Source organism: Chiloscyllium plagiosum, unplaced genomic scaffold (genome assembly GCF_037043375.1).
Source record: "Chiloscyllium plagiosum isolate Xiang-an unplaced genomic scaffold, Cpla_swu_hap1 HiC_scaffold_13, whole genome shotgun sequence".
Classification (NCBI taxonomy): domain Eukaryota; kingdom Metazoa; phylum Chordata; class Chondrichthyes; order Orectolobiformes; family Hemiscylliidae; genus Chiloscyllium; species Chiloscyllium plagiosum.
The window spans coordinates 55,673,109-55,817,287 of record NW_028270151.1 but is presented as its reverse complement, the minus strand read 5'-3'; the positions used below and the strand labels follow the sequence as shown (position 1 = coordinate 55,817,287).

The window sequence follows — 144,179 nt, the reverse complement described above, 5'->3', positions numbered from 1 at the left end:
CAGTGTATGTGTAATTTGTTTTGCCATTAACTTGAAGATCACCACAAAAGATCACCACATTTGTTAGCCTTTTAGATCTGTAGTAATGGTGATCTTTAATTCTCAAATAGAATGTGAGAAGGTATAAATTTGAGGGCCAAATTGAGGATGGATTTTAAGAATTGAAGTTTCTGTCATCTTCAGATACTATAAGGGAAGATTCATTGTTAACTTTATTCTTGTGTAGTCGTGCAGAATAAGTAAATGGAGTGGATTTTAGACATTTGTTATTATAACTAGATTACATTCACATTGCAAATAGATTGTGAAAGGCAAAATGAGTTGAATTGCAAATGAACTAATTTGATTAGATTGAAGAAAAATGAAGAGCATATTTTCCTTGGAAAAATGTTAATTAAACAGTAGATCGGCACTGGACAACATTCCACCAGTATATGACACAGTTTAAGTGTCAATTGAATAGCAGGGAAGACAAAACTTAAGGGAGGAAATAAATTGGCTTTTACCAGAATCTTATAAAAGTTTGAGCAACCAACTTTAATATGAACCAAAAAATGAGAAATATAAAAAGGAAGCAAAAACAGTATTAATTAATGTAGAGAAGAGTTGTGAAAGTAGATTGGTAGCTAATATTAAGTGATCTAGCAAGAGATTTTATAAGCTGATACATTACAGGATATCTTTTTATCAAACGTTTTCCTTGGATAGTGTCCCACATTATGGTGTGCTATTCCAAAACTAATATCTCCTCAAAGAGGCAATCGCAGGTGCTCAACAGAGAGAGTCGGGATGCACGTAGAGTATAAAGGAAAAAGAACCTGGATTGTTGTAATTGGTTTGGGCATAAACAACTCAACCACAAGCTGTCCATGGTTGTTACTGCCATCAACTGGGTCTTAACGGGAAAAGGCTCTCTTCTGAAATGAAATGTAGAAGAAAGTGGAGGTCAGAGTTGATAGTGTGGTTCTGGAAAAGCACAACAGGTCAAGCAGCATCCGAGGAGCAGGAGAGTTGATGTTTTGGGCATAGGGCCTTCATCAGGAATGTAATGAACATTCCTGATGAAGGGCTAATGCCCGAAAGGCTGACTGTCCTATTCCTGAAATAAAATGTAGTTGACTACCTGATGACAATCCGACATAGGATCCATTAGTAAGATAAACATTGTTACTAAGACCAAGGAGAACTATGGACATAAATCACTGCTCCAGGAAATCCTAAGATCTTCTACCCTATCTTCACCCATGCCTGTATGGCATTATTTCAATTGGGGTGGAACTTAATGCAGGCTCCAACACTAACCTTCTAGAACTATTACCTTGAATAACATGCCCCTGAAGATTTTCCCACCACTGTTAATGTTTATATATTCATGAATGTAATTATGCTTGCCTCCTACTTGGGGTTCATCTTCCCATCAAAGTTTGATTTACTCCACACTTTTCTTTTCGCCATTCTGTTGAATGCTGCTTTGTGTGCAGTCTGGACATTTTCTGACAGAATTTTTAGATGGTGGATGTATTCAAACTCAGGCTCTGTCAAGCTCAGTCTTGTTAAGAGTTTGATATCTCTCATGCAGGGTCCGGATATTACCATGTGAGGTGTGAATCCAGATGAACTGGAAAGGGAGTTATTTTATGAGCGTGAAGACAAAGGGTAAAACTATGTTCTGGGTCAAGTTGATTTGCTGGACAACCTTCTTACAGCATTCCCTTGAGGGTGTGATTCATCTTCTCTACAATCTAGCTGAATTGAGGATGGTAGGCAATGTGGAACCTTTGCCTGACACTAAATATACCAGCGTGACCTTGACTGTGCAATGGGTTCCCTGACCCTAATCTACAGGTCATTCTGGTATAGCGCACGTTTATCAGATATAATGTGATTGACAAATTGTGGATGATGTTTTGATAATGTAAACTTTCTATTGAACAGGTATAGCGATTTTCAACGGTGATCTTCTATACCGCGATTTTCTACTGTGGTTTTCCATCGCGCAATTTTCTATAGAACAGGGTTGCAGAGGAATACAACTGTTGTGTTATAGGAGAACAACCTGTATACTGCATGGAAGACCCCATCCAGTAAAAACTGCTAAATTAAGTTGTTTAATGCAACTTTAGTAGAGTGTGCTTGAGTGAGGAATGCCTCTATACATTTGTGGAAAAAATGTACATGATGGCCAAGATGTTCTAAAATCACTCTTTTATGGGATGGTAGTGGGGGCCAACATAGTCTATTTGAAGATCGGTCCACAGTCCTGCTACTTGCCTAGTAAGCTTTAACTCTATTGGCATAGATGTCTGGATTGTTCTGGATACAGATGATACAATTCTTGACATAATGATTAATATCCTTTTCCCCTTTTGGGCACCAACACAATCCCTTAATTCTGTCAATTCTGCCTTTTGCCTTTTGATGGCCCTGGGCATTATGTTATTGATAAATTTCTTGACTTTGGTCTTGGACCGATACCACATATTGTCCATCTTTGAGAACTTGTATTCCTCTGTACTTGTCCTTCCATTAGCTGTACGAGGGAGGCATCATTCCTTCCTGGGCATTGCTGCTCTGAGCCTGGACCAGAATTTCAGCCTTGGTTTGGCTCACAGTGCCAATTAGTTCCTAAATAGGGGACTGCCATGGTTCTCCTTGGGCACTCTCCTTAACCAATTTGTCTCCCCCGATGTTTAAGTTGAGGTTTCTAAACTTATCATACTATATTCACAGGCTTGGTCGGTTTTGATGCTAAATTTGAGCGGGGTGTAGATGGTAGTGATCTCCCATCTACTGAGATGAATCCTTTAGCTTTCCACAGAAGCAGGAAGTCAGTTAAACTGTTGCAGACATACATGTGTATCTGCAGATGGGGGATACTTTCTAGGGTAGCTGACCATGTTGGACACAGCTGGCTACAGCTTGTGCATTCACATTGTTGGGGAGCTTCAGTGCTAACGAACTGACGGCATTGCCACTAAGCCTGCAGGTGCACAAAGACAGATGGAGGGACAGGTCATGTTGCAGAAGCAGGGAAGCTGCCAAAAGGACTTGGACAGGCTTAGTGAGTTGGCAAAGAAGCAGCAGATGGAAGACAATATGGGAAGGTGCGATGTTATGCACTTTAGTAGGAAGAATAGAGGCATAGACTTAGTGGGGAAAGGCTTTGAAAATCTGAACTTCAAAGGGACTTTCAGAGTCTTAGTTCAAGATTCTGTTAAGGTTAATGTGCAGGTTCATTTGGCAGTTAGGAAGGTAAATGTAATGTCAGTATTAAGTTTGAGAGGCTAGAATTCAAGAGCGGAGGCTGAGGGTGTTGCTGAGGGTCTGCTCAGATGCATTTACAATATTTTAAGGAGCTTTTGCCCCCATATGTAAGGAAGGATGGTTGGTATTGGAGGAGGTTTATAATAATGATCCTGGAGGTAAAGGGCTTCTCAAATGAGGAGTGGCTGAGGACTCTGGGTCTGCACTCAATGACATTTAAAAGGATGAAGGGGATTTGATTAAAATTTACAGAACACTGAGAGGCCTGGATAGAGTGGATATGTAGAAGATGTTTCCACTAGTGGGAGAGACTGGGACCTGAAGGCTAAGCCTCAGAGTGAAGGGACGACCCTTTAGAACTGTGTTGAGGAGGGATTTGTTCAGCCAGAGGGTGACTAATCTGTAGAACTCATTCAGCAATTGATAGGTTTTTGACTGATTAGGGAATCATAGATTAGGGAGAGAAGGCACGTATTACGAGGGGGCATAGCTTTACATTAAGGGGTGGTAGGTATAGGACAGATGTTAGAGGTAGATTCTTTACTCAGCGAGTCGTGAGTTCATGGAATGCCCTGCCAGTAGCAGTGGTGGACTCTCCCTCTTTATGGGCATTTAAACGGGCATTGGCTAGGCATATGGAGGATAGTGGGCTAGTGTAGGTTAGGTGGGCTTGGATCGGCGCAACATCGAGGGCCGAAGGGCCTGTACTGCGCTGTATTTTTCTATGTTCTATGTTCTATGTATCTGCAGTGTGGGGATTGCACTAGGGCCTGTTTCAATTCAGCAACAACATCTCTGTGCTGTTCAGTCCACTCCTACGTGGCATTCCTTTTAAAGAGGTTAGGGAGTTTGGGAGGCTTTAGTGACAAAGCCATCAATGTGGTTCTGACTGTATCCAAATAAATCAAGAAAAGAACAAAATAAACCCACATGCCTGGCGAGGGTTCTGGCTTTGATATGCTTCCCTTTTATTTTGTGTTTCCTCTGAGCTATCACCATTTCCAAGCATGAGACCTGGGGCCTCATGATTGGTGCCTTCTCGGGATTAACTTTCAGTCTTTCTTCACTTGATCACAGAACAATGGTATCTCAGGAGTCTCAGTGTGGAGCGTTAAATGGTAATTGATGTCTGTGTCTTCATCAAAGAAAACCTGCTTCCTAATAGAACAGGCAGTTATTTGGACAGTAAGTAGAGAATGGCTACCACTCTCTACTTTCCAGCCTTCTATTCTATTCTAGCAGTATTTTGCCAAAGGCACATCTATGATCTCCCAAACAGGGATTAATTGATAGTACACTTGCCTCTGAGTCAGAAAGTTCTGAGTTAATGTTGCTCTCCAGAAACTTGAATGTAAGATCAAGGCTGACCCTCCACAACAGGACTGAGGGAATGAAGCATTATCAAGGTGCCATCTTTTAGACCAGGCATGAATAAGAGGCTCTGTCTGCTTTCAAAGATGGATGTAAAGATTATGAAGCACTAATTAGAAGAAGAGCAAGGTAGTGTAAATCATGGAAGGTCCCTTTTACATAAAATTACAGCTTTTTTGGACACTAAAAGCAACATTGGCCAATTGAATGGTAAGCTAGGAAAATTGGCCAACTGGGAAGGGAACTAAGATAGTAAGCTAGGAAGTTTGCAGAATTCCCTGTCAAAGTGGATTAGGTCAGACAGATATGCAAGCCATTTACCTTGATTGACTATATTGGATAGATGTTGATGAAACAATGTTGTGAGGTTTCAGATGTAGCAATAGAACGGAATTTCAGTAGAACTGTTCTTGAGAGAGGTCAGCCTCTGGGGTCAGCTCAATCAATCAATAGGGAAATTACAAGATTAAATGTTACCTTTTGTAATATGTTTTCTGGGACAGAAACTCATTGACACGGAGTAACAGAATTATGCTAATTAGATTGCTGTTTCAAATCGTTGTAACTACATAGGTGAAATCTGCATGTCAGTTACTATGCCAACATAGTAAACAATAGTAAGCCACTGTTCTTGGGGTGACCCAGAGAATTGTATTTAAAGGAGGCTCTTGAATCAGAGGACATGATGCTCCTGAGACCACATCAGCTCAAGAAGAAGGAACCTTGGGAATGAGGGGAATAGCCTCAGCTTTGGTTCAGCCAGCTATAACTGGGGTCATAAAAAACGCTTAACCATCTTCTGCTTCCAGAATACATGTTAAACCAGCCTGAGAACACAGTAATTTAAGAATTGTAAGGTTATTTGGCAAATTAGAGGGAAAGATGGTTTCATAGATTTGCATGACTATATGTGTGTTTCAACAATAATAAACCACGCCTCATGGTAAACCACATCTCATTTTTAGTATAAAACCAGCCTCAGTAAGAAAGCGAGTAAATCAGAGACATGAAAACAATACTTACAGTAGTTATCCACAATTATCTAGTCACATTCTAATTGCTTTTTCTGGAAACTTGCTGTGCAAAATGTCTGCTGTAGTTCTTACATTACAGCTGTAACAACTGTTCTTAAGTACTTGATGGCTATAAAGCACTTTGAGATCAGGAATGCTGCAAACTGAATGCAATACATTTTTTTTCTTTTGTATGGTGACTGATAGTTTGTTTGCCAAAGTTGATAATTACATTAACTCTGCCTGTGATGATGTCAATTAGAGCAAGTGAATGCTTGAGTTTGTAACTGTGGATTCTCATGCAAGACTTCATCAACTGCACACTAAATGATGGTCGAGATACAATAGAAATCCAAATGGAATAGTCATGAACTGCAAGGGCTTCTACTCTATTTAATGTACACCCACAAATTGGTGTTTCTGCAGGTTTGCTCAAGATTCTTGACCACTGCCTTGATGGCTCCATTATTCAGCCATTCAACTCTTTAATGTCTCCAGACCTGAAAAGTGACTAAATGGCATTTCCATTAACGGCACCCAGAGATACAGTTGCCTGTCCAGTGGAATAGAGAGAGTACTGCACCCTCTAATGCGCAGTCTATGCCTGCACCACATCTGCTCTTGTTCACTTTTGAAGTGTGAGTTGCATGGTGAAAACTTGAACTGTTTGAATTGAAGTGCAGGAATATCCGAGCTGCTGTAATTGTGTCACATTACTCAGAAGGAAAAGTTCTTCTGAGAAATTGTCCTTGAGATCCTGCTGTCTCTGAAGAACTTGCTTAGGTTAAAGGCATGAATTAATCCTGACCAGGAAAGCATGATTAATTCCTTACATTCAACGATTGTTATTTCTCTTGATGCTGAAATCAAGTCAAGTTGATGGAGTGGTGTATGTGACTTTCTGATATTTTGTTGCCATAGTTTAGCTGGGATAGGCCTGTCAATCCCTCTTCAAGGTCAGGAATTCTGCCCTTGCAGTTGTTATTTGTGGAAGCTCACTGACAGTATCTTCACCCTCTAACATGTTCTCTCATTCCCCTGCAACACGAACAAGATTGATGGTAATGTCATATGTTTGCCTGATTGATGCAGCACATTTGATGAAGGAGACTATCTCAAAGAGTCTGCAAACGTAATAAAGATTATTCTGAATGGCAGTGGTTGATGGATAGATAACCAAATAGGAAGGGTTTGGAGGGATATGGGTCGGGTGCTGGCAGGAGGGACTAGATTGGGTTGGGATATCTGGTCAGCATGGATGGGTTGGACGTAAGGGTCTGTTTCCATGCTGTACATCTCTATGACTGTATGACTCTGAAATGCATAGACCATTTTGGGTGTATGTCTAAGATATATAGTCTGAAGTGTGATACCATGGGGAAACTGTGACACAGCAAAGTGAGGAGGTGAGCAGAGAAGGAAAAAGTTAAATGTGCTGATGTACTTAAATGTTGGAGCTGCTTTAGACATTTTTAGAATTAGAATCTCTACAGTGTGGAAACAGGCCCTTTGGCCCAACAAGTCCACACCGGCCCTCCGAAGAGTAACCCACCCAGACCCATTCCCCTACCCTATATTTACTAATGCATCTCACCTACACATCCCTGAACACTACAGGCAATTTAGCATGGCCAAGTTACCTAACCTGCACATCTTTGGACTGTGAGACGAAACCAGAGCACCCAAAGGAAATCCACGCAGATACAGGGAGAATGTGCAAACTCCACACAGACAGTCACCCGAGGCTGGAATCAAACCCAGGTCCCTGGGGCTATGAGGCAATGCTAACCACTGAGCCAGCCACCCTTTAAAGTGCTCTCTGCACTGAAACCAATATGTAACACTAGATACCTGCTGCTGGCCACCTCAGTCACTGCCAACCAAGCCATCTTACTGTTGGCAGCTTCTGTCCATTCAATGTTGAGGCACTGTCTCCCTTCAGTTCCTGCTGACCTAAGCAACACACTGAAGTCTTTTGTCCATATGAAATACTTTGCATAGTTCCTTGTTTCTTCTTAGTCTCTGACTTTTGGCCAGTCTGTCAAAGGAACTGCAATAATTTGCAAGGTCTGTTACCATCCTGATCTGAGACTTCCTTCTGATTTCTACAATATAAAGTAATCCGAATGACAGTGTTTTGTCAGAAAGGTTCAGCTGCCATCCACAATTCATGTTCGAAGACATCCAACTGGTCCTCCGAAAACTCAAACATTAGCCATTAGGTTTAAAAAAAAATTATAGTTGAATTAAGTTGTCTGGTGTTCTGCATGGAACGTAAATCATAACATTCGGGATTATCTGTGAATTATATCCCTAACAAAACAATGCCATAATCAATATTTGCGTAGCTAAGCCTTCCTATGCATACTATAGCTGGGAGAAAAAATCTTTGTTACACAGGAATGCAAATTTAAAAAAAACGTTAGTCAAACGTGATGCGACCATTTATAAATGAAGGAAATGTGAATATGCTTTAAGTAATTTAGGTCAACTTTAAAACAGGGAATTGAAAACAGGCTTTTAGAAGAGGTTGTGGAAGTGTTAATACTATAAATGAATATTCAAGCGGAAACTTTATGAAAGTTGATGTGACTAAAGACTGAAAAGTCCCAAATATCCAAATGATATTCCAATCATTCCAATTCCAATCATTCTAATTTCAATCTGTCCTAGAATTGTTGAACCCAGATGCTATCATATTTTTGAAAAGCCTTCGATAGCTGTGATGAAGCATTCTGAGGGTGGTAACAGTTACATTTCAGTTAAGGAAATTATAGGTATTGTTTTTGTCTCTTCTGAGTAATTTTCTAGGTTGAAATTTTCCTGATCTCTTGCTGCTGTCAGGGCTTTGGGGGTAACAGGCAGGAAAATTGCAGGTGTGCTCCAAGCAGTGATGAAATTGCAGATGATAGACCTATGATTTTCCAATAAACTGCCTACTGAGATATGTTATAAAGTTTCTCTGCTAGAGTCCATAATACACAATAAAAATGAGCATGCAAAATAATTCAAGATAATAGTGAACACTTTGGAAGGCAAAGGCTAATCTGACAGTCAGTATGGGTTTGTAAAGAGTAGGTCATGCTTCTCTAATATTGTTGAATGTCTTAATAAGACACAATGTGCATATATACAATAAGAATATGGATAACATAGATTTTCAGGACGTTTTTGACAAGGTACAGTATGAAGGATTTGTCATGAAGACCCAGGAAGATTTTATTAAAAGGGAAGGTAGCTGCACAAATATTGGATTAGCTAAGGGAAACAAACGTGTAGGAAATTGATATAGTTTTGGTTTGATAGGGTGAGCAGTACCTTTTAGGATGCTGTGCTGAGTAATCTCATTTTCCACCAGACATGTCAGAGATGTTAGAAAGTGAAATTGAGGTTTACTGATCATTATCGAGTTATGGAGAATAGCAGAAGGATGGATATAGAGAGTGGGCGGTAAACTGGAAAATGCAATGATATACAGAACAAATTACTGTGTGGAAGAAAGAGTGTAAATGCAAGTATAATCTTAAGTGGTAAGCGTGAAAAAACAATGAGGTCTTGAGGCGTCAACACAGAGTGACAGCCATTTATCTAATGTTTCAGGGACTCTCCCACTTAAGTGACAGTAGACAAGCCAAAGAACCTCCACAGCATTTTTCTCATTCATCTTTAAATATAGACTGAAAGATTTTTTGAAAAAAAAGGCAAACTATGTTCTGGATTAATCTTTTGTCTTCACTTCATTTCAAAGGAATGAAAATTGAAGTGTCCCAGAATGAATGTTTAGTTTTTCCTGCCAGGTGGTGAAGTTGAGCATTTATCCCTAGTTTTGTACAAGGCATACTGATTAGAAGTCAAACAAATTATATTACATTTATGCAAAGCATTGATTAGGCCTTTACAAAGACATAACATGTAATTGTGGTCAGGTAACCTATGACCTCCAGGGCTGTTACAGGAATATTGATATTTCTTCATAAGCATGGGTAAAACTAGCTGGATTCTGTATTTTGCAAACTGTGGATCTGAACAGATAGTATTCATGCCACCAGACCTTGGACAATCAAATTGTTGTTGAATCCAAACAAGCCTGGAACTGCCTGGTCATGTGCTAAAGAGCCCATTGTTTCTGAATGAACACCTCCAGTGAACCTGCTTTGTTAGAAGAATGTTACACGGACTTGGTGGCACCCAGCTCAGTGGGAGATCAGAGGCTGAGAGTGACAAGAACAGGATTTGACAGTTGAAGGCTCAAAGCTGTATTCCGTAAATTTCAAACATGGAAAGTAGTCACCTTATCTGCAATCTGGACCCTTGGCTGTCCCTACCTTTTGCACGTTCTTCAATGGCTTCTCCAGGGAACACCTTCAGCTTGAATCTGAATTGCGCAGCATCGCCAGTTCCTTGTATCTCATGGCAAACATCATTAACATGACAAGACCCAGAGAGACCACTTTGTTAAGACCCAAAGGCCAAAACCAGCCCTAGATGAGAGTTGAAGCCAAAATTAACAACAGCTAACGCTCAAAGAGCAAGGAACAAATTCTGCCAGTCTTATTTAATGGGTATTACTAGATTTCTTTCAGACAAACAGTTCAGATACAGTGATAGGTACCTATGGATAGGGTGTAGCAAATCCTTGGAAATGCACATCAGAAGTAGATAACTAATGTGGATTTGGGACTATTCACTGAAGAGTTTGTGAAGAGACTGATAGAGTTTGATTAATGTACAATATTGGAGACTGATATATAACATTTTCCTTGATTAAAGTGTTCAATAAATTTGTTTTGAGCCCTCTCCTAATTCTTGACCCTTTTATCTATTTCGCTGTATAATGTGCCTGAGTTAAAAAAGGTTACTGCAATCTGCTCAAGGTTAGTCAAAGTGCATTTACTCAACTTTCACTTGACAGCATATTGTGGATGCCTTGTTCGAGGAAATGCATGAAAGGGCTATTGTAAAGACTTGGCAGAATGATACCACAAATGAAAAGTTATAATTGTGAAGAAGTCCTTTTGCTATAATAAGACACAATTTAGGGATGATTTAGTAAGAGTTTTTCAATGTTGGGAGTGATGATGATGGATTAATCATGAAAGGTCGTTTCAAATGGTTGATGAATAATTAATGAAGTGTCACATTACTATTTAAAACAAGATGAAGGTGGTCACTAAAAAAAGAAGCCTGGTCTAAGCCTATTGGAATGGTGAATAAAGTGACTAGAGCAGTAACATTATTTACATCATGTTCCACTCAGTCATCATTCCTACCTTCAGTGACAAAGATGTCTCTTAGGCTTCCAATGCCTTATTCAAAATTCACATTGTTTTTAATTTAAAACCCTTTCTGAATCCCCTCAGACCTTTGTTCTTCAACATTATAACCTCCATCAGCTTGGCATGCCCTCAATCATTCCACTCCTCTGACTCTAACTCTTGTGCATTTCCTGTTATTTGTAGTCATTCTAGCTTTTTTAGATCTCATCTGGAAGTTATTCACTAAACTCATCTGCCTCTCTAACCCCCTTTCTTCTTTTGAAGCTCTATTTAAAAGATCACTGAGTTTCAAATTTCAATGTGAATAAAATTGTAAGTCTACCTTTGCATGAAGGATTTTGGAGAGAAATTTAACTGTGTTGTTCCTATTATTCATGTCAGACATCAGTATTTGTATCACATTCTCAACCCAATTACCTTGGTTTTTAAGTTGATAGTCTTGTTATTGATCGATTTTATTGCTCTATTTGCAGTCAAGCTGACATGAAAGTCCGTGCCTGTTCAGTTCATTCAAGAACTAAGGATCAAACTCTACCTTGGTAAGAATAAATGAATCCAGTTTGGTTCTACTATGCTTGAGAGCTGTGTTTTTATTTTTCTTGTCTCTCTGATTTTATCCCTTTCTCCCGTCTCCTCTTCCAAGGTTTCCCTCAGTAGTTGGAAGAGTGAAGGCTGAAGATTCATAATTGAGTTTGACATGAGAATAAAAATATGCTCTGACCATACTAATAAGCTCAGGAAAAAAGCATCTTCTTAGCTGCCCTTCTTCCAAGATATGTGTAAGTAACGATCAGCCTTTGATGCAAATTTCAATGTTTCCAAGTTGAGAGAATGAGAAATATGCCCTGGAACCCTCCCATTGTTGTAGGCGGAGTCCTGGATATCTTGCTGGATGGGGTGGTGCCAATGTGGGACTGACTTAACTTCCCCAACCCATTCCCGGATCAGGAGTAAAAACCACAACACAAGACCATGCCATGCCAAGGTTGCCAGCCAGGACAAATACATGACGTTGTGTATCTTCGCGTTTTCAGAGCAGGTAAACATTTGGCAGCTGTAACTGTGAATGTTTGGAGCATTGGCATCTGAACTCAATACTGATATTTACAGATTTGGATAAAAGTTACTAATAATGTTTTATAGTAAACACATAAAGTTTAAGGGTGACAGCCTTTAAGACCTGGAAGCTCAGTTGTACAAAATACAGCTAGAGTTTGATTATGAGTAGCTCCCTCAGAAACATTGGGCTAAATCTTGTATTCCTTGCATAATTCTGAGTTGTACTGAGTTTTTATTTGGAGGGTTTGTTGCTCTAGCATCTTCACTCACAGTTTCTTAGTGAACTGACTACATTAATTAGCTAACACACCCCAAAGGCATCACTCATATGTAACTTCCATCCCATCTAACCACATGCCATTCCCAGAACAACACGTAACTCAGCAGCTATCCCAGAATTCACTGATATCCATTGCAGGAAAAGTGCGGACTGCAGATGCTGGAGATGTGAGCTGAAAAATGTGTTGCTGGAAAAGCGCAGCAGGTCAGGCAGCATCCAAGGAGCAGGAGAATCGAAGTTTCGGGCATAAGCCCTTCTTCAGGGCATTCCTGAAGAAGAGCTTATGCCCGAAATGTTGATTCTCCTGCTCCTTGGATGCTGCCTGACCTGCTGCGCTTTTCCAGCAACACATTTTTCAGCTCTGATATCCATTGCACCCTTGCCATCTTTAAAAGCCTGTGTGCATCTGGTAAAGAACAGTGTGTCTGAGCTGAATTTGCCCTGGAACCCTCCCATTTTTGTAGGCGGAGTCCTGGATATCTTGCTGGATGGGGTGGTGCCAATGTGGGACTGACTTAACTTCCCCAACCCATTCCAGGGATCAGGAGTAAAAACCACAACACAAGACCATGCCATGCCAAGGTTGCCAGCCAGGTTAAAGCTGTCCCCAGTGTCTGGAGGAATGCTCAGCAATGTATGAAGAAAGTCAGTGTTCTTCTCCACTCCACCAGTGTAGGTGCCCACCCACTTCTCTCTGATATCACACACTCACTCTGTCTCTGCTACTGCAACCACCTCCATCCAAGGCCCATGCTCTGCCACTTTCACAATTGCCTGCAACATCTTTCCCCATTTTTATATCACCCACTCCCCAACACCACTAACCCTGCATGCCCTCAGCGCTACCTGCTCACTCATTCAACACACTTCTCCATCTGCACCAATAGTAAAAGCTTTGCCAGCCACTTTCCTTTAATGCTTACCCATCTTTCTCTTTCCATGAGGACAACAGCTAGCAAAAGGGCAGTAAGATTCAGGATTGTTGGTGGGCAGTCCATCAGTCAGCTCCTTACTTCTTTTGATGAGAGGATCCTGACTGCCATGTGCACAGCCCAGATTAGTATTAACAGATTCCCTTGACTTGCTGTGCTGGCACCCCTTAACTTGAGTGAGGCCCAATGGTGACCATGAAAAGCTTTCTGGTTTTGTGATTGTGCTAATCATGAAGGCAAGACAACAGCAGTATTATGAGCTGGTATCTCTGGGTAATGGGTAAAGCACAAAAAGGCAGAGTAATGTAAGGCAGGGAATCTGAGCATCTGGGTCAGATCAAAACAATACGATACTGAAGTGCAGATGCAATTTATAAATGAATCTGAAATGTGATATGAGGGTTCTTAGACACTGATACATATCTGATACCAATGCCCATGGATAGTGGGTGCATGTGAACAGTGCCCATGAAACATGCCCAGAAATGTTGGTGTCTGTTTTCAAACATGATGGTCATTCTGAGTAAGCAGTGACTTGAATCTGCCAGGTACCCACTTTGTTTTTCTTGTTGTGTTTTCCTGACATTGAACTTGTTTGGTGAGTTTGAGATTTAACATAATAGAGACAAATTAGGCTGGCAACAAGGTTTTTAACAAGCAACAATGAGTGTCAATTGTCATCTCACCCATTGCTGAGTGAGAATCTCACTGTTCCAGTTTTGAAAAGCATTACAGATGGAGCAAGATGATTTCGATGTCACGATGGGCCTTGCTGCACTTGTCACCTGATTCTGCTGTACATCTCGTTGTAGCCCACATTACTCAAACCCCTGCACAATCCAGCCCTCTGTTTATTCTCAGATTCCAAAGCCACTAATGTGGTGAGGTGCTTAATGGTGAACCTTGGCACATATAATGAGCTATATTTTGCAGGGATGCTGAGAGTTTTTAAGGACAAAGGCTTGCTTTTGAGGATGGGAAGAGGAACTAATCTAGTGCAAATAGAAGGAGTGTGTTTACATTGAATGTCAGAATTAAGGACTAAAAAAATTCAGAAATAGAAAAAAAAGAGGGCGAGTGAACACTTTCTTAAAGATTGTTGATAAGCTGAGAAAAGCATTTACTCTGTAAAATTAACTGCTATTACTTTCTTTTTCAAAATATAGAGAGATTTGTGTTAAGTTTTGGGTGTTAAAATATCACAAGTTTGGTAAAATATTATGGAATCTTTTATGAAATATAAAGATATGTCCTGATAATATTTACTGGGAGTTCACCTGACCTTTTTATAATTGATGCTTCAGACTGATTAACAAGTCATGGTGCTACTATATCATATCTTTGGAAGATATATAATGATTGATGAGCAGATTAAGACATGTCTTGAAAACATTCACACAACATATCACATAGTACCCCTTTTACAAACTAAATATTTATCTTTAAAGAATCCAAGTATTTCCACACAAACAAAAGCAAATAGCATTGTGTCTCAATGCACGTAAGTGAAGAGCTGTAAATTCCTAAGTCTCTGAAATATATCAATGGATTGCTTATCTGTTCAGTTTAGTTATGGTGAAATTTGCTGGAGGTTGCTTATATTTCCAGAATATTCATTAGTGTGTGTGTTGCATCTCAGACCATTTACTCATCTTAAGGGAATTATTGTGTTTCTGGTTGTAGTATTTTCTAACTCTGTATTTTCTTAGACTGTCACACCATTTGGTGTTGGTACATGACTCCATCTTGGTTCTGGGCTTACATTGATTATTTTTGTTGAATTCCAGATATCATGAGTTGGGTATTGTACTGAAGCCTTTGTTCAACATTCAGGTTGGGTAATTGGTTACCTGCATGCCATCATAACCTTTCACTGTTTTCCTAATAGTACATCGTACACAATCTGGAAGTAAAGATGAATGATAACTGAGAAGGTTCATTCTATCTTGTCTACTAAATAGCAATTCTTCATTAGACACAATCACAATGTGATGTTGCAGGTCCAGAATGGGTAGATTTATTTTTGTAGAATATTGGCTAAAATCTGCATTTACGGAAATAAGTAATCTCCCAGCATAAGAACAGGATAGTAGTTCTTGTGATCTGTGATCCTCATCATTATCTTGATGATACTCTGGAAGGTGATAAAGGGCAGATCCTTGCACACCTAAACATCTGTGGATACTGGACCTATGATGTCCAAATTGTAAAACCTCTGGGTGACAATGGTGAGTTTTTATAGAACTTTTGAGTGGAATGCATCCCAGGGTTGGAATCTCCAAGCCATTATTAGTGGTAGATTTGACAAAGGTTGGGAAAATGATCCTTGGATGCGTACATTTTAATGTTTGGTGGGATGTTTACATGTATGTATAAAAATTTAATTGTATGCAATTTGCATTTTTTTCTTTACCTGTTTATAAGATGTGAATATAGCTGGCTAGGCCAGACTTTAATGTTCAATCTTATTTTCCCAGGAAAATGTAGTTGTGAGCTTCTTCCTTGAACCACCGTAATCCTTGACATATATGAACACCTTCAGAGCTGTTAGGAAGAGTGATCCATGATTTTGACCTCAGGATGGTGAAAGAACAGCAATATTGTTCCAAGTTAAGATGATGTATAGGTTTCAAAGGGAGTATACAAATAAGGACAGCTTGCTAAAACTATAAAATGAACTGGTTAAGCCAAACCTAGAATGCTGTGAACAGTTTGGTTTCCCTTTATCTTAGGAAACATAGACTGGTATTGGAGGCAGTCGAGAGAGTGGTGCTGGAAAAGCACAGCAGGTCAGGCAGCATCAGAGGAGCAGGAAAATCGACGTTTTGGGCAAAAGCCCTTCATCAGAAATCCTGAAGAAGGGCTTATGCCCGAAACATTGATTCTCCTGCTCCTTGGATGCTGCCTGACCTGCTGCGCTTTTCCAGCAACACATTTTTCAGCTCTCAACTCTAATCGCCAGCATCTGCAGTCCTCACGTTTTCAGTCCAGAGATAGATCACTGATGTTAACCTCGGTATGGAGGGACTTTCTTATGAGGAAAGGTTGAGGTAGTTGGAACTGTACTCATTGTATTTAGAAGAATAACAGGTAACCTAATTGAAACATATAAAATTGTTAGGGACCTTGACAGGGTAAGTGCTGAGAGGTTGTTTCCCTTTATAGGAGAGTCTACAACTAGAGGGCATATTCTCAGCATAAGACTGAAATGAGGAGGAATTTCTTCTCAAGGCAGAAATCCTGTGGAATTATTTACCGCAGGGGGTAGGTTATTAAATATATTCAAGGTTAAGACACAGACTTTCAATCAGGAAGGGAATTGAGGGTTTTGGACAGAAGACAGGAAAGTGGAGTTAAGGATTATCAGATTAGCAATAATCTCATTGAATGGCAGAGCAGACTGAATGAATCAAATAGGTGCTACAGTGATGAAGGGCTGTTGAAGGGCTTTTGCCCGAAACGTCGATTTTACTGCACCTCGGATGCTGCCTGAACTGCTGTGCTCTTCCAGCACCACTAATCCAGAATGAATGAACCAAATGGCCTACTTCTGCTCCAAAGTCTTATATTCTTACCACTTAGATCAAGAACCTGCAGCTCATGGCATTCCCAGGCATCTGCGTTCATTGTTCTTTTAATTGGTCAAGATTGTTAGTTTGGAAAAGTACTGTTGTAGCAGCTGTGAAGTATATTGTGTAGATGGTCTAATTTACTGCCATTACCATTGTGCATCAGTGATGAATGTGGGTCCAGATTAGAGTGGTGCTGGAAAAGCACAGCAGGTCAGGCAGCATCTGAGGAGTAAGAAAATCGACATTTCAGGCAAAAGCCCTTCATCAGCCCTTCACCACTGTAGCACCACATTCATCTCTGATGCACAATGGAAATGGCAGTGGGCTGCTTTATCCGGAGTAGTGTCAAACTTCTTGAGTATTGCTAGAGGTTCACTCAACCAGCACGTAAATAGTATCCATCATACTCCTGACTTGAGGTCTGTAGAGTGCATTATTTGTTGCAAAATTGCTAGCCTCTGACCTTGATTTTTGAACAACAGAATTTCTATGGTTGGTCCAGTTCAATCTCTGGTCTATGGTAATATAATTTGTAGCATATAGATTATGCTGATCCTTCACATTGGGTATATAGTCTTGATGGTGGCAAAGGCTTCTGTTGCTCTACAGTGTCAATACATTTTGTTCAGCTGAACATTTTCTGGATGCATGTATGAATCTGTACTACTCATGTTGGTTACGTAAATTGTTTACAATGGCTATTGTACCACCGATGGATGAATTAAGGATACTCTCTTGTCTCTACCTACTAATTAGGTTGGCTTTGTGCATGTTGGGCTAGAGGCTATTATGAGCTTGATTATTCTATCGAATAACTTTGCCATTAAGTTGTATTGATGGCCTTGGCTCCACATTTACTGACAAATTAGTCATTGGTGTCTGTCAGTTTTTATTATGCCTTAAGGACATAAATTCCAAACAATGTGAACTTCACCATAATTGATCTTTGAATGTTGGCTAAATTTGTCTGGAAATTTTAGATATTTGTCAGACTGACCTAATGGATTCAGTCCGTGGAGCCCTTTGTTGCCTGTAGCAATTTAAATTTCAGTGGCTTGTTTGTCTGATTTGAAATTATCAAGGTCCAGAAAACACAGCTTGACATATTATTGGAACAAAGAGAATTCAAATATGTGATCCATGCCTTTCAATTGTGATGAAATTCTAGTGGTCATTTTATACTTGTTTACCAAATTTTTAATGCTATCAGAACATTCTTACAGCTCTGCAAGTTCCTTCCAGCTTTTCAAGAATTAAATTAATTTCAAATTGCAGTATCTTTAGTGACCACAGCTTTAACTGATCATAGGTCACTGCTTGACTCGTGGTGCTGTTGAGCTTTCCCTGCTTTTTTTTTGCTCACTGGGTTTACCTCTAAGTTTCAACAACGGAAATAATTTTAGGTGGGAACAATGGCTAACAGACTTGTAATACTGAAATTACACAGAAGAAAAAGGCTTTTTACAGTCTTTTTCCATTAGAAACTATTATTGGATGTGTTCTTCTTTTAGGTATAGTCTTCATAGAGTCACCCTCAGTCCTCATTCCTGATGAAGGGCTTTTGCTCGCAACGCCGATTTTCCTGCTCCTGGGATGCTGCTTGACCTGCTGTGCAACACCATACTCATAACTCTGATCTCCAGCATCTGCAGTACTCACTTTCGCACAGAGTCATCCTGTCTATTTGTGATGCAATTTTCGAAGAACTGTGTACCTGAACCCCCAAGGTCTTTCTGTTTGACAACACTGCCGGGATCCTACTATTAACTGGAATAGTCCAGTTCTTGTTTGTTTTACCATAATGCAACACTTTACATTTATCCAAAGTAAACTCCATCTGTCACTCCTCAGCACATTGGCCCAATATAGCAAGATCCCTTTGTAATCTAAGATAACCTTGGGGCGGCACGGTGGCACAGTGGTTAGCACTGCTGCCTCACAGTACCAGAGACCTGGGTTCAATTCCTGTCTCAAGCAACTGTCTGTGTGGAGTTTGCACATTTTCCCTGTCTCTGCGTGGGTTTCCTCCAGATGCTCTGGTTTCCTCCCACAGTCCAAAGATGTGCAGGTTAGGTGAATTGGCCATGCTAAATTGCCTATAGTGTTAGTTGAAGGGATAAATGTAGGGGAATGGGTCTGGGTAGGTTGTTCTTCGGAAGGTCGGTGTGGACTTGTTGGGTTGAAGGGCCTGTTTCCACACTGTAGGGAATCTAATATAATAACCTTCTTCACTGTCCACTATACCACCTGTTTTGGTGTTATCCTAAATCATGCCTCCTAAATTCTCATACAAATCATTTAGATAAATGACAAACAACAGTGGATCCATTACGGATCCTTGTGGAACATGGCTGGTCACAGGCCTCCAATCCGATAAACAACCCTTCATCACCACCCTCTGTCTCCTAACATAAAGGTAACTTTGTATCCAATTAGCAAGTTCTCCTTGATCTAACTTTACTGATCAGTCTACCAGGCAGAACCTTGTCAAAGGCTTTACTAAAGTCCATGTAGTAAGATGTCTATCTGTGATGCAATTTTTGAAAAACTATGTACCTGAACCCTAGGTCTCTCTGTTCAACAACACGACCAGGACCCTTTCGTTAAGGTACCACTCTGCCGTCATCAATCTTTTTGGTTGCATCCTCAAAATACTCAATCAAGTTTATGAGTCACGATTTCCCACACACAAAGCCATACTAACTATCCCTAATCAGCCCTTTCCTCTCCAAATGCATGTAAATCCTGGATCTCAGAATCCCCTCCAACAACTAACTCACCCTTGATATCAGACTTACTGGTCTATAGTTTTCAAACTTCTCCTTACAGCCTTTCTTTAAAAAAGGCACAACATTAGCCATCCTCCAGTCCTCCAGCACCTCTGTATCTCTACTAACGCCCCCGTGATTTCTTTCCTAACTTACCACAATGTCCTGGGAGAGATTTATCCATCTTTATGTTTTTTAAGAGCTCCACCAACTCCGTTTCTGTAATGGGATCTGTTTTCACGACATCACTATTTATTTCCGGAAGTTCCCTCGCCTCCATGTCTTGCTCCACAGTAAAATCTGACATAAGATATCTGATGATTCTCTCTCCCATCTCCTGTGGTTCCACAAAGACAGCCTTGTTGATTTTTAAGGGGTCCTATCCGCTCCCTAGTTCCTGTTTTGCTTTGAATGTACTTGTAGAATCTCTTTGGATTATCCTTAACGTTATCTGCCAAGGCCATCATATATCCCCTTTTTGACCTCCTGATTTCCCTCTTCCAGATGCCCCTATTCCCCTTATACTCTTCAAGGGATTCATTTGATCCTAGTTGCCTATACCTTACAAATGGATCCTTCGTATTCTTGACCAGAGTCTCAATATCTTTATTCATCCATCATTCCCTACTCTTACGAGCCTTACTCTTCTAGCAGGAACATTAAGCCAGGAATGTAACTCATTATTTCACTTTTCAAAGCCTCCCACTTGCCAGTGTCTAGATTAGAGAGGTGCTAGAAAAGCACAGCAGTTCAGGCAGCATCCAAGGAGCAGTAAAATCGACATTTCGGGCAAAAGCCCTTCATCAGGAATACAGGCAGAGAGCCTGAAGGGTGGAGAGATAAGTGAGAGGAGGGTGGGTGTGGGGAGAAAGTTGTCACCTTACCTGTGAACAGCTTTTGTGTGTTCCTGTCTCAATACCATCAAAATTTACCTTATTCCAATTAAGGTCTTTTCTATAACTATTGTATAGCAAATAGAATTATGATCGATGGTCACAAAGTGCTCCCCCACTAGCTTAAGTCACTTGCCCTGCCTTATTTCCGAAGAGAAGATCGAGTTTTGTTCCGTCTCTAATAGGTACATCCCCAATTTCATAAAGAAAATTTTCTTGAACATATTTAACAAATTCCTCACCATCCAAGCTCTTATGACTATGGCAGTCCCAGTCTATGTTTGGAAAATTAAAATCCCTTATTACCTTTACAACCCGATTAATCTTACATATGCCTACGGTATTTGAATTCAGCAGTAATTAATTACCCCGTCTGAGAGTCCTACTAAAATTGAAACAGTACCTGGAATCTGATGTTGAAACTCTGTTTACACATACTTTCTAGCAAGTAGACTTGTGCTTTTTAAGTTTGTCCAAAATTTAAACAACTTTTTCAGACAGGTTAAAAATCAAGGGCATTTGTGTGCCCAATGTCTTAACATAAGAAGTAGGTTATTTGGCACCTCGAGCCTGTAGTGCCAGTTGACGAGCTCATCTGGGTATGTGGGAGTACCATGAATAAAGGAAACACTGGGGCATCCAGGCCCTGTTCCCATCAGTGAAGAGAAGGTTGAGAGGAGATTTGATAACAGTAATCAATGTCATGAGGGGTGCAAACAGGGAGAAATTGCTCCAGCTAGTGGAAGAATCATGAACCAGAATCTACATATCTAAGGTGAGTAGCAAAAGAAGCAACAGTGGACATTGGTGAGGTCAGTTTTAGAATGCGACATACAATTTTGGTCGGTCCCTCTACAGGAAGGATGTTGTTAAACTTGTGAAGTTCAGATAAGAGTTGCAAGGATATTGTCTGACTGGAAGATTTGAGCTATAGGAAGGGGCTGAATAGGCTGGGCATTTTTCCCTGGAACATTGGAGGCTGAGGGATGACCTTATTGATGTTTATAAAATCATAAGGGTGATGGATAGGGTGAACAGCCAAGGTCTTTTTCCAAGGATGGGGGAGTCAAAAACTGGAAGGTTTAGGTTTAGGGTGAGAGAAGAACTATTTAAAAAGGAACTGACGGGCACTGTTTTAATGCAGAGGGTGGTGTGTGTATGGAATGAGCTGCCAGAAGAAGTGGTGGAGGCTGGTATGATTACAACATTTTCAAAGGCATCTGGATGGTTATGTGAATAAGAAGGATTTAGAAGGACCTGCACCAAATGCTGGCAAATGGCACTAGATTAAACTGGGACGTCTGGTCAGTGCAGACAAGATGGACTAAAGGATCTGTTTCTGTGCTGTATGACTCTATAACCCAGGGCCTGTTGTCATAGAGTCATAGAGATGTACAGCATGGAAACAGACCCTTCGGTCCAACCCGTCTATGCCGACCAGGTATCCCAACCCAATCTAGTCCCACCTGCCAGCACCCGGCCCATATCCCTCCAAACCCTTCCTATTTATATACCCATCCAAATGCTTCTTAAATGTTGCAATTGTACCAGCCTCCACAACATCCTCTGGCAGCTCATTCCATACATGTACCATCCTCTGTGTGAAAAAGTAGCCCCTTAGGTCTCTTTTATATCTTTACCCTCTCACCCTAAACCTATGCCCTCTAGATCTGGACTCCCCGACCCCAGGGAAAAGACTTTGTCTATTTATCCTATCGATGCCCCTCATAATTTTGTAAACCTCTGTAAGGTCACCCCTCAGCCTCCGACGGTCTGGGGAAAACAGCCCCAGCCTGTTCAGCCTATCCCTGTAGCTCAGATCCTCCAACCCTGGCAACATCCTTGTAAATCTTTTCTGAACCTTTTCAAGTTTCACAACATGAAGGAGACCAGAATTACATGCAATATTCCAACAGTGGCCTAACCAATGTCCTGTACAGCTGCAACACGACCTCCCTACTCCTGTACTCAATGCTCTGACCAATAAAGGAAAGCATACCAACCACCTTCTTCACTATCCTATCTACCTGTGACTCCACTTTCAAGGAGCTATGAACCTGCACTCCAAGGCCTCTTTGTTCAGCAACACTCCCTAGGACCTTACCATTAAGTGTATAAGTCCTGCTAAGATTTGCTTTCCCAAAATGCAGCGCCTCGCATTTATCTGAATTAAACTCCATCTGCCACTTCTCAGCCCATTGGCCCATCTGGTCCAGATCCTGTTGTAATCTGAGGTAATCCTCTTCGCTGTTCACTACACCTCCAATTTTGGTGTCATCTGCAAACTTACTAACTGTACCTCTTATGCTCACATCCAAATCATTTATGTAAATGACAAAAAGTAGAGGGCCCAGCACCGATCCTTGTGGCACTCCACTGGTCACAGGCCTCCAGTCTGAAAAACAACCCTCCACCACCACCCTCAGTCTTCTACCTTTGAGCCAGTTCTGTATCCAAGTGGCTAGTTCTCCCTGTATTCCATGAGATCTAACCTTGCTAATCAGTCTCCCATGGGGAACCTTGTCGAATGCCTTACTGAAGTCCATGTTGATCACATCAACTGCTCTGCCCTCATCAATCTTCTTTGTTACTTCTTCAAAAAACTCAATCAAGTTTGTGAGACATGATTTCCCACGCACAAAGCCATGTTGACTATCCCAAATCAGTCCTTACCTTTCCAAATACATCTACATCCTGTCCCTCAGGATTCCCTCCAACAACTTGCCCACCACCGAGGTCAGGCTAACTGGTCTTTGGTTCCCTGGCTTGTCTTTACCACCCTTCTTCAACAGTGGCACCACGTTTACTAACCTCCAGTCGTTCAGCACCTCACCTGTGACTATCGATGATATAAATATCTCAGCAAGAGGCCCAGCAATCACTTGTCTAGCTTACCATTGAGTTCTCGGGTACATCTGATCAGGTCCTGGGGATTTATCCACCTTTAACCGTTTCAAGACATCCAGCACTTCCTCCTCTGTAATCTGGACATTTTGCAAGATGTCACCATCTATTTCCCTACAGTCTATATCTTCCATATCCTTTTCCACAGTAAATACTGATGCAAAATATTCATTTAGTATCTCCCCCATTTTCTGTGGCTCCACACAAAGGCCGCCTTGCTGATCTTTGAGGGGCCCTATTCTCTCCCTAGTTACCCTTTTGTCCTTAATGTATTTGTAAAAAGCCTTTGGATTCTACTTAATTGTATTTGCCAAAGCTATCTCATGTCCCCGTTTTGCCCTCCTGATTTCCCTCTTAAATATAGTCCTACTTCCTTTATACTCTTCTAAGGATTCACTCGATCTATCCTGTCTATACCTTACATATGCTTCCTTCTTTTTCTTAACCAAACCCTCAATTTCTTTAATCATCCAGCATTCCCTATACCTACCAGCCTTTCCTTTCACCCTAACAGGAATATCCTTTCTCTGGTTCTTGTTATCTCATTTCTAAAGGCTTCCCATTTTCCAGCTGTCCCTTTACCTGCAAACATCTGCCTCCAATCAGCTTTCAAAACTTCTTGCCTAATACCGTCAAAATTGGCCTTTCTCCAATTTAGAACTTAAACTTTTAGATCTGCTCTATCCTTTTCCATCACTACTTTAAAACGAATAGAATTATTGTCTTGAGTGAAGTGCAATAACAGAATGAAAGTATGATGTGTCTAGGAATCACTTGTCCCTCATAAGATAGGATGGTTGTTTTACTTTCACACCAGCTCTTTTCATTTTTTGAATCAAAGGGTTTGTATTTTGCATTCTGTTTAGTCAAATCTTCAAAACCATGCTGCTGCTATTGTAAGGATGGTACACGTAAAATTCAAAAATCTTCCGACACCACAACCTGCTACCCTACTGTGTTTAACTCCTGGACCTAATCTTGCACAAATACTGGTAAATCAATAATGTGGTTCATTTAAGTTGAAGATAAGACTACATACAAATAATTGGAAATTAAGTATTGTATGTCTGACTTTTATTACTGCTTCAGATGACTATCAAGGCATGGCATTTATACATTACCTTCTGCTGAGATACATAATGATTATCAGAAATTAAGATGCATTACCATAAAAAGTAGACATATATCACATCACAATAAACTCTGCAGCTGCAGTGAACTTTAAATTGAGCTCCCAACCAATTTGAGATTCTGATTTAAATGTTAATTAAGTAACTTGACCATGAATGAAAAAATGGCATTCTCTGCATTTCACTTTTGTTTCAAAAGCAAACCTTACTTTGGGAAATGCTACCTGACTATAGCAAGACTTGCATGAACAGGAAGGAGAGGTCACATCCAGAGTGAGACACAGCCTGAGCGAGTATATATGTTGGTGACTTTGAAAGCATTGTGGGAATTTAGTGCAGAGGGTAGGAGGTGCTTTTTCCTTGCTTTTTTAGCTCGTACTTTGTAAGTGTTTTGTCACAGAATGAATTAAAGCTCACAATTGGAGGCCCAATAGGTGACATCCCAGGAAAACCGTAGCTTCACTGGTCGGTAACAGCTGCTAATGTGACTATCTAATATAGGTTTCTTTCAGATTGAAAGTAAATAGGAGAAATATTTACGGATTATAAAACTAAAAGATAAGTAGGAAGTTAAAAACAAAATAAGAGCTAAGTGAATAAAACAGATGCAGAGCCAGGTAAAGTTGTACTTGGTGATGTGGGAGCTGGTGGACCTCATTATGGTTCATAGTGTCCCCAGTTGTGGCAAGTGTTGGTTGCTTGAGGATTTCCAGTTCAAAGTTGATGAACTGGAATCTGAACTTCAAACACTACAACACATCAGGGAGGAGTGAGTTACCTGGACGCTGTGTTTCAGAAGGTAATCACATCCCTTAGCTCAATTACCTTAAATTCGACTAGTGGTCAGGGATAGAAGGATGTGACTATGAGCGAGGCAGATAAAAGAATTCAGGAAGTAGTACTGAAGGAGTCTCAGCCCTTGGGCTTGTCTAACAGGGTTGAGATTCTTGCGCCCTATGTGGATGAGAATGGGGACTGTAGGAAGGATGAACCAACAGATAATAGCTTCATGGTACAGGGAGATATTCAAGAGCAAGGAGACAAGAGAAATGTAATTGTAATTGGGAATAGTACAGTCAGGGGAAGTAGGCATTGTTCTCTGTGGCCAGGATCGAGAGTCATGAATGTTTGATGCCTGCCTGGTGCCTTGGTTCAGAATATCTCATCTGGGATGCAGAGGAACTTGGGATGGGAGTGGAAAGATCCAATTGTTGTGATCCACATAGATACCAACAATAAAGGCAGAAAGAGGAAAGAGGTTCTGCTGAGGGAATATGAGCAGCTTGGAGCTAAATTTGAAAATCAAAACCAAAAACGTTTGTTAATCTCTAGATTACTACCTGAACCATGAGCTAATTGACACAGGGTCAACAAGACTAAAGAGATAAACACATGGCTGAAAGAAAAGTGTGGGAGAAAAAGGTTCACATTCATGGAACATTGGCATCAGTACTGTTCTTCGTGCACAAAGCATTCAGAATAAGGTAGACAAACTGATGGAGTAAGTTGAGGTCACAGAGACTTCAAACTAGTTGAGCAGGGGAGTGCTCAAGAGAGGCTATTAAAATTTCAAGAAAAAGTAATAGTACAGAGTACTGGAAAGGGTCAGCAGTCCAACTTCAGGCACAGCAAATAAGGAGGCAATTATTAGAAGGAGAACAATCAATACAGGACTGTTGTACTTAAAAACACACAATGTATGAAACAAGGTAAATGAGTTTGTAGTGCAGATTGAAATTATTGAGTACGATGTTGTGGATATCACAAAGATGTAGCTGCAACAGGATCAGGGCTAGGAACTGAATGTCCAAGGACCTATCAAAAGGACAGATAGATGGTCAAAGAGGGTCACGTTGCCTACTAAGTAAGAAATTAATTTGATAGTACAAAGCACCGTAGGGTCAGAAGGTGCAGAATGTGTGTGTGTAGAGTGGAGGAACTGTAGAGGGAATAAAACCCTGATGGGAATTAAGTACAGGCCTCAGCGCAGTCAGCAGGATGTGGGGCAGAACATAAATCAGGAGACAGAAAAGGCATGTAAGAAAGGTACTATTACAACAATCATGGGGACTTCAATATATAGGTGGACTGGGAAAATTAGGTTTATAGTGGAATCTCAAGAAAAGAAATTTGTGCTTGGTCTGGACTTCGTTTGGAACAGGTGGTGGTAGAGCCCAGTCTGGATTTGCTGATGTGTAATAAGGCAGACTTATCTAGACTTAAGGCAAAGGAAACTATCCAGGGGCAGTGACCTTAGTAAGACAATTCACCCTACAGTTTGAGAGGGAGAAGCTGTAATACTATGACAATTGAGTAAAAGTATGACATGAGGGAGGAGCTGGCCAAAATTGATTAGATTGGGAGCTTAGTAGAGAAGATGGTGGTTCAGCAATGGCAGGTATTTCAGGGGGTAATTTGGGAAGCACAGCAGAAATTCATTTCAAGGAAGAAGGCATATAGTAAGGGGAGGGCCAGGGACAGCATAAAAGCAAATGAGAAAGCATACAATTTGGTGAGGTTCAATGAGAAGCCAGAGAATTTGGGAAGCCTCTAAAAACCAGCAAAGTACAACAGAAAAGATCTAATGGGGGAGAGCTGAAACATGAACGTAAGCTAGCTAGCAACATAAAAAGGATTGCAGGAGCTTCTTTCAACAGACAGAGGCAAGAGTGGCTTTTGGACTGTTTGAAAATGAGACTTAAGAAATAATAGAGAACAACAAAATGGCAGAGGAACAGAATAAGTACTTTGCATCAATTTCCACTGTGAAAGACATTAGCAATATACCAGAAATTCAAGACAGTCAGGGGACAGAGGTGAGTGTAGAGCCTAGCACTAAGGAGAAGGTGCTGGGGAAACTGAAAGGGCTGAAAATGGATAAATCACATGGACTGGATGGACTGCACCCCAGAGATCTTAAGGAGATGGCTGAAAAGATTGTTGAGGCATTTCTTTAAGAAATCACTGGAGTCAGGAAGGGTGCCAAAAAATGGTTAATATAACATCCTTGTTTAAGAAAGGAAGGAGGCCGATAACAAGAAATTTTATTATGGTTAGCCTGACCTCAGTTGTTGGTAAGATTTAGGAGTCCATTGTTAAGGACATGCTTGTACATGCATAGTAAAATAGGGTTGAGTCAGCACAGCTTTGTCAAGAGGACTAATGCCTGACAAATTTGTGAGATTTTTTTGAGAAGGTAATGAGCCAGTGAGATAAAGGAGAGCCAGTGGATGTGACCTATTTGGATTTCCAGAAGGCCTTTGACAAGGTGTCATGCAGTAGGCTATTGAATAAGATAAGAAGCCAAGGTATTAGGTATAGATAGAGGTTTGGCTGACTGGCAGAAAGCAGAGTGTGAGATCGAGGGCTTTTTTTTTCCCAGGGTGGCAGCTGATGACAAACAGAGTTCTGCAGGGGTCTGTGTTGTGACCACAACTACTCGTGCCACACATTAACGCTCTGCACGAAGGAACTGGGTACTTTGCTGCTAAGCATACAGATGGCACAAAGATATGTGATGGGGCAGCTAGTGCTCAGGAAGTGGGGAGGCTGCATAAGGACTTGAGCAGGCCAGGAGAATAGGCAAAGAAGTGGCAGATGGAATACAAGGTGAAGAAGTGTGAAGTTATGCACTTTGGTGGGAATAAAAGAGATGTAGACTATTTTCTAAATGGGGAAAGGCTTTGGAAATCTGAAGCAGTAAGGGGGCGGCATGGTGGCACAGTGGTTAGCACTGCTGCCTCACAGCGCCAGAGACCCGGGTTCAATTCCCGCCTCAGGCGACTGACTGTGTGGAGTTTGCACGTTCTCCCCGTGTCTGCGTGGGTTTCCTCTGGGTGCTCCGGTTTCCTCCCACAGTCCAAAGATGTGCAGGTCAGGTGAATTGGCCATGCTAAATTGCCCATAGTGTTAGGTAAGGGGTAAATGTTGGGCATGGGTGGGTTGCGCTTCAGTGGGGCAGTGTGGACTTGTTGGGCCGAAGGGCCTGTTTCCACACTGTAAGTAATCTAATCTAATCTAATCACATGGGAGTCTTAGCTCAGGATGCTCTTAAGATTAACCTACAGGTTCAGATGGCAGTTAGGAAGGCAAATGCAATGTTAGCATTTATTTCAAGAGGGCTAGAATACAAGAGCAGGGATGTATAATCTTCTTGTCAGACCAATTTGGAATATTGTGAGCAGTTTTGGGTCTCTTTGCTAAGGAAGGATGTGCTGAGGGGTCAAGAAGAGATTTGCAAGAATTAACCTGGGATGAAGGGCTTGACATATGATGAGCAATTGAGGATTCTGTTTCTGTATTCAATGAAATTTAGAGAATGGCGGGAGATCTAATTAAAACTCACAGATTACTGAGGCCTGGATAGATCGGATGTGGAGAAGATATTTTCACTATTAGGAGAGACTAGGACCTGAGGGCACAGCCTGCCATTGAAGGGACAACCCTTTAGAACTAACATGAGGAGGAATTTCTTCAGCCAGAGGATGGTTAATATATGGAAAGTATTACCACAGAGGGCTGTGAAGGTCAAGATATTGAGTATATTTAAGACTGAAATTTATAAACTTTTGAATAGTAAGGGGATCCAGGGTTACCGGAGAATACCGGTAATAAAGTTCCAAAAAAAAATTATCCATGATTGAATAAGCTGAATGGCCCAAATGGCCTGATTCTGCTTTTACATCTTACAGTTTTACATTAACCAAATATTTGCTGGATTAACTGAAATGCAGTTAAATTAACTTGAATGAAATGGAGAGGAAACATTTTTATTTTCCCTTGGGTGGAGAAATTTTAAGATGAGGGGGCATAATTTTAAGGTGAGAGGAGAAAGATTACAAGAAGACATGAGGATTTTTTTAAATACAGAGAGTTGATCGAGTGTGGAATGAATCTCCGGAGGAAGTGGTGGATGCAGGTATGTTTAAAAGACATTTAAATAAGTACATGAATAAAACAAGTTTGGAGGGATATGGGCCAAGCACAGGTGGATGGGACTAGTTTAGATTATGTCCAGGATGACTAGTTGGACTGAGACTCTGTGATTCCATATGAAACTTGATGATGACATGATGATTAGAATAGTCACTGTTTTTTGAAGTGCTTGTATTAGGCTGGAGGAATATGTGTTTGTTTATGAACTGAACTGTCACAGTAACTCTTGCAATGTTGGAAGTTTTGTTTAAAACACATGGATGTGATTATGTAGATTATTTATCAGCTGAATTTGTGATTGTTATGGAATTGGGCTGTTTAGATATCATGCAGTTGATTAGATGACACAAGGATAGTGAGCAGTGAGTTTAAGCTGTATTTTCTGTCAAAGTCTATTTAAAGGCAAATGTCTTTAAGCATGTCTTTCCAAGAATCATAAGCAAACCTTAATGAGTTAATAGATCAAACCAGTGTGGAAAACATATCATGTTTATGATATCTACCAATTATTGAAGTTGTCATTGATTAGAGACTGGTTAGCATGGAAAGTGTAAATGCACAGCTTATTTTTATGAAAAGCGTATAAAAGAAAACCTTTGCATCACAGTAAAAAAGAAGCTAGCCTGCAGAAGAGTTTGATTGGTCAACAACAAGAAGTGATGAAGGAGGAGGCTGATTTCCACCTGATCCCTGGTCTGATCTTTGGACAAGTCCATGGAATAAGGTTCACGTCTAAGTATAAACAGTGTAAATGTAAGATTTTTGTTGCATTTTCTGTTGTGTCCTTTTGCTTTAATAAAATCAGTGGGTATATTCCGTTGTTCGAACTACCTTTGGTTCTTGATATCCAAAATAAGCCTGACAAACCAGGAAAAGTGGGAATAAAAGTCTACAAGGCACAAGATGTGTGAAAAATGACCAGTTCTTGATTCTGAATTAAATGTGATCAGTCCAACAGTTTTCAATGTACAACCTCCTTGGAGTCTCTGAGTCAAACCTGGCAATGGACTGTTCTTAATTCATATTCAGTAACTCAGTATGTGACACTAATTAACCCTGCTCAGTACTCCATTATGACTAAATAACAATGTAAAGAGTCTTTATAACTTTGGCTTTAATCCACAATATAAATTTGGCATTTTTACAGAAAATGTTGTGGAGCATAACAGTTTTCTAATGATTTCTCATGAAGATTTACTTAAATGTTATTTTCAGTTATAGTAATAAATGTCTTGTTTATTCCATGGCTGCAAATGTGCATACATAAATTATATTCATTTACTATTCTAAACTGATAATTGCAAGGTAATTACTTGTTTAAAATTTAAATTAAATTTGTAAATGTATAGACTGCAAAATGTTTGATAGCCCTCATCCTGTGCAAAATTGACAAAGCAAGGCTTCCAAGTGCCTGCAGGAGAAGACACAGCGAGTCCTAAATCACAGAACTCAAGCCCTTTAAATTTTCATGGTAGCTACATTAAAAGGATATGCATCCTGCTTCTCATGGTGTATCAAGTTTTTCCCTAGGCTAAGTGTAACTTGCCAGTAATTCTATTCTTTGTTCATAAAAAAAAGTTTGAAGTCGTTTTAAAGGTACTCGATGATTCTCTGGGCCAAAAACCATCCCAAATGACATTCTGAGCTCGTCACTCATGATGGAAACAAATTCTGCTAATGGTAAAATAATTTGAATCTCACTGAGAGCTTTAAGATCACCCCCAAGGTGCTCTGTTATTATAGGTTTGACTGAAAATTAAAGCAAATGGAGTGAATGGGCTGCAATTCCATAACTCAGTTCCAGATCATTCTTCACTCTTTCTCTCTGTGAATCTTGTTATCTTTTTATTTTGTTTCTGAGATTTAAGGATCTTGAATTAACTTCTGATTTTAAGACAAAAATATATTATATTCATTCATAATTTTTATGAAGTATTCTGGATACATTTTTTTTCAAAAAATACTCTGCAAAGGTTTCACAAACAATGTATTAACATGTTTTCTATTCTAATTAATTTTAATCTATAAACTTGTTCAATGAATGCTGTCAGTGCATCTCTCTTGTGTAGTTTTTTTTAAACATGTCTTTCATGGGATGTGAGATGTCACTGTTGCTGGGCCATTATTCATTGCCTATCCCTAATAGCCTTTGAGAAAATGGTGGTACACTGAAGTTTACGTATGTACTTACAACCACAGTGAAGTTAGGGAGTTCGAAAGTTTTAACCAAGTGACAGTGAAGAAATGTCAATATTGTGCCAAGTCAGAATGTTGCATAGCGATGTTCCTATGTATCTGTTACCTATATTCTTCTATGTGGTAGAGGTTGCAGTTTTGCAAGTTGCTGTCAAAAGATATTTGGTGAGTTGCTGCATTGCGTTAGATGGTACACACTGCTGCCACTGTGTCAGTTCTGAGGGGACTGAATTTTTAGGTCGTATCAAGCATCTGTTTTGTCTTGGGTCTTATAGATAATGGACATGCTTTATGGATTCAGGAGGTGAGTCACTTATTCAAAAATTCCCTGGGCCTGGTTTGGTCTTGTAGTTATAGTATTAATATTGCTGGTCCAGTCAGTTTCTAGTCAATTGTAGCTCCTAGGAAGTTGATAGTGGAACATTTAGTGAAAGTAATACCATTGAGTATTAAGGAGAGATTGTTGGATTTTTTTTAGTAATTGTTTCTTGCCTGGGACTTGTGGCATGAATCCTTTTTGCTGCTTAGCCCGAGTCTGAATGTTGTCTGTGGATCAGACTGTCTTAGTAGTGACATTAGACTTAGAAGTTGTGAATGGCATTGGATGCTGTGCAATCATCAGAAAATGTCCCCACTTCTGACCTTTATGTGGAAAAGAAGTCATTGATGAAGAAATTAAAAATGATTCTGCCCAGGACAATATCCTGAGAAATATCTGCAGTAATGGCTTGTGATTGAGGTGGTTGACCTCCACCAATCACAATAATTTCCTCTGAGTTAGGTATGACCTCAACCAGCAGAGTTGATTCCTCACTATTCTCATTGACTCCAGTTTTGCTCAGGCTCCATGATCAAGTCATACTTGATCAAATGCTGCCTTAGAGTTTGGGAACTTATCTCATCTCAGCTCTTTTGCCAATGTCTGAATGAAGGTTGTAATGGAGTCAGTAGCTGAGTGGCTCTGGCAGATTCTGAACTGAATGCTATTGAGCATGTTATTGTTGAGTAAGTGCTGATTGATAGCATTGTCCATGACACATTCCACCACCTTGATGATTGTGATTAGCCTAGTGGATTTGGAAATGGACCAGTTTGAATTTGTCCTGATTGTGTTAAGTTAGAGATTCAGTGAAACAACATTTACACCGCAGCTTTTTTAAATAAAGAAGTACATTCACTGGCTGGACTAGCATTTATTGCTCATCCCTAATTGCCCAGAGGGCAAATAATAGTCCCCCACATTGTTGTGGATTTGGAGTCACAGACCAGTAAGGATGACAGATTTCTTTCGCAAAACACTTTAGTGAACCAGTTAGGTTTTCCTTGACAATCAATAATGGTTTCATTGTCATCATTAGACTTGTATTTCACAGATTATTATTGAATTCAAATTCCATAATTTGCTGTGGAGAGTTTCAAACCCAGGTCCCCAGAATATTACTTGTGTGTGCAGATTAATAGTCTAATCATCATAATACTAGGTCATCGCCTACCCCTACACAATGGAGTTGGAGAAGTATTGAGTATATTCCTTGAAAATACCTGACACATGAGATAAGTTTGGAGCAACAACAGGCCCGTGGGTCTGCTGCCAATTCTATTTTCATGTAGTAAGAAGTAGCACATTATACCGATGCTTGTCATAAAATGTTGTCTGCCATTTGCTACTTCAAGTAAAAATTCAGATAGACTTGAGTTTTTAATCTGCAATAACTCCTTTCAATATTGGCATCAATATACATTGAAAAAAAAAATCAAGTGTTGAAGTGTTGACACTAATCTTTTAAGACAGTTGTAGGTATCCTCTTTGTACTGGGAGGCAGAAGAAGAGGCAAAATTGTTGTGTGTTGTTCTTGGCATGTTTATGTACATGTTCAAGTGATGTAACAATGTTTTGTACAATTTATAATTTCTCACTATTGATTTATGAAATGCTGAGGAGAAAATGTTTGCAACATGTTTTCTTTCTCAAAGTGCCTGTTGAATTATCGAGCAAAACTCAACTAATAACACTTCTGTTCAGGAACATATTTACTTTTTTCAAATTCTCCCGAGATGAAGTGTGTTGCTACAAGGCAGAGATGTACCTCAATAATGCAGTAACAATAACATTGATAAATTCTGATTTTTTAAAACTAGCCATGGGAAAGGGAGGAAACCAAATTGGAAGGAAAATAGAGGATGTGGAAGGTAGTGAAATTCAAAATAAAAAAAATCAATGTTTTAGTTTTGTACTGACCAGGACAGATCCGAAGGTGCCAACTTTCAAAGAGAGCAATAATTTATACTGTCTGAGAGGAAGGTGTTGACCAATTCACTGTTCCAGGCTTTGTCATAAGAATGCATAATGGAGTTATCATTCCAAAAGGATTTACTTAATTTTTTTTAAAAAAGTCATTCCTCAACAAGTTATCTTTTTTTTCCTGGAGAAGACAGCAACCAATGTTGCACACCCCACCCACACCCCCATCTCCCAACACAGGCAAAAAAAACACACATGTGTACATACACCCATGTACATGTAAAGGCACACATACACAGACACAAACATTAACTCCTGGCAAGTTAAGTGAGCCACATTGCAGCTGACTAGAAAATCTTAATTGCTTTTACTGGAGTTATCACGCTCAGGATTATCCAGCAAGCATTGTCCTATTGTAGATTCACTTTAGAAATTAAGTTTTGAGCCTTTGCAAGTGTCGGTGGTTAAGTACACTCTGTACTCTGCCTATTGCAAGCATCTTTTCATATTGTTTGATATGATTCATTACTCAATGGGAATATGCAAATAAATCACAAAGTGCAGGGGCAAAATGTCCTGCTACATTTGCATTGGAATGCCTCAACCAGCTTTGGCTGATTAACCAACCAATTAGCATCCTTGTTTCATAAAATCTGAATTGTTACTCCCTTTGAAATTTGGTATTTGCATATTTCCTCTGTGCAAGACAAAACGTTTCAACAGCATGACTTTTTTGTTTCCCCAGTAACACTCAAGCTCTGTACCACCTATAGACTAGATTATTTTATAATGTTGGTTGGAGTATAAGTATTGGTCTGGATAATATGAACTACTCCCTGGAATTTCTTTATATAGTCCAAAATACTAATACAAATTGGTGCTTGTGTCTGGAGGAAGTAACCACTGATTCATTGGTAGTCTGCCCATTTGATGCAACAGAGTTGGGTTTGATCCCACTCCAAATTGTCCTAACTAGTAAAGGTCAGAGCACTGGTTCTAAACATTGGATTGAATATAACAGGTACAGAAGCATCCAGTGGGTAAGAAAACCCTCATACTCTGTAAAAATAGGTTAATCTCTATACCTATGTTGTTAACCTCAAGAAGAAGAGGAAAGAAATGGAAGAACACCTTAAATATTCTTCCTTAATAACTGGCAAGGGTCTCTGTATTCGACCTCAATTACAAATTGTCATTGAATGAACGGACAGCCAGACAATATTAGGATGGTGAGTAATTGATTTGATGGTACAAGTGTCTTCAAATTTTACTGAAATCCACAGCAGGATTTGGTGATCAACAAATCTGTTGTTGTTCCTTGGAAAGACAATAATGTGTTGCAAAAGAAACAGGAGTCAGGCCTAAAGAGAATTTAAATTGTCAGCATGAGTTCTTCTTTGACAGAGACAAAAAAAAACTGCAGATGCTGTAAAGGGTTACACCCGAAACGTCAGCTTCTGTACCTCTTGATGCTGCCTGACTTGCTGTGTTCTTCTAGCCTCCTGCCTGTCTATCTCTATGGCAGATAACAGCCAGATGGATGATCTTATGGAATTAACCAATTGTGCATCTATGTTTTCAATCATTGGAACAGAATTAAGGCCAGTAATATCTGAAGTCAAATCTTTTAGAGTACAATGTGGAATTGTAGAAAGGTGTTTATTCTATTTATCATAAAGTACCATTATAGTATTTAAAGTCAAGCATATGAGACTACACTAATTTTGATGTCTGTGTTGGCATACTCCAAAATGATTTCACTGTTTGATGGAACATTATAATTGTAATGTTTTTGTTTTGGCAGCGATTTTAAACTGAAGGTTTAGTCCATACAGCTGCATCAAAGCCATTAAAAATATTATCAGGTAATTTATCTTCTTTGTTTTGTGGGATTAAGCTGTGTAAAAACAGCTTTAACACATAAGAACTCAAAGCAAGAATTAGCCAATTGGCATTCATGATTTCAATAAATTAATGCTGATCTAAATATTAACAGTGATTGCACTTAAAAAGTAATTACTTGATTACACAATAATTTGGATGTATTTATGAGGTAATTGAGCATAATGTTATTGCAAGCTCTATCTTTAACAAGTCTAAACTACCTAAAATTCTGGTTCAAGCATCTACATGGGGCCTAAATTTTGCATTTCAAAGGTTGGCCAGTTGATTACATACTCTCTACAAATCTCTGATTGTTATGCTATAAGGTAGAAAGTGAGGACTGCAGATGCTGGAGATCAGAGTCGAGGGTGTGTTGCTGGAAAAGCACAGCAAGTCAGGCAGCATCCCAGGAGCAGGTGAGTCAACATTTCGGGCAAGACCCCTGTATCAGGAATGAGGCTGTGAGCTGAGGTGGCGGAAAGATAAATGGGAGGGGTGCGGGGCTTGATGGGGAGATGGAGGTGGGGGTAATGATGATAGGTCAGAGAGGAGGGTGGAGCGGAGAGGTGGGAAGGAAGATGGATAGGTAGGACAGGTCATGGTGGCGGTGCAGAGTTGGAAGTTTGGAACTGGGATAAGGTTGGGGGAGGGGAAATGAGGAAACTGGTGAAGTTCACATTGATCCCGTGTGGTTGGAGGGACCCAAGGCAGAAGATGAGGATTTCTTTCTCCAGGCATCAGGTGGTGAGGGTGTGGTAATGGAGGAGGCCCAGGACCTGCATATTCTTGGTGAAGTGGGAGGGGGAGTTGAAGTGTTCGGCCACCTCAGCGTTCAGGTCCTGGGCTCCTCCATCACCACACCCTAACCACCTGACTCCTGGAGAAAGAAATCCTCATCTTCTGCCTTGGGGCCCTCCAACCACACAGCATCAATGTGTACTTCACCAGTTTCCTCATTTCCCCTCCCCTCACCTTACTGCAGTTCCAACCTTTCAACTCAACACTGCCCTCATAACCTGTCCATCTTCCTTCCCACCTATCTGCTCCACCTTCCTCTCCAAACTATCATCATTACCCCCACCTCCATCTACTTATCGCACTCTCAGCTACCTGCCCCCGAGACCTACCCCCTCCCATTTATGTCTCCACCTCCTCAGTTCACAAGCCTCATTTCTGATGAAGGGCTTATGCCCGAAATGTTGATTGTCCTGCTCCTTGGATGCTGCCTGACTTGCTATGCTTTTCCAGCACCACACTCTCGATTATAATGCTATCAGGCCTGTTGCACAGCTCCAGTTTCTGTTATTCTGCATTAACAACCAAGACTCCAAACTCATGGATTCCTTTTCAAAAATCTTCCTGTTTCAGCACTCCTCTATTTTTTGAAAAAAAAATTCATGTGTTTAATTTAAAATTTTGGTCACCTGCCTTAATGCCTTCTTATTTGATCTGGCATCAATTGTGCATCAATAAGACTTCAACAGTAGAATCACATGATTCATTGCTCATAAACAAATCTTCCAATGAACTAATTGTCAGTGGGTAAACGACTCTTTTAAATCAAGCTTCCAGTCCATCAAACAGTTTCATTAAGCCAGTCACTCGAGAACCTTGACAGAATGTTTGCTGCTCTGTGGATATCCTTACCCACCCATTTAAAATTGTGTTCGGTTTCTAACGACGTCACAAAACCTCGTTGATTGAGTACTGTATATGTTTAAGATGCCCATGTATTTTTGGCTCCTTAGCTCCAGTAAATGCAAATCTGAAAGTTTCCAGTGGGAATGACGTGGTTTTTCATTTTTATTTTTGTGTTTTTCTTTTAACAGCTGGCCAGACTTGTTTTTACCAGGTGGTTCAAGTTAAAATCGGAGCTTTAATCTGTTTCTGTTAATTTCATCTAAGTGAATTGACAGATGCCTTATAAAAGGATCATAGATAATTGAATCCAAATTCCAAAACAGGAATCCATCTCCAAGTCCATATTCAATCAGCTGTTCAGTGCCTGAAACTACTTGTTCATCATATTTTGCTTTCCACAGTTTTTTTTAAATGAAGATTGATATACAGTAGAGTTGAAATGATTTTTTTTTGCTGAGGTCATTTATAAATTAATCTATCTTATAAGCCTTTAGCACATGAATTTTATCTATTTTAGCGCATAGATTTAAATTTCAGTTTATTTTAATTGGATTTTAAACAAGAAAGAATACTAATAAACTCCAAATATTATTAAACATTTGAAATAAGCAATTCTGTTTTAAGATTCTAACTAAAATTTCTTAAGTGTATTTTTTTTTGTCTTACGGGTATTTTTATGGCTGAGCTGGAATCGTGCACTGTTTCTCTCTAGTTCCACTACTCCAAGAGTCGTAGCAAAAAATGAAATGCCTTCAACATCAAAATAGAGTCTTCCTGTTGTACGTTTACAGCCAAAATTCAACTTCATGGATGTATTTACATTTCCGTTAAGCAATCTTTTGATGTTTTTCCCCTGACTCAGTTCAAGATGTTTCATGTTTTCTTTTCTCAGCTTGATAACTTGTTAACCCTAGAATTGCTTTTCATGGGGTGCATTTTTCCTGGAGATTCTGCCCCGAGCACAAGTGAGACAAATCTTTCAGCTTTGTTTCAAATCCTCATTTGGTGTCTTCAGTCTAAGCGTGAGCTTTAACTCTCATTCTTGTAAGTTGAATCTTAGAAATGTTTATTCTCATGATGAATATTCTCTCCAATTTTTGGGAGGCTGATCAGTGGTATTATCACTGGACTGTTAATCCGGAGACAGAGTTAATATTCTGGAGACCCAGGTTCACTGCCTCCTATGGCCAATGGTGGAATTATAATTCAATTTAAAAAAATCTAGAATTAAGTGTCTAATACTGACTATGAAACCATTGTTGATTCTTTTTTTCTGACAATCTGGTTCGTTCACCTTTTGGGGAAGGGAACTGCCATCCTTGCCTGATCTGTCCTACTTATGACTCCTGACCCACAACAATGTGGTTGAATCTTAACTGCTCTTTGGGAAATTAGGAATGGGCTATAAATGCTGCTAAGCTAGTGACTCCCTCATCCCAGGAATGAATAAAGGAAAAAAAAAGAAAATTCCCATTGACAATTATCTCACATTTCGAACCTTTGAAAATGTTGAGGTTGAGATTTCCAACTCACTTGAGTTTAATAGATACTCCAGGTAAAGTTGGCAGACTAAAAGCTTGTTCTAACTCCTGAATAACTCTTAAACCAAATCTCTGACTCACCATTGTTTTCCTCCCCCTCCCACCCTCAACTCCTTCTCCAAACCTCCACTAAAGCCATCCCACCGCTGACACCCCACCAGTTGTGCTATGTCTCAAGATCACTATGTCAGTATATCTTTCCTGAAGAAGGGCTTATGCCCGAAACATCGATTCTCCTGTTCCCTGGATGCTGCCTGACCTGCTGCGCTGTTCCAGCAACACATTTTCAGCAGCTATCTTTGAGATACTGCAGGTACAAATGCCTCTTACTCCATCTTACCTGGGATCACTTGAAGGATGGCACTCTACTGGAAGCATGTTGCTTAATGCTGCTGTGTTGTAACTACGGACTTAAAACACTTCTAGGTGTCTACAAAGGTAATGTATATAAGGAGCTATAATGAATGTCCATTGGATTCTTCAACAAAACAATATCCGCATGAAGTTTATGCCATGAGGGATAACATGAGCATTGCTCATAATGTAAAACACCCTACTGCCATTCCTGCCAGACCTGAAACCAGCCTGTCCACACCCTCAACTTGACACCTTCAGATTCAATCATGGGTGAAACATGTAATAAGAAAGACAAGTGGAATCCTAGTATTTTAGGTAAAGAAGTGTTGTTACAATTATATGCAGTGTTGATGAGACCACACCTGGAATATTGCGTGCAGTTTTGGTCTCCTTACTTGTGGAAGGATGTGGTGGCACTGGGCGCAGTTCAGTGGAGGGTCACCAGGTTTATTCCAGGAATGACAGGGCTGTCGTACGAGGAGAGGTTGAATAATTTGGGCTTGTACTCGCTGGAGTTCTGAAGAATGAGGGGGCATCTGATTGAGGTATATTAAAGCTAAAGGGGATTGATAAGGTGGACACTGAACAGATGCTCCCTCTTGTGGGACAGTCTTGAACAAGAAGTTATTGATATACAGTGAAAGGAGGTAGGTTCAAAACTGAGATGTGGAGAAACTGCTTCTCTCAGTAGGTTGTGAATCAGTGATTCTCTCTGGCCAAGAGTGCAGGGGAGGCTGAATCAATCAACAGATTCAAGAAAAACATAGATATGTTTCTGATGAAAAGGGAGATAAAGGATTGTGGGGAGCAGGAAGGAAAGTGAAGTTGAGACCAAGACAAGATCAACCATGATCATGTTAAATGACACAGTGGGCTCAAAAAGCTGAAATGTCTACTCCTGCTCCTAATTCCTATGCTCCCATATAAATGTGTTTTGCATGTTTTTTTTTGCCTGATCAGTATCAGAAATAAAACTTTTAAATCTGTTTGGAATTTCGGTCAGTGATCTTTCATCAAAAATGTTTGAAGCCTAAAATGTTGACTCTGTTTCTGTCTCCACAGATGCTGCCAGATCTGCTCAGTATTTTCAGCCTTTTCTGTTTTCTCCTTCCCATGACTATTTCATGATGCAAATCCTCTGGCTGCAGCAGAGGTAAAGGTGAACTGCTCTGTTCTATCTGTTAAGGTTTTTTTGGCTGACAGCTTCTGGGTTTCACAGCTTCTGGGGACCTTGCCAAAGATCACATAACCTACATCTATGCAGTTACAGACCAGGCCACTGTGAGACAAATTAGCACAAAGCTACTGGGGTTCGGGCCTATTAGATGAGAAGTGTAAACATTTTTAATGAAGCATCTACTTTCATGTTCTCTTTCAGCATCGTCCCAGTCATGTGCTAATTATGACATCTGCTGGAAAACACTTGATGGTAATCAGTGCAGGATGGTTAAGGCTAAATCATTTTAACTGGACTTATCTAAATGCTGCTGGCCAGCTGCCTACCGAAGCAGGCAGAAAATGGCAGCTGGCCAGTGGCTCATATGCCAGAGGTTAGCAAGACCCATCAGTTAGCAGGTAAGGGCAAAGCCTTGAATTCTAATGTCACAGGGATCTCTCAGACATACACAGATACATTTTAGGGATCAGCTACCTTTCATTTTTACTTGAGCTCTCACTCATTCTCTCACTCTTTATTTGCAAAGTAGGAATTTCATATTACTGATATGAATATATCATGTTGATTAAAGAATATGCTGTATGATAATTGCACGTGTTTTCCTCCTTCCTGTGTTGTGAAATTTGGGGGAAATTGGTCACAGGCATTCTTTCCATCTCCTCAGCTGCAGATGATGTAAAACCTGTATTAACTGTATCTATGCTTCTGTTGATGCTGTCAGTGAATAGGGCTGACTGTTTGTTTGTTAATGCGTGAGTTCCAGTAATCTGAGTATCACTCAAGTTGCTCTGTGCTGCTCCAATGTCAATACAGGAGCACATCTGTTCATGAACGCCAGTGATGTGTTGAAAACAACATGCCCGACCTTAAGATCTCCAGATCTCTTCTGAAATGAGTGAGTTTTACAGCTCCTCACTGGTTTGTTTGAAGAAGTGGGGCTATGAAATTCCTTGTGTGGTCTGTCCAACACCTTCCTGCCTGCCTCCATTCTGTCTTTCATCTTATAGGAGAGGAGAAGGTGGAGGCATCTGGTGGCTTGCTCACCTCTATTTTCCATGTGGCATGTGGAGTATCAGGCCAAAGATTTTAATGGGTGCGCTGGTGTTGGTGGTGAGATGGGAGGGAGGGGGTTCTAATCTAGGGCACCCTTGTGGTCATTGGAGGCAACTCCAAACTAAGGTCATATCTCCCTTTTAACCCACTGCAGCATATATTGCAGTAGTCAGACCCCGCTGAAACCCTGACCCTATCTTCAGTCCAGATTCCCCATAACCTCACCTTCTTCAGGTTGTGGCTGTATTCTCAGCAGTGACCAAAGTGTGGACGTGAGGACGTGAGTACAGAGCTTAGACAGCAGCTCTCTGCTTTTTTGAAGTGAACAATAATGATCCAGACAGTCGCTGGGGGTGGGTGGGAGACAACACTGCAACACGAAAAAAATCAAAAGGGTACTGGAAACCAACAATTAAAGCATGTTAAAATTACGTCAAAATATTATGACCAGGACGCTGCTGCACCCCAACCCCTATGTTCCTGAATGCTTTCATTGTGCTAGTGGACTCCACATGCTTCCTGTCCATGGATTCCCAAGCATGGATAGAACTATGGAAAACAGGCAGAAAGTCCACTATTCATAGATTAGGAGCGTGGGAGTGAAGTTCGACAGGTCTCTAACTTGGGACATCTTCCCCACTTGAAACAAGTAATCCCTTGCTGAGTATAAAGTGGCAATGAGTCAGTTGGTACTTGTATGGTCGGACTCTGACTTCTTAGTTGTTGGGGAGGGGGTGCAGGGAAAACATCTAATAAATGCCCGCCATTGTATCTTACAATTATTCTTAAAAAAATATAAAGCTGATCATGATTGCTCATTCATTGAAGCATCAAAAGTATTTATGAATGATTGTCCCACTTTGTGCTTTATATTTAGCAGATTGCCAATAGCATCTCTGGTGGCATTATTCTCTCCTCAGTAGACTGCAATGCAGACAAATGCAAAACCCAAAGGAACTGAAATGCAGCGAGAACATCTCCATTATAATTTGAAGAATACACTTTTTTTTAAAAGATAAGTGCTTACCCTAACTTTACCCACATTAATGACCCAGTTATGAAGATAATGGATACATTGGATATTTATTAGGATGTGACTTCATAACCAATATCATTTAAAAATATAGTATGAGGAAAAAAAATGGAAAGAAAGTAAGTGACTGAACTCTAGGATTAAATTGCGACACTGAAAGAATCTTTTACTATTCAAACTTGATTAAAACAAACATGAGCAACAATGAATTACTGTAGTAGACACACTGAATAACTAAGATATGGCTCTAAATATTAAACTTTTACCTTAAACTCAATACAATAGATTTAACTTTATATATTTCAGCTTTCACTCCAATCGGCTCTTTGAATGTGTTCATGTTCTGGAAGGCAGTTCAGTTTTATTGAGACTAGCTGCACTGCTTAAAACACCTGCCTATGGTTTAATAGGGGGTTGGTTAATTCATTTGGCTGGATGGCTACTTTGAGATGCAGAATGACACCAACATTATGAGTTCAATTCCTGCCCTAGCTGATTTCACCATGAAAGTCCTGCCTTTACAAATTTGCCCCTTGCCTGAGGCATAATAACCTTCTGTCTCTCACTAATGAGAAAGCAGCCAAGAACTTCACTGGGATTAAGGCAACTTTATTTTACCTGTGGAATAACACTACCTTCTGTTGTCCAAGCATAGATGTCATTGATAGTCAAGTGCACTGATTCACCAGACACCTCCAGACACCCCCTAATATCCAATCTAAAGCTGGACCTTTTTCTTTGCAGAACTACAACTGTTTAGAATGGTTTTATCTCTTTATGCTATTGAACTGTGTTTTTTTTTGTTAAGTAAAATGGACTTCTGTTTTTGTGGCTTGATCCAAGTAAAACAAAATAAAGTTTCTGTTCCCACCAATAATTTTCAATACAAGGCATTATTGCTTCTAAAAGTCTCTCGGGGGTCAGAAGTTCAAACATTTTTGTAAGCGTACGTAGGCAAAAGCCCTCAAACTAAAAGCAAACTGCTTCAAATTCACCTTCGATTGAAACAAAAACTGCATAGAATCAGTTAAAACATGTTGAATGCGCAGTATATTTCAGTTGAGAAGCATGGGCAATATTATATAGGACGTATTTACTTGCTGGTGCAATCTATTTTATCATGTTATGTAATATGTATGTAGATTAGTTTTATTAAGCATCCAGTTATGTGACATAAGGGAAAATATCCCATGACTCTGATATAAACAGAAACTTCATTTTTGGTTATCTGACTGGTACTTCAAATTGATTACACGAAGGATCCAATAATCTACAAATTTAATGTCATGGTCATTTTTATTAAATGTAATACCCATTGATTCGTCATGCAGATCTGATTTAGTGGATAAATACAGTGAGTCAGCTTTTAAGGTTCAGCTTTGACATACACCATTCCTTAATTCAGTCTGGATAAATGACACATCTGATCTCTTTGTGCTAATAAGGTGTCTAAACATTTTCTGTTTAGCTCACAGGATCAGTGCAGAGAGAGAATCAACATCCCATTTGATAACTCTGAAAGATTTATACATGTACTCTGTTATTTCTCCACGATTCAGCAAATTTTACCATTCCAGTTCATATCCTATTCCTTTTGTTCTTAAACTCCCTGGAATCTTACTGTTTGTTTTCTTATACAATATCTGTTCAAAAGAGCCCACTTAGCATACAAATGTTTATACGTTGCAGACAATGTATAACCTTCTACTGTCATTTCAAATACTTTGGGCTACCTCATCTAATTTAAATTGTGGCATTCAATTGTAAAACCTTGAGTGAATCAAAAAATTCCTTAGGAAAAAATGCAATATTAATCCTTTTAGAAATCCTTTTAGAAGAGCAAATAAATACAACAATAAGCTGAGATGCTTTAGACACAAAATTCCCAAGAGTCCTTAAAGGACAATAGGTAAAGATTAGTTAGCATTTCATTAATGATAATACATAAAATTACTAGTTAATTTCACACATTTAACATCAATATCTTGAAGGCACAAAGCAAATTAACCTTCTAGGAGTGCTTGAGATAGACTATCCTTTGGTACTTCATGCAAACTATGAAACTGAGTGTACCATCAATTCCATTGTACCATATTAAGTAATCACTATCAATTTTACTGAAACAATTTAACACCTATATTTTGAGATACATAGTATAATTTCTATTAATCCCAAAATGTGAAACATCCGATTAAAAGATTGTCCCAACTTGATACTGTCTAGCTGATAAGCTGTCCAGGAATAGAATGCCATCTTTTTAAATTAATTTGTACATTATGATTTATCAAAAAAATAAGATTCTGGACCAGTTTGAATTTTCTTTAATCATTAATGCCTGGTTTATAATGTAGTAGCAACTTTCAAAACTACATTATTGTTCTATGTTGGAGAATTGTAAAGATGTTGCTTTTAGAATTTCCAATAATTGTTTTTCATTTAATGGTTTTTGATTTTAGAGTGATGACCCATTCACCTTTTGTAAGTACTGTTATTGTTCACTTGTAGGTTCTCCTATCAGTTTGAGTGAATAAGTCTTGACCCCTTTTAAAATTATCATTATAATATATCACTAATTCAAACACATCTGTCAAAATAATTTTCAGGATAGTTAATGTTTCTATTGACAGATATGTTAGTATGGAATATTTGAATTCATTGTGAATATTCACCAATATTCACCAATTTACAACAGAATAGCTGGTATGAATACTGCATTATTATTCCATTACGGGCCAAATCTGCAATGAAATAATAACATTGAAGCGACACAACACCAGATTATAGATGGACAGGGTTTATTTGAAAGCACTAGCTGTCACAGCACTGCTCCTTCTTCAGGTAGTTATGTTGCAGGACCACAAGATGATATAAAATTGCAGAATTATATATACAGATACATTCTATTTTGCTCAAAAATAGGCAGTCATTGCAGTCAATCCATCTAATATTTTGTAAATTCCACTTTGGAAATAGAACCAGTATGAGTCAAGATTAGGATACAGACAGACTCTGATCTCACACCTTTAATGCATTGCCTGAGCTGAGATGTCACCTTTTTTTTTATAAAACCATAACATTCCTTGAGAATGTGACTTAAAAGTAGTTCTGGGATTTACATATTAATGAACTGAAATCTATAATCCATTTTAAAAGATGAAAGGCTTGACAACAATCAAGGTTTGTTAACTATCTCATTTTACTTGTATGACACTGTAATATTTTGCTATAAATTCTGTGTCTTATAGTCCTGATACACAACCAAATGAAGGAGGAGCGGCGCTCCAAAAGCTAATGCTTCCAAATAAACCTGTTGGACTATAACCAGGTGTTGTGTGATTTGTAACTTTGACCGCCCCAGTCCCACACTGGCTCCTCCACAATATTGAAGTGAGTCAACTAAGACAGTGCCATGAAATCCATATCTCCTGTTTAATTCACTCATGTATGATAATTTCATGCATTGGGAGATTGAAGGCTCACTTTCCGATTAGTCAGATTAGAAATAGAATAGATTTACACTCCTGAACACACAATAAATGAGATTTCAATAGCTGCTTATGAGCAGCAGAGCAGATGGAAGAACACCAGTAGATAATCTCTCACCCTCTCATTCTCTGGTTATTTCATTCTGATTCCATCACCATCTTGAAGAAACAGAACCTCGTGTAAAAAGAACTTGGGTAAACAACCAATCATTGAGAACTCCAGACATCTACAGATTCTGCTGTGGATATGGATCAACCATTTACCAACTGTGGTCTCAGGTTTGAAATCCAACATATCAAAGACACCAATAGCAAACACAGTGACTGCCGGAGAAATTCAGCAGATCTGGCAGCATCTGTGGAGAGAGAAACAGAGTTAATGTTAAGTCTGTTAGGACTCTTCTCAGAACTTGAGAAAGCAAGGACTTCCCAGAATAGCCTTATTTCTCCTTGCCTGTACCAGATATTCTTCCTTGAAACTTTTTAAACTTGTTTGTATTTGTTGTGTTCTTTTTTTTCTTGTGGCTAGTCTTGGGGTGACACAGTGGCTCAGTGGTTAGCACTGTTGCCTCACATGGCCAGGGACCCGGATTCGATTCTAACCTCGGGCGACTGTCTGTGTGGTGCTTGCACATTCTCCCCATTTCTGTGTGGGTTTCCTCCAGGTGCTCTGATTTCCTCCTACAATCCAAAGATGGGCAGGTTTAGGTGCATTAGTCAGGGGTGAATATAGGGTAGGGGAATGGGTCTGGATGGGTTCCTCTTCAGAGGATCAGTGTGGACTTGTTGAGCCGAAGGAATTTAGATTAGATTAGATTTCCTACAGTATGGAAACAGGCCCTTTGGCTCAACAAGTCCACATTGACCCTCTGCAGAGCAACCCACCCAGACCCATTCACCTACATTTATCCCTGACGTACCTAACACTATGGATAATGTAGCATGACCAATTCACCTAACCTGCACATCTTTGGACTGTGGGAGGAAACCGGAGCACCCAAAGGAAACCCACGCAGACACGGGGAGAATGTGCAAACTCCACACAGACAGTTGCCCAAGGTGGGAATTGAATCCGGATCCTGAGCACTGTGAGGCTGCAGTGCTAACCACTAAGCAACTGTGCCACCCATTTCAATGATTCTACAATTCTATGATTCTAGTCAGTGAAGTAATTCCTCTTTCTCACACTTAAAAAGAAAGGCATTGATTATCAACGCTCTTGTTTTCTAGCAAGCTAACTATTGATTAACACATGACAGCTTGGTGGTAAAAGAAAAGGTGTTGCGACTGACCAAGGGGATCTGAAAGAAGGCAGCTGATACCTCTCCTTATTTGTCCAAGACACATGTGACCAGTAATGACCAGCTGTTTATAAGTACTGTCATAAGTGAAGCCACTCCCTATCTTTTCTTTGAAATAATATCACAGGATTTTTAAAATATGAAACTGGGAAGGCAGCTGGACCTCTTTTTGTTTAATAAGACATCTAAAACAGACCATCTCCAAAATTCCAACACATGATCAGCTGGATTGTATGTTCAAATTTCTGGAATGTGACATGAACACAGAGTTTCTGATTCTGAACCAAGAATGCCATATAGTCCTGTCCAATGCAACAGCATTCCACTGAGTTTGTGAAAAAAGTCATTCATGCCTGTAACCTAACTGTAATGAAGACACTTCATTTTCAACTTTTTAATTTCAGGATTCCTGTGTAAGGAACGTGGACAGTAACCCAGTGTGATACAAAAACATTTTTTTAAGGATTACTAAAAGGACTTGGGTTAAAACACACATTTTTAAAAATTGCTCAGACTTGTTTCCGAGAAACCACATGACAGTGTTTATGGCTTTGTTTTGGATATTCTGTGGAGTTCAGTTGAAGTACTGACTGCTGACTGAGAGAAGCTACTCATTTCATCCTCTGGCTTTCTGAGAAAAGTCTTTTGGAGAGTCTGATATACCTGAAAAAAACTGATCGAGCTAATCTCCTGAATAGTTTTTGACTTCTCGATGATTTCTGAATGAACTGCATCTGCAAACATTGCAGTGACCACTTCCTATTTAGTGGTGTCCACCCACATGTACCATAACTTTGACTGAGCATCTTGACCCATTTATACCTTTGTCCTTTTTAATATTAGATCTAACAACTATTGGCCAACATTTTTTAAACAAAATTAATCTCTACAGAGAAATGTATTTACTTTTTTTTTTAATTGGGATGTATTGATGTTTTGTGTGTTCGATTATTTAGAAGAGTAACAACAATTAGCCCAGCATTCCCAATGCAATGACTATGCATTTTTTTCTGGGGAGTTGATAAGCAATTACCCTATGCCGAGAACTTTCCAGAAGAAGTCTCTGATATAGAACCAGAGACTTGGGAGGTTCTGACTGACTTAATTAAATCTTCATCAATGAAAATTTGGAGGAATCAAAACCTGCTCTAATTCTTGGCTGACTGCAGTTGACACCCAATCACTTTGCAGATGTTCTAACTCCTCCATTCCTCTCCTCCAGACATGATCTGACTTCTTCCCAACCACTGCACCCCTCCCCTACCCACCCCCAGCCCCCCACTCCCCACCTAAAACTCTGGAGATGATCCCACCCTCAGCCATGGACTTAAGCTGATTTGACTCAGATTTTATATCCATGCCCTCCCGTCCTGATGCAAAATGAGATTGCCTCCCCCTCCCAGTGCAGTGCAAACCATGGTATTCACAACTCATTATTCATCTATGTTCTTCAGTTGTTGCCTGCCAGCTGGGAGATGTTGCATAAGTCTCCCAAAGAACCATGGAAGGATCCGGAGACAAAGTTGCTGAGGGCGTTGACTTTGACTGAATCTATACCATAGCTCATGATGCAGAAAGAGTCCACTTTGTGCACTGGCCAATAAAAAAAGCCACCAAGCCTAATCCGATTTCTAGTATTTGGTCCACAGCCTTAGAAGTTGCTGTGTATTGGGAATGCATGTCCAAACACCCTTTAAATGACTTAAGGGTTTCTGCCTTTACTACTCTCTACTGTCACCCTCTGCCTAGTGTTTCCACATTTCCTCTTTAAACCTTCGACCAGTGCACCCCAATCATTAACCTCTCTGCTAAAGTAAATAGGCCCTTTCAGTGCATTAACTCTATTTAGACCCCTCACAATTTTGTACATCTCAATCAATTCCCTGTCAACCTCTTCTGTTCCAAGGTGAATAACTCCAACTTAGCCATTATTTTCTGAAAGCTGTGTTTTTCCTGTCCTGACAATAGGCCTATGAAATGTCCTCCCTGCTCGCTCTAATTAATTTAAATCCTTTCTGTATTAAAGTGATCAGAATTGAATGCATTGCTCACCTTATGCCCTGACTAGTGATTTGTATATTTCAGTATAACCTCCTTCCTCCTATGTTCTGTACCTCAGCTAATAAAGGAAAGGATTGCACATACCTTCAAAACTACCTGATGGACCTGTTCTGCTACCTGCAGGGATCTGTGGACATTCTATCCAAGTTCCCTCACTTCCTTTACATGCCTTAGTATTCTCACTGTTAATTATGCATCATTGGCCACCAATGCCATTAGGGAATAGGATTTCTAAGAAACCATATTTCTGCCACCACGTGACATGACAACCGCATCTCAAGAAACATGATTCCATCCTGTGCCATTGGTTGTACCTAGTGAAAGGAGCCGTCTGCTATCTGACCACAACTCTGTCAACAGTGGGCAGCTGTGGACCAATGTGAGAAAACCATCCTTAAGTGACTCAGAAAATGTCAACTATTTCAAGTATGCTCTCAGAACAGAACCTTCCCTACAAGTCGGTGAGAAAGCAATTGCAACTGCTGAGCATTTATTGCAACATTCCATGGGATTAATGTAGTTCTCTCTCGATTGTAGTTGTGTCCTTGCCTTGCTTCCCATAATAGGTTGGAAGAAACCCCTCAACATGCTGTTAAATTCGAGTATGCTGGAACTTATTTCCAACTGAGTGATTACCATATGTTATTTTCGACAGCCAACCTCATTTGATGGGGCTGGGGTAAGGTGCAAGCAATCAGGAAAACACAAATTAACAGCTTGAAATTTTTATCTTGCTCATATTTTTGTTGCACTTAAACCCCTATTCATACCCAAACTCATTTGTCGCTCTTTATTAAAATACTATTTCCACGCCAAAAAATATTGATTTTATTTCTCTTGCTGTTTCCATCCATCTTTTTCCATTGAGATGAAGCAGAACATATACATTACAATTTGCTGCAATGGAATCTGTTATTAACTGTTAATTATCATCCTCAGTTGAATGTGAAAGGCTGTTTGAGCTAATCAGTTAAAGTGCCCTAAGGAGGTTGCTGTCTGACAAGAGAAGGAAGTATTACTTTAAACCAGTGCCAAGCTTTGGGGTTTGAATTTTATTTCAGGTTCCAAGACTCCAATGAAGGCTGTAAAGCAATAATGCATTTGTGGGCAGCAAGATCAATAGGATCCTGATGTAATCAACAGCAATCAGAGGACTTTCAGCTCTGAAACCTCAGGAGACAAGGGCATTGCTAATATAGAAAGGAGACTTTGAAAATGCCTCAACTCGGAGACACACTCAAACTCAAAAGTTAAAATTTACGAGAGTTAAGTTCCACTATGGGTTGGGAGGGGAAGTATTTGGAGTAGTGGAGACTGCCTTTCACACTCACAACCTGCTTGTGCCCCCAGCCCCTGCCTTACCACTTGGGCTGTTACAGGGAAGTCATCTCCATAAAGTTGGCAGCCTCCCTGCTGGGAAGGGGTCTGTGCCACCATCAGCAAAATGCCAACATTCCTGTAAAATGATCCTTAATTGGGACCTCAAATATGTGCATTGGTTACCCCATTCTATTCAGCACCAAGGGAGGTCTAGTACTGTTCAGCATTTGATGCCTAATGAATGTTAAAACAGCATCACAAAATCAACTTGTTTTGAACAGATGCCTACATGAAAGGTTGAACCAAATGCTGCGCACTATTCTTATAAAAAATCACAGGGAACTCCAAATAAATAGGGTTATTTCTTTGCTCAGATGTTCATTCTGTGTTATTGAATTATCCTACAGGAATTTCTGATGTATAGAATATTTCAGTAAGAATGCACAAATGCTTGGAAATATATTTTATTCAAGATCGCCCTAAGCTCTCAGCTCCATCCTGAGCTCCTTTTATTTGTAACTCGATTGATGATCTTTGTTTCCATTCTCTCACTGTAACCTCCTGCTTGATATTCCTTGTCCATCATAGCAATTTTATTTAAGCTCAAACCTAAAGTAACAAGTTTAAAAGTACATGTAGAGAGCACATCCCTGATCCCGCCTTTTCAGTTTTCTTTCTGTGATCATTCCAATACTTTCACTTCGATTGGACAACTGAACTATGCCCTGGTGGACACCACCAATACTTGGCTGTCATGAGTCTCCTTTCCTACTTAGTCGTTTCAAATGTAGGGTGAACTTATCCAGTTTACAGCCTATGCCCATCTAATTACCTGTATGATTTGATGACTGTATTCGAATACACTGATGCCTTCTTGGTTTATCTGCCTGCTAAGCTGACATTGCTTTTATCCTTGGCAGAAATCCTTTTCTTTACTGGTATATGGACTTTACCAAACCCTGCCCTGCAAAAATGTCATTATTTTCAATACTTGGATTTGCTATTCGCTACTGTTCATTTCTGTTGTTGTCTTACTAAATCAACAAAGGCTACCATTCATTTATTCTGGAAGCATGGATAAATCTCTGCTGGCTCATGTTAAAATGTTCACTGGTCAGTAGTCACCTGGCTCAACACCTATCTTAAATATCATCCACCACATAACTATGCTTCAACGTGACAGGATTGTCTCTATAATTCAACTCGATACAAGCACGGTCAATGACACAAATGTTGTCACTAACTTGTGTCCTACTTATTCAATATATACCAGACTAAGCCTCTCTAAATTGTTACGAAGTCTCAAAATATGAGTTCCTCTTGAGTCCATTTGCACGTCTGCTGCTGAGATAAGTTTCCTCTTCACATCTCTCTTGACTTCTGTATAACCCACACTGTATTACTGCTCTCTCAATCAGTTTCTAAACCTGCTTCTAGATATCTTGGAAAAGTGATACAAGTGTTTCAGTAAGCAAAGTTAAAAAATCACACAACACCAGGTTATAGTCCAACAGGTTTATTTGGAAGCACTAGCATTTGGAGCACTGCTCCTTCATCAGGTGGTTATGTTACTTGTGTTACTTATAATACAAGTTTAAATTAAACCAGTGAAGTGCAAATTTCTTGACCTGACTGAATGGACTAGTTTCAATGCCTTTAGATAAAATGATCAGTGTTGCCAGTTTCATTTATTTCACACTAACTTCCTGGACTTGCCTCAAACTGGTCAGTTACTCGCTGATGCTGTTTTTAGGTCCATACTCCTTACTTTATAGAAATAATTCTTTATCTCGGTTGTTAGAATCAGACAGCGAAAGTTAAAACTTGATGGTCCATATTCACCATTGAAAACACTTAAATTTAAAGCCAAGTTATTTTTTAATACATATATTCAATAGAATCTATGCACCATAGCAATTTGGCCAGACCCTGTCTGGAGAAATGTGTTTCCATTTTTGGAACCATGTCACAAAAGCATAAATGAAAGTTCAATGTTGTGTAATAAATAGACCAGAATTATACTGAAGATGGAATTTAATGCTTCCCATTCCTGAGACTGAGAAACACAGTGTTGGGGATGTCTGTTTGAACATGCAGGAACACATGAATTGAAAAGCCCATCATCTTCCCAATTTCCCCTCATTCTGTTGGGTTTTGGGTGGGGTGGGAATAGTGGGGAACGGTTAAGGTTGCTTAATCCAATTGAGATGCTGATGTAGGCAATTAAATTCTATCAGCCCCATTGGTATTATACTACTGGTGTGTGATCTTTATAATACATGATACCTGAGTGGGTGCAAATCCCTTCTGATGAGGCATCTAATGCTCCAGGGAGTCCCCCCTCCCTGCTGTCAGAGCAGACCCTGCTGAAAGTGTTTCCCCATACTGAGAAGCCCTCTCCCCCACATCAATCATAGGGACAAACCCATTTCCCTTTGGTCAACCTGCCTCTTATCAGGCCTCCAATGTTGTTGCTGCTCTCCTACAGTCCCCGCAGTAGCTTGCTGTGATTGCAGAGCAGCTGGTCCTCTCACTAAAAGCTTCTCATTACAAGATCCTCAACTTGAGAGCTCAAGGATTACCACCCCAAACAGTTATCTACCTGATAATGAATTAATCATATCTAGAGACTGGCTGTAGCAGGGTTTGACCAGCTTATTGTCTGGTGGACAGGCCACCAACATGTTAGTTAAATGTAGTCCTTGGAGAGTCAGTATTTTTAATCATCCAGTTTGGACATGTTGTAAGACATTTTCAGTATTGGTGGGACTTGAAACCCAGTCTGCTGGCTCAGATGTAGGACACTACCACTGTTCCACAAGGATCCACCCTTGGATGGTATTTTTTTTCATTTTACCAATTTTTCTAATCAACTTATTCAGAGGTGTTATTTCACACCCAGGTCCATGGGTAGGTACACTACCACAAGAACCCTTAAAAGGGAGCCACACCTCATTTTTTTCTGCCCCTAATTATCCTGTTCAGAAATGTTATTGCACACCTATGGAACAGTTGGGATTTAAACTGGGCCTCCTGGTCCAGTGGTATGGATTCTATCACTACAAAACAAGACAGTCCTACCCTTTTTATCTGTTTAACCTATTTTTCTAATCAAACTGTTCAAACATTTTATTACACACCACTGGAGCAGGTGGGACTTGACCGCAGACCTCTCAATCCATGGGTTGGGACTGTACCTTTGCACTACAAGATTCCCTTCAAATATTCAATCTATTTTACCTAATCAACCTGTCCAAGTCCTTACACACCCGTGGAGCAGGTTCGGACCTGAACATGGGCCTCCCAAGCAAGATATAGGGATACTACCATTTCACCACAACACAGCTGAGAGAGCAAAACTATGAAGGTAAATTGCATCACTCATATCCCATTGATTCATGGCAGATGAAGCAGATCTGATTGAGGCACTTAATTAAAATGCTCAAAGGATTCAATGGGATTAATACTGACCAATTATTTCCTGTTGTAGAGGAATCATGAAGGTTTTGAAACTAGAACTAACCATTTAGGATTGAAATCAGAAAACATCAAGACTAAGAAATCTGGAAGGTCTTCTTGCTGCCCTGCCACTTCCCCCAAACTCCAAACACATACACACGCACCCAGAAAAAGGCAGAAATGCTGTGAAATGGAACAAAGGTGAATAATGAGATGAAGGATGGATCAGCAATGATCTAGGTAAGAGACAGAGCAGTCTCTCAACAGATTGACTTACTCCTGATTCTAATAGGTCAGATCGAAGGGACGATACTTTAAAAGCTTGTAATTTCAAATAAACCTGTTGGACTATAACTTGGTGTCGTCTGACTTCTGACCTTGTCCACGCCAGTCCAACACCGGCACTCCCACATCTAATTCTAATATTTTTACATTGCAAATCTTTCAAAGATCTGTGTAAGTTATTCACTGGTATTAGAAAGTTTGACTAATCAGCATCAGTATTCCCAATTAATGCAGCTCCAAAATTTTGGTCTGATCAGAGCGTGGAGGACTCACATTCTCACACCCAGTATTTTTGGTATCGCAAGCTTCATGAGTTTATTTTCTTTCTTTCAAATCTCCTAGAATTCCCTGCATTTTTAATTATTCATAATGTAGACGGTACAATTATCTGTGACAGCTTCTTTAATGTAAAACATCTTGTCGTACATGAATTTTTTTGCAGGCTTTTCATTCATTAAAACATTTCAAGGAATGAAGTTAATATTTAACAGTTTCTACTAAAGAAACAATACGCCAATGCTATAAGCACATAAACAGCTCACCAAACTTCGGATTTGATGTAATTCAAACAGCATTTGGAATGCAGTAAGAGATAAAAAAATATTAGAAGACACTGAAAGCAAGTTTTGGATACATTTTAATTATCAATCCAAATCAGTACACATAATGCACTCTTTCTTTTATATAGTCAAATAAATTAAAATGTAACAGGCCTCAGAATGAAGATGTTCATGTTTGTCAACAAGGTGTGTACATAATATTTTTTGTGAACCTAACTTACATGTTTTATAGAAGGGCTATTTCAAACAAAAACTACTTCACATTTTAGTATATTTCAACATTTCATTTTTTTAATAAGATACTGTCTGCTACTAATGTTTCACCAATGGCCTTGTTATATTTAGCTAAAATAATTACATTGCTAACAAAGCCAATACTTTGATGGCTTAAGAGTTATTACTTAAAGCTAAATTGGATGTAGAAAAAGATTAGATAAATGCATGTGCAGATCTGTAGACTGAGTGCATTGAAACTGACTAGGGTTATATACATTGACCCATGTGATTGTGAACCTTCTGCAACTGCTCCTGTTCTATACATTACTATGAAAATTCAATCAATCCACTAGAAGCACGATTGCATAGCAATCAAGTTCCAAGCTAGCCTGGTTTGAAAACAGTCATCTACATGGTGTAGCCAGAACATTGCTTTCAATTTTTTCCTGAAAAGCCTGTGGTTGGTTATATAGGGATCCCTGATTTGCGAATGTCTGACTTATGAATACTTATCTCATACAGGAGTTTAATTTTAAAAATCTGACATGAATATTTCCTGTACTTATGAACAGCTATTTTAAATGGTTAGGGTGGCATAGTGGCTCAGTGGTTAGCACTGCTGCCTCACTGCTGTACAGGGCCCTGGTCAGACCACACCTGGAATATTGTGCGCAGTTTTGGTCTCCAAATTTGAGGAAAGACATTCTGGCTATTGAGGGAGTGCAGCGTATGTTCACGAGGTCAATTCCCAGAATGGCGGGACTCTCTTACGCTGAAAGATTGGAGCGACTGGACTTGTATATGCTTGAGTTTAGAAGGCTGAGAGGGGATCTGATTGAGACATATACGATTATTAAAGGATTGGATACTCTGGAGGCAGGAAGCATGTTTCCGCTGATGGGTGAGTCCCGAACCAGAGTACACAGTTTAAAAATAAGGGGTAGGCCACTTAGAACAGAGCTGAGGAGAAACTTCATCACCCAGAGAATGGTGGGTGTATGGAATGCTCTGCCCCGGAAGGCTGTGGAGGCCAAGTCTCTGAATACTTTCAAGAAAGAGTTGGATAGAGCTCTTAAGGATAATGGAATCAAGGGTTATATAGATAAGGCAGGAGCAGGATACTGATTAAGGATGATCAGCCAAGATCATAATGAATGGTGGTGCTGGCTCAAAGGGCAGAATGGCCTACTCTTGCACCTATTGTCTATTGTCTATTGTCTATTGTCATTGTGCCAGGGACCCGGGTTTGTTTCCAGCCTTAGGTGACCCTCTGTGTGGAGGTTGCACATTCTCCCTGTGCCTACATGGATTTCCGCCAGGTGCTCCGGTTTCTTCCCACAGTCCAAAGATATGCAGTTATGTGGATTAGCCATGTTAAATTACCCATAGTGTTCAGGAATGTGTAGGTTAGGTGTATTAGCCATGGGAAATGGAGGGTTATAGGGATAGATTAGGGGAATGGGTCTTGGTGGGATGCTCTACAATAGGTTCGTGTGTACTTGTTGGTCTGAATGGCATGTTTCCACACTGTAGGGATTCTATATATATAAAAAGTTCCGGTTTGCGAACAGACCTGAGAAAGAAAAGATATTTCAGGGTACTTTCCAGATGGTATGAAGTTAAATACAAAGAATATCTAAACAGACTTGGTCGGGTTCAGGTGCATAGATCTATAAAATGTCAGGAGGAAATGCAGCAAATAATCAAACAAGCTAATGGACTGCAGGCCTTTATATCTAGAGTACTAGTGTATAAGGATGCAGAAGTTATGCTGCAGTTATATAAAATCCTGGTTACACCCTGCTTGGAGTATTGTAAGCGAATCTGAGCACCCTACCTTCAGAAGGATACATTGGCCTTAGAGGGAGTACAATAGAGGTTTACAAGAATGATACCTGGACTTCAGGGGTTAAGGTACAAGGAGAGATTACACAAATTAGGTCTGTTTCCTCCAGAATTTAGAAGGATAAGGAATGATCTGATTGAGTTCTTTAAAATATTAACATAAAAAGAAAAAGTAGATAAAGATGAACAATTTCCACTGATTTGGGGATTCTAGAACTAAGAGACATGTCTGAGAATGATAGCCAGACCATTTGGGAGCATACTCAGGAAGTTATTCTACACATAATGGGTGATAGACATTTTGGATTTTCTACCACAAGCAGTAGTTGGTGCATGATTAATTGTTAGTTTTAAATCTGAGATAGATGTTTTGTTAAGCAAAGGTATTGAGGTATTATAGGCCAAAGGCAGGTGAATGGAGTTTGGCCACAGATCCACAATGATTTAGTAGAGTCATTAGGGACATTTAAGTGACTGCTGGACAGGCACATGGAGGGCTACACATTGAGGGGTGTGTAGGTTAAGTTATATTTTACATTAGGATTAAACCTCGGCACAAAACCATGGGTCAAAGAGCCTGTTCTGTGCTGTACTTTTCCATGTTCTATGTTCTATGTTCTATCTCATTCAATGGTAGAATATATTTGAGAGGCTGAATGGCCAACTTCTGTTCCTGTGTTTCTATGTTGCTAAAATCCATTTGCAATACTGGGACTGCACTTAGTTATTCATTAAATCTTCGAACTGAATGTATAACACTCTTCACTTTGTTTGAATCATTTTTGAAGCAATTTGAAATTATTGTGTTATATTTGAAACATCTGCTTCTGTGGTATACTTGTTGATTAACTTTTCATTTGCTTCTCAAAGAAATCTATGCTCTTTTTCAAACCAATGTGTGGCAGCTTCGAGGAATAAGAATTGTTCATGGCCTGTCTTCGTGCGAAAATCTGGTGGCAGGCATGGAGACTGTGCTGTAAATGGGAAGCCCATAACTTCTCAAAGCTCCATTTCAATTATGTCTGTGTGCCTGTCGCACCAACAAAGGAGAAATCACCTATTGTCAGATTTTCAATTTTGGTAATTTGTGTCTAATTGTCATGTCACTGAGATTTTGCTGGTGAAGTCAGATTTGGGGAGAAGAACTCTCTCAAACACCACAACATGTACTTTACACTCCATGGCTCTTTTTTTTTTAATTTTGTGCATTACAGCCAATATTTATCTATACTGCATGGTGGCTCAGTAGTTAGCATTGCTACCTCACAGGTTCAGAGATCTGGGTTCAATTCCACCCTCAGACAATTGTCTATGTGGAGTTTGCACATTCTCCAACCCATATGTCTATGTGAATTTCCTTCAGGTGCTCTGGTTTCATTCAATAGTACAAAGTGTGCAGGTTAGGTGGATTAGCCATGAGAAATGTAGAGTTACTGGGATAGGGTAAGGGAGTGGGTCTGGGTAGGATGTTCTTTGGATGGTCAGTGTGAACTCGATGGGCTGAATGGCCTGTTTCCACATGTAGGATTTCTATGATTCGATGAAATATCAAAGTTCTGCATCATCCAATCATGAATGCTAGTGGACAATTAAACAACTCATGCCGGTGGAATGGACTCCACAAACATCCCAATTCTTGATGTTAACCAAGTAGGCAGATGCATTTGTAATTATCTGCTGCTACCTGTTGTTGTGGTGATCTGACAATAAAAATGTGTGCAGTCATTGACTCCCTGAATGTGAGAGTGAAGTCATGGGAAGCATTTCCTGAATAGCCTTGATAAACAGGACATCAATGACTTGTTCAAAGCAACAAAGAAAGAACTTAAATTTATTTCAGTGAACTTCATGAACTCTGGATGCACCAAATAGCTAAAGAAACATCTTTGGAGTTATTGCTGTTATATGGCAAAGAAAACAACAAATTTGCACAAAGATAAAAGGCCACTCTAAAAGGCAAATGAGTGGCATTTTTATTGCCTGGAGTAATGGAGCAGGCTGGAGAAGAGAGGACCAGCAGCCACATCATCCACACAATTGCCCAAATACCCATGAATCAAGTACTATATTTATTCGGCTTGCATGATAGTGACTTTTATTTATCACTGTACAAGCACCTCAGCAATTCAGTTCCTTTTAAAAGAAAAGTTTTCATCATCAGCCACACTCAATAATGGATCTCTGCTCTGATCCTGACATCCGTGCAGACAATTTGCTCTACTTGTCATTAACGTTGACAATTTCCCTTCTCCCTCTCCTGTCTGTTAATAAGCTCCTCAAGTTTAACAGCAAGCTTATCAAAGATGTGCGTTGTTGTCTCTCTCACCCCTACCTCCCCTTTAAAATTGTCAGTGCATCCCAAAGATATCAAAAGACTAAAGGCACCCCAGTACATAATTATCAATGCAATCTATATCTGACTGTAACTGCATGGGGAACTAACAATTCAACCTCACATCTCATAATTGCAAACATCTATTGATAAAATAAGGAGAATCTCTCATTGCTTACTGCTGATTTACAGAAACTCCTATTTGAACTGGAATCCCGACTGTGTGGAAACTGGCCCTTCAGCCCAACAAGTCCACACCGACCCTCAGAGTATTTCACCCAGACCCATTCCCCTACATTTACCCCTGATTCATGCACCTAACCTGTACATCCCTGAACACAATGAGCAATTTGGAAACCTGCACATCTTTGGATTGTGGGAGGAAACCCATGCAGACACGGGGAGAATGTGCAAACTCCACACAGACAGAGGCTGGAATCAACCTGGGTCCCTGGACCTGTGAGGCAACAGTGCTAACCATTGAGCCACCATGCCATCTATGCTATTAACTTGAATTGATGTCCTCAACATGTAGCAATCAGTCCTTGCAAACTTAAAGTAAAATACTGTACTAGTAACATAGTATTAACAGCATTAACAGTAGTATAAAACATAGAAACATAACAGTAGCAGTACACCATTCATCACCTTAAGTCTACTTCATTCTTGATCATGGTAGGCCATCTACCTCAATGGCATGTTTCCACACTATCTCCATGTCCCTTAATTGATTAGTAAATAACAATCTATTAATTTTGGTCTTGATCTTACCAAATGACTGAGATTACACACATTGCCAAAAATCACCACCCTCTCAGTGAAGACACTCCTTCTGCTTTCAGTCCCAAATGGTTTACCATGAATTCTGAAATTGTTCCCCTCTCCTCTCAAACATCTCTTATTATCAGCCCCAACCCCTCTCTTTTTTTTTATTTCTGGTTCTTAAATTTCAAGTAATCTGTAATATTGTTCCAGTCTTGGTCATCCAATAACTATGTCTTGGTAACAGTAACCAAGTCATTCCCATTTACTTCTACCAGTGACATCTATTCACCTATCTTGTTACAATTTTTAAAAATTCACCCATGAAATATGGGCATTGCTGAGTAAACCAATAACTATTATGCATCCCTAAATTGCTGCTTAAATCTTATTGTCCTGTGAAGAATGGAGTTCCATGATTTTGACCCAGTGACAGTGACGGAACAGGAATAGTTCCGAGTCAGGCTAACATGTGGTTTGGAGGGGAACTTGCAGGGATCCTCCTAAGAACTTGCTGAGTTTGTCCTTCCAGGTGGTAATGTTTGCACATCTGGAAGGTGTTGTCAGAGAAGCCATGGTGAGTTACTGCAGTACACCTTAGTTCACTGTTACTGAACTTAGTTCATAATTGCGACTGCTTTGCATCAATCATGAAGGGAGTGATTATGGAAGGGGTTGACAGAATGCCAATAAAGTAGGCTGTTTTGTTCTGGATGATGCTGAGCTTTGTTGTTACAGTTGTACCTATCCAAGCAAGTAAAGTATTTCACCACATTTATTTCCTGCAGAATTCCTAGTCTCTTACCTGGTCTTGTATTAGCAGTATTTAAGTAGCTGGTCGAGTTCACTTTCTCTCATTGCTGGGTAATTGCCAGTATTCAGTTCTATTGATAGAATTATCATAGGCTTCATATGTCCAGTGCCTCCAACCATTCCCAATCCACTTTCTGGATGAATGATAATGCCTCTTCACCTCCCTGTCCTGTCCTAACCTGTCCATCTTCCTACTCACCTATCCGCTCCACTCTCTCCACTGACCAATCACAGTTGCCCCCTACCTGCAACCACCTATTTCAATTCCACCTACCCTTCTCCCAACCCCAAACCCCTCCCTCTATTTACTTCTGGGCTCCCTCTCCCTCCCCAGTCCTGACAAAGGATTTTGGCTCGAAATGTTGACTTTCCTGCTCCTTGGATGCTGTCTGACCTGCTGTACTCTTCCAGCTTTACATCTATTGACTCTGGTTTCCAGGACCGGCAGTCCTTACTGTCTCCCATATGAATACATCAGCCGTCTTTATTTCAATACACTTTTTGAGACTTTTTAAAGGGAATTCCTCATGACACACTATCATAAATTGAGTCATCCTTACATTTCTAAAAACATTAATTGATCTATCTTCTTTGCCAGACAAATATGTGGATACTTGCCTGAATACACAACTTTGTAATTTTCTTTAATCTGATTTATTCCATCTGTAAATATGTTCCAATCTATTAATTGCCACAAGTTCCACTTACTGGTCCTTAATTGTTGCAGATACATTATGTCTTCCCACAAATATTATGGTCTTGATTTTTAAATTGAAATTTTTTTAAAGTGCCCTCTCTTATGAGAAATGTAACAACATATTGGCTCCCTTGAATCATGCTTCCAAATCGCAACTTTTACTGTTTTGTGAAATATGTGGTCTTTTGGCTAACCTCTTCACCGTAACAAGATAACAAAAAGTTCTACCCAATACCCAATTCTCCCATGCCTCCAGTTTCTGTTAGAGGTTGCAAACAATGATTTGCTGCTCCTACGTGTGTGATACAAATTGTAATCATAAACCAATACAGGAACTGCCCTATTCTGAGAGACATTATGATTATTTAAGTGAAATAATCATTATTTTGAATGGAACAGTATGTTCTTTCATGAGCAATACCTTTCTGTTCCTCAAAATCTTGTTCAACCTTCATACCCTAAACCACCTAGCATTTCCTTTTTTTCCAATGAATTCCTCAAAAATCTGGTTCTTTTTCTTCCTTAAAATGCCAAATGTCTTCTCTGAATACATCTCATAGCCATCAGGAACAGCAATTTCACAGTATCATAACAATGAGAATTTACATCTGAAAGAGATGGCTATACTTGGAGCACCCTCCCCATGAACATGCTTTGCAATAAAAGACCAATTTTCTTTCAGTCATTTCAGTCCTATAGCAATTTTCTCAATTCTCACAAAATAGATTTCAATACTTTCTCCACTTAATTTGGGCAGTGTGTGTATTCCTTGCTAATTCAAAACCACAACTTAACTTTGTCATTGTCAAATTTTCTTACCATCCTAAATTCCCTTTTGTTTGTTGAGGTCAAGTTACTACGCCATTGTTTTTCTGCCTGGAATTAAAAAATATTTCTTTTCTATGTTTTTCCTTTGCCTTTTAAACTGAAGTTCAATATTTTGTGTTTCTTCTTCAGGTTTCTGCCTTTCTGAGTGCCATTGCACAAAGCAAGTATTTTTGTAACAACATCTTAGTGCTTTTGTTTTAATTTGGCTCATCAAAAATCCATGGGAAGGCAATCCTTCATCAAATAAATATATTTATTAGCCTTGTCACTAGTCACCTATATTATTTTAAATTTCACTGAACTGCTATCTGCTTTCTCAGTAGGAGCATAATAACCAATTTGAGGGTGAAAAGTTAGATATAGCAAAGGAACGTTGGAAGGAAACAACAGAACAATGGAACTCTTTGTCCTAACACCCCGATCACCTAAATTTCAGTATTCTCTTCAAAGCTGCACTCAGTACTAAGTTGCACTGAAGTGCCTGTCTTTGTATACTCTGAAACAACAATGGTTCAGTTACTTTTCTTTATTGATCTAACTGTGCATCCACCTGGGACCTCGAAATCAACCTGCTGAAGGCTGAGAACTATAGAATTGAAACAGTCGATTTTACTTAAATGTTAAATATAAACATAAAATAGAATTTTGCATGAGATTCAGACTCTGTTAGTCACCAACTGCCAGCATCCAGTGTAATATTTGAAGATGTTTCTTCCAGGTTAGTTTATAATTTTCTTATTTTGCATTAATGATTAGCAGTCTCATTAACTCCAATGACTCGCTACTCAACAATGGGCCAGGTGTTCTCTCATTAAAATCTGGTTGCAACATTATATGTAATTCTTTTTACCAATTTGCTAAAAGTCATGAATAAGGAAAAGCCTGATTAAAATGTTACTAGCACATAGCAACCACAGGAAACTGCCCCAACTATGACACCAGGCAGCAGAGTTTAGGGATGAACTATGGGAAGGGTGCAGACATGTTCCAGTGTGTTTGGATTAGTTGAGTGAATGGACAAGTACATAGCAGATGAAATAGAATATGGAAGAATGTGGGTTATACACTTTAGTTGCAAAAACAGAAAAATGGATCATTACTTGAATGGTGATAAATTGGATTGGGGAAGGTGCAAGGACATCTGGGTGACTGAATATAAGCATGCAGGTGCAGCAGGTGATAAAGAAAGTAATTTATCTGTTAGCCTTCATAGTGAGAAGATTGGAGTACAGGAGAAAGGATGTGATTATGCAGGGCCTTGGTGAGACCACATCTGGCGTCTTGGTGCACTTTTGGTCTCCTTACCTGAGGGAGATGTTCTGACTTTGGAGATTGCACAGCGAAGGTTTTTCAGTGTGATTACTGGAATGGGGGGAACTGATGGATGAAGACAGACTGGATCAATTAAGACAAATTCACTGACGTTTAGAAGAATGAGAGTGAATTTTATAGAAACCTGTGAAATTCTACAGTACTAGACAAGGGAAATACAGAAAAGATATTCCCGGTGTCTGGGGAGTCCAGAACCAGGTTCATAGTCTAAGAATATGGGATTTAAGACTGAGATGGGGAGAAATTTCTTCACCCAGACCATAGTGAGCCTGTGGAATTGTCTGGCACAGAAAGTGGTTGAGGTCAAAACTTTGAATATTTTCAAGAAGGAGATAGATATAGCTTTTTTAAAGGCTAAAGGTATCAAAGGGTATGGGAAGAAAGTGGGAACAAAGTATTGAATAGAATAATCAGCCATGAACAAAATAAATGGCAGAGGAGGTTTGAGGGCAAATGGCCTGTTCCTTTCCTGTGTTCTATGTTTCTAAGTTTTCTAGTTCCCTTAACAATCCTCCAGTGTTCTTTCCCAAGGTCAATTATTCAGACTGTTTTAGTCTTTTGGTAACAAAAGTCCAATAATTATCCTTTGTTCCTCCCTATTACCATTTTAAGACTGCAATGTTCCTCTTGAAGGTGGCATTATAAAACTCTGCTTATTCAGAGCAAGTAGTGAAAAATTTACACATAAATGACACCAAGACCTGAAGTCACTGTATTTTTGCTCGAAAAAAGTAAACAAAAAAGCAGCCAAAGTATGATGAATCTAATATTTCTCCTTTGTCAAATTCATTGAGATAGAAATCTGTATTTATGGATTTGTATTTTAATGATTGTAAAGTTTAGCAAACACTATTACTGGCATTGCTGAATTGGAAAATGCATTTGATGGTAATAGATCCAATCAGTCTGCATTAATAAAGGAAGGGAAGGCAAGAATTTCATCAGAAGTCAGCATAAAACAAAGCCAACTGTCAAGGGGAAATGTAAATAAATGTAATGTCTCAGGGTTAACCTTTGTTTCTTGAAGCAGTGTTTTGGATCAGGTTGATTTTAACTAAATGCAGCAGATGCACATTAGAGGGTTCTTTTTACATTATTGAGTATCTAATAATGAATAAAATACAGTGATTTATAATTCATGTTCTGTGTTCAATTAATCTCCCAGTTACTGCTAATTCATCACCAAACTTGGTGTCCCAACTGTGTGGATGACCCAGTATAAGCAGCTGATCATATGTTTGAAGAAAACTATGCATAGTATCATCACAGTTCAGAGAAAGCTGTACGTAGTCAATGAGTGCAAATGTTTTACACCTAATTGATGTATTGCTCAAGAGCAGAATTTCTGTCAGTTGTACATCTACAAGAAACGTTACTAAATTCAACCATATAATCTGTTATTAGCCATTTCTGTCATCCTCAGACCAGTAGATTGCTGAGTAGAATAGGCAGTAGTTGTTTTATCATTCCATTTAGCTTTATACGTAGTGAGGAGCCGAGTGTCAGATATTATTCCTCCTGGCCTGGCTCCATTGGCCTTATTAATGGAATGTGATCAAGGAAGGAATTGAGTGAGAGTTAGAGTATTTGGGGGTGGTGAGGTGTTCCAAACAAGTGAGCAGAGGCCATGCAGGGGTAGTATGTGAAGTAGGATCAAGGTGAGGGATGGGAATGTTGACAAGATGTGAGGGAAGATATTACATGCCTTGGTTAGGATGTGGGGCACAGCTGGAGTGGAGGCAAAAGGGTAGGGTAGCACAGAAAATGTGGTGACACTCGCTATTGAGAAACAGAAAAGGTCATTGAGCTTCTTTCTACATAGCCTCCTGTTCGTCCTGATATTTACCCTGGATGGCACCTCAGATCAGCAGAAGTTGGCTGACGATACATTTACAGAATTGTCCCTGGAAAAGAAAGAATCACTGCTCATAATTTTCTCACTATACTTCCTTACATGGGTGATATGTTATGGTTTCTCTCAGGGTTAACCTTATTTTCTTCAAGTTGGATGTCTGAATTAGGGAAAAACATTTAGTTAGACAGGATGGAGTGTGCTTCTTGCCTTTAGTGAGAATTAAATTGGTGTCAGGAATGCTAGTGATTGGGACTGCTGCCCTCTCATCTCTTTGAGGCTGTTATGTAACAACTTGGTTATTTAAATACCAGCTCCTGCTGCAGCCAGCACAAGCCTAGTACCCAGGCTTCCTCTCTGAATTTTTTTTTAATTTCAAAAATATACTTTATTCATAAATTATTTTGATGATCTGTACAATTGGTCATGCCATACATCCGTAAACATTCCATTTCTTGGTATACAGAGACAGAGTAATCATTCATATATACAGGTCTGTACGATTACATATTTAGCTGAGGCATCAGCAGAGCCCAAATGACTGCGCAGGCCCCCTGTTCTTCTTAGGCAGGCAGATGTTACACGGTGGTCTTTCCCCACCGTGCCTTAGCGGCAGCTGCCCCAAGCTTCAGTGCACCCCTCAACACGTAGTCCTGGACCTTGGAATGTGCCAGTCTGCAACACTCAGTCGGGGTAAACTCCTTCAGCTGGAAGATCAACAGGTTTCAGACCACCCAGAGAGCGTCCTTCACCGAGTTGATGATCCTCCAGGCACAGCTGATGTTCGTCTCAGTGTGCATCCCGGGGAACAGGCCGTAGAGCACGGAGTCCCGCGTCACGGCGCTGCTCGGGATGAACCTCGACAAACACCACTGCATTCCTCTCCAGACTTCTTCTGCGTAGGCACATTCCAGAAGGAGGTGTGTGACAGTCTCGTCCCCCCCGCAGCTGCTTCGAGGGCAGCGTGCGGTGCAGCTGAGAGTCTGGGCGTGCATAAAGGATCTCACAGGCAGAGCCCTTCTCACCACCAGCCAAGCCATGTCTTAGTGCTTGCTGGAAAGTTCTGGCAATGAGGCATTCTGCCAAATGGCTTTGAGAGTCTGCTCAGGGAACCACTCCATAGGATCCGCCCTTTCCTTTTCCCGAAGGGACTCAAGAACACTACGTGCTGACTACTTCCCGATGGACTTGTGGTTAAAGGTGTTTTTCTTCATAAACTTCTCCACGAAGGACAGGTGATACGGAACGGTCCAACTACTCGGAGCGTTCCGCGGCAGCGAGGCCAGGCCCATCCTTCCCAACACGGGGGACAGGTAGAACCTCAGTACATAGTGACACTTGGTGTTTGCGTACTGGGGATCCATGCACAGCTTGATGCAGCCACACACAAAGGTGGCCATCAGGGTGAGGGTGGCATTGGGTGTATTTTTTCCCCGTTGCCCAGATCTTTGTACAGCGAGTCCCTTCGGACCCAGTCCATCTTTGACCTCCATATAAATTGGAAGATGGCCCGGGTGACTGCAGCGGCACAGGTCCTGGGAATACGCCAGACCTGTGCCACATATAACAGCAATGAAAGTGCCTCACACCTGATGACTAGGTTTTTTCCCACGATGGAGAGCGGCCGTAGCTTCTATCTGCCCAGTTTCTGCCTCACTTTGCTGATACACTCCTCCCATCACTTGGCACACACCCCAGCCTCCCCGAACCAATACCCAACACCTTCAGGTGGTCGGTCCTGATGGTGAAGGGGATCGAGGATTGGTCAGTTCAGTTCTCAAAGAGGATGGCCTCGCTCTTGCTTCCTCCCTGAAAGCCCTATACAGAGAAACTCCTCTTGCCATGATTTACCCTGGTTCATTACTCAATCCTGAGCCCTTTACAATAGGGTTAGGGTTAGGGTTAGGGTGACAGACCAGCAGCAACTACGGTCTCTACAACAGGGTTCCTTTCGAAACAGCTGTTGACTTCTGATCAACCTGCATTTCTTGGTAGATGGATTACCACCCCTAAAAATTTTAATATGGAAAAAGACCACAATTGGCTGCTTTTGTACCTTAATGACACTTGCTCTCTGGCTATCAAACTCATCCCCCATAGACTCAAGCCGATGGTCACTTTAACTGACAGTTTTTTTTAATGGTGCTGAGTCTCTAGCGTAGAAGAAATTAGGACCCCAGGATATAATTACGTTATGGTCCCAGCTGATGTTATTACTGGACAAGTGCAATCCTACATTGAAATCTGCTTGATAGATTCTGTTTAAAAAAAAGTAATAATGGGAAAGCAAACTCATAATGCTGCCAATGTAGTTTTTAAAGAATAAAACAGAAGTTTATTATGTAAAAGAAATTGTGATAACATCAAACAAACCAAGCGTATAATATAACTTCAAAGGTTTTGAAACACACAGTGGTATGTATTTTCATTCTCTCACTTTGTCTCTCTCTCTCTCTCTCTCACACACACACTGTCTCTCTCTCTCTCTCTCTCACACACACACTGTCTCTCTCTCACACACACTCTCTCTCAAACACACACTCTCTCTCTCTCACACACACACACACACTCTATCTCTCTCACACACACACTCTCTCTCTCACACACACACATACTCTCTCACTCTCACTCTCTCTCTCACAAACATACACATACACAGTCTGTCTCTCTCTCTCTCTGATTCTCTTTAACTCTCACTCTCTCTTTCACACTCTTTGTTCATCTTTAAACCCTTCATACGCACAAACCAAAGCCCACATGCCTTTAGTTCAACATCCAAACTCCAAAATAAATGATATTAAAATATACATAAGTCAAATGCCTTACATCATAATGAGGACACATCACTTTTCTAACAGGGAAATCAATCAGGAGGCTAACTGGAGACATTAAAGGGTGGGTAAGGAACCTTGTACAATTGTCCTTTTATATTTTCTGAGGGATTTAAAAAATTGGAAAAGCTTCTTTCTGATTTGTCTTCCTTATACAGAAGCATAAACTACAAAAATAGCGATGTTGTGAATCTTTATAAAGCACTGGTTCAGCCTGAACTGGAATATTTTGTCCAATTCTAGACACCACAGTTTAAGAAGAATGTGAGTGCTTTAGACAAGGTTAACTAGAATTGTTTTGTGGTGAGGGACTTCAGTTACATGATGAATTGGGGAATTCCTCCGAGTAAAGCAAAGACTGAGAGAAATTTGAGGGGGATGTTAAATATTACTGAATCAGTGGACAGAATGGATGGAGAGCATTTGTTTTTCCTTGTAGAGTTAGAATGATATCCATCAGAGTACTCATAAATCTCACGTTGCCAGCGTTTTTTGTTTCAACACGCTTGGCAGGCATTAGCAGGTGACATTTTAAAAAGGTGCAAATAACTGCACTGGATGTTTTTATGAATAATTGTTGCACAACAGATTGTGGGTCCTGATAATACTGCCCAAAGTGCATGAGCACTTTTGGCAATGAGTACTTCACTGCTGTGCTCTCTTTTACCAATGACCATCTCCCCAATCCCCACACAACAGTGGGAAAAGTTTTATATTTTCTTGATTTTTCATTACTTGAGAAAGTAGTAATCTTTGATCTCCTTTTTTGATACCGATAATGACTTAATCTTTTCTTGCATTAGGAATGTGCTGTACATTGCTATTGGGCATCTGATGCTGCAAAAGTTCTGTTTCCTGTGTTTTAGACCACTTTTCCTGTTTAAAGATGCCTGACAATGGAGTACTTGAAGCTGTGTAAATGCTATCATGCACACTAAGTGGTAAGCCTGGAGTAGATCTGTTACCTGGTAACGTCCCCTTGTAGCTGTATTGTTATTCTTATTAGTAGTTGACCATGGTTATTAAGTTTACAGATGATGCCAAAATTCATGGTAAAATGTACAGTGAAGAAGGCTATCTAAGACTACAAAGAGATCTTGATCAATTGGATCAGTGGGCTGAGGAATGGCAGACGGAGTTTAATTTGGATAAATGTGAGGTCTTGCATTTTGGTAATACAAACAAAGACAGGACTTATACAATTAATGGTAGGGCCCTGCATAGTGTTGTAGAAGAGAGCAACCAAGGGGTTCAAGTTCATATTTCTTTTGAAATTTGCATTATAGGTAGACAGCATTGCTAAGAAAATGTTTAACATGCTTGCCTTCATTGCTCAGACTTTTAAGTGTAGGAGTTGGTATGTAATGTTGAGGTTGTCCAGGAAGTGTTGGTGAGGCCTCTTCTGAAGTACTGTGTGCAATTCTGGTCACTCTGTTATCAGAAACTGAAGCGGGTTCAGAAAAAGATTGACCAGGGTGTTGCCAGGAATGGAGGACTTGGGATATAAAAATAAACTGGTAAGACTGGGACTTTTTCACTGGAATGCAGGAGGTTGACGGGTGACCTTCTTGAGTTCCATAAAATCATGCGAAGCATAGATAAGGCGAATGTCAAAAGTCTTTTCCTGAGGGTGGTAGATTTCAAAACTAGGGGGGATATTTTTAAGGTGAAAGGAGAAAGGTTGAGAAAGGACATGAGGTGAAATATATTTACATAGAGTAGTTTGTGTGTGGAATAAACTGCCAGAGAAAGTAGTGAATGCAGGTCCAATTACAACTTTTAAAAGCTGTTTGGATAAGTTCATGAATAGGGAAGGTTTGGAGGGATATGTGCCAAATGCAAGCAGATGAGACTAGTTTAGTTTGGGAACATGGTCAGTGTGGACTGGTTGGATTGAAGGATCTGTTTCAGTGCTATATGATCCAATGACTCTATAATTCTAACCCAATCATGTTTGCTGGTTAGCATTCAGGTGACCCATGTCATTTTCCAGAAAATCTGTGAGCCACTGCTAAATCCAGGTAGGCTCAAGAATAATTGCCTATAAGTCTTAAAAATGAGTTGAATTAGTCAGGAGCTGTTTCCACACATCAGTTTATTCCTTCCATTGAACAAATGTGGGTTAATTCCCCACTGGTGGAATTGGGCCACGTGGCTTCCCTGCATGTTTGCCACCTGACTCATTCTGGTGGGTTCCATCAAGTCCTAGCCAATATTTACACATAATTTGTTTTTAATAAATATTAAAAAAGAAATTTATATGAGCAATGTTAAAACATTTCTGGGCTAATGCTTGCATGAACAATTTGGATGTGGCATTTGTCCAGTTCCATTTCGTAAACATATGTCTACTATAAAATGTGTATAATTGGCTTTTGACTATGGTCATTCTTGCTCATATGCTTAGAATAAACAGTATGGCAGATGTGCACTGAAAGAGACCATAACTTGCTAGTGTCATTATTAATTCATGTCTCCCTGTTAGTGTTGCATTAGTATTCCTGTTTGTTGGTTATTGCATAGTCCTAATGGTGCTACAACTGGAGATGTTAATTGTGAATGACATTTTCACCACTTTAGTTCTTTATGCACTAGTAATTAGTATGTGCTTCAGTCAAGGCAAGATTAATCTTGGTGTCACAATGTGTGGAATATAAAACCACTCTCATGAATTCATCCAGTCCTGAAAGATGCAGATTTTTATATAAAATTGGGAATGAAAATAGTTTTGGTCAAAATCTTTATCCACTGTCCAATATGCAATAAACTCAATTGAGATCATTTCATTGATAAGTATCAACACTGATGAGAAGAGAATATTGCAAATAAAAACACTACAATATTTAGTAGTCCTTTCTGCCTATTCTGAATGTACTCATCATTGTGTGGTATTCATATATTACAGTGTTCAGTTAGTTTTGCTGCTAAAATCTATAATATTTGAATTAAAAAACAATATGTGATAAACTTTTTCATGTGGATAAGATTTCTCCTGTCTCCTATCATTTGTGTTTATAATCAATTTAAGTTGGCACTTTCTGCAGACAAATTGCCTCTGGGTTGTGATTCATTATTCAAACGACTATACAGTGCCTACGTGTCAGCCTTGTGAGTATTGACTGCTGTTTTGGATAATTTTCCTTGTGGATAAAAATGACACTAAGCATCTGCTGGTCTCCAGCTCTGGAGGTACAGAAAGAACAGCTCCATCATAATTTCTCAAAGACATACATATCATTAGCAAACAATCTTCCATAACCAAACACTTTTGGATCTGCATGACCAATTCGACTTCCATCATATAGAATTACCAATATTTCACCAAGACTTATCATATAGCAAGGAATCCCACATTGATGCTATATATAGGAAACCAAGTAGAAATGTGAGATTTCATACTGTTCAATGGTTACTAAACAGATTTTGTCTTCTAAACCATGCAGAGAACTCTTATTGCATTTGGTATGATCACAAGCGCCATGGTGTTGACATAGTGTGCCTTCATTCTAAGATTGTAGAAGTGTCCACCAAGCAATGGGGGATTGTGCACCACAAATAGGTAATTATATTTCACTTTAACTACGTTACCATTGATTTATTTTACTGCAATATCAAAATTTACAAGGAAACACAAAGAAGAAATAGTCACAATTTTTTTAGAAGTTAGAATAATTCCATCTGTGACCTATTTAAAAATATATTGATGATGGCATGAATGTCATTTGGGACTATTACGCATTTAGCATAGGATTCCAGTGATGGAAAATAAATATAGAGCCAGAAGAGATCTGTTGTCATTTTAAGTTACTGTTTATGTTGCTGAGCCAACAACAGCATATAACAAATTATTTAAAATATTGCTAAAACTATCTACTGCAAATTGAAAAAAAGAGTCTCCTCACTAATGTGAAGGAAGTAAAATTGCCCCATGATATATTTCTGCAGGTAAATGTTTTCAAAATCAAAAATTCCAACTTCTCTGTTGCTTTTGGTATTCTACTAAATATTAATAGGATCATGTGTCATGGGAACAATGCAACAGAAATGAAAGCTAATCAAGAATGAGATATTGATTCTGAACACAGAAGGTAGATCAGTGGCTGTAGATCAATCATCATTGTATTCTATGTGGAAAAAGTGAGGAGAGCAGATACTAGAGATCAGAGTCAAAAAGTGTAGTGCTGGAAAAGCACAGCCGGTCAGGCAGCATTCAAGGTGCAGGAGAGTCGATGTTTTGAGCATAAGCTCTTCATCAGGACAGCATTCCTGATAAAGAGCTTATGTTCAAAACGTTAACTCTCCTACTCCTCAGATGCTGCCTGACCGGCTGTGTTTTTCCAGTACCACACTTTTTGACTCATTATATTTTATACCTCTATTAAAGCCAATAAAATGTAAAAACAGATTCAATTTGTAAAATTTTGCAAAGGTAACAAAGTAAAATTTATCCCAACCATTAATAAATATGATGACTTTAGCAATAACCCCAGTTGAGTCAACAAGCTTTGTGATTTTCCTGGGAATTATCAGTGACCAATCTAACCAGAAGCAATCATATCACAATTGCATGTGCTGTTTTAAGGTAGATCTGGATAGATTCATGGTAATCAAATGGGTGAAAGATTGTCTGAGTAAGTGGGAATGTGTCTTTGGGGCTGATATCAGGTCCATGATGATCTTACAAAATGCAGAGCAAGCTTGATGAATGAATGGCTGGCCAATGCATTCCACTTGCTCATATCTTAAAACATGGAGGTTTCATTCCTTTGCAATTCTCTGTGATGTTACATATGTGTATGAAGGCTTCAAGTGGAAAAACTGCACAATAGAATTTTCAATACTCTGCTGGCAGATGAGTGACGTGACAGACTTGTAATTTCCCAGAATTTACATCATGCAGGCTTCATTAGAATATTCTAGATTGTTTCCCCACCTGATTCACGAAATGGAATCTTGTTGTGATGCCAGTGGACTCATCTGATATCGAACCAGCTAAACATCCAGACTGCCTTTTCTTGGGAAGGTCGATTGAACAACATTGCAATGAGGAAGTGGCAAGGCCATGAGAGGCCTTGACTGTAAGGCCTGCCAACCAAGACCTGCTGGCCAATTAAAGAGTGTCATTCTCGCACTCAGGAAGCTGTGACTACTGCCGGATGCGCACACCCACCTGGAGTCCCAAGATCATGGAGAAATAAAACCACGAGTGTGTAATATTTTGGAATTGGGGGTAAATGGCTGCAGGATATGTAGTGGCAGAGAGAGGGAAAAGGCAGGGCAAATCAAGAGATGAGACATTGGCTTCCAATGAGTCCCTGTATTCATAATGTTCAGTACCCCAATTGGGAGCTGTTTGCTTCTCACTGCGGGGGACATCCCATTGAGGTGAAGAAATCTTCTTCACAGTTTGACTTGTTGTTCATGTCACATGGCCACAGACCTGCTTGTAGCTGGATTAATCCCAGCAGTGGTGGTGATAGAAAGAGCTCCTGAAGTATTGACAATGGAACTTCCTACCCAGTGCTTAGCTCTGGTAGAGATTAGAAGGCACGGGGCTTTAGGTATAAACACCATTCCTCCAAATTAGTTATTGTTCCTGCCTTCAAGCTCTCCAGCAGTGATGCTGCCCACTGATAGGATGGAAAATTCACCCAATTTTACAGCTTCAAATGGCAGCAGAAAATAGCCAGCAAGCAAAGATCAGAATAGTTTGGGATAGTCTACTGAAGCCCATTTGTTCAAGTCCCATGGGTTTGTTTCCAGGACATACACTTTAAAGTGACAATGTCTTGTCTTTTGTGAGATTCTGTTGTTGAAGTGGTGAGGAAGAAATTAATTTGGTGCATGGCACAAGTCCTCAGCATCGCTGATGTTTTTGTGGTGTTTTAGATGGAAGAGATAGTCCACTCTCCCACACATCAATGCAAGTAGTAAGTGTCAACTCATGCAAATTACTGTAGTCAAATGAGCCATCAGCCTTTCCAACAATTTCAGAGCATCCTGCTCTCTTATCCTACCTCAAGCAATGCCAACCATGATGCCAGAAAGTTAGCTAAGTCAGACTGCAGCAGCAGTAGCCAAATTGTTGGTTCTACAGCCAGACCCTTGAGGCTCAAACTCAATGTAAATTTTAAATTTCCAACACACATTAAATGCTGACACAATGAAATTCCACAATTTTCAATGCCAGAACATTTTTCTGGCTTTTTTTTTTAGAAGTTATCATGTCATTACTAAAGATAAATAGACAGAATGGATCAGGCCTAACTTCCCATGGAGGGTTAAGTCGTCTCTACTGCCAGTACAGAAACTTCATGCCATTTATAGCATTTGAATACGAATCTAGATAATCCAACTGCATCCAAATTAGAGCAGACCATGCTTCTCACATATTACCTTCTGGATTTTCATGATTAACTACACATTTCCTCTTAACTTAGGTAGTTGTCTGATTAGTGCATAAATAACACCAAATACCTCACACCTCACTATTTTGTAATAAATTTTGGTCCTTTTTAAAAGACATACTTTATCTATGGTAGGAATGAAACAAATGTTATGTTTACTTTGAAACAGAAACTTGAAAGATTAGCAAACATATTTTCGATTTTCTGGTCAATGGTGAAGAAAATTCTTAGTGTCAAATTCACAGCCTTCACAGCCTGACATAGTCACCAATTCTCATAATATTAATGATAGTCATCAACATTTAGAAAATGTTTTCAATTTTTTCTTATTTCATTCCTGGGACATGGGCATCTCTGGTTGGCCACCATTTATTGCTCGCCCGTGATTGCCCTTGAGAAGGTGATGATGAGTTGTTGACCCACAATGCCATTAGGCAGGGAATTTCAGGATTTTGACCCAGCAACAGTGAACGAATGGTGATTTTATTTCCAAGTTAGGATCGTAAGTTGCTTGGAGAAGAACTTGCAGGTGGTTATGCTATCATATGTCTGCTGCCCTTGTCCTTCTAAATAGGAGTGGGTTGTGGGTTTAAAGGTGCTGTTAAAAGTTTTTTGGTATATATCTACAGCATACCTTGTGGATGATGCATAAAGCTGTTACTGAGCGTCAGAGTTGGAGAGAGTTGGTGCTTGTGGATGTTGTGCCTGGGCATGCCAAGCTCTTTGAGTGTTGATGGAGCTGCACCCATCCAATAAAGTGGGAAATATTCCATCACACTCTTGACATGTGCCTAAATAGATTGGGCTTTGGGGAGTCAGGAGATGAGTTACTCACCACAGAATTCCGAGCCTCTTGCTGCTCTTCTAGCCACTCTTTGCATGTGGTGAATCCAGTTGAATTTCTCGTCAATGGTAATATAGTGATTGTAACAAGGTCAGCCAGATGGACCTTACAGAATATGAGCTCCCTGATTGGGACTGTTGATCAGGTCCAACCAGAGAACCCTGAGTAGCAGATATAAACACGGGTGTCAAACATCCTGATCACTCTGAGACCTGGCTCTGAAGGAGCTGGATCAGTGTCAAGGACTTTCCATGTGTAAACAAAGGGTGATTTGGTGACTGGCTACCGGCCCCTGTGGATTTATTTCAGGTAACCCCGAAGATATTGATAGTGAGGGATTCAGTGATGGCAACACCATTGAATGACAAGGATCAGTGCTCATTTTGTATTTTATTGGTGATGGTCATTGCCTGGCGTTTGTGTGATGTGGATATTACTTGCCACTTTTCAGCCCAAGTCTGATATTGTCTGGGTTTTGTTGCATATAATCGTGCGCTGCTTTAGTATTTGAGGAGTGCTGAACATTTTGCAATCATTGGTGAATAGCCCCACTTCTGACCTTATGATGGAGGGAAAGTCATTGATGAAGCAGTTGTAGGTGGTTGGGCCTATCACACTAGCCTGGGGAACTCCTGCAGAGCTGAAATGACTGACTATCAACATCCACAACCATCTTCCTATGTGCCAGCTATGACTCCAACCAGCAGAGAGTTTGTCCCTTCATATTGATTGATTCCAGTTTTTTTAGGCTCCTTGGTGCCACACCTGGTTGAATGTGACTTTGATGTCAAGGGTCATCACTTTCACCTCACCTCTGTAATTCAACTCTTTAAAACAAAATAACAGCAAAATGCAAGTGAAACATTAAAAGAAATATCTAGTATCCTTTCCAGAATAATACAAACTAAACTGAAGGCAGGTATAGAGCACCAATCTCTACTGGAGGCATATTCTCATTGCTGTGATAACATATTTAACAGGTTGTTGTGGTTCTGTTCGCCGAGCTGGGAATTTGTGTTGCAGACAATTTGTGGGTGGCACGGTGGCACAGTGGTTAGCACTGCTGCCTCACAGCGCCAGAGACCCGGGTTCAATTCCCGCCTCAGGCGACTGACTGTGTGGAGTTTGCACGTTCTCCCCGTGTCTGTGCGGGTTTCCTCCGGGTGCTCTAGTTTCCTCCCACAGTCCAAAGATGTGCATTGGCCATGCTAAATTGCCCGTAGTGTTAGGTAAGGGGTAAATGTAGGGGTATGGGTGGGTTGCGCTTCGGCGGGTCGGTGTGGACTTGTTGGGCCGAAGGGCCTGTTTCCACACTGTAACGTAATCTGTAAAAAAAAAGACATTTCGTCCCCTACCTAGGGGACATCCTCAGTATATGGGAGCCTCCTGTGAAGCGCTTCTGTGTTGTTTCCTCTGGCATTTATAGTGGTTTGTCTCTGCCGCTTCCGATTGTCAGTTCCAGCTGTCCGTTGCAGTGGCCGGTATATTGGGTCCAGGTCGATGTGTTTATTGATAGAATCTGTGGATGAGTGCCATGCCTCCAGGAATTCCCTGGCTATTCTCTGTTTGGCTTGTCCTATAATAGTAGTGTTGTCCCAGTCGAACTCATGTTGCTTGTCATTTGCGTGTGTGGCTACGAAGGATAGCTGGTCGTGTCATTTCGTGGCTAGTTGGTGTTCACGGATACGGATTGTTAGCTGTCTTCCTGTTTGTCCTATGTAGTGTTTTGTGCAGTCATTGCATGGGATTTTGTACACTACGTTGGTTTTGCTCATGTTGGGTATCGGGTCCTTTGTCCTGGTCTATTGACAAAAACCTAGCCAGAGAAACAATAGCCAACCTGCTGGACATACAGAACCGACAACAAGACAAGGAACCTATCAACAAAGACTGCATACTCAAACTACTGGACCTGTGCCTCACAACACACTTCACATTCAACAACCAAATATATGAACAAATCAATGGCACACCCATGGGCTCACCCATCTCTGGACTCATAGCAGAAGCTGTAATGCAAAGATTAGAATAAACAGACTTACCGCAAATTCAACCCAAACTCTGGGTTAGATATGTGGATGACACTTTTGTAATCATTAAAAACACAGAAATAGAAAACACACACACACATCAACGCCACACTCACAGGAATCCAATTCACGAGAGAGGAAGAAAAGGACAACCAACTCCCATTCCTAGATGTGGTGGTACAGAGAACACCGAATGGAGAATTCACCACAAAGGTATACAGGAAAGCCACACACACAGACCAAGTCCTGAACTACGAAAGCAACCACCCCAACACACAAAAGAAGTTGCATCAAGACACTGTTCAAAAGGGCCACAACACACTGCAGCACACCAGAACTGCAAAAAGAGGAAGAAGCACATCTCTACAATGTATTCGCCAAAAGCGGATACCCCCGCAATTTCATCAACAGATGCCTAAGGGAAAGACAACGGAATGAGGACATGCCACAACCCAAAGGACTAGCCATGTTACCATACATCAAGAATATTTCTGAACTGACAGCCAGACTACTACGACCACTAGGACTCATAACAGCACACAAACCAACAGCCACTCTCAGACAACAACTCACCAGGACAAAGAACCTGATACCCAGCATGAGAAAAACCAACGTAGTATACAAAATCCCATGCAAGGACTGCATAAAACACTACATAGGACAAACAGGAAGACAGCTAACGATCCGTATCCTTGAACACCAACTAGCCACGAAACGACACGACCAGCTATCCTTAGTAGCCACACACGCAGATGACAAGCAACATGAGTTCGACTGGGACAACACTACTATTATAGGACAAGCCAAACAGAGAACAGCCAGGGAATTCCTGGAGGCATGGCACTCATCCACAGATTCTATCAACAAACACATCGACCTGGACCCAATATACCGGCCACTGCAGTGGACAGCTGGAACTGACAACCGGAAGCAACAGAGACAAACCACTATAAATGCCGGATGAAACAACACAGAAGCGCTTCACAGGAGGCTCCCATGCACTGAGGATGTCCCCTAGATAGGGGACGAAATGTCTGCAACACAAATTCCCAGCTCGGCTAACAGAATCACAACAACGGGTACCCGAGCTACAAATCTTCTCACAAACTTTGAACATTTAACAGGTTTTGCTTGTCGCTTTTAATGTTCTAATCTTCTCATTTCGGTCATTCTTCAGGATCGAGGTTGGTTTGCTTGCTTTCATTCCAGTCAATAGTTTTTGTGATGGTTAAGAAACCCAATAGGCAATCTGCAGATTCTGCCACATGTGCTGCAGTAGGCACTAAAGGGCTTGGTTGAATGTGTTTGGAGATCGGTTCACTCTCTGTGATGTCTCTTGGTCCCTTGGTGTCTTCTCAAAATTTCCAAACATATTGCTCAGTTAAAAGCCAGAATCTCTCCATAGCTCTGTTGAGGGTGAAGGTGTTAAATATTCCAATATAGGTATAATAGAATGTGTGTTTTGCTATCACTTAATTGACTTAAGAAAATGTATGCTGTTGCTGTTATGATGGCTGACATGTCTAAATTACACTTTCTTATTCAAAATGTACAGTTTGTGCAGTGATCCAGGAATTCTGCACCTCAGGCCAAAATTGTGGACTGACACAGCTGGTAAAGTAATCTCCTGATGCAGCTGAGTGCTCAAAATAAAATGCCACACTGGAATAGTCAAGTGTTTAATGATATCTATGGATTCAAAATCATTTGGCTCTTTCAATAACACAGATGAACATCAACAGTAATGAAATTTAAATCAGAAATCCTTTCAAAGAACACTGAATGATTCCTTCTCTTTGGCGTTATTTCCTGTTTTGGTTATGTAATACAATTTGTATTTGTGTTTAGAAAGGAAAATGTACCTTTATTCCCATCAGTAACATACCAAGCAGATGTTTCTGTGTTTCCCAGTGGTTATGTTGACTTGCAGATTAGTACTTTCTAGTTTTGACTTTACAAGTATACATATTTTATAAGCCTTGCTCTGTAATCTCCTCTAGTCCCAAAACTCAGAGAATCTGAGCTCATTTACTTCTAAATATTTTAAAGTATTGTATTTTAATCTTTTCTTCATTATTTGCCAAGATCCTAATCTCTAAAATTCCCTCAGTACATCTTTCCAACACTCTGCCTCACCTTTTTCATTAACACACTCCTCAAAGTCAAGCTCTTTCTCCAAAGTTTTGCTGACTTGGACTATTATCCCCTTTTGTGTCACGGTGACACGCTTTATTTTATAATTCTCATGTGAAGACACTTTGGACCATTTCTTGGGCTAAGGTGTTGAATAATGATGTTGTTGTTCCATAATATAAAAAAGGGCATAGAGGAACTGGAGAAGATGCTAAAAGAGATTTACTACAATTGTCTAAGAATAGTAACATTTTGCCTTCACTTAAACTTTATTGTAAGCCCTAAGTCAATGACAATTAAAGACTGTGTTTGAGAGAGCTGAACTAAAAAAAACACATCCTTTTTAGTTACAAGTGCCATTCCAGGTACAAATGTATTTTCCAAGTAATTTATTTTACAATAAATTTAATAGGTTTTCACAAATCCGGAAGAAATGATGCTCAACACAAGCAGCTCCACTTCAGGACACCAGCTTGTGACACTTGCTAGCTGATTGTGCAAACAGCTCTGGTTCTTCTCTATTGATTGAGGTTCTCCTTTTGTCTTTAGTCTTCTCCTCTTCGGAACACAACATCTAAAAAGGGCACTTATTAAGCCTTCTAATTGACTGCTCCAACGCATAATCAGAGATATCCTGGTGTTGGAAAAGGTTTGTTGACACATGAACAGCATATGGTCAATCTCAGATTGGCAAAGCCATGTGCACCCAATTCATAACTAGGTTTTTAAAATATAATAATAATCTGAATGAAATCACTTGCTACTAAGTCCTAATCCATTCTTTGACAAGCAATCACTTTTTGAGTTCACCACTTTTGTTACAGCTTGACGGTATTGACCTGAAATCTTATTGATAATATGGCACTAGTAGAGTAATTTGTGCATATACTTTGACTATGTAGTGTCAACCCTGGTGATTAATATCATCCTAAGTGTCTCAACTGATGCATCAAATTATTCACCAAAACCAATCAACATCCTTCAATTAAAAGAACCATTGGTGACTCCACAATAATTGTTGCTGCCCAAAATAATTGAAAACTCAAAATAATCATTAAGAAAAGCAAATTGACCTGTTACATTTAACTTCAAAAATTAATTATTTTAAAATATGAAGAACTGTCTCCTCAATAAGTATCTTTTACTTCAAAGCATTTTCACTTTTGTTAACGTAAATTTAAATTAGCTTAAGGCATGACCATTCTTTTGACCTAGGCTACATGTCAATTCTTCTTTACAGAAAGTGTTGACAACCAATCTCAATAAAATAGAATACAATTTAATTCCTCACTTGCTTAATCAATTCAAACAGATTACTTTTTGAAAAGGAACTCAAACCTATCAAACTACATATAATTTAAAGAACTACGTTTGTTTTATGTTTCTTTATTTTGGACCAACATGAGAAGATATTGCTTTAAATCAAGGACTATGGAAGGAGTTGCTGCACTTGTAAAAAAATAGTGGAGCTTCTCATGATCTATGTTTACATTGTTGTTTTGTTCAAGCAATGGATGAAGAAGTCTAAGAATCCATAGCACCATGGCATGTTGAGTGACCTTCATCCAGAAACAAATTGCTGATTTATTTGTGTAATCATGAACAGTTGAGGCTCCCCGATTTGACTCCTGGACAGATAGGGAGAGAGTGCGCGAATAATACAGGAGCAGAAACTTCCCGACTGCAACTAAAGGAGAGTCTCTTTCTTTCTCTCTCTGCTACGCAGTAACATAAACTTGAAAGAGAGCTGGGATATTCTCTTCCACCATTTGTTATAAGTTGTAACCTCTAAACCAGTGATTGAATGATTCAATAAATAGCACATCAATTGCCCTGTGTCTGCAACAAAAAAAACAGAAAAAAATTGGAAAGAATATGAAGCTTGTAAGTCAGAAATATTTAGGAATACTGTGGACTAATGCTATTGCCTTTGGTTTCCTGGATATTTCTCTCTCAACAGATTTGTTTGTTTGTCCACGTCTTTTGTAGGGTTTAGGAAGGGGCTAAGAGTTTCAGCAGTTAGAGTTGCATGTTGATAATTCATAGTTTTGTCTGTCTGTAGTTAGATTAGATTTTTTTCATAATAATTAGTTTGCTGCTCAGTACAGAAATCTGGTCAATGTTTTCTGTTAACCTCAAGTCCATCAAGCAGGTAAATTGAAGACTTTGAATGATTTGATTAAATCATTCACTTGTGCAATGCTTCTCAGTGTAGAAGAACATATGTACCTGTGCATTTCTTTGTTTGAAGAATGTTGTGATGAGTTTGGGGCCTTATCCAGGATAATATTGAATTAGAGATGAAGATTTGGATTTGACATTAGCAAATGATAAATGATTAAAGGAAAAAATGATTTTAATACCAAAAAAAAGTGAAAACTAAGGTAGTAATGGGAAAGTTATCTCAGCTTTTTTTCACATTCTAGACCAATCAACTGAAATATCTGTATAATTTAATGAAGGTTCTAACTTATGTCTAAAGTTTTCTAGACCTCAGTAGCAGTTCGATAATAAAACAATTGAAGACAATTGTACATCATTTAAAAACACAGCTTTGGAGAGATGCCTTCAAACTCTCAAAACCATGATGAAGGAATTTGATCATAAATACCTTCTGGATTGGGGCAAAGGATTAGATTTCTTATTATTTGCAAACAGATTTCCCAAATGGATCTATTGTATTTAGTCCATTTGAATTGATCTAATGCCATGAGATATAATGTCCATTAAAATCAATTGGGGAAAATCCTTAAGTCAAAAAGAAAAATTCTCAATTTATGTCCATGTTTATAGAGTCATAGAGTGGTACAGCATGGAAACAGACCCTTTGGTCCAACCCATCCATGCCAACCCGATATCCCAACTCAATCTAGTCCCACCTGCCAGCACCCGGCCCATATCCCTCCAAACCCTTCCGATTCATATACCCATCCTTTTAAATGTTGCAATTGTACCAGCCTCCACCACTTCCTCTGGCAGCTTATTCCATACACTACCATCCTCTGCATGAAAAAGTTGCCCCTTAGGTCTCTTTTATATCTTTCCCCAACTTAGTAAATAAGGTAGCACAAAGGCATTTAAAGTTTCAAACATAAAAATGATAGAATATGCAGAAAAATATGTTACAACTAGAAATGTTTAGATTAAGTATTCATATTATGGTTTTTGCACAGTGAACCACTGAAGTGAAATTCATTTCCATACAAGGTAGTTAGGTGGAAAATAAATTTACTTATTTGATGGATTCTCCTGAACCTAGGAAGAAGAATAAGTTATGCTATATAAACATAGAATCACAGAAATGTACAGCACTGAAACAGAATCTTTGGTCCATCTTGTCCATGCCGACCAGATATCCTAAACTAATCCAGTCCCATTTGCCAGCACTTGGCCCATATCTCTCTAATACCTTCCTATTCATATACCCATCCAGTTGCCTTTTCTACCTGCTTCCATCATTTCTTTTGGCAGCTCATTTCATGCACGCATCACCTTCTGCATGAAAATGTTGCCCCTTAGGTCCCTTTTAAATCTTTCCCCTCTCACCGTACACCTTTGCCCTCTAGTTCTGGACTCCCCCACCCCAGGGAAAAGACGTTGTCTATTTACCCTATCCATGTTACTCATGATTTGATAAACCTCTATAAAGTCATCCTTCAGCCTTTGACACTTCAAAGAAAACAGCCCCAGCCTATTCAGCCTCTCCCTATAGCTCAAAGCCTCCAACCCTGGCAACATCCTTGTAAGTATTTTCTGAATCCTTTCAAGTTTCACAATATCCTTCTTATAGGTGGGACACCAGAACTGCACATAATATTTCAAAAGTGATCTAATTAATGTGCTGTACAGCCGCAACATGACCTCCCAGCTCCATACTCTATGCTCTGACCAATAATGGAAAGCCAAATGTCGTATCAACTATCCAATCTACCTGCAACTCCACTTTCAAGGAACTATAAATCTGCACTCCAAGGTCTCTTTGTTCAGCAACATTCCCCAGGACCTTAAACCTTTTTGCTGTCCACCACACCTCCAATTTTGGAGTCATCTGCAAATTTACTGATTATACCTGCTTTGTTCACATTCAAATCCCTTATTTAAATGACAAAAAGTAGTGGACCCAGCACCAATCCTTGTGGCACACTACTGGTCACAGGACTCTAGTCTGAAAAGCAACCCTCCATCACTACATTTATCCTCTACCTTCGAGCCAGTTCCGTATCCAAATGGCTTAGTTCTCCCTGTTTTCCGTGTGATCTCACCTTGTATACCAGTTTACATGAGGAACTTAATTGAATGCCTTACTGAAGTCCATATAACTCTGCCCTCATCAATCATTTGTTACTTCTTAAAAAAAAAATTAACTCAGGTAAGAGGATAATGAGGAGCAAATCTTTCAGATGGGCTGACAAATGCTGATGAGGAGAAAGTGAGGTCTGCAGATGCTGGAGATCAGAGATGGAAATGTGTTGCTGGAAAAGCGCAGCAGGTCAGGCAGCATCTAGGGAACAGGAGAATCGACGTTTCGGGCATTAGCCCTTCTTCGGGCATTAGCCCTGAAGAAGGGCTAATGCCCGAAACGTCGATTCTCCTGTTCCCTAGATGCTGCCTGACCTGCTGCGCTTTTCCAGCAACACATTTCCATCCATGACAAATGCTGATGACAGGATGTGGGTGGCACAGTGGCTCAGTGGTTAACACTGTGTCTCAGTGCCAGTGACCTGGGTTCGATCCCACCCTTGAACAACTGTCTGTGTGGAGTTTGCATATTCTCCCCATGTCTAAGTGGGTTTCCTCTGGGTGGTCCAGTTTCCTCCCACAGTCCAAAGTCATGCAGGTTAGATGCTAAGTTGCCCAAAGTGTCCAGGGGTGTGCAGGCTGAGTGGATTTGTCATGGGTTGGAAAGGAGAGGATTTGGGTGCGATGCTCTCCAGCGGGTCAGTGTGGACCTGATGGGCAGAATGGCCTGCTTCCACACTAAGGATGCTGAGACAGGGTGTTCAGAGTGAAGTGAGGGAGACGTACATGGTTCTCAAAGCAAATCTCCTGAGATTCTACTCGTCAAAACTAAAATATTGGGACAGTAAGACACTAGTTCTCCGAGTGGAAGGACAATGGGAAGATCTAGTAAGGCAACCTAGGTAAAAGGAAATCTATATAGATACCACAGGATGTCTTGTGTATTGACATAGAAGTGCAACAGTGATAAAACAGCATCCTTATCGTTTGAGCCCAGAAAAACAAACTCAGGTAAAAGTAAAGCTTCAGTACGTACTGGAAGGTCATTTGATTGAAAAAAAGCCAAAAATGCTGGAGTTCACTGGTGCTGGTTGCTTCTAAACCAAATACCTCAACTCGATGGAATCTCAAAAAATAAATATGTACACAATGCCTTCTTTTAGAGTATTGTTTTCACTGAGTTGACAGTGCCTCATTTCTAAGGATCTATTGAAAAATTACTGACATTAATATCAAGGGCTAAAGAGACATCCATTTTGGTTGGACTAAAAGGTTCATACTAACGTCAAGTCATACTATTTGGGTTAAAACACTGACCCCTTCATATCACAAAGACTTAGATACTTCAGCTATGACTTAATTCATAAATCTGTAGTTTAGTTAGATGGTACTATACTCTGTAGTAACAGATGGGAAGAGCACGTAAGGCAATTAGAAGATCTGTTTAAATCATTGTGGTTAGCTGGTTTAGCAATAAGTCTGTCAAAAAATGAATTGACAAAAGCAAGGGTAACATATTTTGGATACATTGTTGGACCAAGGACAAGTGTTGCTGAGAATAGTGAAAATTAAGTGTCAAATACAAAAAGAAAAACATGAGATTTTTAGGAATATGTGGATTTTATCAGAAACTTAAGTGTAACTTCAGCAGAATATACCTTTAATGAATTTGTTAAGGAAACAAGAAAAAGTGTTATGGTCAGCAGAATGCCAAACAGCTTTTGAGAAGCTGCAAGCTATCCAAATAAGTGAACCAGTGTTTGCTACCCCTGATTTTTCCAAAATTAAAAATTAGTCATTGGGGTTAGGTGCAAATTTGCTACAAAATGACAGGTTGGAATTATAGATACCAGTGAGGTAATTCTCTATGAAACAAAATGAATACCAGAGGAAGTTTTCTACAATTAAAAAGGAGACTATGATTATTGGTGTATTTTCAACACTTTGAAGTCAATGTCTGAAATGATAGCAAAAAGAAGTATGAATCTATACTGGCCATAATCATTGGCAGTAATTGAAGAGTTTAAAACTCAAAATTCGACAATATTCAGAGAGAAAGATTATTCACATTGCAAATTAAGGTAATGGTGGCATGTGATAAACATTTCAGAAATGCTGAAAGATTGCATAAGATTATACGTGAGATAAACATATGTATGTCTCATTGTTTGTATCTAAACCAGAAATCAAAAGATTGAGCAAATAATGTGTTAATTGCCTCGTGTCTGCAGTAAATAACTGAAGGAACCTGGAAAGAATAAGAAGCTCAGAGATCAGAAGGAAATAAGGGATAGCTCATCAAATCCTGTGGACTGCTGCTACTGAATTACATTTTCCCAGTTCTTTTTTCTGTCATCCACAACACATTTTTGTTTTGTTTTGTTTATGTCTTTCTGTTATGTGTGTATGTGTAGGGGTTTAAGAAGAGTGTGAAGCTAGTATACTTTGGTAATTCAACATTCTGTTTGGCTGTGGTTGAATGGAGTTCTATGTAATTATTAGTAGCTCCTTGTTAAATAAGAAATGCTATCAGTGTTTTCTATTAACCTGAGAGTCCATCAGGCAGGTAAATTGAGAACTTTGACTGGTTTGATTAATTCTTTAACTTTTGCCATGATTGCACGTATCAAAACATTTTCCCAGGAGACTCTTGACTTTGCTCAGGAAGATTGAAAAAGCCGGAACATTTCTCTCCAGAGAGAAATGGTTGAGGATAGTCCTGATGGGCAAACTCAAGGTAATGAAATGATTGATAAGGTAGGGAACATAATTTTACTTGTAGGATCAAAGTTAAGAGAACACACATAACGGTCATTAATAAATCCAATGAGGAATTGAGGAGAATTCATTTTTCTCAGACAATGGTCAGAATGTGGTACTTAATCCCCAGCACAAGCTGGAGGAGAGACAAATGATATTCTTGCATTTAATTGAAATTAGATAAATGCATGAGGGAGAAGGGGACTGGATTTGTTGATAGGGTTATAAAAGAATGGGTGGGAGGGTGTTAAGTAATGTGTCATGAACCTGGGAGGTAGAATGGCTGGTTTCTGTCCTGTAAATACTTCTAACACTTTGAAAGAAAATTACAAAGCTCCTGAAATTCCTCAGTTGATCAATAGATGACTTATAAATAAATAAAACAATTTCCATCAGACGTGAAACCGACTGCTTATGTTAAATTAAATGGATTATTCCTCGCCACTCAGTCTACCCTCAAGTCATAATAGGAGCCAATAATGTGGTGCTGAAAATTTGAATATTTGTTATTGTGCAGCTCCATTCTTACCTTGGAAAGTACATGTATTCTGCTTCACCCAAGTAGTATCACTCAAAAATTTGGATATTTTGTTTGCTTGAGTTGCAATAAGACTAACTATTAGGATTCAATTTTAAATCTGAAGAAGTGAAAATGATGGATAAAAACAGGACTTTTAATTTCTGCCAGAGCAAAACTTTCCTGGTCAGACAATTGTGGGCATCTTGAAGTAAATGTAACGAAGAAAAATGTATTAAAAACCACATCAGGGTGTCATGACATCTTCAATTTCAATGTTTTTCCATCCCTCACCCTTGCTAAATTGCTTCTCTCTAAATTTGGAGACAAATTGCAAATTGGCTGTATTATGACACAGATTCCAGATCAGATGGGCTTGTATATTTTAAGAGTTTCATAATATCACAACATGTGATATTCTGGTATAAAGATGAACGTTTCACCTTCAATAATGCTATTTGTATAATGGAGTCAATATAGTCAGCCTATGTTTATGTAATGTACAGTAAAATTAGGAAGCATAGACCCTAAACTAATATTTGTATACCTATATGATATATATCTGTGATATTATATCCTTACAAGTAATTAGTGCTGTAAATAAAGGGTATATGTTGAGGGGATATGTTACATGGGTCGAGGATGGGGTGCGGGAAAAATACAGCAGGTCAGCCAGTATCTGAAGAGCAGGAGAATCAACATTTTGGGCATAAGCCCTTCTCCTGCTCCTTGGGTGCTGCCTGACCTGCTGTGCTTTTCCAGCATCTCACTCTCGACTCTGATCTCCAGCATCTGCAGTCCTCACTTTCTACCGGGATATGTAATATGGACCATCATATAATAATAAACCATGAATGGCACGTGGCTACAGGGATGGTACAAGAGGGAGAGTTTTGGATACCTGGATAATTGGGGCTAATTCTGGGGTAGGTGGGACCTCTACAAATAGGATGGTCTGCACCTGAACCAGAGGGGTACCAATATACTTGGCGGAGAATTTGTTAATAGTCTTCGGAAGGGTTTAAACTAATTCAGCAGCAGGATGGGAACGTTAAATTGTAGTTCCAGTGTCCAGGAGGTTGAGAGTAGTGAGGTCAGAAATAAGGTTTCAAGGTCACAAGAGTGCACTGGCAAGCAGGAAGGTGGTTTGAAATGTGTCCACTTCAATGCCAGGAGCATATGGAATAAGGTGGGTGAGCTTGCAGCATGGTTTGGTACCTGGGACTTTGATGTTGTGGCCATTTCAGAGACATGAATAGGGCAGGTACAGGAAAGGTTGTTGCAGGTTCTGGTATTTAGATATTTCAGTAAAAACAGGCAAGATGGTAAAATAGGGGGAGGTGTGGCATTGTTAGTCAAGTTTTTTGAGGACTCGACTACTGAGGTAGTATGGGCTGAGGTTAGAAACAGGAAAAGTGAGGCCATCCTGTTGGTAGTTTTCTAAAGCCCTCTGAATAATTCCAGAGATGTAGCGGAGAGGATTGCAAAGATGATTCTGGATAGCAGCAAGAGTAACAGTGTAGTTGTTATGGGGTCTTTAACTTTCCAAAGATTAACTGGAAATACTATAGTTTGAGTGCTTTAGATGGATCAGTTTTTGTCCAATGGGTGCGGGAGGTTTTCCTGACACAGTATGTAGATAGACCAACAAGGGACGAGGCCACATTGGATTTGATACTGGGTAATTAACCTGGCCAGGTGTTAGATTTGGAGATAGGTAAGCACTCTGGTGATAGTGATCACAATTTGGTTATGTTTACTTTAATGATGGAAAGGGATAGGTATATACCGCAGGGCGAGAGTTGTAGCTGGGGGAAAGGCAATTATGATGTGATTAGGCAAGATCTAGGAAGCTGCAGGCGATGGGCAGAACTGAAATGTGGAGCTTATTCAAAGAATAACTTCTGTGGGTCTTTCATAAGTATGTACTTGTCAGGCAGGGAAGAAGTGGTCAGGCGAGGGAGCCATGGTTTACTAAAAATGTTGAATCTCTTGTCAAAAGGAAGAAGAAGGCTTATGTTAGGATGAGACATGAACGCTCAGTTAGGGCTCTTGTGAATTACAAGTTAGCCAGGAAAGACTGAAAGACAGAGCTAAGAAGAGTCAGCAGGGGACATGAGAAGTCGTTGGCAGATAAGATCAAGGAAAACCCTAAAGCTTTCTATCGGTATATGAATGATTGGCCCTAACCTTACTCTAATCAAGGATAATAGTGGGAAGTTATATTTAGAGCTCAAGGAGATAGGAAAGCAAATATTTTTCGTCAGTATTCACACTGGGAAAAAGAAAATGGGGTTGAGAAGAATACTGAGAGATAGGCTACTAGACTAGGTGGGATTGAGGTTCACAAGAAGGAGGTGTTAGCAATTCTGCCAAATGTGAGAATAGGTAAGTCCCCTGGGCCAGATGGGATTTATCCTCGGATTCTCTAGAAAGCCAGGGAGGAGATTGCAGAGCCTTTGGCTTTGATCTTTATGTCATCATTGTCTACAGGAATCATGCCAGAAGACTGCAGGAGATCAGATGTTGTTCCCTTGTTCAAGAAGGGGAGTAGAGACAATCCTGGTAATTTTAGACCAGTGTGCCTTACTTCAGTTGTGGGTAAAATGTTGGAAAAGGTTATTAGAGATAGGATTTATAATCATCTAGAAAATAATAAGTTGATTTGGGATAGTCAACACAGTTTTGTGAAGGATAGGTCGTGCCTGACAAACCTTATTGAATTCTTTGAGAAGGTGACTAAACAGGTAGATGATGGTAAAGCAGTTGATGTGGTGTATATCAATTTCAGTAAGACATTTGATAAGGTTCCCCACTGAAAATGCAGAGGCATGGGATTGAGGGTGATTTCAAGAATTGGATCAGAAATTGGCTAGCTGACAGAGGGTGGGGGTTGATTGGAGATGTTCATCCTGGAATTCAGTTACTAGTGGTGTACCGAAGGATCTGTTTTGGGGCTGTTTTGCTGTTTGTCGTTTTTAGAAATGAACTGAATGAGGCCATTGAAGGATGAGTTAGTAAGTTTGTGGATGACACTAAGGTCAGTGAAATTGTGGAAAGTGCCGAAGGATCTTGCAAGTTACAGAGGGACATAGATAAGCTGCAGAACTGGGCTGAGAGGTGGAAAATTTAGTTTAATGTGGAAAAGTGTGAGGTAATTCATTTTGGAAGGAGCAACAGGAATAAAGAGTATTGGGCAAATGGTATGATTCCTAGTAGTGTAGATGAGCAGAGAGATCTTGGTGTCCGTGTGCATAGATCCCTAAAAGTTGCCATCTCGGTTGACAGGGTTGTGAAGAATGCAGATGGTGTATTGGTAGAAGGATTGAGTTTTAGAGAATTGAGCTCATGTTGCAGCTGTACAAAACACTGGTGTGGCTGCACTTGAAGTATTGCTTACAGTTCTGGTCACTGCATTATAGGAAGGATGTGGAAGCTTTGGAAAGAGTTCAGAGGAGATTTACTGGGATGTTGTCTGGTATGGAGGAAAGATCTTTTGAGGAAAAGCTGAGGGATTTGAGGTTGTTTTCATGAGAGAGAAGAAGGTTGAGAGGTGACTTAATTAAGACATACAAGATAATCATAGTTAGATAGGGTGGACAATAAGAATATTTTTCCTCAGATACTGACAGCGAGCATGAGGGGACATACCTTTAAATTGAGGGGTGATAGATATAGGACAGATGTCAGAGGTAATTTCTTTACACAGAGTATAGTCGGGACATGGAACGCCCTGCCCACAACAGTAATAATGCCAATTTTAAGGGCAGTTAAATGATTATTGGATCAACATATGGATGAAAATAGAATAATGTTGGATAGATGGACTTCAGATTGGTTTCACAGACTGGCACAACATCGAGGGCTGAAGTGTTCTATGTTCTACTGTCCACGTACTGCAGTAGAAATAGAGTTATGGACTTCAGTAAGGCGTTCGACAAGGTTCCCCATGGGAGACTGATTAGCAAGGTTAGATCTCATGGAATACAGGGAGAACTAGCCTTTTGGATACAGAACTAGCACAAAGGTAGAAGAAGAAGGTGGTGGTGGAGGAGTGTTTTTCAGACTGGAGGCCTGTGACCATGGAATGCCACAAGGATCGGTCCTAGGCCCTCTACATTTTGTCATTTACATAAATGATTTGGATGCGAGCATAAGAGGTACAGTTAGTAAGTTTGCAGATGACACCAAAATTGGAGATGTAGTGGACAGTGAAGACGGTTACCTCATATTACAACAGGATCTTGACCAGATGGGCCAATGGGCTGAGAAGTGGCAGATGGAGTTTAATTCAGATAAATGCGAGGCGCTGCATTTTGGGAAAGCAAATCTTAGCAGGACTTATACACTGAATGGAAAGGCCCAAGGGAGTGTTGCTGAACAAAGAGACCTTGGAGTGCAGGTTCATAGCTCCTTGAAAGTGGAGTCACAGGTAGATAGGATAGTGAAGAAGGTGTTTGGTATGCTTTCCTTTATTGGTCAGAGTATTGAGTACAGGAGTTGGGAGGTCATGTTGCGGCTGTACAGGCCACTGTTGGAATATTGCGTGCAATTCTGATCTCCTTCCTGTCGGAAACATGTTGTGAAATTTGAAAGGGTTCAGAAAAGATTTACAAGGATGTTGCCAGGGTTGGAGGATCTGAGCTACAGGGAGCAGCTGAACAGGCTGAGGCAGTTTTCCCTGAGGCATCGGAGGCTGAGGGGTGACCTTATCAAGGTTTACAAAATTATGAGGGGCATCGATAGGATAAATAGACAAAGTCTTTTACCTGGGGTCAGGGAGTCCAGAACTAGAGGGCATAGGTTTAGAGTGAGAGGGGAAAGATACAAAAGAGACCTAAGGGGCAACTTTTTCATGCAGAGGGTGGTACATGTATGGAATGAGCTGCCAGAGGATGTGGTGGAGGCTCGTACAATTGCAACCTTTAAGAGGCATTTGGATGGGTGTATGAATTGGAAGGGTTTGGAGGGATATGGGCCGGGTACTGGCAAGTGGGACTAGATTGGGTTGGATATCTGGTTGGCATGGACGGGTCGGACCGAAGGGTCTGTTTCCATGCTGTACATCTCTATGACTCTCTATGACTCTGCACACATATTACATCAAATCCCATCTTTGATACTAAATCTGTCAGTGATTGTTAAAATTTGATTTAGGACTTGAATGTAAATCCAATCAGCAAATTTGATCAAAAGTACTTCCCAAATTCCAACTTTTAAATAGGCATGTGCTACTTGGAAAATCTCCATCGAGTTCCTGTCTTCAAACTGTGTTTATTTAATCCTGATTTTCTCTACAGATGCTACATGACCATAATATTTCTGGCATTTGTATTATTGAGTTACAATATTCAGGTCAGGTAAACTTGATTGCTCAACTGAATTTGAAAAATGTTTTGATAAACATGCATAAATGTTTATTCAGTTGCAAACTAAAGTGAGATAACCAGTGTATCATGATCCTCATCACTTAATTCTTATCATGAACTAAACTGTTCCAAGAGGAAGACTTCTCAAGTTATCTGCACATTGACAATAAACAACATTAACCTATAAATGAATTCAAAGAATAGGATGAGGCTTTGTTAAAGAGAAGTGTTTGAGAAAGCCAGAACCATTAAAATCACAATGAAGAGGTGCTGGTGTTGGACTGGGGTGGACAAAGTTAAAAATCTCACAACACCAGGTTAGAGTTCAACAGGCTTATTTGGAAGTACTAGCTTTCAGAGCACTGCTCCTTCGTCAGGTAGATAGTGGGGCAGGATCACAAAAACAGAATTTTTAACAGAAGATCATAGTGTCATGCAATTAAAATGATATATTGAACAAACCTAGATTGCTGTTGTGTCTATCATCTTTTAGAATGGGTTGCAGGTATTGATTCCTTAATATGTAATTCCCAGAACATTTTTCAAGTCACATTCCTGAAATAACTTAAGGTTTCATGAAAAAAAGGTGACATCTCAGCTGCATTTAAAGTGTGAGGTCAGAGTCTGTCTGTATTCCAGTCTTGAATCAGATTGGTTCTGTTTCCAAAGTAGGAATTTATAAAATGTTACATGGATTAACTGCCTGTGGATCATGTGTTTTTTGATCAAAATAGAATGTGTCTGCAAATACAATTCTGCAACTTCACCCCATAGATTTATATGTGTATGTGCGTGCATGTGAGGGGAGGGAGAGAGAGAGAGTGCATATTACATATTAATGAATCAAAACCTGCGACCCATTCTAAAAGATGCAAGACTTAACAGCAATATAGGTTTGTTCGGTATATCGTATCAGTTGCATGACACTGATCTTGTGTCCTGATCCTGCCCCACTAGCTACCTGATGAAGGAACAATGCTCCAAAATCTAGTACTTCCAAATAAACCTGTTGGACATTAAAATCACAATAGAAAAGATGACAGCACATGCTGACAGTGCATTTTTTCATCATATTTTGTTGAATTAAGATACTTGCACCATTGGTAGAAGGCTATAATACATAAGATTGGCCCATGTACTGGCCAACTAAAAGACATAATGTGAAGTTGTCAGTGTTGGACTGGAGTGGGCAAGGTTAGAAGTTAAACAACACCAGGTTATAGTCCAACAGGTTTATTTGAAATCACAAGCTTTCTGAGCGCTACCTTTTCATCAGGTGAAGACTTTACCCGACAAAGGGATGGAGCTCCAAAAGCTTATGATTTCAAATAGACCTGTGTGACCTGGTGTCATGTGACTTCTGAATGAAAAGACAGATCTCTTCGGTGAGTCACTACTTTAAGTTCACATCTATTTATAATATATTACCTAACAGTGACAATTAAAGGTATGAAAATACTTCATTTACAATTTTCCAGTCTTTTCAGTGGTTTCCCATTTTCATCTCAAACCTGACCTGATATAATGATCTTTCAGAGACACCATTATGGGAATAAAGGGTGCAAATGGGAGAAAATCCAATTTTTGTACACATTTGCAATTGTGAACATGACCCCGGTTGTGTGGGTGCGCAGTTTCCACACTAGGCATTCCTGACCAAAAAAAAGCCAGCACAAAATGCAGTGGACTAATAAATGCTGAATAAAATTGGATTTCTTCAAAGGACAAGTAGACGTGGTCACTCATGTACAAAGATTTTTTTTCCCCAGAAAGAAAATTTAGTTTTTGCCATATCATTCCCTATTTTTAGACTTGTAACTTTTATCAACAAAAAATACATTCAAACCAACAAAAATAATGGAGATACGTCATTCATCAATATAGTTGAAGCATTCATTCAACTAATATTAAATAGTACTTAAAAAAATCCAGTTTGAATACGCCAACACAAATGGAAAGTGTTAATTAACTACACTTCACATTAAATTGACTGATGAAACTAAATTTAACATTGTACCAGGATGATGTGCCACAGAAGTTCATTTATCTGAAAAGTACTTTAACTAAGCTTATTAAGTTCAGTCCATCTTGTGTGAATAAGAGTTGTTGATTGACATGTTCAACCAACTAGTTAATTCAGGTGGAAAGAAGTACAATCAAAGATTCCAGTCAATCAATAGTAACATGTGAAGCTATTAGGATGGTAACAATTAGTATTATGTGCCATGAATTTGTATGCTCGAAAGTATAAAGTTCAAAGAATGGATGCAACATATCTTGCAAAAACATGTTATTTATTAACATGATTTTATTGGTCCAAGCATGCATGATCTGATTGTAATGCTAAATTACATCATAAAAATATGGTATTTAATAGAAAATTAAGAATAAACCGTTACTTTGTTAAAGTTAAACCTTCATTGGTCCATTATGAGCTAAGTCTTGACGTGCCACTAAGCACTCAAGTTTAATTTAAAAGTAAAACTGGTAAATTAAATCAGCATGCTGATACAAACTTTTCATTTCATTTAGGGAGCTGTAATCCCATATATTCACATGTTGTGTCAGCAGAAAACCATACTGAGAAAGTGACAATATGCCTACAATTTTAAAAACATTAGTTATCTCTTATCAAACTATACAACCCATAGAACTAAATATAGAATGAAACATTGGGCGAGGTATTAAATTCTGCCACTAGTCACATAAAATCAGTCAGGTGTTCCGCTTGCTACCTTTCACTACCTCCATTGCACCTCACTGCTTCAACCTGTAATCTGGAGGGTGTATGGATGTTTATTGATAGATCAATTAACCCTGATAATATGCTGCCCATGACAAAATACAACTGGTGTGGACAGTCTAATAATGGCAGGCTGGATTTAAATGCCCATAAGGACAAAGGGAGGGGACAATTCATTTGAAGGGAGGTGGGGAGGGGTGCTGTGTTTGCATTAGGAGAGCTCCAGAAATGTCACCCTATCCTTTCATTTATTCAACAGGATAAGATTCTGCAGCTCTCTAACCTCTAGGTTCCTGTTGCAGTATGAAACCGAGCAACCTACCTTCTTGTGGCAGCTATCCTCCTCTTTGGCTTCTTCCTACAGGACATGCAGTGTTGAGTACTGAACTCTGGTGCTGCTAGGAGTACTGGAGCTGCTCACCAATCAGTTTGTTGGCAGCTCCTGAGAGCGAGAGCTCCTTGCATGCAAGGGACAGATGCCCCACTATTAATCAATTTGAATTACTCATAGCATGATATGGCTGTGGAACATGCTAACAAGGTCAGTTTAGTTTTGGTACAGAAGTGAGTGAGATTAAAATGTTTCCATCCTACTGCTATTTAGCACATATTTTAAACAATATGGGGCTATCACATAGTTTGTTTTGGTCTGAATTCTAAAGATTTTTGTTTCAGATCTTACATTCAAGATATGCAGTCACACCTTCATGAAGCAATTACAGAATTGGGATGCAGTTTCTTTGACATCCCAATCTTTGGAGCACAATTCACAGAATATCTTAATTTCCTTTGTCAAATCACCATAACCAGATTAATGAATGTAATGGTTTTGTTCTCAACACTTCTGTTTGATTTATTCGATAAGATAGACATGTCAGATGTTCTTTTGGAAGATCTAAAATAACATTGTTTCCAGAAGGATTTCCTTAGTCACAGGAAGTAAGTGATTGAGGAGAAAGTATGTCATGATTTTTAGTGCTGTGGAAGTCAAGGATATACTTTGATAGTTTCCACAGCATAATTATTTCCCTTCTTGAAAATATTTACAGTCATCACGTTCCTGAATTTATGGGGAAACAGGAGAGTCTTTATGTGATTAAACATCTACCACCTTTTTAGACCTAAGTTAAAATACTATCTTGCCACTGGCCTTGTTGTTTTTCATCTATTTGAATGTTTGTTGCACCTCTCCTTTTGTTGGTAGTTCTCTCAAGTTTCTACTGGACGGTTCTGGGAGATAACCTGGTAAATATCAGCTGTAACAGTGGATTCACGGCTAAGGAGATGCTGAAGATATTGTTTCTAATGGAGTTGGATGAAATAGTCATCCTAAAGAAGAAAAAAAAATCCTATGAGTGATATTTAGCTTATTTGATAATGGTCTGAGGATTTAATGCAATTGTGGTCAGCATATTGTTAGATCTTCCAATTGTATAAAATCTTGTTTTCAAATTACTAAGAATATATATTTTTTTAACCAAGCCTTGAGTATATTGAAAAGAAGAATGTAATATGAATAATTGAAACATTGATGATTTGTCTTCTGCAATTTTGGGTCTTTTGATCTTGCAATGATGCTGCTCCTTTAATAAGGTTATGCTGTCTTTGGCTTTAGCTTCAAAGCAATTGCAAAAGTAGCGATTTCAAAAAGTCTAGGTTTGAAGGGTTTTAAGGCGAATTTAATTATAGCTAACAGATATTGCCTCAATCAAAAGGCTTTCACCTTTTTTAAAAAACCTTGTACAATGAAAGGGGAGTGACCAGTTCTCCCAGCTCAGCTTTTCTTTGGTTTGGTTTGGTTTGGCTTTTAGCTGTCTGGCTGTTCACTGAAAGCAGTCAATCAGTTTGAGGCTGCTGGTCCAAGAAACAGCTACCTGGAAGAAGCTGTTCCAAGCTGAATCTATCTGATATCTCTCTCTCTCTCTCTCCCTCCTGTACAACTCTGTGTTTGATTTAACCTTTTTTGCCAAGCGGTGCTTATGGGGATTATTGCAGGAATTTGAAACAGCATCATTAAGTTGAGATCATCTGTTGGGTTTTCGGATAGGTTAAATTATTCTCTATTCTGTCCTCTTTTGTTTGTGTTTCATTCCGTACTCTTGTAAATAAATTCTGTTTTGTTGAAAACTAAGTGGTTGGGCCAGCGTCACCCCCCCCCCTGGAATATCCACTCTTCACCTGCTTAAACCAACTACCAAAGTTAGGTTCCGGGTAACACTCTTGAAATGTTTTGAGGGGGTCAGGCCTGGTCCATAACAATCTTTTATGGCTAAATGAATGTCATCCACTGACTGAACAAATTTATGATCTGTCCAGCAAGCAGTTTCCTTCAAGGACCAAGTGATATATACATCACTTTGAACTTTGACATGAACAATTACATAATTCAATGATTTTATCTTTAGTGCCTCCATGTACCTTGTATTTTTCCATTCAGGAAGAGAGTGTTTCTTATGATTAAACTATGCTGAATACACTATTACTAAACAATGCTAGGTGAACATCATCTGCATTGACTTTTCCCATCCTTTTATTTTTCCAAATCGTTTCGCTCCAGATATTGGAGTCAAAACAAACCCTGGCACTGAAGTCACCCAGAAGGTTTATTGTTTCCTTTTTCAAATGGCACTGAGGTTTTTAATCAACATGAGAATAGATTGTTTCCTGAATATCTTGATCAGAGTTGAGGTTCAGGATATAATCACTGATGATGATGATGACATTTTAGTTGTGGCTGCATTTTCAGTGAAAAGACATGAGGTTTTAATTTGTACAGATTAGCTGGTTCAGCACTGCATTCAGAATTATATTCCAGGTGGCAAAAACTAACTCTGTGGACATGGGAAACACAGTCAGCGATTGCTTACCAGTAGCGGTGTCTCTGCTCGCTCCTTCAGCCATCCCTCGGGAGACAGGTCTCATTGAGAATCATAGAATCCCCACAGTGTGAAAACAGACCCTTCAGCCCAATGAGTCCACACTGGCCCTCCACACAGTATCCCACCTAAACCCATTCCTCTACATTTTACCCCTCACTAATGCACCTAACCTACACATCCCTGAACACTATGGGCAATTTAGCATGACCAATTCACCTATCCTACACACCTTTGGATTTGGGGAGGAAGCCCACACAGACACGGGAGAACGTGCAAACTCTACACAGACAGACACCCTGGTGCTTGAACCTGGGTCCCTGGTGCTGTGAGGCATCACTGCTAACCACTAAGCTACCATGCTGCTCCAGTGTTGTCAGTGTCAATATGGAGCCTTGACAGCACACATAGCTTCTCTGGATTTGGATGGAATATAATAGTATAAGGAACGTTTTCAGTTTTGCCACATTTTAGATTTAATAAATACAACACAGCCTTAATATATTTTCAATTATAATAGCAACCAACCACTAATTAACATATGTTAACAGATATTTGATAAATATAGCATTAATATAGTAATGACTAAAATCAACACTTCTATGCCTGTGACATGATTCCTTTGTAATTCCTCTTTAGTGTTTTCTTTTTCTTCCTAATATAATTCATATTCAAGACATCAACAAATACCTAATATATGAAGCAATGTAAATTACACCGTATTAATTTTAAAAGAAATTGACTCTTTTTACATTTCCACCTTAAATCCTATAGCATTTCTAAACATATAACTACAGTCAACTTATTTATGAAATTCATTTAACATGAATGAGTCTTAAATATTATCTAAATGATTTAACAAACTTATTCAAGAAAAGTAGCAGACTCAATTTAAAGGAATCATTACATAATGGGGGAGAAAAATAAAACGCCCAGTGATGTCAGCTCATCCAAAACCTGCTGCTTGTACTTTATCCCTCAAAAAAGCCCATTCATATCTTCTGTCCTTATTGATTAACATTGTTCGAATTCCCCTTGGTGCCCACCTCCTAAATTATCTCCAATTCTGAAACTTCACAACTCTGCACTGGCCTCTGAGGCATCTCTCTCCCTAACACTTTAACATTGGCTGTGGATTCGGTGATTTAGAGTCATTTTCCTCCAAACCCTTCCTATTCATATATCCATCAAGATGCCTTTTAAATGTTGCAATTGTACTAGTCTCCACCACTTCCTCTGGTAGCTCATTCCATACATGTGCCACCCTCTGCGTGCAAAGGTTGCCCCTGAGGTCTCTTTTATATCTTTCCCCTCTCACCCTAAACCTATGCCTCTAGTTCTGGACTCCCCCACCCAAGGGCAAAGACTTTGTCTATTTATCCCATCCATGCCCCTCATGATTTTATAGACCTCTATAAGGTCACCCCTCAGCCTCCAATGCCCCAGGGAAAGTAGCCTTAGCACATTCAACCTCTCCCGAAAGCTCAAATCCTCCAACCCTGGCAACATCCTTATTAATCTTTTCTGAACCCTTTCAAGTTTCACATCTTTCCAATAAGAAGGAGACCAGAGTTGCACGCAATATTGCAACAATGGCCTAACCAATGTCCTGTACAGCCGCAACATGACCTCCCAATTCCTGTACTCAATACTCTAACCAATAAAGGAAAGCATACCAAATGCCTTCTTCACTATCCTATTGTGGTGTAAAATTCCAAGCAGTGGAATGTGGTGAAACGGTTAAAAATTATGTCCCAATACATGTGTGAATCTAACCGGAATGGAGGTGTTGCTTAGTCCCGTGTGAATCTTATTACACACCTCCCCGTGTGAATCTTCTTATCTGTATGTAACCAGAATGGAATGTGTTTTTTAGCCTTGCTCTGCTGTTCACATGAATGTTTATATCTGGAAAAGAGTATATCAGCTGGAAAAGTCTCCAGTTCGGTGAGTCTGCTCCGGGGTTACGTTTAACCGCCGAGCGTGGGTTGTTGGCAACCGCTCTACGAGAACTGACGGCTCCCAGTTCTGGTAACATGTAGAGTGAGTATAAGCCAGACCCGTTGTAAGTATGAGACCTGGTTGTGGCGACGCTGCGGGGAATAAAATGTTCATATTCTAGCAGACTCGCCTCTTGGTCGTTTGTTCTGTGTCAGACTACTCTCCTACGAACCTGACCTTGAGAATTTTTTAAAACACCTATTTACCTGCGACGCCACTTTCAAGGAGCAATGAACCTGCACTCCAAGGTCTCTTTGTTCAGCAACACTCCCCAGGACCTTACCATGAAGTGTGTAAGTCCTGTACTTTCCCAAAATGCAGCACTAAATTATCTAAATTAAACACCATCTGTCACTTCTCAGCCCATTGGCCCATCTGATCAAAATCCCATTGTAATCTGAGGTAACCCTCTTCGCTGTCCACCTCCAATTTTGGTGTCATTTGCAAACTTACTAACTATACCTCTTATGCTCACATCCAAATCATTTATATAAATGATGAAAAGTAGCGGACCCAGCACCGATCCTTGTGGCACTCCACTGGTCATAGGCCTCCAGTCTGAAAAACAACTCTCCACCACCACACGCAGCCTTCTACCTTTGAGTCAGTTCTGTATCCAAATGGCTAGTTCTCCCTATATTCCATGAGATGTAACCTTGCTAACTAGTCTCCCATGGGAACCTTGTCAAATGCCTTACTGAAACCCATATAGATCACATCTACTGCTCTGCCCTCATCAATCTTCTTTGTTACTTCTTCAGAAAACTCAATCAAGTTTGTGAGGCATGATTTCCCATGCACAAAGCCATGTTGACTATCCCTAACTAGTCGTTGCCTTTCCAAATACATGTCCCTCAGGATTCCCTCCAACAACTTGCCAACCACCGATGCCAGGTTCACAGGTCTATAGTTCCCTGGCTTGTCCTTACCACCTTTCTTCAACAGTGGCACCATGCTAGCCAATCTCCAGTCTTCCGTCACCTCACCTTTGACTATCAATGATACAAATATCTCAGCAAGAGGCCCAACAATCACTTCCCTAGCTTCCCACAGAGTTCTAGGGCACACCTGATCAGGTGCTAGGGATTTATCCATTATTATGCATTTTAAGACATCCAGCACTTCCTCCTCTGTAATATGGACATTTTTCAAGGTGTCACTATCTATTTCCTGAGATTCTATATCTTCCATGTCCTTTTCCACAGTAAACACTGATGCAAAATGCTCATATAATATCTCCCCATCACCTGCAGCTCCACACAAAAGTCACCTTGCTAAACTTTGAGGTACCCTATTCTCTCCCTAGTTACCCTTCTGTCTTTAATGTATTTGTAAAAACTCTTTGGACTCTCCTTAATTCTATTTGCCAAAGTTATCTCATGCCTCCTTTTTGCCCTCCTGACTTCCCTCTTACGTATACTCCTACTGCCTTTATACTCTTCTAAGGATTCACTCGATCTATCCTGTCTCTACCCGATGTATGCTCCCTTCTTTTTCTTAACCAAACCCTCAGTTTCTTTCGTCATCCTGCATTCCCTATACCTACCAGCCTATCTTTTCACCCTAACAGGAATATACTTCCTCTGGATTCTTGTTATCTCATTTCTGAAGGCTCCCCATTTTCCAGCCGTCCCTCTACCTGTGAATGTCTGCCCCCAATCAACTTTTAAAAGTTCTTGCCTCATACTGACAAAATTAGCCTTTCTTCAATTTAGAGCTTCAAATTTTAGATCTGGTCTATCCTTTTCCATTACTATTTTAAAATTAGTAGAATTATGGTCGCTGGCCACAAAGTGCTCCCCCACTGACACCTTAGTCACCCGCCCTGCCTTATTTCCCAAGAGTAGGTCAAGTTTTGCACCTTTTCTAGTAGATACACCCACATAAAATTTTATTGTACGCACTTAACAAATTCCTCTCCATCTGAACCCTTAACACTATGACAGTCCTTTTCTATGTTTGGAAAGTTAAAATCCCTTACCATAATCACCTTATTATTCTTACATGTAACTGAGATTCCTTCCAAATGTGTTTCTCAATTTTCCTCTGACAATTAGGGGGGGTTTATAATACAATCAGGTCCAAACAAAAGGAGTAGTCATGGGCACCTGCATGGGCCCCAGCTATGCCTGCCTCTTCATCGGATATGTGGAACAGTCCATGTTCCGCAGCTACACTGGCACCACCCCCCACCTTTTCCTCCGCTACATCGATGACTGTATCGGCGTTACCTCGTACTCCCACGAGGAGGTTGAACAGTTCATCCACTTTACTAACACCTTCCACCGCAACCTCAAATTTACCTGGACCGTCTCAGACTCCTCCCTCCTCTTCCTAGACCTCTCCATTTGTATCTCGGGCGACCAACTCAACAAGGACATTTACTATAAACTGACTGACTCCCACAGTTACCTAGATTACACCTCCTCCCACCCTGCCACTTCTAAAAACGCCATCCCATATTCCCAATTCCTTCGCCTCTGCCGCATCTGCTCCCAGGAGGACCAATTCCAATACAGAACAACCCAGATGGCCTCCTTCTTCAAAGACCGCAATTTCCCCTCAGACGTGGTTGACGATGCTCTCCACCACATCTCCTCCACTTCCCGCTCCTCCGCCCTTGAACCCCACCCCTTCAATCGCTACCAGGACAGAACCCCCACTGGTCCTCACCTACCACCCCACCAACCTCCAGATACATCGTATCATCCTTCGTCATTTCCACCACCTCCAAACATACCCCACCACCAAGGATATATTTCTTCCCCTCCCCTATCAGCGTTCTGGAAAGACCACTCCCTCCGTGACTCCCTGGTCAGGTCCACACCCCCCACCAACCCAACCTCCACTCCCGGCACCTTCCCTTGCAACCGCAAGAAAAGCAAAACTTGTGCCCACACCTCCCCCCTCACTTGCCTCCAAGGCCCCAAGGGATCCTTCCATATCCATCACAAATTCACCTGCACCTCCACACACATTATTTACTGCATCCACTGCACCCGATGTGGCCTCCTCTACATTGGGGAGACAGGCCGCCTACTTGTGGAACGTTTCAGAGAACACCTCTGGGACACCCGGACCAACCAACCCAACTGCCCTGTGGCTGAACACTTTAACTCCCTCTCCCACTCCACAAAGGACATGCAGATCCTTGGCATCCTCCATCGCCAGACCATGGCAACATGACGCCTGGAGGAAGAGTGCCTCATCTTCCACCTAGGAGCCCTCCAATCACAAGGGATGAATGCAGATTTCTTCAGCTTCCTCATTTCCCTTCCCCCCACCTTATCTCAGTCCCAACCCTCGGATTCAGCACCGCCTTCTTGACCTGCAATCTTCTTCCCGACCTCTCCGCCCCCACCCCCTCTCCGGCCTATCAACCTCACCTTAATCTCCTTCCATCTATCGCATTCCTAATGCCCCTCCCCCATGTCCCTCCTCCCTGCCTTTTATCTTAGCCTGCTTGGCACACCCTCCTCATTCCTGAAGAAAAGCTTATGCCCGAAATGTCGATTCTCCTGCCCCTTGGATGCTGCCTGACCTGCTGCGCTTTTCCAGCAACACGTTTTTCAGCTTTGTAATACAATCCCACAATCCCAATAAGGTTATCATTCCTTTTTTATTTCTCAGTTCCACCCAAATAACTTCGCTGATGTATGTCTGGGAATATCCTCCCTCACATATAGCTGTAATGCTGTCCCTTATCAAAAACACCATTCGCCCTCCTCTCTTTGCCTCCCTTTTTATCCCTCCTGTAGCATTTATATCCTGGAACATTAAGCTGCTGCCCTGTCCATCCCTGAGCCATATTTCTGTAATTGCAATGATATCCCAGTCCCATGTTCCTAACCATGCCCTGTGTTCATTTGTCTTCCCTGTTAGGGCCCTTGCATTGAAATAAATGTAGTTTGATTTATCAGTTCGACCTTGTTCTCTGTTTTGTCCCTGCTTGCCCTGACTATTTGACTCGCTTCTGTTCTCAACTGTCACAGATTGATCTCTCTGGACACACACCCCTCCCCCCACCCCACCCCACCTTACTTGTTTAAATCCTCCCAAGCAGCTCTAGCAAATCTCCCTGCCACTATGTTAGTCCCCTTCTAATTTAGGTGGTACCTGTCCTTCTTGTACTGATCACTTCACCCCAAAAGAGATTCCAATGATCCAAAAAGTGAATCCTTCTCCCACACACCAGCTCCTCAGCCATGCATTAATTGCTCTATCCTTCTATTCCTGCCCTCACAAGCTCGTAGCACCGGGAGTAGTCCAGATGTTACTACACCTGAGGACCTCCTTTTTAAATTCCTGCCTAACTCTCTGTAATCTCCCTTCAGAATCTCAACCTTTTCCCTTCCTACGTCGTTGGTTCCAAAGTGTACATGACCTCCCGATGGCCCCTCTCACCTTTGAGAACATTTTGTATCCTCTTGATCCTGGCACCAGGGAAGCAACACACCATTCTGATTTTTTGTTGTTGGCCACAGAAACATCTGTCTGTGCCTCGGATTAGAGAGTCCCCTACCACAATCGATCTCTTGGAACCCGACGTACCACTCATTACATTAGAGCCAGTCTCAATACCAGAAACTTGGCTGATCGTGCTACATTCCCCTGAGAATCCGTCACCCCCGACATTTTCCAAAACAGCATACATGTTTGAAGTGGGTTATTCTCAACGTTCACAATTTCTTCCTTGAAGTTCTTCCATCTCCACATCTTTTGTCATCTTTTAATCGTTGAGCAAGCTTTTGGTCATCCCTCCCATACCCCACTTCTAAATTCTCATGTTATAGCTCAATGTCCAATTTTGTTTCATAATATTTCTACACGGTATCTGAGAATGCTTCCCATATGAAAAAAGTAATTATTTTGTTTTATCATGTTTCAACCATAATTATTAAAAAGTGAAAATGCACAACCTATTACTTTTTAAAATTGAATCAGGGCAACTTCTACTGTGACACCCAGCCCTTTGAAATTATTTATTTTAATCATCTATCTTTCATCTTATGTTTATTTTATACTATTAGAAATATGAAACAACAATTAATTTTATATGATAATGTTGAATTCTTGTGGACTTAAGCAAACCAATGAATCTATATTGCAGATATACATTTAACATAGAGTGTAAGGGAATATTTCAAATTAGTTTTGGAATTTATGTCAGGGGCATGTAACTGCCCTCTAGGTACTATAATTTTGCATTATAGTACATCTGCTGTCATGGCACCGAATTTTCTGAGAATGATACTGCATTAGCACAAAGGTGTAAATTTACTAAATAGGTTGTATTGAACTTGAAAACATTTTGTGGTTTAATTCCTTCCGAGTCAAAAATTCATTTTTTAAAATCAATGAAATATATGCAACTGTTAGAATGCTACTAACTCATTGCATGCAATCCAGTCACTTTGAAACATTGCAAGATTTTTGCAATTTGCTGTTCAGTTTGTTTGGAAATAAATAATTTGATTTACTAACTGATCATACTCCATGAATTGCTTTCATATTTTGGAATATTTTTCTTTGCTTCATAAGCATTTTTAAGGATAAAATGTGAATGAATTAGCATCTGAATTGTTGTTATTCTTAATTTGGGATGAATTGGTAAAGAATTATAAATATTTGGATTTGTCAAGGACAGCCAAATAGATTTGGTAAATGCAAGTAGAGAAATAACCTGAATAGAGTTGTTCACAAATGCTTAATTCTATAAAGAACAGGAATGAGAGGATTTGGGGATTCTTTTCCTTGATGATGCAATGTGATCAGAGGGGCAAGCAGTATTCGGTGGCAAGCAGGAAACCTTGAACATAATTTTTGTGAACGAGTTGGGAATCGTGAGTCAGGGAAGCTTACATTATCACAGACTCATCTCCATTAAGGAGCGAAAAACCTGCCATATTCTTTTCCCCTGTAGGAAGGGAAGTAATGGGTTTGGACGAGCCAAATCCAGAGGCAGCACCAAAGCAGCAACAGATGTAGATGAATAAAGATTTTGATAGATTCATCTCTATTCACTAGCCCATCAGCTGAATTGGAATCATGACTGTCAAGCCCTCACCCGTACCTCCTCACTTTCCTTGGCCCCCTTCTTTTCCATAGTGCCTCATTACTCCCATGTCTCATCATATCCCCCATTACCTACGGGTTCAGGAGTAGTTTAGGATATCTATGGAAACAGGAATGATCACAGATTTTGGTGTTATGTTCCCTAGAATGTCTGTGGCCAAACTGCCTGGCACTTACTTTCAGCCACTGTCAAGCTCTGCCTCCTCAAGACGAGCCATTTCACGAGAATGTGTTTTCCATTTCCCCATTTGGATCTTGCTAAAATCAGCTGTGTAGCATTGTGTCCGGAGAAAAGTAGCAGTGATTGACGATGAAAGCATTGGTAGGTATGTTTACCTATTATTGCATATACTGCAGAAAAGCTTGAAGATATGTCTAAAATGGGTTTACTACCTGTGAAAGATTCATTAGTGGTTTTACGAGAGTAATGGTTTATCATTAGATGGTGGTTGCAGTGTATAATGATGTGATTTAAATTATATTTTGTTTCTGTCATGTTTTGATTGTAATGCTCTTGTGAAACGTCTTGGGATGTCTCTTTGCATTGAAACTGCTATATGAATATAGTTGTAGATTTTGAGAAATATGTTTGTGACGGAGGATATTACATTAATTGCTTGAATCAAATAATATAACTTGTTGCAGCACTGGAATAATGACCTGGAGCAATGCCTCTGGCTGTGATTTCCTTTACGATCTCCCACATCAGTCACAATAATTGCCTCTGTGACCTCCATTCCTCTTGCAGGTACAGCACATCTCTTCTCTGCTGTTCTTTCTTCACCAGGATCCCCAGAGTTGCTTCCAAGGAACTATGAAAGGTTCCTTTCAGTTCCTAAACAATTCTGAACATTCTTTCATCTTCCTGTCAACACAATGCAAGCCATCAGTCAAAGTGCATGTATGGAGATTACAAATACGCCCACAAGAATTGCTCCTAATTGTGCTCAAGAGTTAACTGGCGTGCCTTGTTTTTGTGCCTCTGGGCATCTCTGAGTCGTGACAATGAACAGCTCATCGCAAAATTGTGTACTAAAAGGAGGATTTTAAACTAGCTATATTATTAGCGCAGCGCCCACTTAGCACCTGTTTTCACCCTATTCCCAAAGTAAGTTATAAGTTATTTTTGAAATAATTCATACATTTTTAAAAGTTAACATGTATCCATTTCTTACTTGTTATAAAGTAAATGCTTTGCTTTGAAACAATTTTTATAAATCGAATACCTATTAGTATTATCCTGGCACTTTTATAACTATTTTGTGCTTTAGAACATCAGAGAGCAGGAATTCGGACAACAGATATTCTGGGAGAAAGTGAGGACTGCAGATGCTAGAGATCACAGTCGAGAGCGGGTTCTGGAAAAGCACAGCAGGTCAGGCAGTATCCGAGAAGCAGTGAATCGATGTTTCGGGCAAGAGCCCTTCATCAGGAATGCTGGGATCCAGATCCAATTGGTGTCCAATCTGTGAACAAAGTCAGTGGAGCAATCCTTGGTGTAACCAGTATAAGGATCAAACTAAATTCCTCTTTGAGTACTTAATTCAACACTGGAAGTGTCAAATATGTACCCCACTACAGCATTCTGGACGGGTTCTGAGACTTACTAATTCTCATATGTAACCAGTAAGTAGTTTGGCTTTGGAGACAATGAAAGGTGATACCAAGGGAGACTTGACCATTTCAAGGTTGGGTAGATTTTTTTTTGTGCAACTCACAATTGTTGCACATTTTACATGCCTCAGTGTCATGCAGAGTTAACATCAATTTCCATGTCTTTAACAGGTTTTATTCACATTGCTTTGAAATTCTGCTCCATGCCTCCAGCTTTAGCTTCTAGCAACCTGAACAGTTCATTCACATTTTTCTGAGACCATGCCAAGGTTTATTCAATCAAACCTGGTGAGTGTCAATAGTAAATGAATCAGCATATCAAAACTGCACAATTCAACACAAAGATGTGTACTCGTTCATTCTGGAAGTACATTGTGTTCAGAATCAAGGATGTCTTACTGCAGTTATACAGGGCCTTGGTGAGACCACACCTGGAATTTAAGGTCCAGTTTTGATCTCCCCACCAAAGAAATGATATACTTGCCATAGAGGGAGTACAGTGAAGGTTCACTAGGATGATGCCAGGATGGCTGGACTGTTCAATGAGAAGCAATTAGTTTATGAGGGTTTGTATTCACTAGAATTTAGAAGGATGAGAGGAGATTTGATTAAAGTTCTAACAGTCCTGGTCAAATTGGAATACATTGGAATACTGCGAATGCTGGAAATATGAAACAGAGAATGATGGGAAAGCTCAGCAGATCTGGCAGAATCTGGGGAGAGAGAAAGAGTTAATGTTTCAAAATCGGTATGATTTTCCTTCAGAACCGTTCCAGCATTCTCCATGTTTGTTGAAGCAGGGAGGGTGTATTCCCTAGTTGGAGAGTCAAGAACCAGGGAACATTATCTCAGGGTACAGGGTAGGCCCTTCAGTACTGAGATGAGAAAACCTTTCTTCAGTAAAAGGTTGATGAATTTGTAGAATTCTCTATCACATAAAACTGTGGAAGTAAAATCAGGGAATATATTCATGAAGGAGATTGATAAATTTTAAAATATTAAAGGCATCAGGGTTATGTGGAGAAAGTGAGAATATGGCATTGAGATAGAAGGACCATAGGTAGATAGGAGCACCATTGGGCCAATTGGCCCATCAAGTCTGCTCCACCATTCAATCATAGTTGATATGTTTCTCAATTCCATTCTCCTGCCTTCTCCCCGTAACCCTTGATACCTGTACTAATCAAGAACCTTTTGACCTCTGTCTTAAATACACTCAATGTCTTGACCTCCACAACCTTCTATGGCAATCAATTCCACAGATCAACCACCCTCTAGCAGAAGAAATTCCTCTTCACTCTGTTTTAAAGGACTGTCCCTTCAGGTCATAGTCACTCCTGCTTGTGGAAACATCTTCTTCACATCCACTCTATCCAGGCCTCTCAGTATTCTATAAGTTTCGATCAGACTTCCATTCATCTTTCTAGACTCCATTGCGTACTGACCCAGATTACTCAACTGATACTCGTATGACAAGACTGGGATCATTCTTGTAAACCTCCTGTTGACCCCTCCATCCTTCCCGAGTCACAATACCCAAAATTGCTTACAATATTCTAAATGCAGTCTGACCAGAGTCTTACACAGCCTCAGCAGTACATCTCTGCTCTTGAATTCTAGCCCTCTTGAAATGAATGCTAACATTGCTTTTGCTTTCCTAACTGGTAACTGGTGACTGAACCTGCATATTAACCTTAAGAGAAACCTGAACTGGAACTCCTGAAATGGACTAGACTTCTATGCTTCTTACCAAAGTGCATAACCTCACACTGTCCTACATTGTATTTCATCTGCCACTTCTTTGCACACTCTCCCAGTCCTTTTGTAGCCTCCCTGCTTTTCAATACTACCTTTCACTCCATCTATCTTTGTGTCATCTGTAAACTTTGTCCAGATTGTTCATGTATAACATAAATAGTTGTGGTCCCAATACTGACCCTTACAGCATTCCACTAATCACTGTCTGCAATCCTGAGAAAGAGCCTTTTATCTCTTCTTTCTGCCCTCTGCCAGTCAGCCAATCCTCTATCATTGCCAGTACCTTGTTCCTAATACCATGGCTTCTTAATTTATTGAACAGGTCCCTGAGTGGCACATGATCAAAGGCCTTCTGGAAATCCAAATAGATCATATCCACTGTCTCTCCTTTGTCTAACTTGCACGTTACCTCCTGAAAGAATTCCAACAGATTGTATGTCTCGTTCTTCCGAAGCATCCTGTGATCTGTATATCCCTGTTTGTTATGATCTGACTGTATTGTACACAAAACAAAACAATTCACTGTATTTGGTGAATGTGACAAGAATAAATCAAATCAAATCAGATTTGTCAAGTCTGATGTCCCATTGATGAAGCTGTGCTAACCCAGCTCTATTTTACCATGGATAAAAGCAAATTATTGCGGATGCTGGAATCTGAAACCAAAAGAGAAAATGCTGGAAAATCTCAGCAGGTCTGGCAGCATCTGTAAGGAGAGAAAAGAGCTGATGTTTCGAGTCTAGCTGACCCTTTGTCACAGCTTTGACAAAGGGTCAGTTAGACTCAAAACGTCAGCTCTTTTCTCTCCTTACAGATGCTGCCAGACCTGCTGAGATTTTCCAGCATTTTCTCTTTTGGTTTCTATTTTACCATGCACTTCTTGGTACTCTGCAATCTCATCCTTAATAATGGACAACAACTGAGGTCAGGAAAAGCAACCTATTGTTTCCTGTTTTCTGCCTCCCTCCCTTCTCAAACAGGGATGTTACATCAGCTAATTTACAGTTCCCTAGGACCCTCCCAGTTCCACTGATTCCTGAAAGATCTCCGCCAATGCTTCTACAATCTCCTTCGCTATCTCCATCAGAACTTTCAGGTGTAGTCTGGGATGATTTATCCACTTTCAGACCTTTCATTTCCCTAGCACCTTTTCATTAGTGATGGCCATTACACTCACTTCATCCCCCTGACTCTTTGAAGTTCTGGCATGCTACTGGTGTCTTCCATCATGAAAACTGATGCAAAGTACATACTCAGTTTCTCCTCCATTTCTTTATTCCCCATTACTACTTCTGCAGCCTCATTTTCTCGCGGTTTGTTATCCACTCTTGCCTCTCTCTCACCTGTTTGCATCTCAAAAAAAACTTTTTGCAATCTTCTTTAATATTACTAATTAGCTTACCCCCATATTTCAATATCTAACCGCTTAATACCCTTAATGTCTTAATTAGTTGTCCTCTGCTAGTTTTTAAAGGCTTCCCAATCCTCTGACTTTGCACTAATCTTCACCATATTGCATGCTTTCTCTTTTGCTTTTACGCTGTCTCTGATTTCCCTCGTCAGCTGTGGTTGCCTAGTCCTCCCCTCAGTATGTTCTTCTTCCTCCTTGGGTTGAATTTCTGCTGTGCCTCCTGAATCACCCGCAGAAACTCCTCCCATTGCTGCTACACCTTCTTCTCTGCAATGCTCCCATTCTAAATAACTCTCGCCAGCTGCTCCCTCTTGTCTTTGTTGTTACTTTTATTCCATTGTAATACTGTCACATCTGATTCCAGCTTTGCCCTTTCAAACCACTGTGATTGTATGGAATAGCAGGAGCAGGCTTGAAGAAAAGAATAGGTAATAACAAAGAATGCAGATGCTGGAAATCAGAGTCTAGATTAGAGTGGTGCTGGAAAAACACAGCAGGTCAGGCAGCATCCGAGGAGCAGGAAAATCGACGTTTCGGGCAAAAGCCCTTCATCAGGAATAGAGGCAGGGAGCCTGCAGGGTGGAGAGATAAATGAGAGGGGCGTAGGGGGTGGGGAGAAAGTAGCATAGAGTACAATAGGCGAGTGGGGCTGGGGATGGAGGTGATAGGTCAGAGAGGAGGGTGGGGAAAGGTAGCAAAGAGTACAATGGGTGAATGGGGGTGAGGATGGAGGTGATAGGTCAGAGAGGAGGGTGGAGTGAATAGGTGGAAAGGAAGATAGGCAGGTAGGACAGGTCATGAGGGTGGTGCTGAGCTGGAAGGCTGGAACTGGGGTGAGGTGGGGGAAGGGGAAATGAGGAAACTGGTGAAATCCACATTGATGCCATGGGGTTAAAGTGTTTTGAAGCGGAAGATGAGGCGTTCTTCCTCCAGGCGTCCGGTGCTGAGGGAACGGCGGTGGAGGAGGCCCAGAACCTGCATGTCCTCGGCAGAGTGGGAGGGGGAGTTGAAATGTTGGGCCACAGGGCGGTGGGGTTGATGTTCCCGGAGATGTTCCCACTCCACCCCCCTCTCATTTATCTCTCCACCCTGCAGGATCCCTGCCTCTATTCCTGATGAAGGGCTTTTGCCCGAAACGTCGATTTTCCTGCTCCTCAGATGCTGCCTGACCTGTTGTGTTTTTGCAGCACCACTCTAATCTTACTCTTGAAGAAAAGAATAGCCTACTCCTGTTACTCATTTCTAATTTGAACAATTTCAATCTATCTGAATATGACGAGGTCAAAAGTTATGACTATTATATGCAGCAAAACAAGAAGTTTACATTGCTTTTAACAGTTCACTAAAATTTGGAATGGAACAGACAGATATTTTGAATCAAGGTATATGTTATCCAAATAAAATAACAACATGACAAAATGGAAGATAGTCTTCAAGCATTAATCTTCTAAAATTAATCTTCTAGATTGCTAAATGCAAAAAGAATTGCATGATGCCTTTATGCATGCAGCAATATTCCAGGAATTACACACTCAATAAGTATTTGACCAACAGTTTGCACAAGTTAAGAGTTTCATTGTTGAGAATCCTTCCCAAGGGGGAGGCCTCATTGTCATTCACAGTGTAAAATCTGAATATTTTATATTCAGCCATAATGTTCAAATTTAGACTACATCAAAACAGCTGGTGACTGCAAATTTAAAAACTAAACATTACTTTTTGAAATCCCCATTGAACAAATGGTAATGATCGTAATGAACACAGTAGTCAGAAAAGACAAAAGACAAAGAAATAATAGCCCAGAGGTATGTTGTATCACCAAGTGTTCGTAATTTACTGAAACCTTGATGTCAGAATTAGAACATTCAAAAATAATTGTGTACTTTTTTTTTGTCAGTTATATAAATGTCAGCATTTTGTTAACTTCAAACTTTATGAACATCTGCTGCAATTTTCTGCTGCTGTCAATCGTGTGAAATTCAATCCTTCAGGCCAGATGGTCCAGTTCAACTGTGAAGAGAAGAAAAGTATTAAGAATGACACCATCTTCATTATTGTCAAGCCTATGTACTTACACAAATTCAACACCCAGTAGATGCTGAAAATCTGCAATATAAAGGAAGAAAAAAACTAGAAAAATTCAGCAGGTCAGACAGCATTTGTGAAGAGAGATAGTTAACATTGCATTCATCAAAAATTGTACTTTTATATTGACGGAGCTTTGGGGTAAATTTATGACTGACATGCACATTACATGTTCTACTATTGTTACTTACAAAGTTTTAAATAGTATGACTTTAGTTTCTGCTTTTTTTTGTGTGCATACCTTTGGAAAATGTTGGTAAACATTTTCAACACTTTATTGGCTTTATAAACTCCAGTGCTTCTTTTTTCAACACAATCAAAATTGGTATTTTTAATTTTGCTTAATATATATAACATTCTACTAATCTGAGGCATAGTAATCAGGATAGGGTATCTCATATGTTGGAGTTAACGGGAAAAAGAGCAACTGTACGTTCATTTGTTTTTCTTCATTTGTTCATGTGATGTGGGTTCCACTGGTAGGGCCAGCTTTTATTGCCCATTCCTACTTACTCTTAAACTGAGAGGCTTGCTACGTCATTTCAAAGAGCAGTTAAGGGTCAGTCACATTGCTGTGGGTCTGGTGTTTTATATAGAATGGTGTATTTTAGTCCCTGAAAGGCATTAATGAACCAAATGTGTCTTTGTGATAATGAATGACAGGGTTAAATTTTCAGGTCCTTAATATCGTGGGCAATGACAAGAAAAGAAAATTGAGATGCAATATTGAGAAAAATAGTCTGTGCACTTAAGGTTTCAATAGATACAAATCTCTCCAATGAGCGATGAAGGGCCTATTTGTGTGCATTAACTTCTCATCATTATCTAATTTCACCTAATTTATATCCGGGTTGTTATTTACCTGCGCATTGGAGAAAAAAACTAGATGGCAGTACTTTTCAATGTGAAAGTCAGAGTGGTTGTAACTCACCAGCATCTTCATTGGGCATCCATCCTGGCCAGCAATCTCCAACATCTCAGAGCATGCTCCATGAGCAGCAATCACCTACACCTTCTGCCCACAGGGATGGCATTGGCAAACCACCCGTCTCACTTCCTCATTTACAATACAAATCTGCATGTACTGCACTTTGGAGCTCACTAAGTTCTCATTATAATAAATGCTGCTGCAGTCAAGATTAGAGTGGTGCTAGAAATACACAGCAGGTCAGGCAGCATCCGAGGAGCAGGAAAATCGATGTTTTGGGCAGGAGCCCTTCATCAGTAGCATTTCGCCTACTTCATAGGCAGGGACACACACCCAACTCATGCATTAGAACATGATGTATCTCTAGGCTCTGAGTTTGCTTTGTTAGCTGGTGCTGAATGATTTTGCACCTTTTGGAATTCTCATAGCATTTGCGTCTTGCTTTGCCTTGCCTATTTGCTCATGGACCACTCATTCAAAATTTAAACGCTATCAGTATTCTGTATTTTAGAACAGGCACAAAGTCAGGCAATCTATCATTTCCACAGATGTTGTCAGATCTTCTGAGTTTCTCCAGCAATTTCTGTTTTTGTTTGAATCTGTCACTTGCCAGCAATGAATTGTCAAGGGGGTGGACATACTGATGATTGGCATTGTGCTATGTCAATGTGATACCTGCACTGTCTGCGTTCAGCTTATGTGGCAACCGCACTGAATGTTCTTCAATCAACTGCTGACTGCTTGCATCACTAAGGAGACGTTTTATTTCTAATGTCCCCCACATAGATTCATTGGAACAGTCAAGAATAGACCCAATATTATCAGGTGTTATAGTCACTGTAGTCACTGCACAATAAAGGACAAAGAAATTGAGGAGTGAAGACATCAACAAGCCTAGGACCAGCAATAACAACCAGCAGCTATTAAACAATCTCCACATGAAGTCACAACAGATGGTCCACTTAGAATGCAGAGGATGTGCATGAGGCCCAGAGTTTATTGTACTCATTGACATTTCTTCCAGATGAGCATAGCATAGTATTGCCACAAAAGACTAATGTCCTGGGGCACTATCACAGAACTGTGTCATCTGCTGGAGCAGGACTATGATCTGAAAAGGTGAGTGGGGACCATCCTGTGCCAGTGGCTTTCAAGGTGACAGCTGCAGTTACTTTTTGTGCAGCTGGCTGCTTCCAAAGATCCACTGGGGACCTGTGTGGGATTTCACAATCCTCAGCCCACAATGTGTCAACGTTGTTACCAAATCACACTGCTTCATCTCATTTTCTTGTAATGAGTTCAGCCATATAGCCCAGGCAGTGAGCTTTGCCAACATAGCTGCTTGCCCAGGTACAGGGCAGTATAGAATGTACACATATCATGCTGAGAGCGGCATATCATGACATCAGAGATAGAAAAGGCTTCCATTCACTCATTGTCTAATTTGTTTGTGATCTTTGTGACTACATCTTAGAAGTCTGCATTGAGTGCCTGAATGTTGACATGATGAATTTTACCCTTGATAACACGAGTTCCTGTTTAATTTTAAGGGCTCAATGCCTTTCAAGGATGTCCAATGACCTAAGTCTATGCCCTCAACCCTGACTAAGGCCTGGCCTAGATAAACTGCAACCCTTTCTTCCACCAGGGACATTGTGGAGTAGATGTAGGCTTCGTCAAAATGAGGCTCCAGTTCATGGATCAGCCTAGAAAAGTGTTATTTGACACTCTGTGCAGAGTGTGCTGTATCATCCTGCACTCTGCACAACTGAGGCAGACAAAGAGGAGATGTGATACATACTGAAGATCTGGGAACATTGCAATAGTCTTCTTACGCTGAGGATAAGGACATTGTCTTCCGTCATGATAGAGCAGTGCAGCATCATAGATAACAAGCCAGGAAAGATTTAATTTATAAGTGATTCCAGTCATGGAGCTTTGGTCTAACTCATCCCCACTGACCAGGTATCCTAAATTAATCTAGCCCTGTTTCCATGTCCCTCTAAACCTTTCCTATTCATATATCCATCCAGATACCTTGTAACTGTTGTAATTGTACCAGCTTCCTCCACTCCCTCTGGCAGCTCATTCCATACACGCACCATGCTCTGAGTGAAAACATTGCCCCTTTTTATATCTTACTCCTCCCATCTTAAACATCTGCCCTCTAGTTCTGAACTTGCCCACCCTGGAGAGAAGACCTTTTCTATTCACCCTTTTCATGCTCCTCATGATTTTATAAACCTCTATAAGGTCACCCCTCAGCTTCTAATGCTCGTGGGAAAACAGCCCCAGTCTATTCAGCCTCTCCTTATGGCTCCAATTCTCCAACCCTAGCAACATCCTTGTAAATCTTTTCTGAACCCTTTCAAGTTTCACAACATCCTTCTGATAGGAAGGAGACCAGAATTGAATACAATATTCCATAAGTGGCCCAACTAATGTCCTGTACCGCTGCAACACGACCAATTGATAAAGTCATCATTAATTGGCTGTAAATTTGTTGCTGTTCAAAATCCCTGTTTAGTCTCTGAAGCAAATGTAAATGTCTTCTTTACTTTTCCTGCTGTTTAATAAAAGTTAATGTTAATGTATGTTTAAAGGTGTAATAATAATAATTCAAGACTATTGCTACAATGAACATTAAGGAAAAATGTTTTTTCTTCAGCCTGGGTCCTAATGTTGTATGGTCCTAAGGAAGGGTAGATTCTGTAGGTTCATTCTTGTAACTGCAGCAAGAATGACAGTCATTCAGACAGGTAATAATTAAAAGTGCAAATATTTTTATAAATGTGTTATTCTATTTTCAATGAAGTGTTAACCATGCCACATTTTTCTCCTCACCAGCTTTCTTTTTCCTTACACCCCCACTGTCTCTATATGCAGTCCCAGGATTAGAACCAGGCATGAAGGAGATTTTTCTGCAGTGGAGATTGTTGGTCCCCACATTTTGGGTGGACAATCCTGGGCTCTATTTTTGAATAGAGAATCCGGAGATGAGAATCTGATAGCCAGATGCAGAGATATCCTGATTAGTTCAATCTTTACAAGGATGAGGGTGATATGGAAGGGTGAACATAGAGGGACCTCTGGAGATGCTCCTCTGGAGTGCCCTACGAAGAGGCTTCTGGTACCACTTTTTCTCCTTGTGAGGAAGGGTCACCAAGAGTGAGCTCTAGGTCCATTGTCCCACTGTCATCTTACCTTTGGTTACTAATGGTTACAATACTGGAGTGCAGCTTTGCATAGAACCCCGGCAGCCAGTGAGCATTCTGCAGGATCTGGTTCTCCATGGCAGCTGCCATCTTATGCATGGAGTCAGCCAGGCACATGCATGTTGGAACCAATATTGTACTGATAGTATCTAACCTTTGATCTTGTTTCCCAAGTGTGTGTTTGACAAAACTATCTGTTGCTCCAGTGTCTGTTGTGCATTTTCATCAGGTTATTGTAAATCTTTTCAGAACCCTTTCGAGTTTCACAACATCCTTTCTATAGGAAGAAGACCAGAATTGCACATAATATTCAAAAACTGGACAAAACTATTGTTGATAATCTTTCAACCTCTTGCTTAATAAAAACTCTATCTAATTCTGCCTTAAAAATATTCAAGCGTGCTGCTTATATCACCTTTACAGGAAGAAAATTTCAAAGATAAATTACTCTCATTGAGGAAAAATATTGCTTATCTCTGCTTTAAATAGGCCACTTCTGATTTTTAATGTTTAAATATGTATACTTCACAATGTCTGTTGGTGTGTTTTATTATATTTTTATGCTAAACCTCAAATTATAATCTCTAGAAAGGATTAGATCAATTAATCACTGCAGACATCTTCAAACATTACCATCACTCAATGACTGCGGGAATTGGAACATACATGCTCCATATGACTGTGGTGGCTCGCTCAATTAAAAGTATCAAAACCGAGTTTCGTCGATTTTTGTTGACACTTGCAGATTTTGTTGACAGTTGTTAGACCTCATTTCTGGGCACTGCAAGATACGAAAGTTGCAAATGTATTGGAGAGAGTGCAGAAGCAATTTACAAGAATGCATCCTTTTTCTTGACATTAGATGAAGTGCACTTATTTCAAAATAACATTCAATTTCCTCATAGCCACCTTCTCAGGCCTTCCCACATTCACGAGTATGACTGATTTTAGCTCATCTCAAAATCACTCTTTGTTTTTGCTATTTTCCAATCATTTTTTGGCAAGAATAAATTGTAAGTTGTAACATTAAAAGATGTTGTTTTGGAGCTATTATTTGTATAATCAATAGTCAATAGCACTGATTAGGACTAGTGCTTAATTGAACTCCAATATATCCAACATTTGCATTATTCTTTGTTGAAGATGCCTTGAAATAAAACTGTTTCATCTGTATGTAAATGAAAATATAGGGAAGTATGGAAAGTCAAAGTTTGAGAACAGAGAGATAACAAACTTTGGAATGGAAGCAGAAACCTTAGCTGAAACAGCATGCAATATTATCAGAGTAGGTAGGAAGAAAAGTACTGTTGAGATAATAAGACTAGAATGTAATTGTAGAGGGTTGAACAGATGTTAGAAAATTAAATGTAAAATCTAGGATAATTCTACTACCATTCTCAAGTACAATGATATTCTGGATGTTACTTTAAGACAGAATCTTTTCAAGTAAATTTCAGAAATAAGGAGAGAAGTGATACAAGTTGGATGCAATTTAACAGTTGATACTCAGGTGTCATAAAGTGGATGGCAGTAGAGTTATACAGAATTCAATGAGATATATAGAAACATATTTGAAATAGGAGGGGGCCATTCAACCCTTTGGCCTTCACTGGCCTTTAACGAGATCGTGATTGATTAACAAATCAGTTCCATTTTCTAACCTTTTCTCCACATTCCTTGATTCATTTAACTAACAAAAAGTAATCTCAGTCTTAAAAACATCTGCAGCCTTTCGGGGAGACATATTCAAATTTCTACTCACTTTGTGTAAAAGATCCTTTCTGATTTGACTCATGTGATTTCAAGATTGAGAGGCAATTTCCCAGGCGAGGAGACATGATTTTCCATGTGTACGGGGTTCAAATCCCCTGAAATTGATGTTCAGGTAGAATCCCAACATTTTTCATTCTTTTCCAAGTTTCTGTGGGATGGATTGTAATTCCCAAGCAAGGAACCTCCTTGGATCTTTCAGCTAGTATTGAAGTTTGTTAAGAAATTAGTTGAGAACTATTTACATCCTCAATTCTGACTATCTTAGCCAGGGCAGTCAGCTATTTCCCAACTTGTCAGCAATTTGACAGGGTCACAGAGGTGATTGCACTTGAAGACCAGTTTTGACTTTCAGTGAAACTAATAAGCTGGGAGGGCTTTGATTAGTGAAACTAGAGAGCTGCAGCCACGGCCAGACAGAAAGCTGCTTTTCAAAGCATTACTTCCATTAGGAAGTGCTCCTATTGCCTCACAGCTCATTGTAGTTATCTATTTCTCTGAATATACTCCACCTATCTGGAACTTAACGTACTTTCAGCAATGGTTCTACCAATACACGGAAGTACCTCAGGAGCAGCATTTCCACAAACTCTCACACTGATAACATCACCACTTGCCTTGTCCTCAGCCATATGGTCCTTCACAGGATAGAATGGACAAACACAGAAATCAGGCTCAAAGGAGTGCAGATTCCAACACACCACCTATAAGAAGCTTTCTCAACACACCTGAGCACCATGCTCTAGGAGGGTAAGACTGTCGTAGTGGGTGGTTGGTGCAACCTGCAGCCTCTTGAAATTTAACCTCCTTCCGATTTAAGTTGGGAAAAAAAGGTGATCAATAATATGTCTCTTACTGGACGGCCATTCATTCTGACCCCTCGATACCTCTTCCCTGGTTCTTTGCTCCCCACAAAGTTATGTGTTCTCTCCGTGAAGAATGAAAAGAAGTTTGTTTCAATTATGTCTGTGGAATGGAGGCATGAATGCTATTTGTGAGGTTGACAGTGAGGTATGGTTATGAGAAGGCAATATATTGAGAGTGAGTAAGATTTGGCTGCTCAGATGAAGATGTGAGGTGTCTGAAGTGTGAGGTCATGAGTGGATGTGCAGAATATTATCGTGCAGGAAAGTCAAACTTTTCTTCTCCTTCTACACACAACTTAAGCTACTCCAGAGCTTGGAAATTCAGTTCACTTTTAATATAGTATGCTAGAGTGTTTGTAATGCTACACTAGTTCTGTACACTGATGAATTGTCTGTAGTCATGACTGGATGGTACAGACTAATCATTTCATCCATTAAGAGTCCTATTGAATACTGGAGTGAAGTAGCCATGTTCACTGCTGATTGCATGATATTCAGTACCATTCATAACTCCTCAGATATGGAAAAAAATCCATGTATGAATGCAACAAGACATGCACAACATTCAGGCTTGGTCTGATAAGATTATTCTTGCCCCACGAATGCCAGGTAATACAGAGGAACCTCGATTATCTGACATTCAATTAACTGAATTTCGGACTATCTGAACAAGATTGCAAGGTCCCGATGCTTGGTTAACAATGTTATCCGGCATTCGATTAACCAAACAAAATATTCCCCATGTAATCAATTCCTAGAGGAGAGAATCTAACCATCTTTGTTTGACATTTAATGGTATTATTATCATTGAATTCCTCTCCTGCCAGCAATTTATGGGTTACTTTGACAAGAAACTTAATTAGACCAGGCATAAAAACACTGAGTCTACAGAAAGGAAGCTGGGAATTCTGCTTTGAATAACTGTCCACTGGACTTGCCCAAACTTGTCTACCATTTAAAAGGCACAAGTCTGGCATGTAATGGAATACTCCTCATTTACCTGGAAGAATCCAGCTCTAATAATGTTCAAGAAGCAAGAAATTATCTAGGACAAAGTGCCCCACTTGCGAGTTGATACACAATAGCAGCAGGTATACTGTAGGAAATCTGCAAGGCACTTTTAACAGCATCTTCCAAACTCACAAAATCTACCTGAGAAGAGCAAGGCCAGCAGATGCTTGGGAACTCCAGCACCAACAAGTTCCTCTCCAAGCTACTCATCATTCTGACGTGGAACTATATTGTCATTTGCTATTGCTGGATGAAACTTCTGAAGTCCCCTTCCTACCAACACAGTCAATATACATACACCACATGAATGGCAGTACTTCAAGAAGGCAATTCACCTTCTAACAATTAGGCATTAGTATCCAACACTGGGGAGTTTTGCCAGTCATGCTTAAATCTCATGATAGAATATGTAATGTTTGTTTTTAAAGTCCTAATTTTTAGAAAACTTTTGTTATCCTTATTTTTACTGTTTCTTCAACACCATGGCAGGTTCTGAACCATCAGCCTATCCAACTGGAATCTTCACTTCTGTCTTTGAACAATGCCACACCATTGCACATCAAACAGTAAGTAAATAATAAATGTTAGAGCTGAATGAAGGTTAAAAAAAAAGTTGATGCCAGCTTACTGAAGATCAAAGTCATGTACTTGCTGAGTCTGTGACATGTATCATCTGCGCACAACAACAAAAGAATTCATTCTGTGGTACATGTGGTTCCATTTGCAGAGATCGTTTGAGCTGGTCACTATAGGACTTTGTATAGGACCTTGTGGCTACAGATGAAAGTTTATTTCATTTGTTATTTTCTCTAGTGAGTTGGTGCAAGGAAAATTGCTTGTAAGCATTCAAGTGTTAAGAATTTTATTATTTCCATACAAAGAATGAGAATAACTTTCCAAAATAAACTTTTGTTTTGGAGTTCTGTTATAATATAAAGGTGTCAAGGTATTAAAGCTGCTATAGCAGTTGTGCAGCAACATTCTGGAATAAAGATAAATATGTCAATTTCTGCTTCACCAGGATTATTGGTATTATTTTTCAGGTGATCAAAGACTATCATAATTTCTGTATCTTTTAGCCAATACTGCTAACTGTATATGGAGATAGTCCAGACCACTATCTTCAGGCTATGGGATTCCCTAAGTGCCTTGAGAAGATGGCGATGACAGAGCTCTTGAGCTACTGCAATCTATTAGGTGTAAACACACACACAATGCCATTAGAATTGGGTAGGGAGTTCCAGGATTTTGACTCAGTGACATTGAAGGAATGATCTAATATTTCAAAGTCGTTTGGACGAAAACTTGCAGGAAGTGGTGTTCTCCTATATCCTTTTAGGTGGCAGTGGGCATTGGCTTTGGAAGGTGTAGACTAAGAAGCCTTGGTAAGTTTCTGCAGTGCATTTTCTCACCTTATGCTGGAGGGAAGGTCAATTATGAAGCAGCTTAGGATAGTTGGGCTTATGATAATACCCTGAGGATTACCTGCAGAGATGTCCTGGAGCTAAGATGACTGACCGTCAACCATTTCAAACACCTTTTTTGGTGCTCTGTATGACTCCGACTATTGGAGAGTTTGCCCTTATAGCCATTGATTCCAGTTTTGCTGGGGGTTCTTGATGCCACGCTTAGTCAAAATTACCCTTAATGTCAAGGTTTATCTCTATTCAATCCTTTATCTATATTTGGACCAAGGCCCTAATAACATCAGGATCAGAGAGTTCCTGGCAGAACCTGAACTGAGCACCAGTGAGCCGGTCATTGCTAAGCAATTGCTACTTGATAGCATCATTTATTACACCTTCTATCACTTTACTAATGATTGCGAGTAGACTGATAGGATGATAATTGGCTGAGTTGGATTTGTTTTGCCTTTTGTGTACAGGACCCGCCGGAGCAATTTTCCAGAGTTCGGTGTTACCAGTGTTATAATTGTACTGGAAGAGCTTGGCTTAGGGGAGCAGCAAATTCTGGATCACAGGTCTTCACTACCATTTCCTAATGTTGTCAGGGCCCATAGCCTTTGCAGTGTCCAGTGCTTCCAACTGTTTCTTGATATGTGGAGTGAACCAAATTGCTGAAGACTAGCTTCTTTGATACTGTAGCCTGTGGAAGAGGCCAAGTTGGATCAGTCAGCACTTCTGGCTGAATATTGTTGCAAATACTTCAACCTTTTCCTTTGTACTGATTTTCTCGCTCCTCCATTAAGGGGGTTAGTGATATTTACAGAGCTTCATCTTTCAATTATTTGTTTAATTGTCCACTACCATTCATAACTAGATATGGCAGGACTGCAGAGCCTAAAGCTAATCTGTTGGGTGTGGAATCACTTGGTTCCATCTTTCATTGGCTGCTCCGCTCTTTGGCATGCAAACAATTCTGTTTTGGAACTGACATCTCCATTTTAGGTATGCAAGGTACTGCTCCTGGAATGGTTTCCTTCACTCTTCATTTTACTGGTGTTTATCCTCTGGCTTGATAGTAATGGTAGATTGGGGGCTAAGTGTGGTAATCGGCAGAAGTTTTCCTTGCCCATACTTAACCTGGTGACATGAGACTTCATGGGATTGGGAATCAGTGTTGAGGACTCCTAAGTCAACTCCTTCATGACTCTATACTTTTGTGTCACAACCTCTGCTGGGTCTATCCCACTGGTGGGCCAGGATATACTCTGGTATGGTGATGATGTTGACTGGGACATTGTGTGTAAGGTATGATTTTTTCAATATAAATATGTCAGGCTGTTGTTTGACTCATCTGTGAGACATCTCTCCCAATTTTGGCACTTGCCCCCAGAATTATGTAAGAAAGACATTGCTGAATCTACTTTTTTTTTCTGATTGATACAAGGTAGACCATCCAGTTTCAGTCTTTTTGTTTTTCTTTTCTAGTAGCTTCTTTCCTTATTTGAGGACACATTTGGCCAAATCAGGTTAAAGATGGCAGTTTCCTTCCCTGAATGACATTAGTGAACTAGATGGGTTTTTCTGGCAATCAACAATGGTTTCATGGTCATCATTAGAATTTTAATTCCAAATTTCTTATTGAATTCAAATTCCACTGTCTGCCATAATTGCGTTCAAACCCAGTATCCCAGAATATTAGCTGGATCTCGAGAGTACTAGTCCAAAGACCAAATCACTAGCCTATTACTTACCCCTGTTTATGTTTGCAAATACACTGTCCCTGACTTGTTTGCTTCTTATCTCTAAATAAGGCTCCTCAATTCATTATGCATAACACTCCTTTATTTGCACCTGGACACAGCAAGTTTTCAGATACAGCTTTCTAGTTTAGTTCCTACAATTTTTCTCTCGCTAACATGCATTCTAGACTGGTATCTTCTCTCTTATTGATGTCAGCCATGTGATCAGTTACATCAGCATGATTTGCATGAATCTCATAATACCACAATAATGTCATTTGCTTTCCCAAATTGGAACAAAACTTCCTCTGATCATTTCTTTGCAACAGCATAAATGTCTTTGCATAGCATGAGCTAGAAACAAGTCATTCAGAGCAATCTTTTCTCTGCTGGTCTTAATGACGCTCTCTGTGCACCATTTCTGTAAGAATCCACTTATAATTCAGTATGAATTGCCCTCCACACATTTTCAAATCTTTATGTTAGATCAGCAGCCAGTGAGAGCTATTAAGTTGATATTGCACATTTTCTTTATTCATTCATGAGATTGGGACATCACTGGCTAGACCATCCATAATTGACCACATTGCTGTGAGTCTTGAGCCAGACTAGGTAATATGCCAGTTTCTTTCCCTAAATAACATTAGTGAACCATATTGATTTTTTTTGACAATTGACAATGGCTTTACGATAATCATTAAACTTTTTATTCCAAATTTTTATTGAATTCAAATTCCTCTATCTATCATAGTGGGATTTGAGCTCGAGTCTCTGGGTTAATATTCCAGCAATAGGCCATCACTAGGCCATCACCTCCCAAAATTACATGCGGCACGTAAAGCAGACAGCAATGGTCAGATGGGCATGGGATGGGGAACAAACGTCAATCGTTATAGGGAGTCTGAATTTTTCCTAGTTACCCTTCAATGCATTTGACAAAAATGCTCAGTTAAGAAGAAAATTGTAAGTCTATTGAATTTTGTGCACAGTTTGCAGGCAGGTTCTAGGTTCCCTTTGTCCTCAACACCTATCCTAGGACATGTTTGGTCATTCAGTCACATAGTTGGTGCCAGGTCTTTGCACTTAATAGCATGGGGAACAGACAAGCAATTCTTTTGAGTGGATTGAAAGCCAATCATTGTTTTACCTGCCCCATTATATTTTGCAGATTTGTTATTCTATTATTAATTATGGAACATAAAGTGCATATTTCTTCAGATCAGTTACATTCACTTCAAAACATCAACTCTGTTTTTCTCTCTCTGTCGGTATAGAGTCATAGAGATGTACAGCATGGAAACAGACCCTTCGGTCCAACCTGTCCATGCCGACCAGATACCCCAACCCAATCTAGTTCCACCTGCCAGTACCTGGCCCATATCCCTCCAAACCCTTCCTATTCATATACCCATCCAATGCCTCTTAAATGTTGCAATTGTACCAGCCTCCACCAAATCCTTGGCAGCGCATTCCATACAAGCTTGTTGCTGTTGAGTCATTCCAACACTTTTGTTTTTATCTAAATTGCTTGCTGTGTCTGCATATTAACTTTCTCTGCTTCTTTTACAAGTAAACCTTATCTCTCTCAACATCAACCTTTACTCGTTTCACATCTATTAACTTCTGAGGTACTTTGTTGAATGCCTTATGAAACTTAGGTAGATGATTCCCTTTTATTCACCAACCAAGTTGCACTCTCAAAAAACTCAACTGAATTTTTCTGAAGTCATATTGCTTTGGTGATTGTTCTAAGTGCACTATTAAGATTGCTAAAAATCACAAACACCAGTTTATAGTCAGCAGGTTTACTTGGAAGCACTAGCTTTTGGAGCGCTGCTCCTTCATCACCTAAAGAGCAGCACTCCAACAGCTAGTGCTTCCAAATAAACCTGTTGGTGTTGTGTGATTTTTAACTTTGTACACCCTAGTCCAACACCAGAACCTCCAAATTAATATTAAGACTGTCTATTTCTCAAAGGTTGATGTCAAGCTAACTGAACCTGAAATTCCTTAATTTCTCTCTCCCTACTTTCTTGAATAGAGGTGTTTTCAAATGAAATAATATCATAATATACCTTGCTGATTTATGGTCATCAATTCATGACTCCTAAGTATTCAACTCTAATTACTACTTAAATTATTTCCTGAGTACTGTTGTCCTTAAAACAAAAAAAAATCCTGAATTTCAAATCTATTAATTTTGTGTTTGCATATGTATACTTTATTTTGGTTTATATCTGTGAACAATATGATACATTTAATTTTTTAAAATTAAAGGACCAAATTTATACCATATTTTAATGGAATTCTGCTTTGCATAAAATGCTAATAATACAGTTGCATTCTGTGTAATTACTTATAATGTCATTAGAATCAACACATCTCATTTGAAATTAATTTTCAGCTTTTGGTAGAGATTTATTGTCTAATGCAGAGTTACAGGAGAGAAAAACAAAGTGGAAGAAAGTTCCTTTGCATAAAATGTCATTGTGAAACAGTGTGCAGCTGCTATGAACTGGTAAGTTGCTTTATAACATTTGGACTTACTTTATGTAGTCTTTAGCGACAATGGAAGTTTCATTTAAAATTTGCCATTAGGAGGAAACGTATTAAATATGCTTAACCTTGATTTTCAAAAATATATTTCTCAGCTTGCCTTTTCAATTGAGAATTTAAGGTCATCAACCTCCAATAAAGAGTCCTGCAAATGATTATTGTCTGTTCCTGCCAGGAATTAAACTGTCAGACACAGAGTAATTACTTTATATTGTACTTTAATGGAGTGATTGTGACTATTTGTTGCTCACTATTATATGAGAAGTGATACTTGAGCCTGTGTCTATGGTAAATCTGCAGATAATTGTGCTTCTTATCTGCTTACAATTTAATAAGTTTTTGTTTATTTATAGCATATCCTTTTGCAATACTTATTCTGTGGTTCTTTAAAGTCAAGGAGGTTCATGCAAGGGCTTATAATATAATCAGAATGCCCAATTACAGTAATAAAATTTTCTCTGTGATCCCTAGGCACACTGTAATTAAGCTAGATATTGGGTAAAAATGTGCTGCAGGCTGGAGGGAAGCACATTCCTGTAAAGGAGTGCTCTGAGGTGTTGAACCTAGAAAAGAAATTCACAAAAACAAAAAAACATCTACACATCAGTGCTTTTAGTAGATGGGAGAAAAGGAAAGGTCCTTGAAAATGGTAAAAGCTCTCCTGCAAAAACCAAAATTAATTCCATTTATGTCATTCTGAAATTATTCTCCGTTCCATCAGTGTCATCTCTGCTGCTATCGTAAATATCTGATTTGTTGAGCCAAAAAAGGAATTACATCAGCAGGAATACTTCAACCAGGATGGAAGTAAAACTTTAACACAAAGCCTTTAAAAATCAAAATGGCACATTTCAATTCTGTACGGTGACTGAATTCTAACTTTAAAGGAATTACTTTGAAAAATGTGCATTTTGATTGAGTTCTGGAAGTAAAAAAAAGACAATTCAATCCCTTTCGTTTCTCTTTATCATAAATTGAAGCAGTTATGATACCAGTTTAATAGTCTAGAGTTCATGAGTTCATCCAATTGTGAAAATTGAATTCAATAAATCAAGTCATTTATGGACAAGAAAAAAATAAGCATGAAAGCTGCCAAATTATTATGAAAATTCAACTAGTTCATTAATGTCCATCAGATAGAAAACTTCTGTCCTTGGCTGATGTAGTCAATTCTGATTCTAAATTCAAACAATGTGGAGGATGCTTACCGACATACCTGACAGCAGTAAAAACAATTGCATCAAAGTCCCAGCATGACTCTTTCATAGGAACTGGAAAAAACTAATAAATATATTCTTACTTGTGTTTTCCACTTATTAAAAAATGCTTTGGGAAAAACAAGATGCAACTGTAACAATACTGGTTAAGGTTTCCCAAGTTGTTACAGTTCCAGATGATATACCACAAATTATTAAGTCCATAAGTAAGGACAGATGAATTGGTTCCCTTTTTTTTATTCACCCACCACCTTATTTGGTTATGACAAGGTAAATTTATAAAGGATCTCTCTCTTGTTAATGTTCTCCCAGAGCAAAGGATTATGTTTTAAATGGAGCCAAATTAACCACACTTTCTTGAATTAACTGATGAGTGAGCTTATTAGTTACCAATTGCTTAAAGGAATATTAGTATAAAACAATGATGAGTCACTGAGGTAATTGGCTGGAAATCAAAGCCAACTGTTTCCAGGGTCATCACAAAAGTTAAAGATTTTAAAAGCAATACACAAAATATTTAAACGTCTTGATTTTCAATCCCAGGTTGACAGAAACACAATCCAGGTTTCTCTACTTAACAAGAAATCACTTTATTACAGGATATTAGATTCAACCTACAGCTAAACATAAATAAAATGCTGAAATTCACAAATTGAAAATCTAAACCCTATATTAACTCCCCTACACACAGACAGGCAAACATAAACAGGGAGAACAAAACATGGGTTGGATGGAAATCTGTGAACACAATTCTCTGACACCTATTCCCAAGATTTGTTGGATTAGTTCTCGCTGACCTTCCTTTTTCCATATGTTTCCACTGGTTTGTACGAGGCACAGGGTGACTGTTTCACTTAGTGAAAGTTTTCTGACCTATCGAATTTCAAGTCACAACTTTCAGCATCTGCTGAAGGAACTATAAGCTGGTTATTTTAAGATTTGAAACAGCTTTGCTGGAGGGAATGTGAAGAGTTTTTGTTTGGCTGCTACTCTCCTGCTTTCGCTTCTGGTCAAACAAAGCTTATCTGTCTCTTGCTCTCAACCCAATCTATTTAGATAACTGACAACCATTCACACAGTTGTTGGCAGATTGAGGACCTTTGTGATTGATGATAAGTCCCTGATCCACAAACGAGTCAGCTTTACTTTGTAAATAGCCCTTTAGCTCCATTGATTTACACATTGCTGGTATCCATAACAACATAAAAATAATTGAAGCGAGGCAGCCATTTTTTTACTTCCAAAGCACACAGCCATCTTGGTAAATTCTTGGGTTTCAAAACAGCTCTTTCTCATTTCAGTTTCTGTTTTAAAAGCAGAAACATGATAAAAACATGATCTATATAACATCCATGCACATAAATCATAACTGTGAAGCAATGTTAATGGATATATGGATCAGTCACTGTGAGGTTTGTGAAGAATAGATGCAGAAAATTGATAGACAAGGAAACAAGTTTTAGATTTGTAGATTTATGGCCTGATTAAAATATTTTGTCCTGTTTTCTTTTGATTGGCTTGCTAGTTAGGTGACTTCTAACATGCATAGAAAAAGAATACTTTACCTGTAATGCAGGATGACCATCACCACACACATACTCAAACCCAAGTTAGTACGCAGAGGTATTGCAGCCTATTGGCACATACAAGCCCTTCAGCACACTCTAAAATCATCTTTCACTGGCTTTTAACATCAGTTCTTGTGCATCCTTTAAAGGGGAAGACATAAAGCATGTTTCCTGGCCAGGATGTTGGCTTTTCTATTATCATGGTTTCAGTCTGTACTCCCTCCCAGGACATTATGGTTCACTCTTTTGTGCATTTCTCCCTTTTAAAGTCAATTCATTTGAAAATTCCTTGACATCTCATCATAAATTCTCTCTCTGTGTCTCTCTGTCTTGATCATTCCCATTATGTGAAGGGATATCAATTGAGCTACATTAGAAAGCCAGTTGATTGTAATTTGAATTGAATTCAATTTATTGTCACGTGTACCGAGGCACAGCGAAAAGCTTTGTCTTGCACGTAATACAGGCAGATCACAGAGTTAAGTAGCATAGATAGTCAATAATAGGTAAACAGCGGCAAAAACAAAAACACAGGTACAGGCGAATGTTGAGAGTTTGTGAGTCCATTCAATATTCCAACAACAGTAGTATAGAAACTGTTGCAAAACCGGCTGGTGCATGTGTTCAGGCTTCTGTAAAGGCTGTAAAAAAACATTGCCAGGGTGGGATGGATCTTGGAGAATGCTGGCGACCTTTCCTTGAAAACAGGCCTCGTAGATGGGCTCTATAGATGGGAGGTTGGCCTTTGTGATTCTCCGGGCAGAGTTCGCCATTCTCTGTAACCATCTCCAATCTTGAATGGTACAGTTGCCTTACCAGGTAGTGATACATCCAGACAGAATGTTCTCGATGGCGCACCTATAAAAATTTGCAAAGGCATTCGCCGTCATGCCAAATTTCCTCAGCTATCTGAGGAAGAAGAGACGTTGTTGGGCCTTTGTAACCAGTGTGTCCACATGAAGAGTCCATGAAAGGTTGTTGTGGATAACCACTCTCAGGAGCTTTACACTCTCCACTCATTCCACCTCTGTGCTATTAATGTGTTGGGGGGAGGGGGGGGTGGATAACATCCCCCTGAAAGTCAATAATGAGTTCTTTGGTTTTACCGACATTGAGAGCAAGATTATTCTCAGTGCACCATTCTTCCAGGTCTTCCACCTTCCGTCTATAGTCTGTTTCATCACCATCTGAGATTCAACCGACTCTGGTGGTGTCATCAGCGAACTTGTAAATGGCATTAGTCTGGTATTTAGCGACGCAGTCATGGTATACAGTGAGTACAGTAGGTGGCTGAGTACGCACCCTTGGGAGTGCTCCAGTGTTGAGTGTTAGTGAGGATGAAATATTGTCCCTAATCTTCACTGATTGTGGCCTGTGGATCAGGAAACTGAAGATCCAGTTGCAGAGAGTGGGGCTTAGTCCAAGATCACTAAGTTTAGTAGTCAGTCTCGAGAAGATAATGCTGCATGGTATATTTTATGAATAACACAGAGGATTTATGGGCCAGAAATATGACCCACCCAAGTTCAGCTTAGGTGATGCCTCTGCCAGTCAGCCTTTCTGTAAGATGACATGCACTGGAATCGGAGAGTTGACAATGGAAGCCTTTGCCTACCAATGCCACAGGGCCTGTGACGGACTATCAGTAATCGGCAGGAGGTGTATAAAAGTGCCAAAACCAATGGATAGAGGTGTGAAGGTGCAAGCAGTAACATGTGGAGCGTGATGAAACAGACTATAGACGGAAGGTGGAAGACCTGGAAGAATGGTGCACTGAGAATAATCTTGCTCTCAATGTCGGTAAAACCAAAGAACTCAATATTGACTTTCAGGGGGATGTTATCCACCCCCCCCTCCCCCCAACACATTAATAGCACAGAGGTGGAATGAGTGGAGAGTGTAAAGCTCCTGAGAGTGGTTATCCACAACAACCTTTCATGGACTCTTCATGTGGACACACTGGTTACAAAGGCCCAACAACGTCTCTTCTTTGTAACAGTGACATTTGCTCAAAATGGGGAAGCTGCTGAAGAAGATGGATTGCACTGAAAGTGCAAAGAGGGAGAGAGAGCACTAGTCATGAGCCTGATCCATTTGGTCGTATGTAGCCCACACATCTCCAAGGATGAGGAGCAGTGCAGAGAGAGAGAGAGAGACATCGACCATCATTTCTCTGTAGGGAAAGATGTGAAGGAGTTTGCTGAGCAGAAAATAAAGAATGGGGAACCCAGTGCATCGGAGTTGAGAGGAAATTAGATACAAACCTTAGAATAATCTCATACACCAAATATTTATGAGCTTGCATGGGGGCTGGAATCTTAAATTCCTGTCCAGGAATGTGGAGTCTTCAATTCTAGTCAACAATGTAAGGATCTTCGATTCTGGTCGAGCACTGTAAGGATCTTCAATTCCAATCCAAGAAATTTCATTTACAGCCCCTGAGCATTGGCTTCTTTAATTGAGTCTTCAATTCCAGTCCAGACCTTTCAAATCCAGTCAAGGGATCCTCAACGCTGTTGATGATCCACCATTAACAGCAAATGGTACTGGCAATCATTTAAACATGTGTCAGGGCCAGTGTGGAATAAGGCAGTAATGCAAACAACGTCTCCTTGTCCACACCTACTCATTAATTGGACACGGCTTGTGCCTCCAGGTGAGTATGTCCTTCAAATAAACTCCAGCCCTTTATGAGTGAAATTTTTCTTAAGCTGATAGATGAAGGGCAATTCTAGCTAACAGCAATTAACATTAGTTGTCCTGGTATACTAAAATATGGTCTTTATCTTGGACTTAAATAGCCTGAAGACTTTATCTTTCTTCATCTCTACTTCAATGATTTCAACAAGATAGCTGCAGAGGAAGCAAGAGGTGAATATTAAAATCATTAACCCATTAATGATTCCAACTGGCACTTCTGTTTTGATAATAGGAAAGCTGACCCAACTATAGCCATACATACTTAGTGTCCTGTAGCCTATTCATATCTTCCAGACAAGGGACAGAATTTTAACTGTGGCATGCCATTCCCAGCAGAACGGGACCAGGGCACCATTGTGATTCTCTCGTTTTCTGCTATTTTACTCATGAATGCACTTCAGATATAAAGTGCTGGTGAAGTACACAGACTTACGTGTGATCATGCAGCAGGGGCAGCTTCTCAGTGACCAGCGTACCCTTGTTGAGACTGAGCTCTCACACAAGCTGCCATTTTTCTGCTCCCCTCTCCTGTGACACAGAGTTTAACACAGAAACCATTGTCATCAGTCAAAGCTGCTAAAAGCCAACTGGTGTATGTTATGTTGAAATGCATATAATCCAAAATCGCAAGAATCCCATGTACCATTGATTTGATCATGAAGTTGAACAGATTACAAAATGTTTGACATAATTAGTGTTCATGGGATGCAAATGTGCTACAATTTGAAACTCACCACAGGACCATGTGGAGTCCAACACATTGCTGAGTTATTCTCTAAATTTGAACTCACCATCAGGAAAACAAAATTTCAGCTCCTATCTAATTATTCTCCTGGTCAATAACATTCCCCACTCTTATAGGCCGAATAAAATTCTCCCCATTTTAAAATAGTCTTGCAAGCATAGTACTGCAGCTGTCGCTCTGCCTGTAAGAAACAAGATACAAAGAAGAAATGCAATATTTAGTTTAGTGAAAAACGACATGTTGTTCCTTTATTCACTTTTTACAATTGTGCAAGATAAAAATTCCCTTATGTGCCTTCATGGATTCAGGTTTCACCTGACAATCCTCTCTAGTGGAAAGCTGTTTATCCACATTAATATCTTTTTTGAGTATACATTATTTCAACTAATTAGTGAGGGGGGGAAGGTTCAATTGAAAGTATCTTTAAAGAACCGAAATGAGACAGCAGAATGCAGGTGTGTGACAAGCAAAGAGTAACAACAAGGGATAGGAAATGTACACAGATATTAGAACCAGTGTAAATAATAATGGCTAAAAGTCAAAGCTTAAAATTTTCTTATCTGAATGGATGTAGCATGGTTTTATTATTCGTTCATGGGATGTGGATGTTGCTGGCTGGCTAACATTTAATGCTCGTCCTTAGCAAGTTGTGTCACAAGGTACTTGAATTGGCAGCACAAATGGAAATAAATGAATATTGCTTGAGAGCTTTCAAATAGCTGTAGTTGTATTGTGACCAAGACTTGGAACTCCAAACTCAAGGATATTCACATAAAAGAAGAACAGATCAAAAGGAAAAAGAAATGGGGTAAAGTCCCATTCCAGAGACTTGAATATGGTGCTGCAGTATTTGAAATGCTGAAATCATATTGGCCCACAACGTGGTCATGAAACATTCCATGATATTATTCAAAGAAGAATTAGAAATGTTTTCATACACCTGCACAACATTTAACATCAATTAACGTCACCAAAAGATGATTTCTGTTTCTTTGCTACTGATTGTGGTTGCTTGCATTGTCTTCAATACGACCTTGTCTGCATATCAGAATGCTTCATGAGATGTGAATGAGAGTATGCGAGATCGCTACAAAGGATACAAGTTCTCTCATTCTGAGTTGACAACTTTCTATTAAAATATTCAATTCCTGACTGTTGATGGAGAAGGCAAAAACGCTGAATTTTAAATTTGAGTGCTTGTTACCTGTGATGGTGTAATTTGGGAGTTTCTTGGAAGCTGTGAGTTGTGATTCATGAGTTCAGTTGAGCAAAGGAATTGTGCAATCTTCCATCACGTAAGGTACCTTTCTTATTTGGTAGCAGGGCAGCTTATGAATTTGGTTCTAACATCCAAATTGTCAAAATGGTACATGTTTTTTGCTATAATGTTTGCTCTCTTGATAAAGATTATTTTCTGCATATCAAGATTGATTTTCATTGCAATGTTAAACAGAGAGCTGATAGGTTTCACCAACCTAATTAGGGTAGCACAGTACCCAAGCCATTTCTGCAATTGGACATCACTAAAGTCCAAATTACTAGTAGGCATAAGCATTAGGCCCATCTAGCTTGCTCTACCAAAGTCGCAGCCCATCTGAATCTAGCCTCAAATCCACATGCTGACCTAACCCCAATCACCATTTGTTAATCAAGAACCTATCTATCACTGCTTTAAAAATATTCAATGACCTTATTTCCACCATGCTCTGGGAAACAGAGCTCCAAAAACTCAACCCTCTGAGGGAAAGAAAAGTCCTCCTGATTTCAGTCTTGAATAAGAGAACCCTGATTTTTAAACTGAACGCTTGAGCTCTAATCTCACCCACAAGGGGAAGATCTTTTCAGCATTCAACCTTTTAGGATACTCAGGATCTTCTCTACCTCAGTAAGATGACATTTCTTTTTTTTCTGAACTCCAATGTAATGCAGGTCCAACGTATCCATATTCTTTCTCATAAGCTATCTCCAACTCAGTTGTCAATTCAATGAAGCTTCTCTGACTGTGTTGAATGCATTCAGAAACTTTCCTAACTATGTAAACTAAAACTGTGCACCATTCTCCAATTGTGGGCTCACAAATTCTTTATACAATTGTTGCAAATCTTCCCTACTTTTGTATTATATCCTCTTTGCAATAAGCAACAATATTCCACTTGCCTTCCTTATCACATGCTGTATCTGCAAACTAACCTCTTCGAAATGTCCAATGAATCACCAGTGTAAATAGGCTTCCCTATAGGTTGTCATGCTCTCTGCAGGTGAGAATTTCACTGATCGTTTGATTTTGGTGGCCTATAGTAGTGTCTTGAATGGGAGCGATCGATTTATGGAGAGTGATAGGGAGCAATAGTTTATAATAGCAAGGAACTTTTTTTATTGCAATTAAGAAGCAATGTGATGAATATGAGAAGACTTTATGGGCTCAAAACATGCCTGCAATTTCAAGGAAAGATTTGCATACCTACTTCTGTCTGTCTTTGAAACTAAACATGCATTTTATGTGCATTCCAAGTGGTTGTCATCAGTAGTCAGCACTGAATTTTGATTATGGAGTGATGAAGAAGTGGTTTGCAGACTAGAATTTGAATATTATTTTGGACTGGGATGAAAAAGGCACTGGACCTCATTACATTCTTCATTTAACACAAATTTGTTTTCTTTCACTCATGAAGTTTGCACCTGTTTCCAGTGTAAAGATACGATACCTGCTTAAAAAAAAAACAGAATTGATGATGGTAAGTCAATTTTTCAGATCCCCATGTAATTTGAGTCTCCATAGTGCCTCATTTTTTAGGAATAAATGAATCAGTCAGAACAGCCTTGTGTCCTGAATATGATTAAAGTAGATGTTCCATGCTGATTTTTAAAAACCTCATTGGCAAATTGTGTAAATAAAGTCAAAATTAATGGAATAATAATAAGGCTGTACTTGCTGCCACCCAAGAGCATGCACACTAGCAAGCATAGCTCTCATTCAATGATTAGTACTGCTGCCTCACAGCGCCAAGGACCCGAGTTTGATTCCAGCCTCGGGTGACTGCCGGTATGGAGTTTGCACATTCTCCCCGTGTCTGCGTGAGTTTCCTCCAGGTGGTCCAGTTTCCTTCCACAATCCAAAGATGTGTAGGTTAGGTGAATTGACCATGCTAAATTGCCCATAGTGTTCAGGAATGTGTAGGTTAGGTGTGTTGGTCAGGGGTAAATTTAGAGTATAGGGTAGGGGAATGGGTTTGGGTGGGATACTCTTCGAAGGGTCGTTGTGGACTTTTTGAGCCAAAGGACCTGTTTTCACACTGTAGGGACTCTATGATTCTATACTGGGTAAGAAAAATAATATGTTAAAAATAGAATTTTTATTTTAATCTTTAAAAATCAGTTAAACCTTGTATATGCTCATGCACAAATGTAAGTAATTGGCAGGAGCATGAATTGTTGTCTAATCATTTATGTCAGCAAGCATGCTACCTTTAAACAAGATAGAAGCTTACAGCATAGTCCTCAAATGGTTAATGAATGGATCAGAGTTTACTGAAAGTACTTTAAGTTTTCTAATCCAATTAAAATTTGAATGTAGACTTTCATAGATTAAAAAGACTCACTTAACTGGTAATAAGATTGATTAATTAAAAACAAGGCTGATCCTAATTAATTTAAAATCACTAAATGTATTGGGACCTGTAAAGGTGATGGATTGAATTTCTTGAAGCATTTTGACTTCCACCATTTATGAGTATGTAAATAGGAGTCGACTGTTTGATCCCCAAGCATTCAAATCAATCTATTTGGTCTTCTGCCTCAACTCCAACTTTTTACTCATACCCCAAATCCTTGACACCTGAAACATTAAAAAAAATCTCACTCCCAGTCCTGAATATATTCAACTGTGAAGTATCTAAATCCCTTAGGTTTGAAAATCCTAGAGATTTACACCTCTATGAATGAAGTCATTTCTTCTTCTCTCAGTCCACAATGATTAGTTTCTTAGCTTGAGAGTGTGCCACGTTCTAGATTCTCTTGCTACAAGAAAGAGTTTCTGTGCCAACTTTCTCAAGAGCCCTCAAAATTTTCTGTGCTTCAAAGAAGTTACCTTCTCTCATTTTACAAATCTCCACAGTGCCTCGTTATAAGACAATCCACTCATCCTTGGAAACAATCTAATAAACATTCACCACTCTACCTCTAAAGCAAGCACATCCTTCTTTAGATACAGAGATCAAGAGTGTGCATAATAATTGCAGTTATGGTCTTCTCTTAGCTCTAACAAACTACAGCAAGACTTCCTTATTCATTTGCATCATGAAATAAAGGCCTTAACGTTCCATTTTCCTAATAGTTTCCCGTATTTGAATGCTAATTTTCTGTGTTTCTTGTACAGATACACCCAAACCTCTAAACAAAGTATTCTGCCTTTCCATTTTGAGCACAAACCTGATTATCCTCATAATTCCCACACCTTGAAAGCTTAATATGGCCCTGTTTATCTCTATTATCTGCTTCCAATCCATTAAATAATCCTTCATCATGCTAATATATTGCCCACAATTCCATAAGCCATTAATTTGCTATTACCATTTTGAGTGACAACGTAATGAATGTATCTTGGAAATCCAAATATAGTATATCTTCTGGCTCTATTATTGGTGTATATTTTTTTCACAAATCTGGACGACACAAGTTTCTGTACAATGGTAGATGCTTTGTTATTGGACAGCTGGTGAGAGATTCAAAGTGTCCCCAGAGTAGCTGTGTGTCTACTTGTGGTGACACTTCTCCATGAATCTCCGACCTACATACAGAGACAGTATATTTTGTTGGAATTAAACAAAAGGTTTATCACCACATGGTCGATTGTCATCACATAGTTTAAAGTAGGTAATTGCAAATTTACAAAGCCCGATGAATGCCGATGTCCTGTGATAATGTGTGAATGGATTACAGAAACTGATTATTGCATTCTTTATGATTATGTGTTGATGGGAAGAGATTAAGGCAGAGGGTTTTGCCTGCTGTAAATGGGGGATTCAATACCTCGGCTAATATGGAGGGGAAGTAAGACAATGGGAGCGGGAGGCAGTTTAACAGGCTTGTGGCCAAGGCTATCAGTCTTGTCTGGAAAGGGCAAATCCCTCTGTCTGAGGCTACAGGGGAATCACATGTGTGGCTCCATGAGGCTCTATTTCTGAGATACAGTCAGCCTCCCCACGACTAAAATGATCTGTCAGTATTGACTTGGAGATGCCGGTGTTAGACTGGGCTGTACAAAATTAAAAGTTACACAACACAGGTTATAGTCCAACAGGTTTAATTGGAAGCACTAGCTTTTGGAGCGCTGCTCCTTCATCAGGTGAGTTTCACGGAGAGTTTCTCTCTGTGAGCTCTAGAGAGTTTTCTTGCACAATTTTCCATTGCTAACCTCATTGGGTATGCACTATAATTCTATGGCTCCCCAGGCATTTACCAATGGAAGAAGTACTCTCTATTGCCCAGAACCCTGGCATTTTTTCTGCTACTGTAAAAATTAAAGTCCAGTTGTATATCAGGTCAACTAAAATGAGGACTGAATAGCCCATCACAGTAAACACAGTGGAAGTTGGCTGGTAGTTGGCTAAATGGCTGGTTTGAGATACAGATTCATGCCAGCATTATGGGTTCAGTTTCCACACTGTTATCATGAAGGACTCTTCTCCTCAACCTTGCCCCTCACCTGAGGAACTGTGATCGTCAAGTTAAACCGTCGTCTGTCACCTCTCTCCAATGAGAGAGCAGCTCCAAGATCTGGCAAGTCTTTGATAACTTTACTTTTAGTCATCATACCAACTTTCAGGGCTCTTGGTGCAGAAATCTAAGATGCGATAATGATGTTCACATGTGACCTATACATTGCTGGAATGGAAAATGTTTCTGTTGATGTTGTTTAGATGCTTTAGTTTTTGAATGGATACTCTTCTGGGCCTCCTTTGTTAAATAAATGTAGTTCATCCTTCTCAAGGCTGGGTGTCATAAAATATCTATTTAAATGTCTGCCATAGCTCTTCTATTAGATTTTGCCTTAGTTTATTTCTCTATTTCACTTTGGACAAATCATTTTTTCATACCTTTGTAACTGCTCTTATTCTAGTTGAAGAATTTGGTTGGACATCCAGGGTTTTTCTCCCTTACATGGAATTTAAAATTTTACTATCTTGTGATCACTACACCTTGTGGATCCTTAACTACAAATCTCTTTTTAATGTTACCTCATCACACATTACTAGATAGAAACTAATCTGTTCCTGGGGAGGTTCTTCCATCAACTGATCAAATAAACTATTTCTGATGCACTCTACAAATTCACCTTCCATGTAACAACTGCCCAATTCCTGTAGCCAGTCAGTTTGAAAAGTAAAGTCACACTCAACAATTGTAGTGTACTTTACTCCTCCATTATTTCCAAATTTGCACTTTATCCAGCCGTGCAGTAACTCCTTTGTGGCCTATAGACAGTTTCTAACCATAACACCTTTCCCCTGCTTCTTTTTATTTCTATGCAAACTATTCTACATATTGATCAAGTGCATTCATAACATTACTCACCACCTCAACAATACCTTCCTTTATTAACCAGGCTAAAACATCTCCATTTATTTTTTGTCTGTTTTTTTCCAAACATTGAATATCCTTGATTATTGAGTTCCCAGTCTTCTCTGCCCAATCACAGCTGCATAAAAGTTATCGAGTCATGTTAATTTTCATTCGTGCCATCAACTCTTCTGCCATGTTAGAGAAACCTTGATTATTTCAAATGTATGACGGAAAATGCAAAGGCCCTGAGTAAACCTAAACCATTCTAAATTAATTTAATTCTGATTTTGAAAATGAATTTACTCTAGAGCCAGAAAAAAAAGTGAATTGTATTTAAGTGAAATATCAGCGGGCACAGCAATAAATTCACAGCCACAGTTTATAATAAGTTGAGAAACTGATCAACAATCTGGGTAGGAATGGTATGATTCAATCTGCTTAACAGCTGGAATCTTACTGAAGCAGACAGCAGAAGGCCAGGCAAGATCTTTGAAAGATTCAGCACCCATCTTCAGCCAAAATTGAGTGATTAGATCAACCAGCGTGAACTTTAAGAACTCAGAAAAGAATTAAGTGACTTAATTGATAACTCTGCAGCAGGACTGAAAAATTCTGCCAGAAAATTAAATTTTAAGGACAGAGATGAAAGGCTGATATTAATTATGTTGAGTTTTGCACAGCCTAAAGTACAGAACGTGCTCATTGGAAAGGACAAGCTCACAACACTGCATGCTGTACACACTGCCAGATCACACAAGGCCACAAGCAGACAGATTAAGACACTAACTACCCAAATGACTAGCCTTCTGTTGAGCCAAGAGAAAAGCAGCAAGGCTGATGCAGTGAGACAGTAAAAAAATTAATGTACTCCAAACAGTGAGGATGATGTGCAGGAATTGTGGACAACTTAGACGGAATGAATTGTACTGCATATGGATTGATCAGCCGAGTTTGTGGAAAGGCCAATCATTGGGAAAAGATATGAAGAATAATGGAAAAAGAGACGCATCACCAGAGTGGGAGAAGCAAGGCAAATAAACAAGAAAAGAAACCAGATATCCCATAACCTAGAATATGACGGTAAGTTTGGAAACATAATGGACATAGGAACTGCTCTGACTGTCCCAGAAGATCTTCTATGAAAATTTGGAAGAAACTGTTTGTCCAAGGAAATGTATTCTGGATACACAGATGGGAACTAAAATTCAGCTGCTAGGAATAATTCAAGTCAGAAGGATACACAAAGGAAAATATGTTAACTGTGTGTTCTATGTCATTGAAATAGATGGGTTCTGCTATTCAGGGGTTAAGCAGTTGTGAAGAGCTGCAGATTATCTCAGTGAAGCATGAGGTGAAGACGGCAACACTGTGGTATGAATGGAGATCAGATGCATAAAGAAGATCTGAAACAAATTTACCCAGGGTGTTTTGATGAAACAATTCAATGCTATGACGATTTGAAGTATCATGTCACTATTGATTCAGTGATCCAACCTTCACAGAGGGTAACAATAAATCTAAATGAAAAGCTTGGAAGAAAGCTCCAAAAGATGGGCTCATCAGAGTCACAGAGCCAGGATCCCAAAGATCTTAAGCAAGGAAAAAGAGAGATTACTATCCCAATTGAACAGCAAGTGCAATACCAGAAATAGCTACTGAAATGTAAAACTAGACTTGGAATCATCACTGTTAGTAATGTTCAATACACCCTTTGTTGATGAAAATTCCTGCAACTATCTTCTGGTCTTAAAATGGTCGAGGATGTGTTCAAACAACAAGTGTATTCTAATGGTCAGACTCACAGGATGGAGGTTTCAAAAAAGTCATATGATTAACGTACAAGGAGACAAACCTGTCACACTATAACATCATTCTGCAAGTAGGTGCGTCTACTAAAAGGCTAGGAGCAGCTTTGCAACAAGTGCAAAAGCTTATAGCATCCACATCTGAAGCTCTAAAGAGCTGAGACCCGATATACCAACATGGAAAGAGAATTTTCAGTGTCATGTAAATATGTGAGGCATTCTGCACTTTTCTCTTTGGATAAAAGTTCATAGTCTATTCCTGATGAAGGGTTTTTGCCCGAAACGTCGATTTTCCTGCTCCTCGAATGCTGGCTGACCTGCTGTGCTTTTCCAGCATCACTCTAATCTAGACTCTGGTTTCCAGCATCTGCAGTCCTTGTTTTTACCTAAATAAAAGTTCATAGTGAAGAGTCATGATTGTCCACAAGAGGACAAAATCACAAGAGGAATCTGTGTAAAATGCCATCAGTACTACGAGTTACTCTTGAGGCGTCAGAATTATGATTGCAGTCTGAAATGCAAGCCTGGAAGAAATCAAAAGCTGGCAGATATTCTAATTTCATTGTCTCCCCAAGAGAAACACTAAATAGAAGATATACATGAAAAGACTCATAACCTAATGAACGTAACACAACAGAAACTAAGTCAAATGAGAACTGCAACAAGCAAAAATGAGGAGTTACAGATGTTCTCTCAGCAAGTGATGCAGGAATGGCCTGATAAAACACAACAGTTGTGGCCAGCAATAATGAAGATGATATTCTGTTAGGTGCATCCAGAATAATTAGAAACAGAACAGCGCAAGGACAGCTTCTGCACAAGATACAGGAAGGCTACATGGGAGTGAAAAAGTATGAACTCAGAGCCAGATCAGCTGTGTACTGGATAAGCATATACAAAGAAATTGAAAATATGGTGTCAACATGCATGTCTGCCAAATGTACAGAACTAGACAGCAGAAAGAGATGCTAGGTATTGAATTACAAATCAGACTAAGGTATACTGTGGGAGCCGATTTATGAACACAATTAATGATGGTATCTCAGATTTGCAGACAACTATTCAAAGTTTTCTTTTATTTAGAAAGTGAAATAATTGAGAGTCACAACCATCATCTCAGCTGTATAGTTTCTGGCTGCTGAGCAAATAATTTCTGAAAGATGACAGTGGTATCCTGAGGATTTAAGGAATTTGTTGAATAGTATGGGTTCCAAATCATCATTTCATTACCACATTGCCCTTGTGATATAGATTAATATAAAAGGCATGTCCAGATAATCATAGGAACCCTTGTGACATGCCAAGAGGGAAAGGAAGATCAAATTCTGTCCTTTTGTCAGTCCAATCCATACCTCCCAAGGCTCATGTGAAGTCACCTGCAAAATGGAAGCAATTATAAGAATACACTACCAAGCAAAATGTATCCTCCAAGTGACCTTACGGAAGTGAGTCAACAGGAACATAGGAAAGAGGAGACCAGTGCTTCAACAAACATGTTAAGTGCCCACCTGTGTTGTTGGAATGATGGCACAGGATCCAATCAGGAAAACCTGGAGCTCAAAGGTCATACATAACTGAGAAACAAAAATAGAGATTGCTGGACAATCTCAGAAGGTCTGGCAGCAGCTGTCGAGAGAAATAACAGATAACATTTTAGGTCAAGCGGGTCTTCCTCAGAACTGACCCAAACCATTAACTTTGATTTATCTCCACAGATGCTGCCAAACTTGCTGAGCATTTCTGGCAATTTCTATTTTTGTTTCTGATTTACATCATCTGCAGTTTTTTTTGTTTTTTATACATAATTGAAACTGAGTCAAGTAAGTAAATGAAAGAACATGGATGCCATATTCAACCTGTACCAGAGCTGGGAAAATAGAAAAAAAAATCAATAACACCAGAAACATTACAAGCCAGGAGACAGTATTAGCAACGGCAAGTGTAACCCTCAAACAGTATGACAAAATGCACAACGTCATCAGGGCAGTGTTTGAACTCTCACTATGAAGAGCAACAGAAACCAAAACTACAAGATGGAGACACCACACCTTACCAGCTAGTTTACATGTTACAAAAAACTCTCACAAATTTCACCGGTTTTCAAAAGTCAATTGATAATTTTCTTTTGGTTAGAAGGGTTGATGATTAAAGCAGTTGTACTTATAATAGTTTGATATTTTGAGTAAAATGGGTTTTGTATATTATCATATAATATGCAAAGAGCAAAACGCTAATTAGCTGGAAACTTTTTGCGTGCACATGTGCTAGTGTCCAAAGTACTGCATGAGAAACTTAAGAACATAGGAACAGGAGTTGACTATTCAGCCCTTCAAGCTTGTTTCACTATTCAATGAGATCCTGATTGATCTGTGAGCTAACTCCATGTACCTTGCTGTCCACATATCCTTTAATTAAGATAAACCACAGATTTAAAATTAACAACTTATCTGTCATTCACTGTCATTTGTGGTAGAGTATTCCAAGCATTGACCATATTTTGCATGCAGAAGTACTTCCTAACATCTCACCTGAATGGCCTGGCCTTAATTCTCAGACTTTGACCCTAAGTTTAGAATCCCCAGTCGGTGGAAATTGTTTACCTTTATCTACCATGCCTTTTCAGTTAACACCTTGAAGAATTCAATCAGATGACCCTGAAATCTTGTGAATTCTAGAGAAAACAGATCTAATTTCGATAATCTCTCATCATAATCTAACCCCTGAAGTCCA

The 144,179-nt window shown here is 39.7% G+C and overlaps 1 pseudogene; it reads right to left on the bottom strand.

Moving 5' to 3' along the window:
- Positions 1-66,247: 66,247 nt before the first annotated feature.
- On the bottom strand, positions 66,248-67,149 carry LOC148148319 (uncharacterized; annotated as a pseudogene).
- Between the last annotated feature and the right edge of the window lie 77,030 nt (positions 67,150-144,179).